Source organism: Eptesicus fuscus, chromosome 14 (assembly GCF_027574615.1).
Source record: "Eptesicus fuscus isolate TK198812 chromosome 14, DD_ASM_mEF_20220401, whole genome shotgun sequence".
Taxonomy (NCBI): Eukaryota; Metazoa; Chordata; class Mammalia; order Chiroptera; family Vespertilionidae; genus Eptesicus; species Eptesicus fuscus.
Window position 1 is genome coordinate 47,486,115 of NC_072486.1, and position 109,462 is coordinate 47,595,576.

The window sequence follows — 109,462 nt, forward strand, 5'->3', positions numbered from 1 at the left end:
ACCATTTTCCTTGGGATGCCCAATACATCTGCAGAATTGGCAGCAATCAGTACCCTGCATTGTTTGGGACTTTAGGGCAGGCCACCCCAGACTGAAGGGCACTAATGAGCGTACCCGCCCAGGGGCCACTCTGGGGTGGCCGTGGCCCCGCCCGGGAGTGGCCCCGTCAGTCCCTCAGGCGGGCAGGAACTCGGAAGCCATTGGCTGGCGCGCGGGCTGCGGAGGGGCGGGGAGCGCCGCCAAAGGGGACTGTTTGCTCCTACGGGCTGTAGATGGAGCTGTCCGGCCCCGGCGAGGGGGAAGGCGCCTGGAAAACGTTCTTCTTCTCCCTGGCCGGCCCGAGCGGGGAACAGCACTCCCAGGATGCAGTTTGTGTCAACACGGCCACAGCCTCAGCAGCTGGGCATTCAGGGCCTGGGGCTGGACAGCGGGAGCTGGAGCTGGGCCCAGGCTCTGCCCCCGGAGGAGGTCTGCCACCAGGACCCGGCGCTGCGCGGGGAAATGGCCGAGGGAATGCCGCCCATGCAGGTGGGTGCAGCCCCAGCCCAGCGCCATGGCCGCGCCGCCCGGCCGTGGGGGCGGGGCTGCGAGCACCGGGGGGCCCGGGCGCGGAAGCGGGGCCCCCCGGTGGGTCGGGCACGGGCGGGCTCGGGGGGGCAGGCGGGCCTCGAGGCAGGCCCGGCCCCGATCCCGGTACCCTGGCCGGCCGAGGCCGCGCCGCAGAGCCGCAGGCCCCCGAGGCCGCGTGCCGCCGGGCCCAGTGCCGGCGCCCGGAGGAGGCTCCGCGGGGCCGCAGGGCCAGGAACGCGTGGTCGCGGGGACCTGGCGGAGCCGTGGCCGCGTCTCCACCCGGCCCGGCTCACCTCTGCGGGGCCGGAGGGTTTGCTGGTAGCACCTGGGCCGCCTCCGCAGGGTTACGCTGTAGCCACTGGGACGAAAAGCTGTTTTAAACCTATTTCGGTCTTTCACCGAGTGTCACGAGGAATTCACTTTTCCCTGCCCGGGTGTGACGGGGCCATTGAGAGGTGACTTTGCCTTCTCTCCTGCGGTTGGCAAACTTGGCTGCATAGTCTCATCACCGGAGCAATAAGACCCCTGCCGCCCAGGCCTCCTCCCAAACCAGTGAAATCGCGTCTGTGGGGTTGCGAGTAGGCACCCGTCCTTTCCGAAAGCCCCGCGGGGACCTGAGCATGCAGGCGAGGCTGGGAGCCCGTGGCCCGGAACTGTGTGCACAGGCCGTGGTCCTCCGAGAGGCCTGCGGGGGAGCGTGGGAGCGTGGGAGCAGGCCTCGGGCAGACCCCAGAGCCCCTCTGCTGATGGCCTGGTTCTCCCAGCGGGTCCTGACCCGTCAGCCGCCGGGTGCTGTGTTTGAGCATTCTTCAGTTTTAGGTCTCCAAACCTCAGAAAAGTTAGCTGGGCCTGGTGACTTCCCAAACTTCCACGGTTAGCCCTTGTTGCCTTCTGTGGGCCAGGCAGGAGAGAAGCCTAAATGAGCCCATGTGCAGAGCTTTGATGGAAATACCACCGCCTCTTACTTAGCAGGGTCTGGGGCCCAGCGTCCTGGTCCTCCTTCTCCTGTGGCAGTGATTTCCTGGAAGCTGTGGGATGTTCCTCTCTGGCTGTCACAGCTGCTCCAAGTTAGAGAGGGCAGTTGGCATGCCTGTCCCAGGCCTGCCCAGGTCACCTCTAAGCAACAGGTCTCCACTTTGCCCAGCCTGGGGCCTCTGCAGCAGCAGCAGCAGCAGCAGTAGCAGCAGCGACGAGAACAGAAAATGACACCTCTTCCTGTCCCTGGTGGCGAGGAGAGGCCGTTATTAGACACACTGTGGTCCAGTAACTGCTGGGTGCTGGTATAGTGTGGGACCAGTTCCCAGGTCACCTGTGAATGGTCACCAACCTCACTTGGTCATAGGATTCAGCTCCCAACCTGCACCCATGGGGTACCCCTCCCCAGGAGCCATAGGATACCCCTCCCCAGGAGGCAGGGCGGGGGCTGAGAGGTCTTCTCTTCCTCTTAGGGATGTCTCCTCCTCCCCTCCTCGGGGAGTGAGATTTTTTTGGCAAACCTATCCTCATTTTGGAAGGAATCTGAATCAATAGTTATATATGGAAAAAAGGCTGCTCGTCTGCTCTCTCGCTTGGGCTGTGACTCTGGTGCGACTCTGCTGGGAAGGTGTCAGCACCACTGACCTGAACTGTGTTTCGTTACCTGCAGCCGCACCTAGAGTCGCTCGCTCCAGGTGGCAATGAAACCAGGTGCTGTAGAATGACCAGCTGCCCGTCTTTAAAGCAGAGATCATCATTAGTGGCCCTAACCTGCTTAGAGTTTGCTGGGAAGGTTAGAGTCAGATGACTTACACGAAAATTCTCACCATGAAACAGAAAACATGAGGCCACTCTAAAGAGTGCATCATGCCTGGCTCGTGTGGCTCAGTGATTGAGTGACAACCTATGAACCAGGAGGTCACGGTTCGATTCCTGGTCAGGGCACATGCCCGGGTTGCCGGTTTGATCCCCAGTGGGGAGCGTGCAGGAGGCAGCCCACAAATAATTCTCTCTCATCATTGAGGTTTCCGTCTCTCTCTCCCTCTCCCTTTCTCTCGGAAATAAATAAAAATATATTAAAAGAAGAAGAAAAAAGAGTTCTTCATTAAGTCCAGCGCTTGAGGAAAGTAGCTGTTCTATTCAAAGAAAGTCATATGTGACATTTTAGGCCAAAGGTCAAAATGGGTGAACTAGTGACCAGACTGACTGGTTGGAAATGGGACGGTTGGGTGGGTGGCTGCTTGAGCTATTGCTGGGGACATTCATGAACACCATAGCCTGAGAGGCAGGGGCTTGGCAGAACGAGAATCTGTGGCATTTGATTCATTGGGCTCTTAGGCCACTCTCCCCCCAAACACAGGGTCTCATCCCAGGTTGTCACTTTCTCCCTCTGCACCCAGGCTCAAGAATGGGACATGGATGCCCGGCGACCTATGCCTTTTCAGTTCCCGCCCTTCCCAGACAGAGCACCCGTCTTCCCTGACCGTGTGATGAGAGAGCCCCAGTTGCCCACGGCCGAGATCTCCCTCTGGACCGTGGTGGCCGCCATTCAAGCTGTGGAGAGGAAGGTGGATGCCCAGGCCAGCCAGCTGCTAAATCTGGAGGGACGGACGGGGACAGCCGAGAAGAAGCTGGCCGACTGCGAGAAGACGGCCGTGGAGTTCGGGAACCACATGGAGAGCAAGTGGGCCGTGCTGGGGACCCTGCTGCAGGAGTACGGGCTGCTGCAGAGGCGGCTGGAGAACATGGAGAACCTGCTGAGGAACAGGAACTTCTGGGTCCTGCGGCTGCCCCCGGGCAGCAAGGGGGAGGTCCCCAAGGTATGTGGTGGAACGTTCTCCCTCCAGGAGTTAGCCTCCTCCCGGACCCCACAGAGCCTGCATGTTTCTGTCCTTGACCTTTCCCCTCCCTGAGATGTCTGGGTGTCTGCAAATTCCTGAAGCTTTCATGCTTGGGTTTTTTACTTGGCACCAAGTGGCCATTCCTGGTCATCTCTGTGTATGCTTTTTGTCTGAACGTGGCTGGAGACAGGCCCAAACCATGCTGACTGGAATCCCTTGAAAGTCATAACCACTACCCTCCCGTGTCCCCTCTCACAGTTCCTATTCCATTCGCAGAGCATTCATGCTCTGGTTCCTACTCCATTCGTCTTCCCCTGGCTCATCAACACCTCACTCTCGGTCCATGACCCTGGTTTCTAGTCCACTGAAAAAACTGAGTCACTCACAGGTGACGTCCACGTGCAGCCACGGCATTCATCCATCCATCCGCCTTGTGCACTCTGCCTGTTCTGTTCCCATGGGCTCCCTGTCCTCTGTCACTTACTCCAGGAAGTCACTCCAGCATGTCCCCCTTTTCTTCTGCATCATCAGCTCTTCCCTATCTATGGGACTGGCCAGCTGCACAATTGAAAACCCCCCTAGCCCCTGCATTTCCCTCCAGTTAGTGCCTTGGCTCTCTGCTCTGCTGTAGAGCAGATTTCCTTCGACTGGGCTGTATGTCTCCAATTCTTGCTTCCCCACTTTCTTTCCCTCCCTTTTTAACCTTTTTATTGTAGAAAATTAACCTTTTGCACTTGGATGTCGAGTGTGACTCGACACGGTTAGCATTAGAATAAAGGAATCGAGAAAAAAGCAAGCGAGTGCAAAGGGTTAAGACATATACCCAAGTAGATAGAAGAGAATAATGAAATCTCACAAACCCATCATCCAGTTTCATAATGATCAGCTCTTGGCCAATCGTGTTTCATCTAAATCCCTACCCATAGCCTTCTCCCATTTTATTTTGAAGCAAATCTCAGACATTAATTATTGTGTTTATAAATATTTCGATATGTAGCTCTAAAAGGTAAAGACTTTTTAAAAATGAATAGTCTCAATATATTACCACCACAGCAAACGCTTCAATCTCCTCAAATATCCAGTTGTTTTTCAAATTCCCAGTTATTCAAAAAATGTTGCAATCTCCCCCACATCACCCATTTGTTTGTTGGTCTATCCATTGTGATTGCTTTGTCTCCTAAGTCTTTTTTGAATCTGTAGGTTCCTCTTCCATCTCCTTCACTTTTCCTTGCAATTTCTCTGTGGAAGAAACTGGGCCATCCATCCTGTCGAGTTTCTCGCTGTCTGGATTCTGCTGCTGCATCCTCCGTGGTCTCATTTAATGTGTTCCTCCATTCTCCGTATTCCAGAAAACTGGTTGTTGGATCATGCTCCCTGGCACCCACCCCATCAGGCTCTGTTACCACCTCTCCATCCTCCTGGTCTTGCCAGAGCCCTCATCCCCTTCATGGTATTAAAGCCAGTGGCGGGTTCTCAGCCTTCATCCTCCTGGCCCCGCCGCAGCCTCTCCTGGAGGTGACCTCTCCCTCCCCGAGACACCTTTCACGTGGCTTCCAGGCCACCTCTCTGGGTTCTTTTCCTACCGCACTAGCTGCTCCTCTCTTCCTCACCGGTTTCACCTCCTCTCCCGACTTCTTGTGTTTGGAGTGGGCAGGGCTCTGTCTGACCTTCAGCTCATTTTCTACACTCCCTCCCTCACGATTTCATCCAGTTTCAGGGTTTTAAACGCAATCTGTGTGCTCTCAGCTCCCAAACGTTGTCATTTCTTCCTGCTCTTTACCTTGCCCACACTTCCTTGAATGCCAGATTCACATTCAGCATCTCCCTGGGGGTGTCAGTAGATACCTTAGGTTTAACATGACCTACCTGAGCTGACGCTCTGCCTGACACCTGTTCTGCCCAAAGTTGTCCTCATCTCTGGTGAAGACAACTACATCCTTCCACTTGCTCAAGACAGAAGCGTTGGGGTCACACTCCTTCCTCTTTCTCACACCAACTTCCAATATTTAGTAAATACCATCTGATTTTTCTTCAAAATAATATCCATAGTCTGACCATTCCTGCAACCTCCACCACTCCCGCCACTCTCATCTCTCATCTGGTTTTTGCCATGGCCTCCTGCCTGCTCTCCTTGTCTCTGTCCTTGTCCCCCACCCCATGTGGTGTATCCTCAGCGAGCAGCCAGAGGGATCCTTTTCAAATATCAGGCAGTCATATCACCCCTCTGCTTAAGACCCTCACCTGGCTTCCCATCTGATTCAGCGTTAAGCCCCCGGTTTGCCAATGGCTGTCTCTCTCTGACCACCTTTCTGACCTTATCTCCACTCCACCCCTTTGCCCACTCCTTCCTGGCACAGCGGCCTTTTACCATTCTGCCATCCACTGTCCATCCCCCTCAGGGACTTCCCTCCATTGAAAAGTTCCTTCCCTCCCTGTCACTTCCACCAAGGTCTGCTCAGTCGTCACTTGATCAGTGTGTCCTACTGTGGCACGAGGGAACCACGTCTCCCCAACCCCAGCACACTCTTTTCTCTGTCCCTGCTCTCATGTTCTCCAAGCACTTATGCCATCAGGCATCTTCAGTATTGACTTCTGTTTTTGTCTTCTTGGTTGGTTCTCTCTGACCACAATGTCAAGTCTGCTTGCTTCACTGTTGTGACTCTGTGCCTATAATAGTGCCTGGATTCTAGTCGGTCGGTATGCAAAAAATTCTTACCGAGTGACTCCGGCCGGAGAGCTCACACTCCCATGTAAGGGGCCGGGTCTTCTATGTCTGTATCTGCAGAGGTAACGCCCAGTGATTTCGCCAGAGGAGTTGTTAGACACAGGTTAACTGAGCCCTCATAGAACCTAGTTGGAATACCAGTAGTGGCCTGGTTCCTCCCTAAAGCAGTCCCTGCCACCGCAGTCCACGAAATTGGTTTTCAGAATGGCTTTGACAGTGCCTGTCCAGCAATCAGCATCTCTCACGGTGCTTTACGGTTGGCCTCGGTGCTCTGCCCTTACGTGGCCTTGTTGTGTGTTCTGTGCATTGGATAAGTATTAGGACTCCAGAGTTGACATGTGCCATCACAGAATGATGGAATGGCTATGGGGTCTGCAGTCAGAGGACTAGGGTTTGGATCTCGGCTTCATACGTACTGGTTTCCTTACCATTGGTCAAGTAGGTATTTTGCTATTGCTGAGCATCCTCGATCCTTCCTTTGAAAGAAGTGAAGTTTAAATAAATAATCGTCCAGGACAGTGATGGCGAACCTATGACATGCGTGTCAGCACTGACACGCGTAGCCATTTCTGATGACACATGGCCGCTGAGGCGGCCGCATGCCGAGGATGAAACATTTGCTGCTCCTGAGGATGAAACATTTGCGAAATAATGTTTTTTCCTCAAAGTGACACACTACCCGAGTTATGCTCAGTTTTTTGGCGAAGTTTGACACACCAAGCTCAAAAGGTTGCCCATCACTGGTCTAGGAAATTTCCAGCTGGTCTCTCTGAGCTTGTGCTCTCTTTCTGGAAAATGAAGGTGATAATATGCTTAGTGCATGGAGTTGTGAGGATTTGTTGATTTTGCTGATGGGACAACACTATGTATTAGTTATCTATTGGTGTGTAAAAAGTTGCCCCCAAATTTAGCAGCCTAAAAAAATCTTGCGCTTTTTGTGGGTTAGGAATCCAGGAGCAGCTTAGCTGAGTGGTTCTGGCTCAGAGTCTCATGAAGCTATTGACTGGTGCTCCAGCCATCTGAAGGCCTGACTGAGGTGGGAGGGCCTGCCTCCAATATCACTCACTCATTTGGCTGTTGGCAGAAAGCCTGAGTTCCTCCCCATGTGGGCTTCCCCACAGAGCTGCTTGGGCATCCTCCTGACATGGCAGCTGACTTCACCCAGAGTGAGTGAGTCAAGAGCGAGACTAGGATGGAAGCTGCAGTGTCTCTTATGACCTAGTCTCAGAAATCATACACCATCACTTTTTCATCTGTTTTTTAGAAGACAGTCACTAAATCCTGCCCACACTCAAGGGACTGTCAAAGAATTTATGGACATATTTGAAACCCCCACAACCATAAAGCACTGTGAGAATATAAGTTCATATTGCTCGCAATTATTGTAATTCATTGTGGACTCTTAGCTGTGCTGGATGCATCCTCTTTGTGAGATTCAAGGAAGGCTGTTGGCTCACAGACCCTTTATGCCTCTTGGATTCTGTTGTGTCTGTTCATTGGTTTGCAAATAATTTGTGGGTAGTATTTTTTTTTTATCCAGCTAGACTGTAGGCTCAGGCCATGTCTCAGACTTCTGTTGTGTCCTGACATAGTGAAGTTTTCAAAAGTGACATCCATTTCCAGCTGTGAGAATATGATTCTAGGATGTTGACCGTCCACAGAAATGGTGAAGTGAGGCAGAGGAGTTGGGATGTCAAAAAAAATAATGAACTTGGTTTTGGATACGGTTAGTTTGAGGTATTTATAAGTGATTAAATGGAGCCACTGAGAAGACTGTCGAAATGTGAACTATGAAGGGAGCAACGGAAAATTGAAGGGTGTCATCTGCAAAGAGGTAACGGTTGAAGTTGTGAAAAGAATGAAATTGCCCAGGGAAGAGTGAGGAAACAGGGAAGGGCAAGGGCAGGACCTGGGGTCTTGGGGGAGGAAAAGGAAGCCGTAAAGAAGACATGAGCCACGAGGGCAGGAGGCGGCATCGTTGTGGAAACCAAGCAGGAGAAAAATTCCACCAAGGGGGTGTGACCTTTCAAAGGGTGCGGGTTAACAACAGGAGACCACGGATGACCTTCCAGGGTGTGGCTCCAGAGAGTGGGGGTTAGTAGAGACACATTAAGAGGTTCAAGGATGTGTGAATTATGAAGAAGAAAGCACAGAGTGTGTCTTGGATGTTTCAAGTGAAAGGAGAATGTAGAGTTGGTTGAGGTAGCAGCGCTGAGTGGGGTTCTTCTTGGGTTGGATGACCCTGGAGGGAAATCCAGTGGAGGGAGACTGAATGGCCATTTGGGGTGGGTGTCCCAGGCAGGAGGTAGAGGAGAAATGAAGGGAGGGTTTGGCTTGGCAAGAAAGGGAGCTTGCCAACAGCTCCCCGAGATCAAGGCTAGACTGGGGGACGTGGGGGAGAGTTTAAAGAAGCCTCTCGGGGGGCATGGTGACTGAGAGGCTTCCAGAGCAGCCTGAGGCGAGTGATATGAACGTGCAGTGGGCGTCACCTGCCGAATGTTGTGAGTTTTCTCCAGCAGCAGGGAAGCAAAATGAAGAAAGTGGGCTGCATTGGCTGTTCCCATGGTCGGCAAACTGCGGCTCGCGAGCCACATGTGGCTCTCTGGCCCCTTGAGTGTGGCTCTTCCACAAAATACTACGGCCTGGGGGAATCTATTTTGAAGAAGTGGCGTTAGAAGAAGTTTAAGTTTAAAAAATCTGGCTCTCAAAAAAAATTTCAATCGTTGTACTGTTGATATTTGGCTCTGTTGACTAATGAGTTTGCCGACCACTGGGCTATTCCAAGTTGAGGACTCACCCAAGTCTATTGAGGGTCCAGGGAGTCTGTTTCTCAAGACAGCTGGTGAGCTGTGATCAGCATATGGGTGTGTGCATTGTGCCTGTGCAGGAGGCCCTTAGGGCTGTGGGCACCGGTGCACGGGCTGGCATTCCTAATTTATGGGAGGACATTGCCCACCCACCGCACTGTGCACCCGTGAGCAGACACCCAGAGGGCTGGCTCTCATTTGCACGCAGGTGCTACGTGGGCCAGCTGTGGCACTGTATGTGCAGGTGGGAGACTGGTGGACTAGGCTTAGAGCCTGGGGGAGATCTGAGGGGTTGGATTTCAGAGTGAGGGTGAAAGGCTGGTCCATTAGGGATGTGAAAGTGGTGGGAGGTAAGGCTCTGTGGTCAGAGAGGGGAAGTTCTGTTATTAAAATCATGGAAGTGAAACCATTTTGAACGATTCCGTCCCAGGTGAGGCCATGCTGGTGAGTGACAGACAAGTATCCTTGTCAAACTGAAATAACAGCTTAAATAACAGATTAGACTGCCCGGGATAACGAGGGACTGACAGTAGACGGTGGGTGACTCGGGCTACAGTGGAATTTCCTGGTATTGGCAACCACAGTTCAGCACATTCAGCAAATGTCTTGACTTCAAACTTTGTGCTTCTAGATGCTTGGGACATCGCCGTGAACAAAGCAGGTGGCGATCCCGGGCTTCCTCGCATGCCTTTAGCTATTACATGGGTAGTGACCAAAAATGTCACTGTGTGCCCAGAGGTGACCTGACCAGAAATACAGGTTTTATAACAGCGTTTTACTGTGTTTGGCTCACCGATACCCACTCAGAACTGACCACACCCCTGTCTCCCTGAGCGCCAAAAGCAGCACAATGACTCCAGCTCTGCCTTCATGTACCCAGTTTCCTAAAAGTGGAATTACAGAGGATATGGTAAATGCTTAAAAAAAAGAAGGCAGTGTTGGCATCATTGTTCTGGAAGCACAAGGTCAGGAACAGAATGGACTGACCACATTGAAGTGGAGTGGGCTGGGTTAGGGGGACGGGGAGCCCTGGAGAGCAAAGGCCGGGCTCCAGGGTCAAAGGCGCCCCAAGGTCTGAGAAGGGGAGTAAGGGGAGGTGCCAGACTAACACTCTTGTTGGCCCAGGTTCCGGTGACTTTTGTCGACATTGCTGTGTACTTCTCCGAGGACGAGTGGAAGAACTTGGACGGATGGCAGAAGGAGCTTTACAACAACCTTGTGAAGGAGAACTACAAAACCCTCATGTCCCTGGGTGAGCACCCCCCGCCTGCGTGGCCGCGGTCCTAGAGCGGGGCGGGGCGTGCTTTCAGCCCACGTTCACACTACCTGGCCATACAATATAAGACACGATTTGCTTATAATGCACAGGAGATAGAATGGTTCCTAATAGGATGGGAATGAAAAATCCAGGAACAGGGCCTATCAGAGAATCGAATGCCACCACTATTTCGGAATACGGTCGGAAGCGCTACATCCCAGCAGCCTTGATAAGCCACAGTTGGCCTGCTGTTGGCTTTCCGAGACCAGCTCTTTCCACACCAGAAAGTGGGGTATCTATGGACTCGTTTTCAGGTTCCCCCTAGGACCGTGGTCGGCACACTGCGGCTCATGAGCCACACGCGGCTCTTTGGCCCCTTGAGTGTGGCTCTTCCATAAAATACCACGGCCTGGGCAAGTCTATTTTGAAGAAGTGGCGTTAGAAGAAGTTTAAGTTTAAAAAATTTGGCTCTCAAAAGAAATTTCAGTCATTGTACTGTTGATACTTGGCTCTGTTGACTAATGAGTTTGCCAGCCACTGTCCTAGGAGATTGATTGCCTGACGTGCTCACATAACATCTACCACCCAGAGGGGCACTCAGCAGGGGGGCGGGGGAGTTCTGCCAACGCCCTGGGTCCTAACCCCTTGCTCAGCTTCACTCAGTCCCTCCTTCCTTCCAACTCATTCCAGACGCAGAGGGCCCTGGGCCCAAGCCAGAGGCCCCAACCCAGGCTGAGCCCAGGGAAGAGCCTTGCGTGTGGGAGCAGCGTAACCCAGAAGAGAGAGAAATCCTGATGGACCCTGACACAGGTGATGGCAGCTAAAAAAAGCCCAGGTCCAGGGCAGGGCGGGAGAAAAGCCCTGCCTCCCCCCACCCCCCTTCCCCGCAGCCTCAGTTCAACAGGAGCTTTTTTTAAATTGATTTTTAGAGAGAGAGAGAGAGAGAGAGAGAGAGAAGAGAGAGAAACATCAATGAGAGAGAAGCACATCAATTGGCTGCCTCCTGCACACCCCCTACTGGGGATCGAGCCCACAACCCAGGCCGTGCCCTGACCGGGAATGAACTGGTGATCTCTGGACGTATGGGTCCACGCTCGGCCACTGAGCCAAACCGGCCGGGCAACAGGGGCTTCTTTTGAGTTGTTTGTGGGGCCACTTCTGCCACCGTTGAAATTTGGTGGCCACTCACAGGAAGAGATTTCAGGGCCTGAAAGCCCACCAGGGTGCTGGGTTAGAGCCATGCCGCTCTGGACGCCCAGGCAAGCTGGGGAGAGGGAAGGGGACCAGGCAGGCCTGCGGCATCCCAGGCCTGACGGTGACCTGCAGTGAGAGGCCTGAGACCCGGGAGCAGCCCCGTGGGAGGGCGGAAAGGGGGTGTGCATGGACGTGCAGTTTTGCTGGGGGCCCGCTGCTTCTTGCTCAGTGTCCTCTCCAGTATCGTCCCCCATTCTCACACAGACCCCCACATCACAGGCAGACTTACTACCCCTCAAGGCTTTTCCTCACTCAAGAAGGAAATCCAGCTCCTGCAGCGTCACCCCCGGTCAGCTTCCGCCTGGGGTGGGAGGTGCTAGGCTTCCCGCCCCACGGTGCCCGCCAGGTCTCTCCTCGGGGCTTCAGCTCTCCCAAGCGGTGTTGGACCAGGTGAACTCTGCTCTAACTGCGTTCTCTGCCTTATCACCTCACTGTCACCTGTCCGTGCCTGTGTTTGGCTTTTTTTGCTGTAAGCATCTTTGCTGCAAGCATTTTTGCCACGTATGTTTTGCCACACAGTTGGCCATAGGCAACTTCACCCCAAAAGATCAGATAACCAGCTGGCATTTTGGTTTATGTTCGGCAGACTTCACGTATTTGAGATGATTGTCAGTTTGGTCTCATTTCTGCATTGACAAGGTTCTCACAGTGTTTGTGCTATTAAATCTTTTTTTTTCTTTTAATTGATTTGGGAGAGAGGAAGAGAAAGAAACATTGATTTGCATTTCACTTATTTACGCCTTCATTGATTGATTCTTGCATGTGCCCTGACTGGGGATTGAACCCACAACCTTGGTGGGTCAGGGTGATACGCTAACCAATTGAACTACCCTAGGTCAGGGCCTCTTCATTTATTTTTTTCTACTTTTATTGCCTTCTTTTGGGTTAACTGATCAATTTTTATGATTCCATTATATCTCTTGTATTGAATTATTATTTATATATTTAAAAATTTTCAGTGTTTACCCGAGAGTTTTTCCTTTTTAAAACATTTTTTATTTTCAATTATAGTTAACATACAATATTATATTAGTTTCAGGTATACACCTCAGTAATTAGACATCATGTAACTTACTAAGTGATCATGCTGATAAACCTTGTACCCATCTGACATCATACATAATTATTAGAATTTTATTTTTATTTTTTTAATCCTCACCCGAGGACATTTTTTCCATTGCTTTTTAGAGAGAGTGGGACAGAGGGAAGGAGGTGGGGGGTGGAGTGTGTGTGTGTGGAGGGTGGAGAGAGAGAGAGAGAGAGAGATCTACATCGATCAGTTGCCTCCCACACGAGCCCCAACCAGGGCAGGGATCAAACCTGCAACCTAAGAATGTGCCTTTAACCTGGAATCGAACCTGGAATCCTTAGGTGTCCAGGCCGATGCTCTAACTGCTGAGCAACACTGGCCAGGACTAGAATATTATTGACTGTATTCCCTATGTTGTATTTTACATCCATGACTGTTTTGTAACTACTATCTAGTACTTCTTAATCCCTTCACTTTTTCAACCATCCTCCCAACCCATTCTCCCTTCTGGCAACTATCAAAATGTTCTCTGTATCTATGAGTCTGTTTCTGTTCTGTTTGTTTGTTTATTTGGGGGATTTTTGTTTGTATAGATTTTCATGTTTTATTACATCCTTTTTATGTCTCTTATTTTTTTCTTATTTTTATCTATTTTGGCTGAAATTGGCTTGTGGCCTATTAGTTGTGCAGTGAAAATGCTTGTGGCAAAGATGCTTAGGCTGAAATACCTAGACCTGCAACCGTCTGAGGTCGGCAGCTGCGGCAGCCTTTCACAGTGACAGCACTGAGTTACGGCCCATCAGTGTGCCCGTAGGGCAGGGACCACTGTGCCCATTTTATGGGTGGGATGAGCAGGCAGAGCCAGGGAAGTCAATGACCCATCTGCTGGGCTGGGGGCAGCGTTCAGACCAGGACCACATGTTCCGATTGCTCCTCTAATCCCTTTACTGCTGTCTGCGCTGTCTCCTGCCGGGGCTGGTACATCGCACCACAGAACAGCGTAGGAGGAAGATGCCTTCTTGTCACGTGTCAGGGTCTTGTCTCTGTCTGTTATGGGTAAGGATGCCATGCTGTGCATCCTTATGGGGGCTTGGGTTGCATCTCTTTGCCTAGTCTAACTTCTTGCTAATTATATGCCTGTGTGAGTGGGTGCGTGGGGGTATGAGTGTGTGTATCTGGCCGCCTCTTTCTGACTCGGGTTACAAACTGGACCAATGAACTCCTACACGAAGGTCAGACAGGTCCGGATTAGCACCCAACCTGGCGTGGGGCTGTTCCTAGAACTCTCTCCCGGCCTTTCACACCACATTTTGCTGCTTGGCCTACCCCCTGAATGTCTCTGCTCCCAGGACTTCTGCCTGCAGGATCCCGAGACCCCCTGTGCTCGTCCCTGGCAAGGGCTGTCAGCCCTGCTCCTGACCCCAAGAGCACATCCAGGTGACAGTCATTCAGGAAAAGACACTAAACGATATGGTTTTATGTCCCAGGAGCGGAGCCCCTGGTGCCTGCACAAGACGCGTCTCAGGTGAAGCGTGAGGAAGCCCTGTGTGTCCGGGGTCAGCGGGGCCTGGAGGAAAGAGCTATCCCCACGGAGTCCATTACCGGTGAGTGAGCCCAGTAGCCGCCCAAGCCAGGGAGGGAGAGGAAGGTTCGGCAGGGTCTGCAGGTCCCAGCGTTGTCTGCCATGTGTGCCAGACGCGGGGCCTGAGCTGGAAATGGAAGAGCTATGGGTCCAGGATGGAGGAAGAGACAGGGTTTCCCCATGGGGCACAGACGTGGCACACAGCGTGATGACTTGCCAGCACATCTGGGCTTAGTTTGGTTTTCTCTGTTCTTTGTAATATTATCAGTTTTTAACTATTCCTTTTGACAAGCAAGGTTAGGGCAGCACTTTATGAGGCTCTGTGGGTGGGGGAATGTGTCGGTCTATAAGACCTGCTCCTGACCAGGAAGAGTGTTCACTGTTTTATACAAATATTCATGAGCTGTGGCCTCCAGGCACCAGCTCGGTTGCATCCTGTGGGGTAGTCTGGGGAGTTCCTCTTAGATGGCATTGCAGCTGGACTCTATGTGAGAACTCTGTTAGAGCACATGTGTGTTGAAGTTCTCCAGAGAACCAGCAGGGGTGTGTGGGGATGTGTGTGTGTGTGGAGAGAAAGAGAGCAGATTGATTGACTGACTGATTGATTGATTGATTGATTGATTTGAAGGCATTGGCTTCTGTGACTGTAGAGTCTAGCACATCCAGAATCTGCAGGGTAGGCTATCAGGCTGGAGACCTGGTCTGCTGGCAGAAGTTCCTCTTCCCCGGGGGAGGCCAACATTTTCTTTAAGGCCTTCAACTGATTGGATGAGGCCCACCCACATTATGGAGGGTAATCTGCTTTACTCCAAGTCTACTGAGTTCAATGTTAATCTCATCTTTAAAAAACACCTTCACAGCAACCTCTAGAATAATGTTTGGCCAAATATCTGAATATTGTTTGTTACTTCTCTGCTCCCAGAAGGTCCTGGGAGCAGAGAAGTAAGAAACATTCAGGGGTTAGGCCAAGCAACAGAATGTGGTGTGAAAGGCCAGGAGACATAAAATTAGACGTCACCCGATACGTTAGCATACGGTAGCTCTCCTAATCCACAGATTGGAGCTCACAAACCTCATCCCCTTCGTCAGAGCCTGACATCCATAAGTAAGTGATGACAGAGGCTGAGTGGAGGAAAGCCCTTGTCATCCAGTCCTTCGTGGCACTGCAGCGTTGCTATCTTCAAAGAGATCTTTCCGAGATGAGAGGGCAGTAAAGGGTAAATGAGGTGTGATGGCCTCTGAAGAAGAAAGGAGATGTAGAATACATCTTACAAATATCCCACTAAAACGGTTAAGATAAAAGGCTTCTGAGAAGGTACCATTTTCCTGGAAAATGAGGAATAGCTGCTTCCAAGGTGGTGCTCAGTACTCAGTACATAGTACTCAGTACATAGTACTCAGTACATAGTACTCAGTACCTGAGCATGAATCTCCTCCAAGGAGTTAAGTTCCCAAGCACAGAAGGACTTTCTCTTGAAGTCACTGTTACATCATTCCCCAATAATATCCACTTATTTGCTGCAAAAGCTCCAGTATTTGAGGCCAAGCTGACTTAAACCTCTAATTAATTAGCATAGGTTAGTTATACCCAATTTGTAGGGAAAAGACACAACTGCATGTAGTAAGAGATTTACTCAAAGCAAAGACTTGTGGGCATTTTTGTATCCCCTGACACCTTTGCTGGTCTCTTCCCACGTGCAGACTCGCCAGCCTCTGCCCAGGACCTCCTCTCCCGAATCAAACAGGAGGAGAACCCGTGCGTGTGGGATCAGCAGGACTTGGCAGAGAGAGATATTCCAACAGACCCCAATTCAGGTGAGCATGGTGCTTTGAAATATTGGGAGGAGAAGGCTGCTGGGTTTTTTATTATTATTATTGATTTTAGAGAGAGGGAGGGAGAGGGAGATAAAAACATCAATGGTAAGACAGAATCATCGATCAGCTGCCTCCTGCATGCCCCCTACTGGGGATCAAGCCACAACTCAGGCATGTGCCCTGACCCAGGAATCGAGCTGTGACCTCCTGGTTCATAGGTCATTGCTCAGCCACTGAGCCACTCCAGCTGGGCTGCAACTTTGTACGGATTTTAGAAAGTGGAAAGGGTTTTTCTAAAGGAGTCATTAATTGACAATTTGCGGTGTCAATGTAACTAATATTAAAATTACTTCAGCACTGATTTTTAAATAATAAATATAACCAAAAAGGCTTTTAAAAGTTGTGTATATGTCTGTAAATGTATATTTACACTTTCTGGAATTTTTCTCGAGTGAATACTAGTTAGATGTCTCCCAGGTAAAACTTCTGGGGAGGGTCTAGGCATAAAGGAAAACATAAAATAATAATTGGGACGCCCTACTGCCGTGGACCTCTGTGTGTGTGTGTGTGTGTGTGTGTGTGTGTGTGTGTGTGTGTGTGTTGACATAAGCTTGCAGACCTGGAGAACTCCAGTGTCATCTCATTTGGTAAACATGACCCCAAACATGATCCTACCCCCGCATACCAGGAAGAGAAGATGAACTCTACAACTTTACAATGGGGAGGTGGAGAGGCTCCAGGGCAGAGGGAAAGCCAGGCCTTCCTGATAGAGTGCAGTTCTTATGACGACCTTTGCTCACTGCTTCCACCATTGCTGATCTTTAAGTCCCACCTCTCATCCCTCGGTCCTGTGGGCCTTCAGAGACCAGGCTGCCCTCTGGCGTGTCCTGGACCTACAGGCTGTTCTGGGGCTCAGTGGACATAGTCAGGAGACCTGGGTTCTAATCCCGGCTCTGCCGCCACACAGACTTTGGGACAAGCCTCCTCCTCCCTGACCACCGGGAAATGTAGTGAGCACAGTGATATCCTGTGCATGAAAGCATGAGGGGGAGGACCGCCCCAGTAAATGAAACTGATACCAGAACCTCCACTTGCCCCGAGAGCTGAGCTGCAGCCTTTGCATGTGATGGTTTTCGAACCTTTGATGGGATGCTCAGCAGAAATGAACAGATGCTAAAACTGCCTTCTTTCCACGAACAGAGTCTCTGATCTCGGCACATGACATTTTGTCATGGATCAAGCAGGAGGAGCAGCCGTACCCGTGGGGCCCCCGCGACTCAATGGAAGGAGAGCTGGGATTAGACTCTGGCCCCAGTAAGTGCTGCGTGCGGCGCGCCCGGGACCCCTGGGTGTTTGTCCAGAGGGATGGCTGCTCCCTCAGCCTACCCCTGATAAGGCGATGCTCGGTTGGGGCAGGCAGCCTTTCATCGGTCTGCACCAGAGGCAGTCCCCTTTCCTTTTGCAGGCTGGGAGGCATGCTCGTTTCCTAGGGCTGTCTTAAAGTCCCACACCCTGGGTGGCTTTAAAAAGCAGAAATGTGTTGTCTCACAGTTCAGGAGGCCAGGAGTCTGAAATCAAGTGGTGGGCAGGGCCGCCCCCTCTCTGAAAGCTCTAGGGAATCCTTCCTTGCCTTTCCCAGCTTCTGGTGTTTGGGGCAATCTTTGGTGTTGCTGGGCTTGTAAGTGTGTCGCCCCAATCCTCCGTCTTCACGTGGTCCGTGTGTTCACCAGGCTGTCTTCTCATAAGGACACGGTCGTATTGGACCAGGGGCACCCTGCTCCAGTGGGACCTCATCTTAACGAATTCCATTTGCAAGGACCCTGTGTCCAAATCAGGTTGCATTCTGAGGTCCTGGGCATTCAGATTTTTAGTTTTTGGTGTGGGAGAGGGGAGGGAGGTATAATTTAGCCCATAATAGTAGGGAAAAGGGGAGTGGGCTGGGACAGAGCTGACAGGAGTTGATGGCCGGAGCCAGCCCTGAGCTGGCCCCCCAGTGTCGCTGGTGAAGATCCTGAAGCTCGAGTAGAGAGAGGGGATTTCACCCCCAACAGGTCTCTGACCAAACGTCTCATCAGTTTGGGTCTCCTGGGCGTTTTTTGAAGCTCCACTTATTAACTAGTGACCTTAGGCATATGTTCATGGGGATTTAACACTCTTAGCATCAGGGTAGCGTTCCTTGCCAGACCCAGTACCATCACCCTCTTCTGGATGATCGGAGTGTTGAATCCATATTCCTGACACCCTCTAAGAGCTTAAAAATCCATGTAAGAGCTGAGGACACAAGTCATTCCTGACCTGAAAGGCCATTTCAAACCCAGGTCAGCACATCCCACTCTCTGTGAGACACACTTAATTCAGTGTGTTAATTAAGTGACTTTCTCCAGCCCTCTTCGGCTGCTTGAGGCCGGACGCAGCAGTGGGGTTCCAGTCGCAGGCAGAACAGAGGACAGAGGGTGAGGGGTTTCACCGTGAGTGTCCGCAGCGCTGACCACAGAGCTAAGCTGGGCCGGGAAGGGAGAACAAAGGAGACAAAAGCAGCCGGGTGCTCACACCGCGTTTGCGGAATCATCAGCGTAGCATTAGGGCTGTTCTGGGCTGGGTTTCTAGGGAAACAGTCCCTGAGATGGAGGCTTAAGTGTAAGTGGTTTCCTCGGGGTCCTCTGGAAAACTCCCGTGAAAGAATGAGGGGAGCAGGTTGGGGTAGAAGGAGCAGCGAGGCCACAGCCAGGATCGCAGGCATTGTCCTGGACGTTCCGACTGAGGCCTGAGCATTGCCTCTGCCCTGATCACTGTCCTATGGAGACAGCTCTTTGTTCTTTGCTGGTCAGTTGTGATTGGCATAGAAGGGGCAGGCTGGGCCCAGTCTGTTTAGGGGTGACTTAGAAGGAGAACAGGCTTCAGTCAGATACTGATGAGCATGGGGGTGGGAGTGTGGCAGATGCGGCCTGGAAAGTCACCTCCAGGGAGCAGATGGGTCCTGGGCAGAGGAGAGAAAGGGATGCCCACAGGAGGTGGGGGACAGAGTACAAGCTTCACCTTCTTTATTCTTCTTCCATGGACCGCCTACGGCGGAATCCTGGGCCAAAGGTCACTGCTCGGTTGCTCAGCCTGGACTTTGTGCCTCACTGGTACTGGAAAACTGGGAACTTGTCCTTGAGACATGGGGGTGCACTGAAAAAGGCATCGTGGCAGGAGCAGGAACAGGCTTCCTGGGGAGGCGGGCTGGGCAGCCACTTCCACACTGGGGTACGGGGCCCCAGTCACACGTGGTCAGGGTCCAGGTGGGTCAGGCCTCAGGATGGAACTCACACCAACCCAGCTGACCAGGCTGCTGTACAGGTCGGAAGGCAGCTTGCCTGGTAGAAAGATGACTCACCTGGGAGGGTGGGTATGGTCCCAGCTCCCCGCAGCCCATTCCTGTTGGCCTCTAGACAAGCTTTTCAACTTGAAAAGTTCTGGCAAATTCCCTCCAGTTGAGAGGTTCTCCTCAGATAAATTGGCCTTGAACATCAGAACACAATTAGGTGTATTTATTTCCAGGCAATTCTGCCTTAGAAGGTGACTTCCACATAGCACCCAGCAACCCCCCCCCCCAACCCCCAGCATTCTGGATGCATTTCCTGTCCTACCTGCAAGCTACCTGCTCTCCAGCAGGTGGCTTGGGGCAGGTCAGAGGGTCAGGGAGCCCAAGAGCCATATGGAAAGTGACCATTTGCCTTGTTCAATCCCCTCATTTTCCTAGAGAAACCGAGGCCCAGATTTCCTGTGACTCCCATGAAGCCACGGGCAGATTAGCTAAGCACCTGGGCCCCTTGCAGGGTCCTGGTCAGAGCACTGTCAGGGTGTCATTTCTGTGTCTCTTCCTCCCCAGGTGACAACCTGCTGCTGGTGAAGAACCCGAACCCGGCCCCGGCCCAGCCGCCCCAGCCCGCTCAACAACCGAGCCTGCCCCCACCTCCGGTGGCCGAGAATGCCGGTGGCCCCCTGAGCCGGGCCGCCCCCGGGCTGCTGGAAGACAGCTTCCCCGCACTGGCTGGGGAGCGGGGCACGGCTGGCGGGGCGCAGGCTGGCAGCGGCGGGGGCGCAGGCGGGGGACCCGGGGGCGGTGGGGGCTGCGGCAGCTGCTGCCCGGGGGGCGGGCTCCGGCGGGGCCTCCTGCAGGGCGCGCGCAACAAGCCCTACTCGTGCCCCGAGTGCGGCAAGAGCTTTGGGGTGCGCAAGAGCCTCATCATCCACCACCGCAGCCACACCAAGGAGCGGCCCTACGAGTGCGCCGAGTGCGAGAAGAGCTTCAACTGCCACTCGGGCCTCATCCGGCACCAGATGACGCACCGAGGCGAGCGGCCCTACAAGTGCTCCGAGTGCGAGAAGACCTACAGCCGCAAGGAGCACCTGCAGAACCACCAGCGGCTGCACACGGGCGAGCGGCCCTTCCAGTGCGCGCTGTGCGGCAAGAGCTTCATCCGCAAGCAGAACCTGCTCAAGCACCAGCGCATCCACACGGGCGAGCGGCCCTACACGTGCGGCGAGTGCGGCAAGAGCTTCCGCTACAAGGAGTCGCTCAAGGACCACCTGCGTGTGCACAGCGCGGGCCCTGGCCTCGGCGCCCCGCGGCCCCTGCAGGCGCCGCCTGACCGAGACTAGGGCTGGGCTGGGGGAGGGAAGGCCGGCGGCAGGCGCAGGGGTGCGGAGGGCCTGGGGGCGGCCTGACGACCCTCGATCCTGCTGTGGCTCCCAGTGCGCCTTCCCTCCCTCCACCTGCCACCCGCTGGAAATCGGGAACAGGAATTGCACTCTAAACAGGGTCCCCAAGAGGTGGACAGGGGTCCCCTAGACCTGTCCAGCCTGAATGAACGGCCCCGCTCATCTCACAGGTGGATCCAGGGGCCGGCTGAGCGGCTTCCCGCAGGGAAGGTGCGGGAGGGACAGTGAGGAGGCCAGAGGCTTCCCGCACGCCCTCAGACACCTGGAGTGCCCATTTGGCCACTGGGGTCTCAGATTGTGATCAAGGGAAGCAACCAGGGAGTCTCGGAAGCCCGAGATCGGGAAATCAGGTCCCAAGGCTGAGATGCTGCAAGAGGAAGCAAAGGTGTGACTGAGCTGAGGGATGTGCTAAGGGATACCACCTCCATGACGACAACACTGCCTCGCGTTTGAATAGCGCTTTATACTTTTTTAAACGTGTTTTCTATCCGTTATCTATTTTCGCCCTTAGCCTGTCCCTCTGTGGCAGGTGGGGGTAGGGTTTGCCTGACCCGGTAACCAAGGAAAGGAGGTGCAGGTCAGATGGTTTAGCCCAGATTACAGAAGAAGAGCGGCAGAGCTGGGACCGGGGCTCCTGACCCAGCGCAGTGTCCCCACCACACACACTGCCTACCTCCCACGTTTGAGAGACAGACCTCTCTGGCCTTGCCTCTCCTGGTCTCTCTCCCTTGCCCCTGACCCACCAAAAATAATCAGAAGCCACTGGGGACAATTCGTGGGGTTCCTGGGAGTGGGCAACCGATTGGCTACAGAATGCCTCAGGTTGTGCTTCTGAAAGGCTCTTCCTCTGTGGGCACTTTTGGGGCCCAGGCCCCATCCCCCAGCCCATCCCTCCCACCTCTAGTCCCTCAACCTGGTGCAACCCATCTTGTTACTACTCAGTAGTGACCCGGCCCTCCAGAGGCAGCTGGTGCCCTGGGTCAGAGCTCACCCTGATGATTTATTCCAGTTTCCCCAGAGCCACAGGGTGAGAGCAAGGCTCATGCTGCCGGGGCCGCCATGGAGGAAGTGCATCTCTTCCCAGGAGGGCCAGGCAGTGGGTGCTAGAGGCCGAGAGCCTCCGTCTCTCTCCTGCCCTGAGCCTCCCAACCGGTGCTATCTGTTAACTGACCATGCTCACGGACATGGACGTGGACACAGACCTCCTCTGCTCCAGACCCTGCAGGCGCCGCAGGAGGCGCCCAAAGGACTCCCTTGTGTTGGTGCAATGCTCCGTGGTCCCGAGGGGCCACCGTCTCCATTTCTGCGTCTTGCATGGCCAGGCACTGGGGTGGGGTGGCATGCCCCAGGACCCTTGTTTGTGTTGAGAATGACTTTTTCCTGCTCCGCCCATCCACCCCACTTCTCTCCCATCCGGGGCACGGTGGGCAGCCTGCACCTGGCACCACATCTGTGAGCGCTCTGCTTCCCCCCTCACCTGCACCGCTTGGCTGTCCTCAGACCCCCGTTTGCCACGCAAAGGGAATTCTTGAAATTAAATAAAAGGTGTCCAGATTGCAGACTGCATGTTCACAAGGCCGAGGGTTCTGCATTGTGGCTTCGGACAGGAAAGCCTCCATGCGACTGGAACCCAACTAACTGGGATTTTTCTCCTTCATTCATTCTGAAGGAGGCAAATCTTGAAACTAGTTGAGAAATTAAGCAGACAAGTTCAGTGGAGTTTTGTTAGCGCAGAAGGGACCCTCTAAAACATTGTTTTTGTGGGGAGGGAGCAGTATCTGCTTTTCAGAGGCATATGCAGAAAATCAAGCTTTTCATCATCTAAATAATTGGAAATAAGACTTTTTTTTTTTTTTTTTGGCTGTTAAGAGTATAAAGATAGGGAGAGATCACTACTGAGACATGGATTTGAAGTATTTGAGCACGTAGTTCAAGTGTACATTTTGCCCTCAAGGAGCTGATTCCCAAAGAGGTTTAGAGACTAAATTAGAGGGCAGAAAGTTAGTACCTGGTTCCTTCATCCTAGTCTGGTAGATCCCAGGGCACCAAGAGCCCCCCCAGCCTCCAACGCTGGCCCGGGAGAGTCCAATAGTGAGCCCTGCCCCCGAGCTGATCCAAGGTGATGACACTCAAGATGGACCTCTCCCAGGCAGCAAGGATCCCGAGAGGGGACCCTGCAGTCCACTTTCTGAAGGGCCTGCTTTGGGTGGATTTTTATTTCCCATCTGATAGTGTGTTAATTAAAATTAACTTTTAATTTAAAAATTAATGTGCACAGTAAAGTTTCAAATGGTTAAAAAAAAGGACAATCCTCACTCGAGCATATATTTTTATTGCTTTTTAGAGAGCGGAAGGAAGAGAGAAACATCAATCATTTTCCTACCTGATCCGCTGTTGAAAAGCATCCACTGCTAAGAGCTTTTTTTTTTTTTTTTAATATATTTTTATTGATTTCAGAGAAGGGAGAGAGAGATAGAAACATGAAAGATGAGAAAATCATTGATCGGCTGCCTCCTTCATGCCCCACACTAGGGATGGGGCCCGCAACCTGGGCATGTGCCCTGAGCAGGAATGGAACTGTGACCTCCTGGTTCATAGGTCAATGCTCAACCACAACTACACCAGCTGGGCAAGAGCTTTTTTAAAAAAATCCTCACTCAAGGATGTTTTCACTTTTTTTTTTTTTTAGAGGGAGAGGATGAGAAACATCAATTAGTTGCCTCCTGTACCCGTGCTGACCAGGGATCGAACCTACAACCCTCTGATGTACGGGATGACGCTCCAACCAACTGAGCCACCTGGCCAGGCTACTGAGAGCTTCTTATATGTCCTTCCAGAACTGGAGAAGTCCTCAAAGGGAATGAGGTGACAGGCCCAAAGGAATGGAGAAGTGCTAAGCTGACAAAATTATCAGATGTCTGCTGCACACGCACACAGCAGGGTGGTGCAGCTTGAGCCAAGCGTGTTCCGCTAGGATTCTCACTGACCTCGAGCCTAGTGCAGCATGCTCCCCAGCATCGTTTTTGTTCGTTTTTGAGAGAAGCTACACAAAGGATATGGTCCCTGCCACCTAGAGACTAGGATAGTAAGGGGAACAGAATAGAAAGGGTCTCTACTAAGTGGAATAAAGCTGTGGCCTGTAAGCTTTCTTGAATAAAAAATGTTTGGGCATATATATGCTAATACATATACTATAAATCACACTTGCAATAGAAAAAAAAGGTCAAGGTAAATATTTTAAAGCATTTTAAACTATATTATTTGTGATTCAAAGACTACTTCTGTCACTAAAAATGGGGGTGTGAGTGAGATATCTAAGGTCACATTCAGCTCGGTGTGTGTGTTGGTTTTTTTATTTATTGATTGATTTCTAGAGAGAAACATTGATTTGTTGTTCCACTTATTTATGCATTCATTGGTTGATTCTTGTATGTGCCCTCATCGGGGATCAAACCCACAACCTTGGGGTATCAGGAGGACATTCTAACCACTGAGCTACCCGGCCAGGGCCTCTGCATATTTTAATCATTCATTCTACAGATGACAGGATACGAGTATATTGATTTCTCTTATAACATTACCATCAATGGGAATAATTATGAACCTAACTTTAAAGTTTATTTGGCAGTTGCTCTTTGAGCCTACCTGCTCTCGCTCTCCTTCTGAGAGTATACTTTCACTTTAATAAATCTTGCCACTGCCTCTTGAATTCCTAAAAAAAAAAAGTTTATTCAAAGGCATATGTCAAGATCTGGGTGTCATTGGGAAAGGACAAATGGGTGGCTTCTCAGAGACAACAAGGAGACATTTATCTTGGTGAATTCTAGCACCTTGCCAAAGCAAAGACAAACCAAAATGAGAAGTTGCCTGTTATTGAGTGCTTACACTATACCAGGCCTTCAGCTACAGAAGCATTTTACTTATACAATGTCATTTATTTTAACCCCATTAACAACCCTTGGATGTGGTTTTCATAACCTCAGGGAGAAGACACTGAGGCAGAGTGAGCATGAACCACACCCCTTGGTGAGTGAAGGAGCCAGGACACAATAGCAATCGTGAGTGCATCTTGAGCTCTTACTATGACAGGTTGCACTGTAAGCATTTGACTTGAACTAACTCATTTAGTCTGCACAACAACTCTAAGATGCGTGCTATTATTTCCCACTAATAATGAGGAATTGGAGGTGCCACGAAGTTAATGACTTGCCCAAAGTCCACATGTAGTAAGTGGGGGTGCTGGTCTCACTCCTTGGCCCCACTTTCTAACTCCCTGTGCTACCATCTCCAAAAGCCCATGACACTGCAAAATAGTGCCTGGTGCTTCCTCCCTTGCACACTGGAAATTTGATCTAAATATTCTTCCAGAGTTCCAGGCTCAGAGTCAGGGATGCTGAATCATGCTGACTCTCAAGAGACTGACTGATGGATAAGCCAGAGAATCAGTTTAATAACTTCCAAGGGTGGGCTGGATAGTTGCATCAGCCTGACCTGCCTGTTGTCTCCCAATAGCTAGCTGCACAGGGACCTGCATCAGCATAAGGTTGCCTGCTGGACATAGAAATGGAATGGAGTGTGAGTTCTATACCTGGCTCGCTTAGTGACCTCAGTATTCTATGTCCTGATATGTCTATCTCCACAATCCCCATACATTATTTTCTGTATCTGCAGTAAGTTTTTGTTGGCCAGAGAGAGTAGATCAAACCCTGGATATATATCTCAATGGCTGACTAGTTTCCTCCACATGGCCCCTTCTTTAAATAGTGTTTGCCCTGGACATCATGCCTTCTCTTGGAGGTGACTTTTCCTAGCCTTGATCTCTGATTTGCTATTCAATCACCCAAAAATATTTATGAGCTCTTCTATGAGCAAATAGAAGTACCGAGGAGGGAGAGACATTTTCGTGAATTATCATATAAACAAATGAGAAAATGAGGTGATTTTGGATTGTGATAAATGCTATGAACAATTTTTGGAGGAGAATAACTAGACTGAGGTTGGGATGGAGGAAGATAAAGGGAATGTCGCTCTGAAGAGGTGAAGTCTGACCTGAGCCCTGCATACCAAGAAGGACTCAGTCATGTGAACATAGAGTTTAGTTCTCAGGGGAAGCATTTCATGTCTATCATTGGAAGTGGAAGTTCATTGCAAGTCTCTGCAGAGACAATGTGGCACAAATTAGGCAAGTATGGTTTGCAAAACTCCACACGCATCATTTCACATATAGCATGTGCACTGGATTACATATTTGATATCAGGGCTATCTTGGGGTTTCCAAGGCATGTGATTACTATAATGAATAGGCTACGGTGGGTTGGCCTTGGCATCTGACCCCACATTGTTGAGATGGGAAGTGTACTTCTAGCTGCTAAAAAGCAAAATTTTGGAATACAACCGCTTCCCATTTGGGACCATAGCTCTTTTTCCCCAACTAGATTACATGTTCTTCTCTCAGAACAAAGTCTGAGTTTTATACAGTTTGGAATATCGCAAAGCACCTAGCAGAGTTCTGGGCACGTAAAATAAGAAAAATAAAAAACAAAGTCCGTTGGGTTTGCCTTAAATTTGGAACCTGCACTTGACGTGGAGGCGGAGCTGCTCTTCACCCTCCGGCCGCACGGGGGCGCAATGGGAATCCCGCGCGCTGAGGACGAGCGGCTGGAGCCGGTCTTGGCCTTGTGTCAACACGGCGCTGGTGGCGGCTTCGAGGAGGGGCTGGGACGCCCCGCAGACCCGCGCGCAGTCCGAGGGAGAGCAGGCGCGGCCCCGCCGCGGACAGGCGACTGGCAGCCATGGCGGAGTCGGCGTCGGCTCGGGTAAGAGTCCCCCCTGGCCCGGGGGCGCGTTCGGGGAGACAGAGCTGCGGGGCGGGGCGCGGGGGGGGGGGTGGTCCCCCCGGGCTGCCGCTGCGCCGGTGAGCGCCCACCTGCCCCCGCGACCCCCGGCTCTGCCCTCCCCTGTCCGGTCCCTTCCGCGTCGGGCCGGAGCCCCAGAGCGACGCGCCTTCGCCGGGAAACTTCTCCGAGGCTAGTTCCATGTTCTCGGGTGTGTGACCGTCCCCACACGCGTTCTCCGCGGCGCCCAGAGAGAGCCCGTTTCCCGGAGAGGTGTCGCGATGGAAACTCCGGGTCCCCGCAGCTGCCCGGGAGCCCGCCGGCTGCTCCGGGGACCCGAGCGCTCCTCGCTCCTCGGCGGCCAGCTCGGCTCGCTCTCGGCCATTGTGCTCCGCTGGTCCCTTCTGCCACATTGTCCCGCCACGGACTTCTGTCCCGGGGGGTGCAGCCGCAGGTTGAAGTCGGGCTGGGCTTCCCCTCCCCGGGGACAGGTGTCAGCTCGCCGTGCAGTTGCCGGGGTTTGTGTGTGAGGCTGTGGGGGCTCCCCCAGCCTTCCGCAGGACACGGGGCTTGGGGAGAGGAAAATGCTGGGCTTGGAGGCAAGAAACTGATTCCAGCCGTAACTCGGCTCCCACCCATCCAGTGCTGGGCCTCCGTTTTCTTCGTAAATTGTGTTGGACTAGTTGCTGGAGAGTCTCTTAAGGTTCCTGCCAGCTCTGACATTCGCATGTTATTCGAAAGTAGTGGTTAATTTGATAATACAGGAGGATGTGCTATGGAAAGGGCAGATGGAATTTAATTGTTTTTTATTTTATTTTGATTTAGAGAGAAAGAGCAAGAGGAACATCGATTTGTTGTTCCACTTATTTATGCATTCATTGGTTGCTTCTTGTGTGTGCCCTGATGGGCGATCGAACCGGCAACCTTGGCATATCCGGACGACAGCCGGCCAGGGCTGGAATTTAATTTTTTTTTATTATTGATTTTTAGATAGAGAGAGGAGGGAGAGAGAGAGGGAAAGAGAGAAACATCGATTTGTTGTTCCACTTATTTAAGCGTTCATTGGTTGGTTCTTTTTTTTTTTATAACCCATTGATTTTTTTTTTTTTTACTCATTGATTTTTTTTTTTTTTAATCCTCACCCGAGGATATGTTTTTATTGATTTTAGAGAGGAAGGGAGAGAGGGGGCGGGAGAAAGAGAAGCATCGATCGCTGCCTCCCATCTGCGCCCCAAGCATTTCGTGGTCTAGAAACACTTTCAGAATCATATGAGATCTCGTGAGAATTGAGGGCTAGCAAGATGCACTGTATTTGATTCTTTTTTTATTTTTTCAGTCCTCACCCGAGGATATGTTTTTATTAATTTTACAGAGAGAGGGGAAGGGAGAGAGAGGCGAGAGAGAAACAGCGGTGGTCAGGGCTGTTTGATTCTTGCAGGAAGGGGGTGAGAACTAAGAGGGGAGGGATTGGCAGGCTTGGAGAACAGTGTTTGCTCTCAGGGAAGCTAAAGTTGAACTGTGAAGACAAGACACAATGTTTACAGCCTTTACCTCATCTGACTCCTTTAACTAAGGTGACAGAGTCAGAGACTGGGCTTTTCCTCAAGGCCAAATGAGTAGTAAAGCAGGGCAGGAGGACAAGTGTACTAACTTGTCAGGGCACAACGACTTGCATGTCATTAGCAGGTCTTGTTAAAAGGAAGCCTCAAAGATCCTCCAAAATTCAGAACTGCGCTCTGACTTATGGATCTGTCCTTGTAGAATGTATTTAAATTGTCCTTCAGCATATTCCTATTCTCAGGCATTTTCTCTTAAAAGAGGATTCTGTACCTCTCATTTGATAGTGTGGCCAAGTAGATACGATGATGAAAACAACTAAAAATGCTGGGGGCGGGGGGCGGGGAGGGAACGACACATATATTTGAAATGTATGTTAGTAAAGAATATTTGGAGCCCAAAATCCAGGTGAAAGAGGGAGCTCTTAAGAGGTAAGGAGAGTTCTGAAACCAACTTGGAGGGCTTTTGCTGCACATTCATCTGTGGTGTTTATGACCTCAAGGGGCCTGGGAAATAGAAGATGAAACTCAGTGCCTAAGAGTCCCCAGGAAGCCTCCTACCTGAATCCCATAAAGCTGAGACTCCAAAGGGCAAGATTCAGGGTGAACTAAAAGCTCTTACCGCCAGGTGATTGCAGAGAAAGTTACATATGTCAGACCTTGGTGCCGAGAGATGGGTGCAAGATGTCTCTGGAAAATGGATGACTCTCAAATGGTTTTATTGCCTGAATTTATATGACCTGGATGGTCCAAGAAACTGCAAGCAGAGAATTTAATTTAAAGTAGAACTCCAGCTGTCTGACAAAATTAAACATGAATCACCCTAGCTGGTTTGGCTCAGTGAATAGAGCATCGATCTGCAGACGGAAGGGTCCCAGGTTCAATTCTGGTCAAGGGCACATGCCCAGGTTGCGGGCTCAGTCTCCAATAGGGGATGTGCAGGAGGCAGCCCATCAATGATTCTCTCTCATCATGTTTTTATCTCTCCTCCCTTCCTCTCTAAAATCAATAAAAATATATTTAAAAAGAAAAAAAGGAGGGGGAATAACAGAATAAGGAAAAAATCATCTAAAAGAAGGCAAGAATGAAGATGAAAGATGGGATAAATCACACAAAAAAGGTACAAAATAAATATACATCAATAATTCGAATAAATGTAAATGGACTGAATGATCTAGTTAAAAAGATGGGCAGGATGAGGGAAATTCAACTATATGGTTTATAACATACAGTATAGGATAAAGCTGTGGAAATGACTGGATATGAAAGGATAGGAAATCATATATCAGGTTAATACTAATCAAAAGAAAATTGGCCCTTGTTGGTGTGGATCAGTGGTTAGAGCATTGATCCTCATTCCTAAGAGTTGCAGGCTTGATTCTGGTCAAGGGCACATACTGGATTGCAGGTTCCCCGCCCCAAATGGGGCGAGTGCAGGAGGCAACCAATTCATGTGGCTCTCTCACATTGATGTTTCTCTCCTCTCTTCCCCTTCCTCCTCCCTTCCACTTTCTAAAATCAAGTGGAAAGAATATCCTCCAGTGAGAATTAACCAAAAAAAAAAGGAAGAGAGGGAGGGAGGAAATTGGCTTAGCTATATTAATATTGCTAGAGATAGAGGATTAATACTATTTTTATAATGGTAAAAGACTTAATTTACTAGCTTGATATTACATTTCTAGTGTTATATGCACCTAATTATGTAGCCTCAAATATATATAAAACAAAAGTTGATAGAACAAGGAAAATTCACTACCATAGTAGAAGATTTTGATATTGCCTTAGTATTTTATCAAGCAGGAAACAATTAGTGAGGGTGTAGTATCACCCAAGAACATTCTGAGATGATGGAAATATTCTGTCTGCACTGCTCAGTGCAGTAGCTACAAGGTACATGTGGCTATTGAGCACTTGTAATGTAGCTAGTATGACTGAGGAATTTGCATTTTTAATTTAACTTTAAACAGCCACATGTTTCTAGTGGCTGTTATAGTAGACAGGACATATAGAGAGGATAGGATTAATTTTTCCTATATATCTACCCCATATACATAATTTTGATATATAGAGAGAGTGGTGAAGAAAAAAGAGAGAACGCATAAAACCTTATTAGTGCCCTGGCCGGTGTGGCTCAGTTGGTTGAGCGGTGTCCCATGCACCAGGAAGATACAGGTTCGATTGCCAGTCAAGGGCACATGCTTGGGTTGCGGGCTAGATCCCCAGTGGAGGCTGTGCAGGAGGCAGCCGATTGATGTTGCGCTCTCGCATTGATTTTCTCTCTCCCTCTCCCTTCCTCTCTTGCTAAAAATCAATAAAGTATTTTTTTTAAAGGGGTGGTGGTGGAGGGATTGAACAAAAAGAAAAAAAGAGCTTATGGACACAGACAACAGAGTGGTGATTGCAGGGTGGCGGGGTGGAGGTGGAAGAGGGCATAGAGGGATAAATGGTGAAGGAAAAAATAATAAAAGAAAAACAAACCCTGTTAGTAATGAAAGTGTTCTGGTGCTGACGTCGGTGAGGCCGGGACCTTAGGTAGGGCTGTTAAGCAGAATTTCACCATGCGCCCTCTACGTGGCTTGGGGTTCCTCAGATGGTCGCAGTGCCTGCTAGCCTGTTATTTGCTCAGGTGACACAAGCTCCCTGCCAAACCCTCATTTAATTGCAGATTCACGAGCAAGATAGATGTGGTTGTCTTAAGCCTCTAAATTTTGGGATTTGAGAATTGGAACAGGTATTTGGGAAATATGCTCAAATATTTTTTATTTTTTAAAAATATATTTTATTGATTTTTTTTACAGAGAGGAAGGGAGAGGGATAGACAGTTAGAAACATCGATGAAAAAGATCAATCAGCTGCCTCCTGCACCCCCCGCCCCCCACTGGAGATGTGCCCGCAACCAAGGTACATGCCCTTGACCGGAATCAAACCTGGGACCCTTGAGTCCGCAGGCCGACGCTCTATCCACTGAGCCAAACCAGTTAGGGCTATGCTCAAATATTGAAAGACATCAAAAATACCTTTAAAAAAGAGTGTATAATATGTGCATGGATTGAAACATTTCATCCTAAAGATGTCACTTTTCAAATTTACCTATGGATTTGAGGCAGCTCCAAACACAATCTCTAAAGATATTTTTTTGTGAAGTTTTTCAAATTTGTAGAATATCAACAGGCCTAAAATAGTCAATATACTCCTGTAAGACAAGGAGGTAGGACTTTCCTTACCAGATATCAATAATTATAAAAAAGCTATGGCCATTAAGATGGCAATATTGATAAAGTGATAGAAAAATTGACCCGTAGATCAGAATAGGGAAGCCAGAAATAAACTGATATGTAAGAAAACTTGACTTATGACAGAGATAGCATTTCAGATCAGTGGTAAATGATGGATTTTTCATTATGTAGTGTTAGGTCTGTTGATTTCCCATATGAAAATTGAGTCTTGCACCATACACAAATATCAGCACCATACACAAATATCAGTACTAGTTGAGGTAAATACTTAAACAGGAAAATCAAAACTATAAAGTATTTAGAAGACTGTATTGTGGGTTCTAGATTTTTTTTTTTTTACAACTGACACAAAAGTTCAAACCATAAAAGTATTAATATTGATAACATTCAGCTCCATTAAAGTTAAGGACTTTTGATCAATAATACTGAAGAGAGTAAAAAAAAAAATAGTACAAATAAAGAGAAGATATTTGCAACTGATATAACTGATAAAGATTAGTGTCCAGAATTTATAGCAAAATCCTAGGGGACAGGAAGGAACAGTCAGATAACCCAAAATTAAGTGGATAAGACTTTAGCAGGTTGTTCACTAAAGGGGACATGAATGGCTTGTAAACATATTTCTTCTCAATGTCTTCGTCGTGGTCAGAGAAGCAGCCTCGAACAAAGAGTGCCACATAAAAGGAGATGAGTCTTGCGGGGTTAGGACTGAAATGTGAACCTGCAGTAGGACAGCGGGGCTCAGAGGACAGCTTCAAGAGGACTCCCCAAGTATTGGTCTTAGTCATGTTGAGCTTCAGCCACAGGGATTTTCCTCTTGCCAAGGACAGACCATAAAAATGAGCAGTATAAGAAGAATGCCAGAGGACTTAGATCATTTCACTGAATGATTATGAAGAATTTATTCACTTATGCTAGCTGCTAGGGTGCACAGATGAATGAGTTAAGTCTTGTAGGTCCTGCTAAGGAACCTTAAGGAGTTGCTGAAAGGTTTTAGCAAAGGGAACATGATCAGTTATGAAGTCTGGGAGGAATGTGGAGTCAGGAGTAGATGTAAATAATATCATCACAGCAAAATATCACAAATAGCCCAAAATATCTGAGAGAAATTGGTTTAAAAAATGAATCCTGACACAGAAAATTCTTAGAAAATATGCTATGTATGAAACACAGGTAACAAAACATATGTACACTATGATTTCAATTTCATTGACCAAAAAAAGATGAAAAAAAAACTTAAAGGAAATACACCAATATTCTAACAACATATTTTACATAATCCTCCTTCCCTCCTTCCTTCCTTCTCGTATTTTCCCATACTTTTTATTATATGTGTATAATTTGCAGTTTCAGAATACAAAAGAACATACTTTTAAAATTAAAAAGTAGGAGCCAGGTACTAGTTGTAAGTGCTGCTGGACTCTCCTTGGTGTTGGGAAGTGGCGCTGACTGACCGACCCGGGTCTGGCTCTCCAGCACAGGAGGAAGCGCCGCGCCACACCTTTGGCTTCTCCCTCGCCGCCCCCACAAGAGACAGAGACCGAAGAGCTCTCACTCCAGTCAGTGATGGCCGCCCTCCAGGCCGTGGAGAAGAAGATGGAGTCCCAGGCCGCCCAGCTGCAGAGCCTGGAGAAACGCATGGAGACAGCCGAGAAGAAGCTGGCTGACTTTGAGAAGACGGCCGTGGAGTTCGGGAACCAGCTGGAGGGCAAGTGGGCCGTGCTGGGGACCCTGCTGCAGGAGTACGGGCTGCTGCAGAGGCGGATGGAGAACATGGAGAATTTGCTGAGGAACAGGAACTTCTGGGTCCTGCGGCTGCCCCCGGGCAGCACCGGGGAGGCCCCCAAGGTAGTCCTTTTATTTGAGATTCTAAATTGGTGGCTTTTCCCTAATGGCTGAGACAGGAAGCACTCATTGTATAACATTTGCAATTTCAGATGCCCAGGTCACTCGAGAATGATGGAGTCTGCTTCTCGGAGCAGGAGTGGGAGAATCTGGAGGACTGGCAGAAGGAGCTGTACAGAAACGTGATGATGAGCAACTATGAGACGCTGGTCTCTCTGAGTAAGCAGCACTTTCCGCCCCAGACATCCCACAATTCCTGGCCTGTGCTGAGTTGAGAAATGAGAGTCTCTGGGTCCTCAGTTTACCAAGGCATTAGGAAAGGTCATGGTGTCATGCCTTCCTTCTTTGTGGTCACATAGTCAGATCTTGATAATATTTACTAATAGATAAGAGGTCATGATATGTATTATTCATAATAAAACATAGGGTTCCTCATGCTATTATTTTTTCTTAATATATTTTTATTTCAGAGAGGAAAGGAGAGGGAGAGAGAGACAGGAACATCAACGATGAAAGATGATTACTGCACACCCCCCAGGAACCGAGCCTGTACCCTGGGAATCGAACTGTGATTTCCTGGTTCACAGGTCGACGCTTAACCACTGAGCCATGCTGGCCAGGCCTCATGCTATTTCCAATGCTTAAGGCCATTTGATAAAGAATCCTTTGTTACCTGGGATGAGACAGGCAGTACAGGCTAACCAAAGATTGTCCTTGGCACGTGGCTGGAATCAGAGCCAGTTGTGGTCTTGGTGTTTATTCTGTGTTGATTAGAGTAACTGCTTTAATAGATATAGATCTTGATATGCAGAGTGTTAGCTATTACATTATAAATGCATTTTGTTCGGTAGACAAAATGTTTTACAACCTAAAAGGTTCATGGAGGATTGTCAAGAAGGCCGCTGGGCTGGAGCAGAGTGGAGGGGGCAGGAGAGTAGCAAACGGGTCAGAAAGGTTACTGTGACCTCACTGGGTCATGTGTTGCTTGTGGCCGATGCCTTACCTGTCACAGGTGGGGGGTAAGTGCCTGCAATTTATTAGCACAGAGGAAAGTAAATACCTGGAAGGAAGCCACACTTGCAACCACGTATGTGTGAGGACGCGGTGATGTTGGCGGAATGAGTGATGGGCTCCTGCGCCTGCCTGCTGAGCCACAGGGGACTAATGAAGGGGCACCGAGGGGGCAGTTAGCTGAATACATCATTCCAATGGGCCATAATTTTCTAATTGTCCCAAACTACTAGGGGAAAGTGACAGGAACAGTACTTTGAAGTTTTAATATTGACTCCTTGACATTGGTCACCTTGTTCATCAGCAAATGACTAGTGTGCAATGAGAATTTACTCTCCTGGGCTCACATTGTGCCATTTCCAACCCAGAGGTCCTTGGCCAGCCTGAAGGAGAAGCGGAGTTGGGTACAGAGATGCTGGGAGACTTGGAGGAAGAAAGCCTTGGTGGTGTCCACCCAGGTGAGTGGCTCTAGAATATTCCATTCCCCTCCCCACTCCCTGCAGTGTATGGTGAGCTTTCCCACTGCCAAACACTGATCATCGATAGCCTCATGTGGCATTTACTTATTCTAGATTCTTTTATGATTGTCATTAGCTCACCTATTACGTGTGTCCACTCCTTACCACTATTTGGAATCCTTGAGATTCGTGACCATATCAGACTTCTTCGTATCCTACAGAGGAGAGTACATAATAGACTTTAGTCAAAACCCACAGGGCATTGAGGATAGGGTTATTCACAGCATCAGGAGTGAAGCTGACTGGGTGAGAGACAGGAAAAGCATTTGTAAGCCAGGTAATTTGGGGAGAATGTGCAGGAAGAACAGCTGGATACATGAACTTTTAAGCTATAGGTTTAGTTGTGTGTGTATGTTTTTTTAATCTTTCTTATTTTTATTACTTTAACACTCTTCTAAGTAAGTATAGTTTTTCAGTATGTTTAGCTATTTTTCAGAGATTGAATATAATTTGTGGACAAACTTAGAAAAACTATCATTTGTAACATTGTTCTATAAGAAGAATATACTCAGATTTTTAACCCACATGTCTCTACCCGAGTATAGGTTTCACTACCCAGGTTTTGGAACCCAGTCAGTCTCTAATTCCCTTGATCCTTTGATTTGAGCCCTTCTGGGATTCACAGATGTTTAGCTCCAAAGAAACCCAAGATGCTAGAATGTGATCTTTTTTGTTGGTTTTCTTTGTTTTGGCAGCAGAAGGGGTTGTGATTAAGCAGGAGGTAGAGTACCCACCGGAACGCTCTGAGGATCTTCCGGGAGAGCTCTCAGGCCCCGCGGAAGAGCCGGCTTTCCTGGGCCCGGAGCAGACTGAGCTCTGGAACACTCAGGGTGGTTCTGTCCTCTTGGAACCAGGGGCCGGGGATGCTAATCTAGAGGAGCCCACTGAGGGCAGCAGAGACCCTGGCAGTGACAGAAGTCTGGACTGCCCCCCGAAGCAGAAACCTAATAGGCCAGTGCAACTGGCTCCGGAATGTAACCCGGCCCTGAAGCTGAATAGGGAAGATTTTGGCCCCTACGATTGTCCTGAGTGCGAGCTCAGCTTCCGCTGTGAGCAGCAGCTGGCCTATCTGCGGGCCCACCCATCATGGGAGTCTTCCACCACCTCAGAGCCAGAGGAGAGTCTTAGGTCCAGGCCACTGCTGAAGCCCCCGTCCAAGAAGGGAAAGCAGCATCAGTGTGACGTGTGCATGAGGAGCTTCAGCAGCAAGGTGAACCTGGTGAACCACCAGCGCTGCCACTCGCAGGAGGGGCCCAGTGGTGGCCAGCGTGTCCAGGAGAGGTTCTCGCCCAACAGCCTGGTTGCCCTGCCCGGCCACATCCCCTGGAGGAAAAGCCGGAGTTGCCTCATCTGTGGTTACTGTGGCAAGAGCTTCAGCCACCCATCAGATCTGGTGCGGCACCAGCGCATCCACACGGGCGAGCGGCCCTACACCTGCCCCGAGTGTGAGCGGAGCTTCGTGCAGAAGCAGCACCTCCTGCAGCACCAGAAGATCCACCAGCGGGAGCGTGGCGCGCTCGCCTCGGAGCCAGGCCGGCCCAACGGCCTTCTCTAAGGGTGCCAGCCCCCCGCCTGTCCGGGGGGGCTGAGGGGGCTGGCATTGGTCCCCCGAAGAGACACTGTGCAGAGTCAGGGACTGACTTCTTCCTTGGGGGTGTCATTTTGATTTGCCTAACTTTGGCCGAGCAGCAGGCCGAGCCCAAGGCCTCAGAACTGTGTGGAGGAGGGGCGGGGCCAGGCCTGTCCCTGCTGTCTACCCTGCTGCTGTGTTTGCCGTGTCTTTGGCACCTTCGAGTCTCGGGTTTTCCCATCCATGCTGATACTTGTGCACTGGGGTTGGTTTGAGGGTCTGTCCCAGTGTTTCAGGTCTTCCCACGGGTGGAGTCGGGCCAAAGGAATGAGCAGGTGTGCAGAAGAGCTCTGGAGGCATAACCCTCTGTTTCCTCTTCGGTTGTAGTCTCCTTGTTAATAACAAGTAGAAGTAATTTAAATGAACTGCTCACCTTGCTCTGAAGAACCTTTTTGGAATTAGAAATTAGCTGATTTGAAGAAAATACAGCCTGACACTTGTTTTTTAAACTTCCCAAGTTGTAGAAGTTGTTCCTAACCTGGGGACTGCTGCCGTCTGGGAGGGAATAGTTTCTGGGCCTTCTTTAGCCCATCCATCCACATTTAGGCCAGTGGTCAGGGTGCATAGCGCGGGCTCCCTATTTGAGGGGACTTGGCCCTCTCGGATGGGGCTCACGGAATCAAAAGGACCAAGAGGGAGAGAGCAGTGAGAGTAGACCCCAGAGCCCCCATTGAGAATGAGGAGTCTGGGAAAGGAGCTGAGAGTACGGAGCTGCTTCCTCTCAGGAGTTCGGCGCTTGGGTTTCTCACCACAGCTCACTTCCTCTTCCATCTGCGTCCTTGCTGCGTTCTGCAGCCTCACAGGGTAGACGACTCCTTTGTTACTTAAGGTTGTTCAGCTTGTATCAGCTTGTATTTGAGTTTGTTCCTGTTAGACCAGTTGTTCCTTGAGGTTGTTCAGATGACACACTTTCCCAGTTAGTTCTGTTCCAGAGATGATGGAGAAAAAGCACGCGGGTGCTTGTCTCCCAGGAGTGTTGAATGCCTGCCGCACTGCTGTTTGGGAGTGGGCTCCTGGGTCCTGTGTGAGTGTCCCCTTTGATGACTTGGCAGTTGCTTAGAATAAAACTTGCTACTGGCAAAAAAATGTGCTCATGTTGGGTGTTTTTCTCCATTTGTCAAGAAGACCCTCTTAGGAGCAAGGTGGAGGAGATGCCTGACCTGGAGCAGCAACAGAGGGCTGACTTAAACCTAGATTTGCAGACAAGAAGAGGGCGTGTGTGGGACCCTGTTGGTGGACGCTGAGGGCTGCAGACAGTCTGCGTGTCAGTTGTTGGAAGGCAGTAGGTAGAGGAGGCAGGTGCACCAGGGAGTACTGGGTAGCAGTTGGAAATAGTGGCTTCAATACACAAGTAGTCATATGGGTTGCTCTTAAACTTACAATGCTGAGTGGAAAATTTGAGATATATAACAATACCATTTATGTAAATTAAAAATGCATGTACACAAAACAAAACGGAATACATAGAAATAAAAAATTACACATTAAAGGCATCTCAATGCTCTGGCCAGTGTGCTCAGTGGTTAGAGCGTCAGCCAGCACAACGGACAGGAGAGATGGACAAGATTGACAAGGTACAGTCAACAGCACATGATGCTTTTTGAAGGCAGGAACCATGTCTTAATCGTATCCAGACTCCCAGCTCTGAGAGCAGGGACTTTGCACAAAGGTGCTCAACACACGTTTGTTGCATGAACAGATGCATAAGGGGAATTCACAGAACGGAGCTCAGCATTGTCTGAACAGGGGCGGCTTTGAGGGGGAAGGGGCTTGGTAACATTTTTGGTCTCCCTCTACTAATAATTGCCCTCGGAAGTTTTACATACCTGGGTGGGGCCACTTTAAAAACTGATATTTTTTCCAAGTAAGGTGCAGCCCTGGAATTAGGGGCCAGGTTAGGAGTATTGCTTTGAAGCAACAAGGGATCAAATCAATATATGGCATTGTTGTTCATTGTGAAATTCCTTGTTGAAGTAAAGCAATGTAACAGACAATTTGCAAATGAGTGCTGAAGGCATTAAGAGGATCTCTAGTATGGGCCCTACGAAGAAAGATTCATTTGATGTGAACCCCGAGAAGGAATTTATCTGCTGAGATGGGCTCCCCATGGTCAACCAAGGGCCCAAATCTTAAATAAGAGCCTGGCGGCCATTTGCTGACGGGCTCCTCCCAAACGCTGTGTACCAGCGAGAACCTCAGACTGAGCTCTCAGTGTCCCGCACTATTCCCTGCTGGTTTGCACCACCTGAGTCAACCTCTGAAGGGAAACCCTGGTATCATCTTCTACCAACGGACTGAGACCTGCCCTGTCCTATGGAACTGCACAATTTTGATAGCTCACATAAGAAGGACCTAATTGAGAACCTGAGTGGGAACTTTTCACTATGAAAACAGTCTTTATGCTCTAGCTGGTTTGGCTCAGTGGATAGAGCATTGGCCTGCAGACTAACGGGTCCTGGGTTCAGTTCCGATCAAGGGCACATGCCCAGGGTTGCAGGCTCGATCCCCAGTAGGCATGCAGGAGGCAGCCAATGATTCATTCTCATCATTGATGTTTCTCTCCCTCTCCCTTCCTCTCTGAAATTAAAGAATAAAACAACACAAAAACAGCCTTAATTACCCTGTTCGGGTGCCTCGGTTGGAGCATCATCCCATACACCAAAAGGTTATGGGTTTCATTCCCGGTCAGGGCACGTATCTGGGTTGCAGGTTTGATCCCCGATCAGGGTGTGTATGAGAGGCAACTCATCAATGTTTCTCTCTCAAATAAAAAAAACAAACATATCCTCGGGTGAGGATTAAAAACAAAAATGGATTCTTTGTCTTGGTGGAAGAGTTTGGGTTATTACCTTAGTCTGTGTCTCTAGGCCGCAGCTCCTTTTTGCTTAAATAATTACCTTTTATTCTTTTTTTTTTTTTTTAAATATATTTTATTTATTTTTTACAGAGAGGAAGAGAGAGGGATAGAGAGTTAGAAACATCGATGAGAGAGAAACATCGATCAGCTGCCTCTTGCACACCCCCTGCTGGGGATGTGCCCGCAACCAAGGTACATGCCCCTGACCGGAATCGAACCTGGGACCCTTGAGTCCGCAGGCCGACGCTCTACCCACTGAGCCAAACCGGTTTCGGCCCTTTTATTCTTTACTAGAGGCCTGATGCACGAAATTCGTGCAAGGGGCTCGGCCCTCGCAGCCCCAGCTTCATCAGGAGGGACATCGGAAGGACGTCCAGAAGGTCATTCGGCTGTCCAGTCTAATTAGCATATTATGCTTTTATTATTATAGATTATAGGCTAAAATTATTTTTGATTTACACTAGGAGCTCATCAGGGATTCAGCAGACCAATATATTAAGAATTATAAAATATTGCCGAAATCGGTTTGGCTCAGTGGATAGAGCGTCGGCCTGCGGACTGAAGGGTCCCGGGTTCGATTCCGGTCGGGGGCATGTACCTTGGTTGTGGGCACATCCCTATTGGGGGGTGTGCAGGAGGCAGCTTATTGATGTTTCTGGCTCTCTATCCCTCTCCCTTCCTCTCTGTAAAAAATCAATAAAATATTTTTTAAAAATTTAAAAAAAAAGAATTATAAAATATTGGTAAGTCGTGATCTTAGAAAATAAAAATTGATTCCCAATGTAAACAGATTAGTTTGTGAGCTTGTTGGACAAAGATGATAAAATGAGTGGGAAATGCAGAAAAGGTAGAAAATAAAAATTTATACTGCATACAGCATATTTCACTTTATATTCAGTGATTAACTCTGGTTTTCCACAGTAAGGCTCTTTACAAATGAGGAAACGGGTACCATATTGAGTGGTTTATTTAAAATGCCTCAGGGTCTGAATTAGTGGTGGATTTTCTCTTGCTGCAAGCCCAGCCTGGAGCCAGAGCTGTGAAGATCCCAGATGATGGCTGACATGCAAGGGAAGACTGGGCATTGTCAACCTAAGAAATGTTTAAACCTGTAGAGAATTTTTTTATGAGTGTATTCGAGCCAAACTGACAATTGCCGGAAAACAAAATCTTAACATATTGAGAAAATGCTCCAGAGAATGACCGTTTTGCACCTTATTTTATACATTACAATCAAAGGAGGAGGCATAAGGGGTTACATGAAATCCATGTAACTGGACATGATAGATTAGGGAGGTGGGAGAAAGCAAAGTGGGGAAATCTCTGGGATTGGATAAAAAGTAAAATAAATAGACACTTCTTTTACATTTGTGGTTATAGGATAGTTAGCAGTTAACACTAAAACAAATCACAGGGGGTTTTGTGATCTTTGCTCTGGTGCAGAGAGGGGTCCAGAAAAAAAGGAAATTACCCTGACATTTCTCATTTCTTTTTTTTTTTTTAATCCTCGCCCGAAGATATGTTTCTTATTGATTTTTTAGAGAGGGAGGAAGGGAGGAAGAGAAATATCGATCGGTTGCTTCCCGTAAGAAGGGTTTTGTGGTCTCTGCTCTGGTGCAGTGAGGGGTCTAGAAAAAAAGAAATGACCCTGGCATTTCTTTTCCTTTTCTTTTTAATCCTCACTCAAGGATATGTTTTTGTTTGTTTGTTTGTTTATCTTTTAATTTTTAGAGAAAGAGGAAGGTGGAGAAAGGGAAAGAGATCGGTTGCCTCCCATACTCGCCCCAACCGAGGATCAATTCCACAACCTAAGTATGTGTCCTGACCGGAAATTGAACCCAAAACCTTTTTTGGTGCATGGGATGATGCTCCAACCAACTGAACCACCCAGCCAGGGCACCCTGGCATTTCATAGATGCAAAAAGACAATGGACAGGCTCAGTTAAGGTGTCTCCCCTGACAAAGGTCAATCTTGCCATGACTAGCTTTTGTTAGAAAGTTATAATTTCAGACCATCCTGTGTGGTTACTTTAGGTCTCTGTTTGTAAGGCACACGGAGCAGGCCTTTGCTGAGCTTTTCATTTTTAGTATGTGGCCCCTTTTTGGTCCACAGCGTGGCACAGAGGACTTCAGGGACACTGTGGCACAGAGGGCTTCAGGGACACAGCGTGGCACAGAGGGCTTCGGGGACACAGCGTGGCACAGAGAACTTTAGGGGTACAGCATGGCATAGGACTTTAGGAACACAGTGTGGCAGAGAGGAGGTTAGGGGTACAGGTTGGCACAGAGGACTTCAGGGACACAGCGTGCAGAGAGGACTTCAGGGACACAGCGTGGCACAGAGAACTTTAGGGGTACAGCGTGGCACAGAGGGCTTTAGGAACACAGTGTAGCAGAGAGGACGTTAGGGGTACAGGTTGGCACAGAGGGCTTCAGGGACACAGCGTGGCACAGAGGACTTCCACAGCTCTGCTCAGGAGCTAGGTCCCAGGGCAGGAAGAGGGGACTGAGGATTCCCAAAGCTGTTTGGGGAAAAGAGGGAAGGCTTTTTTTCTTTTCTTTTTTATGAATTAAATTTTTTCTTGAGGTCTTTCTATTTGGTCTGGAAAACTAAAAGAATTTTACCCGGGCTGGCCGTGGTTTAGTGGTTGAGCGCGGACCTATGAACCAGTAGGTCTGGGTTGCAGGCTCCATCCCCAGGAGGGGGCGTGTAGGAGGCAGCCGGACAGTGATTCTCTCTCATCATTGATGTTTCTATCTATCCCTCTCCCTTCCTCTCTGAAATCAATCAATAAATAGATAGATAGATAGATAGATAGATAGACTTTAAGAGTTAAAACCTTTATGCATCCCCTACGTTTTTTCCTGGGCATGAAGTACTATACTCAAACTAACAGTCACTTTGGGTCCATTAGAGGTGTTAAAACGGTGACTCTCCATACACTTGAGATTCCCCATCGGAGGTTGGGGCGAGGGGGAACTCCCAAAGTTTTGAAAAGTCACGCATTTCCCCTGTCGGCTGTCTGGCCCGATTCCTGGGTGGGACACTGGGGTTCCTAAACCCCGCCATCCTGCAGAGGGGTCGGGGCCGGCCTGGGCCCCGCAAGCTACGTCTGCGCGTGGCCCGCACCCGCCCGACGGCGTCCACTCCCGCGGCCCAGGCGAGGCTGGGTGGCCAGCCCCCCTGGGTGGCCGCCGCGGCCGCCGGGACGCCAGGCTGCGGGCCACGAGCGTGCGGTCCTTCGGGCTGCAGGGGGCGCTGTGTGCGCCCACGGGCCCGGCCGCGAGCGCAGCTCTTGTTTAAAGGGCCGGCGGGGCACGTGGCTCGGACGCAGCTCGCGGCCGCCGGGCTGGGGCTCCGAGGCTGGGCGGCTCCGCTCCGCCTCCGCCGCCGCCAGCGCGCCGCGCCGGGCCCGACAGGCCGCCGAGAGGAGCCGCGAGCGAGGGACGGGCAGCCATGGCCGAGGCGGCGCCCGACCGGGTAAGCGCGGGCCCGCGGACGCCCAGACGGGCCGAGCCGCCCTCGTCGGCGTCCGCGTCGCTTTCTGGCCGAGCGACCGGGCGGCCCAAAGGCCAGGCCGGGCGGTGGGCGGCCCGGAGGCGGGGGATCGGCCCGCTTTCCAGCGACACCCACGGCGACAGGCCTCGCGTCTGAACAGAGTGGCCGGTTCCCCCATCCTTTGTATCATTGGAGGCCAGCGGCCCGGAGGCAGGCGGGGAGGGCCGGGTCTCCAGCCCCGTTAGGATGTGACACCCGAGTCTGCGGTTCAGGGAAGGGACCGGCCCAGGGTCACACGCAGTTGAGGCCAGGCCAGGGCTTTGGAATTACATCCCCTTTAAGGTGCCCAGTATTCTACTTTTAACCTAAGGCAAAGGTACTGAACGCTGTTTACAAGAGAGATTGGAGGTGGATTTTATTTTATTTTTTAAGATTACTTTATCACGTTTCAGAATGTTGGCTGATAATGTTCTGTAGGTACAAATCAGAGAAAGCAATCCTTTGGTCGTCTGGACACAGTAGAAAAGCAGTGGTAAAGAGCTCTGTAAATGGTACCTACTATCATCAACACATGTCAGTGAAGTTTTTGGAACCTTGATTTTTCTGGATGCTTCTCAAGGAGGAACTTTCTCTCCCTCCCCTTCCTTTAGGTCTCCCTGAGTGCCAGGGAGAGACAGGAGGGGGCAGGTCTGCAGGTTTGCTGGGGAGCGCTCCAGATGGCCTTTCTGTACCTGTACAGGCGACATCTTCAGCTCCCACCCAGCCCAGGACCCCTCCCTCAGCACTCTGTCTGACCGTTCCTATCCACCTGCTTCTTCCCCTCTGCCCACTTGCATCACCTGAGATTCCTAGGAAAGCTCCCAAATAGGACTGACTTGCCCTCAACTTTTGTTAGCCTTTGGGTATCAGTCTTGTATTTCTTTTTTTTTTAACTATTTTTTATTTTTTATTGATTCTTTACAGAGAGGAAGGGAGAGGGATAGAGAGTTAGAAACATCGATGAGAGAGAAACATTGATCAGCTGCCTCCTGCATACCCCCCACTGGGGATGTGCCCGCAACCAAGGTACTTGCCCTTAACCGGAACTTGACGCTCTATCCACTAAGCCAAACCGGTTTCGGCGAGTCTTGTATTTCTATACAGAATTTTTCTCCTGGAGCAGGAAGAAAGAGCCAGGTGGTTTTTCTGCATCCCCATTAATGATGACAGGTTGCCGGAAACGGATCGTTGTCACTAATAGAGAGATGTGGACAGGGAATCGGGAAGGCTGGTCAACCTTAATTGTTCTGAAAGGGCGGAGCTAATCACTCATGTTTAGTTGAGACATTGGTAGCTAAAGCAGCCTCCACCTGTTAGTCTTATGTAAATTCTTGCTGATTGGCTATTATTGGAATTTCCTGCCTAAAGGATATGAGTGTATCTCATAACCTTAATAAAAGGGATAGCAAAGCCAGAGGTGGGGGGGTAGTCCTCCCCCTAGAGGTGGGCTCCCGCCTGGCCCCCAATATTCCCAAATTAATACTTTTCTAGTCTTTTCATTTGTGTGCGGCCTTCTCCAGAACCCGAACCCTGAACCCTGAACCCTGAACCACGCGGGACGTGAAAGGGGTTCCCACAACAGGTCTGTGATTGTTACTGAATGAATGTGTTGTTGAATTGTTTAATCATTCATTTATTCAATAGGTATTGATTGAGCACCTGCTGTGAGTGAGGCACTCTTAGAAGCTGGGGATACCACAGTGAATTAGCACCTACACTCGTGGAGCTTATGTCCTTGTGGGGAAACCATAACCCAGGCAGACACACAGGGTTGTCCTAGGTCAGTGGTCGGCAAACTGCGGCTCTCGAGCCACATGCGGCTCTTTGGCCCCTTGAGTGGGGCTCTTCCACAAAATACCACGGCCTGGGCAAGTCTATTTTGAAGAAGTGGCGTTAGAAGAAGTTTAAGTTTAAAAAATTTGGCTCTCAAAAGAAATTTCAACCGTTGTACTGTTGATATTTGGCTCTGTTGACTAATGAGTTTGCCGACCACTGTCCTAGGTTATTAGTGCTATGAAGGAAGGGACTAACAGGGCACTATTTTAGATGTGTGGGTCTGTGAAGGTCCCAGTGAGGCGATGTCTAAGCTGGAGGTTTGTATGAGAGGAAGCCAGGAGGAGAGCTCATGCAAAGGTGGAGGAGTCCAAGGAGGCCAGGGCGGCTGGAGAGCAGTCACTGCCCAGGAGGAGACAGGTCAGGGAGGTAGGCTGCAGTCTGCTAAGAAGTTTAGGTTTTGCACTAGCCGGATTGCCTCAGTGGATAGAGCATTGGCCTGCGGACTGAAGGGTCCTGGGTTCCATTCCGATCAAAGACACATGCCTGGGTTGAGGGCTCAATCGCCAGTAGGGGGCGTGTAGGAGGCAGTCAGTCAATGATTATCATCATTGATGTTTCTATCTCCCTCTCCCTTCTCTGAAATCAATAAAAAGATATATATTTTTTTAAGTTTAGAGTTTATTCTAGGTATACTTGGGAGCTGAGGAGAGTACTGTGGGGGAAGGGGAGGTGCAGAAGTGAATTGGTCGGAATTGCAGTGGCTCGGGCGACAGGTGAGGGGGTTTGGACTAGGTGATTGCAGTGGAGGAGGAGAAAAGAGGATGGATTTGAGATGATTTCAGAAGTCAAAGAGTAAGACTTGATAGTGATTTGACTGAGACGGGTGAGTGAAATGGAGGGGCGATGTGTTGTTTTGTCATTCCAATAAGGCTTTTAGCAAGATGAACTGGGACTGAGACCATTGTGCACGCTCAGAGAGGCTTGTCATCAGGCACCCACGTAAGCTGAGGCACTTTATTTTTTTATTTTTAAAAATATATTTTATTGATTTTTTACAGAGAGAAAGGGAGAGGGATAGAGAGTTAGAAACATCGATGAGAGAGAAACATCGATCAGCTGCCTCCTGCATACCCCCCTACTGGGGATGTGCCCGCAACCAAGGTACATGCCCTTGACCGGAATCGAACCTGGGACCTTTCAGTCCGCAGGCCGACGCTCCATCCACTGAGCCAAACCGGTTTCGGCAGCTGAGGCACTTTAGAAGCTCTTTTCCAAGGCACTCAAGGACCTGGAATGAACGGTGAACCAGACAGCTGTGTGCACTATTCATACTACCTTCCTGAGCCAGAACCGTCATATCCTCAACATTCTCCTCACGGTCATCGTAGCTGAATCAACATAGGGCTCACATTTATTGAGAAGCACAGGCTAGACATTGTGCTGAGTGCTTTTTACCAAATTGTGTCATTAATTCTCATAATCATGTCATGTAGGTACTATTATTAGCTCCATTTTCTAGATATGGAAGGGACATTGAAAGATGTTTAAGAAACCTTGCTCACCGTCAGCCAGGTGGAGTTGCCAGTTGCACCCAGGCTGGCTGAGTGCAGAGCTCATGTTCTCTGTACCTCCTTCAAAGCCTGTCCCTTCATTTTCAGAGGAAGAGACCAAGACCCAGGTGGGGGTCACCTGTCTGAGACCACAGATACTTCTTTCTCTGGCCATGTTATTCCTTCTGTTTCTCACTTGCTAATACCTTGGTCCAGACGGTGTCTCCTGTCCTGGACCTGGAACTGATGTCCTCACACCCCCGCCCCTGACACGGCTGCCTGACTGGCCTTCAGGGCCCCAGATGGGGCTTTGCCGGGGCAGGTGCCATTCTGAGGTTTCTTTTTTTTAAATTTTTTATTGATTTTTTTACAGAGAGGAAGAGAGAGGGACAGAGAGTTAGAAACATCGATGAGAGAGAAACATCGATCAGCTGCCTCTTGCACACCCCCTACTGGGGATGTGCCCGCAACCAAGGTACATGCCCTTGACCGGAATCGAACCTGGGACCCTTGAGTCCGAAGGCCGACGCTCTATCCACTGAGCCAAACCGGTTTCGGCCTGAGGTTTCTTTTCGAGGTGGACCTTTTGGTTGTATAGTTCTGATAAGGTTTCTCCTTTCTCTTGTTGTGTACAGGCTTCAGAGAGGGACAGACAAACAGGGGATGAAAGGCCTTCGACAACTTCTCCATCATCCCAGCCGGCTGCTGAGAAGAACTCATACCTCTACTCCACGGAGATCACGCTGTGGACAGTGGTGGCTGCTATCCAGGCCTTGGAGAAGAAAGTGGACTCCTGTCTGGCCCGCTTGCTGACTCTGGAGGGACGGACGGGGACAGCGGAGAAGAAGCTGGCTGACTTTGAGAAGACGACCTTGGAGTTCGGGAACCAGCTGGAGGGCAAGTGGGCCGCGCTGGGGACCCTGCTGCAGGAGTACGGGCTGCTGCAGAGGCGGCTGGAGAACATGGAGAACCTGCTGAGGAACAGGAACTTCTGGATCCTGCGGCTGCCCCCGGGCAGCAAGGGAGAGGCCCCCAAGGTAACCTGGGCACCTGGGGTGGGACGGCCCGAGGGGCTGTACCTGTAAGTGTGGGTGAGCGTTCACGACAACTGTGGTTCTAGGTGCCCGTGACCTTTGATGATGTGGCCGTGTATTTTTCCGAGCTGGAGTGGGGCAAGCTGGATCCTTGGCAGAAGAATCTGTACAAGCATGTGATGAGGGGCAACTACGAGATGCTGGTCTCCCTGGGTAAGGCCGAGTCATAGCATCTGGGCCTCTGTCTGTGTCTTTGCTTTGGCTTCTGTTCCTCTGGTGTCTCTGCACCTGTGTAGTGAACCGGGAGACAGGTGTCCTGACCCAGCTCTCTCTCTCTCTCCCTTCTGTACACAGATTACGCCATCTCCAAACCAGACATCCTCACTCGGATAGAGAGGGGAGAGGAGCCTTGCCCTGAAGGCCTGTGGGGCCAGGAGGAGGGGGAAGAGAGAGAGGCAGCTTGCCCAGGCAGGCCGGACGCTGGTGAGTGGGAGCAAGATGGTGAGGGCAAACTGAACCATGTCCCTGCTCTCCTGGGCTTCCCAGACATGCTGTGAGGCCAGGAAGGGAACACAGGCCCATAACCCAAAGTGGGGCATGCTCTGTCTCAGGCCGGCCAGTCGGGTGGGTGCAGGGATTTTGCCTGAAGAGCCATACGGTTTCTGCCTCTGTGCAAGAGGACAGCGGTACGCGCCTTACCTGACAGTTGTGGGGACTAAAAGTGATGGCAGGCTTTGCAAAGCCGAGCATTTTATGGTAAATAGGAACTTGCTACTAGCAGTACTACTAGTAGCAGCAGCATTATTGCCACCACATCCTAGTTCCCAACTGTATAACCGGCAGCTGTAAGGCCTGAACTGTACCGCTTCCCTTTGTGGAAATGGGCCCTCTCGCAGGAGCCTGGGGCTGATTTCATCCCCACAGCTGGTGTATACAGGACAGTGGTTCCAAAGTTGACTGCATATCAGAGTCTTCTGGGAGCTTTTTAAAAATAAAATTTAAATAAAAAAGTGAAAGTAGAGAGAAAGTACAGTGACCCTCCAGATGATCATCCCCCAGATTCACCAGTGATCAAGAGTTTGCCACATTTGCTGTATCCATCTCTTTCTCCCCAAAACAACCAAAATACCTGTCTCTGGCTTCTGTCACTTAGCATGTTTTCAAGGTTCATCCATGTTGTACTGAGTATCGATACTTTCTTTTTTTCTTATTGTGGTCAAATACACATAACATAAAATTTACCATCTTAACTGCTTTTATGTATGCAGTTCAGAGACATTAAATACATTCATAATGTTTGCAACTATCACCACCATCCATCTCCAGAACTCTTTTCATCTTGTAAAACTGAAACTCTATACCAGCGATTTTCATCCTTTTTCATCTCATGGCACACATAAACTAATTACTAAAATTCTGTGGCATACCAAAAAATATATTTTTTGCTGGCCTGACCAAAAAATCGGTATAATTTTAATTCATTCACACCAACAGCTATTGTGTTGGTAGTTGTCTTTTTTTTTTTTAAATCCTCACCCGAGGATATTTTTTCCATTGATTTTTGGGGAGAGGGAGAAACAGAGAGAAATACCGATGTGAGAGAGACACATCGATTGGTTGCCTCCCATATGTCCCTTACCAAGGCCAGGAGCTTGCAACCGAGGTACGTGCCCTTGACCGGAACCAAACCCAGGACCCTTCAGTCCACAGGCCAACGCTCTATCCACTGAGCCAAACCGGCTAGGGCAAGTTGTTGTCATTTTTTATTTGACAATCTAAGGAAAAAGAGTTCAGTGTCCCTGATTAAATTGTCAGGTGTTGCATGTTTTAAAAGTTCTTGTGGCACACCAGCTGAAAAACGTTCTATATCATTAAATAATAACCGCTCGTTCTGCCCCTTTCCCAGCCCCTGGCACTCACAGTTCTATGATTTTGATTACTCTTGAGTACCTACCTCATATAAATAGATTCATACAACATTTGTCTACTTATGACTGGCTTACTTTATTTAGTATAATGTCCTCTGGGTTCATCCATGTTGTAGCCTGTGCTAGAATTTCTTCCTTTTTACTTTTTTTTTTAGATTTTATTAATCCTCACCTGAGGATATTTTTCCATTGATTTTTAGAGAGATTGGAAGGGAGGGGGAGAGATGGAGTGAGAGAAAAACATTGAGGTGAGAGAGACACATCGATTGGTTGCCTCTTTTTTTTTTTTTTTTTTTTATAGCTTTTTTTTTTATATATATATATATTTTATTGATTTTTTATAGAGAGGAAGAGAGAGGTATAGAGAGTTAGAAACATCGATGAGAGAGAAACACTGATCAGCTGCCTCCTGCACACCCCCTACTGGGGATGTGCCCGCAACCAAGGTACATGCCCTTGACCGGAATCGAACCTGGGACCCTTGAGTCCGCAGGCCGACGCTCTATCCACTGAGCCAAACCGGTTTCGGCGATTGGTTGCCTCTTAACACTCACCCCAACCAGGGCTGCGAGTCAGGTCTGGGGATTGAGCTTGCAACCTAGGTACATGCCCTTGACTGAAATCAAACTCAGAACCCTTCAGTCCTTAGGCCGACATTGAGCCAACTGGCAATTTCTTCCTTTTTAAGGTAGAATAATATTCTATTGCATGGATAGACCACATTTTGTTTATCTCTTAATCTATTGATGTACACTTGGGTTACTTCCATGTTTTAGCTCTTGTGCATAATGCTATGTTCATGGATGTACAAATATGTCTTCAGTACTCTGCCTTCAGTTCTTTTAGGTATAAACTCAGAAGTGGAATTGCTGGATGATGTGGTAGTTCTACTTTTAATTTTTTGAGGAGCCACCATACAGTTTTCCACAATGGCTGTACTGTTATTTTCTGTGTTTTTTGTTTTGTTTTTTACAGTTAAAGAGGACAGAGCTGTGTTTTATTTGTAATAAGATTTCCAATACATGCACTTATTATTTTAGGCTAATTTTCCCAACCCCCAACTTTTGTGATACTGTTTTATTACTACACAGTGCCAAAAATCAAATAAACACATTAGTACAATGTTTAGAATCATTATTAGCAGTAATTGGTAGTTACACTGTACTAGGATAGAATGAACCACCTCAGTAGCTTCTGAGGCTAATACATTTCTATCACCACAATTACTTTAGCAAACCTGTCTGTTGTTTTTTTAATAGTAGACATCATAATGAGTGTGAAGTAGTATCTCATTATAGTTTTGATTTGCATTTCCCTGATAGTGATATTGAGAAACTTTTCATGTCCTTATTGACCATTCTCATTGACTTATTGAAATATTTCCTTTGGAGAAATGTCTATTCAAGTCCTTTGCCATTTTTGAGTCAGGTTGTTTCTTTGTTGTTGAGTTTTAGGAATTCTCTATATACTCTGTATCAAATATTTCCTTCCGTTCTGTGAATTGCTTAATTATGTTGATATTGTCTTTTAATGCACAAATTTAAAATTTTTCACAAACTCTAGTTTGTCTATTGTTTCTTTCTTTTTTGTTTTTTTAATGGATTCTATGTCCTTTTTAATGGTCACTATTTCTTTAAGTTCTCACTGAGATTATCCATTCTTCTAAGGTCCTTGAGCATCCTTATAACCATTGTTTTAAACTCTGTATCTGATATTTTGGTTGCTTCCATTTAATTTAATTATTTTTCTGGGCATTTCTCTTGTTCTTTCATTTGGGGCATTTTTCTTTGTCTCCCCATTTTGTCTGTGTATTAGATAGATCTGCTATGACTCCCAAACTTGCTATAATGGCTTTATGATGAAAGTGTCTTGTTGCTGTCTAGTGTTTCTTTTGTGGCCTGTGCCTTTAGTGTCATATCCAAGAAATCATTGCTAAGACCAGTGTCATGACGCTTTTGTCCTGTTTTCTTCTAAGAGTTTTATGTTTTAGGTTTTGCATTTAGGCTTTGATACATTTCAGTTAATTTTTATACATGGTGTTATGATAAGGGTCCAACTTCATTCTTTTGCATGTGGATATTTAGTTTTCCCAGCCACATTTGTTGAAAGATTGCTCTTTCCCCATTAAGTGTTCTTGGCACCCTTCTCAAATATCATTTGACCAGATACGGGAGGGTTTATTTCTTGGTTCTCTATTCTATTTATTCTGTTTATGCCAGTACCACAATATTTTGATTACTGCAGCTTTGCAGTAAGTCTTGAAATCAGGAAGTTATTCAATTTTGTTCTTCTTTTTCAAGATTGTTTTGGATATTTGGGGTCCCTTGAGATTCCATATGAATTTTAGGATGGATTTTTCTATTTCTGAAAAAATAAATGCCATTGGGATTTTAATAAGAATTACATTAAATCTGTAGATTACTGAGGGTGGTATTGACATCTTAATAATAAGTCTTCCAATCCATGAACATGGGATGTGTTTCCACTTATTTATGTATTTACAGTAATCCCCCCTTAATCCACTGTTTTGTTTTCCATGGTTTTAGTTACCTGCAGTCAACCGCGATCCGAAAATATTAAATGGAAAATTTCAGAAGTAAACAATTCATAAGTTTTAAATTACGTGCCATTCTGAGTAGCGTGATGAAATCTCGCGCTGTCCTGCTGCATCCTGCCCAGGATGGAAATCATCCCTTTGTCCAGCGTATCCACACTGTATATGTTTCCCACCCGTAAGTCACTTAGTAGCCGTCTTGGTTATCAGATCGACCGTCAAGGTATCACAGCACTGTGTTTAAATAACCCTTATTTTATTTAATAATGGCCCCAAAGCCATTGACATAACTTTTATTATAGTATATTGTTATAATTATTCTATTTTATTATAGTTATTGTTGTTAATCTCTTACTATGCCTAATTTATATATTAAACTTTATCATAGGTATGCATATATAGAAAAAAACATAGACTATAGAGAGTTCAGTACTACCTGTGGTTTCAGGAATCCACTGGGGGTCTTGTATATATCCCACATGGATAGGGATATATATATAATGTAATTTCTTTCAGCAATGTTTTGTAGTTTTTATAGTAAAAGTCTCTCACTTCCTTTGTTAAATTATTCCTAAGATATTTTTAATATGATTATAAATGGACTTGTTTTTGTAATTTCCTTTTCAAATTGTTCATTATTAGTGTCTAGAAATGCAACTGATCTTTTTATGTTTTTTTTTTTTTTTTTTAATATTTTTATTGAGGTATTATATGTGTACATATCTTACTATTACCCCCCCCACCCCACACCCACACATGCCCTCCCCCCCCAGATATGTTTTGTTTTATTATCCTGCTAACTTGCAGCATTTATTGATTAGTTTTAACAATTTTTGTGTGGAATTTTTACGGTTTTATATATGTATATATATATATACATATATATATATATATACATATATATATATATATATATTCATATCATCTGTGAACAAATAATTTTTTTCCTTTCCAATTTAGATGCCTTTTATTTCTTTTTCTTGCCTAATTGCTCTGGCTAGAACTTCCATCACTTTGTTGAATAGAAGTGGTGAAAGTGGACATCCTTGCCTTATTCCTAATCTTAGAGGAAAAGCTTTCATTTTTCACCATTAAATAGGATATTCACTAGGGGTTTTTAATATATGGCTTTTGTTATGTTGAGGTAGTTTCCATCTGTTTTTGTCAGGTAAAGGTATTTAATTTTGTCAGATGCTTTTTCTGCATCAGTTGAAATCATCTTGGGGCTTTTCCCCCTTCATTCTGTTAATATGGTGTAATCCATTGATCTAGTTTCATATGTTGAACCATCCTTGCATCTGGGAACAAACTCCATTTGGTCATGATGTTTAATCCTTTTAGTATGCTGCTGATTTTGTTTTGCTATTTTTTTTTTGTTGAGGATTTTTGTATCAATGTTCATAAGAGATATGGGTATGTTTTCTTGAAGTGTCTGTCTGGCTTTGGTAACAGTGTGGCTTTAATGGTACCTCTCATTACAAGTGTGGTTACATATCCTTTTATTTGTTTATAGGTCATTTAACTTGTTATTCTGTGAAATATTTGTTCATCTTTTTTGCCTTAGAAAGCTTTAAAAAAATATAAATTTCCTAGGCCCACCCAGATCTACTGATGAGAATCTTGGGGGTGCTCCCTAGGGGATCCTTATATACCAGCCTGGTAGAGGACTTGGGATTGGGAACCATGGTTGTAGTGTTCTGAGCCAGGAGTCCTGAAAAAGCCAGATCTGTGGTCCTGTTGTGTGACCTGCCTGGTACTATCAATAAGTTACTGTGCTACCCTGTTTCCTTCTCTCACATATGGAAGCTTCTGGACCTCGCGGACCACCGGTTGGCGACTGCTGGCCTAGAATGTAGTCACTAGATGATCAGTGAAGTCCACTTAATTATCATACCCTGTGTTTGACCTGATGTCCCAGGTCCCAGTGGCTGCATCTAGCCAGTTCCCAGAGGCTCTGGCTACCTGGGGGAACTCTGTGTTGTTCTCGGTGTCACTAATTAGTGTATCCCACTCTCCCTCCAGTTCCAGAGCACATTCCCAGCCCAGTCAGGTCTGACCAGGAGGGTCCAAGTGAAAGGCAGACCCCCGAGCACCAGAGAGACTCAGGAGCAAGAGTAACTCCACCTGGAACAAGCGCGGGTGAGTGAGGTCTGTCAGGTGGCAGTGTGACCGGCGTCCCAGCGACAGTACCAGCCAGTGGTACTGAGCAGAGGGTGGGGGGATGGCCGGGACCACCTGGGCTGAGTGGGACAGGCTTCCTAGAACAGGTGCCCCTGAGGTGAGCCATAGGGGAAGTCAGTTTTGCTGGGATGGCATTTCAGCAGGAGAAAACAGTCTGAGCAAAGGTGTGCGTTCCTCAGGTGGTTGGGGGCCAGACACACTGGTCTGTCTGGAGTGAGGGGAAAGGCACAGGAGGGCAGGTGATAGGCTGCTTACAGTGGGTTCATTAAGGGGAGGTGTGTGTCATACACCTAGCATGGGGCCAGCCTGTGTGCTCGTCAGTACCTTTCTGAAGGCCTGTGAGGAGCTCTGTGGCCTTAGTCACCCTTTCCAATGTTCTCTGCCTGCTTCTTTTAAAGGAAACTCCTGCCATCCTTTCCCAAAAATGAAGTATAATTCAGAGGGCATTAGCCTAGCGCCTGACAGATAATTCAGAGCCATTTTCAGACTGTGCTTTGCTGCCTTGGCTTTCTCTGTGCCTCCTCCTTCCTGCTGCCTGGCTTGTCGGACTCGGGGTTCTTTCTCTCCAGTTACTTCTGTGCATCTCCCGCACTGAATATGGCCTCCCTGAGGTTGCATGTGGCCTCCCCTCCCTTCCCTGTTTCCCTCCTTCCTGACCACTGACTGTGTAAGGAGAGAGAGGACCCTCTCATGGTCCCTGTCTGTTGCAGACCTGGCACTGTGCCCCAGGGGTCTCCCCAACCCCTCTGTCCTTTAGAGGCCCATCAGAGTGACACTCAGAGGCCAAGGGACCAGTAGTTGGCACTGGGGAGCATGGGGCCCCTCTTCCTGGCAGGTGCTGGAGCATAACCAGGGCCTGCTGGGAAACGGCTGTGTCACCCTGCAGGAGCCTCACAGGATTCTCTCCCGCAGGGCCCCCAGCCAGTACCAGCATTTTGTCCGCAATTAAACAGGAGGAAGATTCTTCAGATGGGGAGTCCCCTGTCTCCCCTCCTAGGGACATCCTGCCCAGCATGGGGCTAGGTGAGTGAAGGGAGAAAGCCCTGTGGCCACTCAGAGCCTCAGAGGCGCTCGGAGTCCCTTTGGGAGTGGGCTGGGGGTTAGCATGATGGGACCTGCTAGGTTTTCTCCTGAGGGTCCCTTCTTCATCCCCCAGGTTTTACATCCCTGGGGCTCTGGGGACCCAGAACCTCTGTGGTCTGGTCTTCCCTCACTGTGGTCCAGCCTGACTGGAAAGTGCTGCTTGGAAACGAGCTGCATGTCGGCAGGTTTGTGGTCTGGTGACAGAAAAGCCTCATGGCCACCTGGAGTGGCCCAGGCTGACAGCCTCCAGTATCTTACAGCTTGTGTGCCATTTAAGTTTAGTTCCCATTTAGAGGCTATGTATTTTTTGTAAACTGGCTGACACTGTGGTGAACAAGAAAAGGAAAGTGATTATTGCCTATTCTGGCCTTGGGGCAGGTTTTCTGTCCCCATAGAAAGAGATCCAACTCTCCCCTGGTTCCATCCTGGTATCTGCTTCAGTGGAAGGCAAAGGTGAGATTTGGATCCACCACGGGGTTGTGGCCTGGTGGGACCAAGCTACAGATGGGCTCACATGAAGGGATCTGGGGCTTTGGCCTTCAGTAATCCCTAAGTTCAGGAATACTGTGGTAGCCCATTAAATGCAACACCATTTTACCCCAAAGTTTAAATGATTCTTATGGATTCAATGATTCTGTAGCTGTTGGACTAAATTAATACCAGTGGGTTATTTCTAACAGAAGTGAAGTTCTGTCCTGAGATATTTGTGAGGGTTATGGGGGGGCTTCAGGGAGCAGAGGACCTCAGGGCTTGCCATCGGGTGCTGTCCCTGGAGGTCCACCATGGAAGGGCTCCTGAGTGCACTGGCCTCCCAGCTTGTGGCTTAAGTTCAAGCTTCAGCAAGAATAGAAATTTCTCTGGTCCTAGACCTTGGAAGTTGCTTGTAAAGGGCTGAAGATTTTCATTTTAATGTGCAGAGGTCAGGGTTCACGGTCACCCTTTGAGCAGACCTTGTGGTCTAGCAGCTGAGGCCACCAGGTGCTGGGGAGATTAGAGAAGAGAGTGGTGGGGTTGACTGCAGAGCAGACCAGAGGTGAACAGCAATGGGAGGGTATGAAGGACACAGTGTTCCAGGCAGGGCTCAGCCAGGACCCTCCTTACTAACATTAGGGACCCCGGGACCTGCTGCCCCAGGCCCACCCTTCACTGCTGTGTCCTGGACGCTCTTTGGCCTCAGTCCCGTCTTAGAGTCAAGTGTGTGACCCACACTGAGGCCCCACCGGGCGGCCCGGATCCTCGTGCCTCCTGCCTGTCACCTGTGTGTCACCGAGATCAAAGGCGCTCAGTGTGGGTTTGTTACACGGATGAGTAGCTCTCAGTGTGGCTAAGGCCACACCACCTCCCGCCCTGAGGCCTCTGACCTAGTAAGGAGGTAGTCAGGGCCCATAAGGCTAATTGTCTTTCAAAGATTGACACTAAAGTCATTAGAACTCCTGGGGGTCCTGCATGGCCAGCAAATCTCAGGGTTCAGGGTCTCTGCCTGTCTTTGTCTCTTCATTTTCCCACCTATATGTCTCCCACTGGTGTGACCTCCTGACTCCCTGGTTTTGCAGCTTTGTCTCCTCTTTCCTGACATTCTAGCTTGGCCTGCAGGCATAGGCCCAGTGACCAACAGACTGGGTGGCATTAGGAGGCAGTCCCCTTGGGTGGGGCTGAGCGAGAAGGTCCCCTGCTCCCTGTGGTGAGTCCTGCAGGAGAAAGAGTTCAGTGAAGGCAGGAGGGGGTGCCTGTGAGCTGTGCCAGGAGGACCAGACTGGGGCAGGGGTGGGGGGTGGCCCACAGGATATCCACGGAGATTCCTTTCGGCAGGTGGTGCTGCTGGTCTGGTCATCAAGACGGAAGCACAGTCTGAGGACGAGATGATGCCGGAGCAGCTCTTCCTGGGGAAGCCCCCCGGCCAGACCCAGAGTACAGTCCCCAAGGGGCCCAAGAGCAGGACTGGGGGTCCCCGCCAGCTTCATGCCCAGGGAGTGCCCAGGGTGCGGGCAGGGGACCCTCGGCCTCGGCCCGCAGGGGCGGTGGGGGAGGGGCCCCGCATCCTCCCTCGCCGGCGAGAGCGGACCTTCCCCTGCCCCGACTGCGGGCAGAGCTTCCGCTTGAAGATTAACCTGACCATTCACCAGCGGACCCACGTGGAGGAGCAGCAGCGCCAGGCCCGGGCCAGCTCGCCCACGGGGTGGGGGGAGGCCCACTCCGCGCTGGAGCCTGGGGAGGTGGTGGTGTCCGGGCCCGTCATCCGCTGGCTCCCCGAGGAGCCCGAGGGCCGCCGCGCCCTGGCCGGCCGGGCCTTCGTGGGGCGGAGGCCGGCGGCCAAGGTGTACCACTGCAGCGAGTGCCTGCGCTTCTTCCAGCGGCGCAAGAGCCTGCTGCTGCACCAGCGGCTGCACACCGGCAACAGCCAGGGCTGGCCGGCCTGCCCCTACTGCGGCAAGGCCTTCCGCAGGCCCTCGGACCTCTTCCGGCACCAGCGCATCCACACCGGGGAGCGGCCCTACCAGTGCCCGCAGTGCGGCCGGGCCTTCAACCGGAACCACCACCTGACCATCCACATGCAGACCCATGCGCGGGGCCAGGCCGGCCCGCACTTCGCCTCGCCCTCCGCCTGCCCGGGGAGCCCGCCCCGGCCCCGGCCCGGCCACTCGGAGGAGGGCTGACCAGGCAGGAGCCCGGCTCCGGCAGGACCTTCTCTCCGCCTGTTGGGCCTGACGCTGGTTCCTAGTCTGGGATGGCTTTGGAGAGAGCTTTTTTCCTTATCATTCAAATGGGAAGCAGCAGCCTTCTTGGTGACAGTGTATGAGTGCGACAGTTGCCTCCATTTCCTGTTTCCTCAGTTTGTCACTCTTCGCTGACTATTCTACATTCCTGACTTATAAAGGACCCCATAAGGCTTAGGGGTGCCACGTTTTGGGTGGGGGCCTTGGACAGGCAAGTGGACCAGGGATCACGGTTCTTTCAGTAGAGGTGATGGAGACATTGAGGTGCTGGGGTGTTGATTGTACACAGAGGACTGGGGCCTGCTGCACACGAGAAACAGCAGAGTGGACAGGCAGCCTGAAGAATAGGCACTGGAAATTAGGCTTTTCTACTTTGTTACTTTGAAACTTTTTTTTTCTCCTTATGAAGCTTTTCTGGTGCTTTTGTAAGAGTTGTGTGTGGTTGCCAAGGGGACCACGAGCCTCTGGGGGGCAGGACTGTTCTGCCACCTGCCTCTGTGTGGGGACCATAGAGCGCAGTCCCGACCAGCCTGGGTGTTGATGGGATGCCCTGGTTACTGCCCTGGAAACCAGGTGTCTTCCCAAGTGTGTGTGTGCCTTGGCCCAGCGTGATTCCCGTTGTTCCTGGGCCTTCCTGTAGGGGGGTTGATTGACTGGTTATCAGTAGAGAAGTGGAAACTGAAGCCCAGTGTAGATGACTTCCCCGTGGTCTGTGTTCAAGGGTGTGCATGCTCCGTGCCCATAGGCCGCCACAAGGGGGGCGCCTCAGGGAGCAAGCCCAGGAAGCTCCTCCTGAGCAAAAGGTCCAGGTTTGGGTGAGGCTGGTCCGCCACCTGGGTGGTTAGTCATGTTCAAGGAGGGGGCTGTCTCCAAACACGAGGGCCTTCTGCAGAGTTAGACCAGGAGATCGGGATAAATTTGTTCACCACCTCCAGCCTGGTGTTCCTCATTCACCCTAGTGCATCCTACCTCACCTTAGGGTTGTCAGAGTCATAATAGATTAAGAGGCAACCACATAGGAAGCCTGATTTCGTCCTTCCTTTCAAGTTCGGGGCCGCTTCTCTCTTTGTTGATCTCCAGCCCATTCTCTCAGAATCCATCGGGAAGAGCCTTTATTTTGGTGAAGTGAGTGGAAGGTCAGGTGGGTGCAGCGTGGGGTGACTTTTTCATTGGGTTATATCCCCCAGGAGCGCTTTGTATTTCAGTGAAACGAATTCTTACCAAAGCAGAGAGTCAAACTGAACGTTCAGGCAATAGCATCAGGCCTCATGGAGAAGCCTTGACAGCAGCGAGCTCCTTGTGCCTCTTAAATCATACCACTCTGGGTGCTGCCTATAGACCAGCCCTCAGGTTGGGTGGTTTTGAAGCTTGGGTGATGGGTCCTCAGCTATTCTGATTGTCTTATTTGTCTGGCACTATGTGAAGAGGACTGCATCCAGGTGCCTGGGTCCCTGGCTGTGCCCCCTCTGACTGTACATAAACAGAGTTTGGGGCAGATGGTAACACTGCCATCATCTCTGGGGCACGAGTGAGTATACAAGTCGTGACAGCTCAGCCAAGCTCCCCTGGGCTTGGGGAAAAGAGGTGCCACTGTTTGTCTATTCTGGTACCCCTCAGCCCTCTCCAGGGACCCCACACGTCTGGGCAAGGCTGTCAGCAAGTGCTCAAACAGGATATGGTGCAAGTGTAGCTGCTCTGACCTTAACCCTCAGCTGCAAGAGCTGGTCTCAGGTGTTTCCTGGGGATGCCTCAGGGCTAAGAGATCCTAGGCCCGGTTTGCTAGCTAAAAGCCCTGTGTCAATACAGGTACTCTTAGAAGCCAAACATGGGAAATACCAAGGCACTGACGTCCCCTTTTCTTTTTCCAAAGCAGTAAATGTGCTGGCCCCCGGCAGCCTTGTGAGTTCCGACACCCAATAGGTGTTCAAAGAAAGTTCGTGCCTCCAAAATGAGTCAAGGGAGCCTGTGTGTTGCAGGAGCAGATTGGACCTCAGGGACTCCAGAGGCTGGAGCCTGGTATGGCCTTACGCTCACTCCCAGCTCTGGGTCTTGGCTTCCTCATTTGTAAAACAAAGAAAGGTGGGGTGCTGGTGTTAAAGGACCTGAAGAACTGATGGTGGCAGTTGCTTGCCTCAGTCTAGTCAATAAATATATTGGACTAATTGAGTGTGTGCACATGACCTGGTTCCTGCTCTCTAGTAGACAGCTGCCATACAGGGCAGTTTCTGGGTGGGCCGCTCCGCATTAGCCCAGGGTCTCTGCCGCTGCTCACACCTGCCAAGTTTCCCACAGCACGCTGGGGGTGTGGGGGTGTGGGGGTGTGTTCTAGAACACTCTCCAACTGAAATAGCAGTTGGTGTGTATCGGTGCCCTGGGAGGTTTTCAGGACTCAGGTTTCTCACCTCCTGTCTCTTGCTGGGCTGTGTCCCTGGGTGAAGTGGTTTGTTAAGTAATTGACTAAGCTCCTGTCGCTGTGTGTGGTATAGCTGGTATTCAATCCTTTACACTCATTTATTATGGTAATGCTTTGTTCATCTTATATTGCTCCTGGGTCCTTGGTTCAAGATTCTTCCCATGGAGGCCCTGTGGGGTCCAGCATCTGCTGTCTTTGACAGTCTTCCAGGTGGGCTCTGTTTAGGGGGCTGACCAATGAGGCCTTTGGGTTCCTGGAAGAAGTTTCCCCCTATTCCAGAGCATCCTGACCTTCCTGTAGCTGGACCCCTCTCCTGGTGGCTGACTCACCTCCTTATGTCTAATACAGGAATGGCATATGGGGAGGCTCAAATCCAATCTGCAGAGACCTCCCTTCTGGCCATCTTGGCTGCCATTCAGCCCATGGAGAGAAGAATAATTCCCAGGCAGTCTGACTAAAGAGCTTAGAAGGATGGATGGACAAGGACAGCTAAAGAAAAGAGAAGCTGGCCGACTTTAAGAAAACAACCTTGTATAGAATTGTACACCTGAAGCCTATATGATTTTATTAACCAATGTCACCCCAATAAATTCAATTTAAAAAAATGACCTTTAAGTTCAGGAACCAACTGTATGGCAAATGGGCTGTGCTAGGGACGCTACTGCAGAGGCGGCTGAAGAACATGGAGAACCTGATGAGGAACAGGAACTTCCGGGTCCTGCGGCTGCCCCTGCCCCTGGCAGCAAGAGGGAGGCCCTCCCAGGAACAGGAACCAGGTGGAGGTGGAGGGTCCTGCTTGGATTCAACAGGCGTCTTAGACTCAGCGGAGGAGGGCCCGTAGCTGCAAAGCATGGCCTCTTGGCTCCTAATGTCAGTAACCAGTTGACTTCAAAGCGCTTAAAAAAGTGTCAGAAGAGCCCAGCTTGTGTGGTTCAGTGGTTGAGCATGGACCCATGCACCAAGAGGTTCAATTCCCGGTCTGGACACATCCCCAGATTGTGGGCTTGATCCCTAGCAGGGAGTGTGCAGGAGGCATTTGGTCGATGTTTCTCATTAATGTTTCTATCTCCTCTAAAAAAATAATACATTTTTTTTTTATTTCAGAAGATGCCCAGCCAGTGTGGCTCAATGGTTGAGCATTGACCTATGAACCAGGTCACGGTTCAATTCCTGGTCCGGGCACATGCCCAGGTTGCAGGCTCAAACCCCAGTGTGAGGCATGCAGGAGGCAGCCGATCAGTGATTCGCTCATCATTATTGTTTCTATTTCTCCCTCAATAAAATCAATAAAAGTATTTTTTTAATGTCAGAAGAAAAGTGAGGCACAGCAGGAAGATCCTCTGTGGAAGGTGGAATGGGTACGATTGTACCCATTACTCCAGAATGACCTCTGAGGATGAGCACTGGCTCAGGTAAGAAAATCACAGAAGATGTGTCTACCTAGGACAGAGGACGAGAACCTAGGAGCCCTGACCTTGCATCCTTTTAGCCACTGGTCCCTGCCTCTTATCTGAAGCAAACATAATGGAATGCTTTGCTTTTGACCAGCAATGCACTCTTATTTGGGGATGGGGAGTAGGGACTGAAGCTGATTTGAGCTATTTCCTGAAATGGCTGTAACTCATGTTGGCGTGGGCACAGTCGGGTGCTTGTGATGGCTGAAGATATGGCCATGAGTCTCAGGACCTGGAAGACTGGCAGGAAGAACTCTGCCAGCTTGTCATGAAGGGGAACCATGAGACACCCGTGTCCCTGGGTAACAGACTGGCCCTAAATCCCTGGTTTTCTTCCTTTATTGAATCAGATGAGCCTTGTGGATCTGAGTGCTGGCAGCACTTTCAGATCATTTCTCAGCCCTCTGTCTTCAGGAAGGTAGAAGTGCCCTCAATTCCCATTTTCAGATGTTACGGAATGAAAGGCAGGGAGGTTAAATGACTTGCCCAAGGTTTCATGGGGATGGACTATGAATTGGCCTCTGCTCCTTGCTGTCCTGCCCTGGTGTCACGTGGCACCAGAGCCTGCAGGAAGTTTCTGTCTCTGTGAGTGCTGTTACTGCTTCCTTCCCTGGGATGCAAGGAGCCTTTGGCCACTGAGCAGGGCTAGGCCCTAAGCAGGGGTGGCAGCACAGGGAGCTAGGGAGCAGGCAAGGCCCAGCTGAGGTATCCCTCCGTGAGATGCCCCTCCACCTCCAGCTTAGCCTGGCCATGGAGCCGGGGTTTGATCATGCGTGGGGTTCAAATGAGCACCAGGGGTTTGAGGCATGAGGTCCTCATGGGACTTGGGTCGGACTTGTGGTCTTAGCAGACTTTAAATAACTGAGCAGTGATTTTCTTGCATCGCACCCTCTCTAGGCTTTCCAGACGCATCAAGGGAGAGCTCTGCTCCTCCCTCAGCCAGGTCAGGCTTTGCTCTGGGGGCTGCTTATGCTCTCTCCCCTGCAAACAGTGGACCAGACAGTTTGGGGCAAGGCTGCTTCATTTACTGGATGCTTCCCGGTGGCTCCTCCTGCAGGAATTCTAGGAAAGGTGTAGACTGGGTCTCCTTCAATAGGTCTGGGTGGGATCTGGGGTTTCAGTTTTACACGTTCCTCTGGGGATTCTGATGCCAATTCATGTTGGAAACCAAGGCTTAGGAGAGACAGGAAGTTTGAAATCATCTCCAGGCTAAGTAAACCAGCCCATGGGGGCTTGGACCCTCCTCCATATTTCTGGACAAAAGAGCTACTTCCCCAAAGCCCTGTGAGCAGCATAGACATCCCGGGAGACTGCTTCCGTGTGGAGCGGAGGTGGGTGGGTGGCACTGGGAAGGCTTGAGAGCACTCAGTACCTTTCTTGGCTTTTCCATCTATGTGGAGGGTGAGGGGTCGCGCTCTCTCTGGCTGTGTCCCACACTAGTAGGAACCTTTCAGATGAGAGGACAGCCTCCTTGCTGGCTGCCTCCCCATTCTCCCTGCTCTCACACAGCTGCCTGCCTCTGCTGTGCAGCCTTATCCATGCCCTAGGGCTCATAAGTAAGTTACCAGGGTTCTACTCCTCCTCAAGTCAGTTTTCCCCTTGAGAGGGAGTTGGGCTGGTTCACCTTTCTCCTCCACCACGTTGGTCAACTTGAGTGGATGAAAGGGGTTGAGTGAGTGAAGCGGGTAGTGGAAAGGGAGAGAGGGGCCTTCTGTCTCAGGGTGTGGTGTCCTGGCCAGACCTGCTCCTCTATCCACACAGACTTCACTGCCCCCCAGTGCCCTAGTAGGAGAGGGCAGAGGGGACCAGGGCTCTCTTAGGCTGGGAAAGCAATGACTGCCCACTGTAGGGCAAACAGAACCGGGTGGCACAGGAAAGTGGAGCCAGAGGGGGAGAAGAAAAAATAGAAGCAGGAAGGATGAGTCTGGTACATAGAAGGTGGTCAGCAGGTGTTTAGAGGCGGACGAGTGAGCGAGTGATGACAGTGAGAGCCAGGATGTCATAGGGCAGGCTGCCTGCTCCCAGAAGCTGGACTGTAGGAGGCCAGAAATAGGAGTCAGGTGCACAGTTGAAGAGGTGTAATTAAGGTTCATAAGCAGGCTTGGGGGTATAGCTCAGGGGTAGAGCATTTGACTGCAGATCAAGAGGTCCCCGGTTCAAATCCGGGTGCCCCCTTCCTCAACTCACTTTTAGTGTGAAGTGCTAAATAAAGAGGCAAATGATTGCTCTTGTCACCCATATTGGCCCCTGGCCCCCGATGGCCCCTCACTCCCCATATTGACTGTGCTGTGTTCTAGGGCCCGTATTGTGCTCTGGTGCTCCCTGGGCCTGGGTTCTGTTCTGGCCAAACCTGTGCTAGAATTAGACAACACAAGGGTGGTTGTGAGAATTAAATGAGGTTATGGCTTGTCATGCTGTGTGTCATAGGCCTTCTTCCAGTGACAATGGCCAAGTCCCACTCCTGCCTTAGCAGGAAGCCAAAATGGTTCCCGGGTCAATGAGCACACATGTGTGACATCACCTGAAGCCTTCCTGAGCTCCGGACATGCCTGACCCACTTTTCCCTTTGTTCTTATTCCTCCCTTGGCCTGAAATCCTCGCCAGCTTCTTCTGGCAAACTCCTCCTTGTCCATCTCCCCCAGGAAGCCCTTTCTGACTCTCCAGGCAGGGTAGCGCCTTACTCCCTGCTCCCACGGCTCTCTTCTTGGGCTTCTGCCACTCTTGTGCAAAGTCTTTGGTTCATGATTTTGTCTCCTATTGGAACAAGGACCATGTCTTCAGTCTCTGTGCCCTCAATATGGTTGACAGGACCTGGTACCTCACCTGCTCTGCGTTTGTTGAGTGACTGACTGAATGAATGAGTGGAACAATGAGCACCCTTCTTGAGACCTTAGAATAGGGGCGAGGCTCTCCCTGCACTGAGTGTGAGGTTCACTGAGGACCTGGAACTGGCCATGATTGTTCTGATAAGTATGTGCTGGTTTAGGTAGAAACACTAGTGTAGACTCAAACGGCCTTTCCAGGTGTAAAGGCTGGTGCCGTTACCACAACCTGAGGAAGAGGAGCGCTGAGGACAAGACAGTGGACTACAGTGAGAAGACTTGCCATGTTCTGGGACGTGCAGAAAAAACAGTGACATGCAGACAGGCAGCTATCCTGCATGCAGTGCCATAGAAAAGGTGCTAATGAAAGATTATATGTAAGTGGGGGTGTAGCTCAGTGGTAGAGCATTTGACTGCAGATCAAGAGGTCCCTGGTTCAAATCCAGGTGCCCCCTATTTCTTTGACCCCTTTAGTTACTGAAGCTGGTGCTGAAATTTCTGCCTTTTCTTTTCACATTTGACTATTAACTGTGGTAAAAATTTAGGATTTGGATCGGCACCAGCTCCATGTGTCCTCCCCTGACCACCTACTGTGGTCACATTAAACTGAAGAGACTGATGAAGTGAGCCCAAACCACCAGGACCGGGATGCTTGTCCTTCATGGCTTGTGTGGGGATTTCCCTTTCTTTCTATTAATACCTTCATTTTCTCAACCTCACTAATTTCCAGAAAGAAGGCTGACCCCTTGTTCTTGTTGCTACCACTTGTGAAGTATGGAAATACATCTTCCTACTTCCCAGTGGTGACTATAAGGATTTAATAACCATGTCAAAAGTCAAGGCGGTAGCCCTGCCAGAGTTGCTCAGTGACTGAGTGTCAGCCCATGAACCAGGAAGTCACGGTTTGATTCCAAGTCAGGGCATATGCCCAGGTTGTGGGCTCGATCCCTAGTAGGGGGCATGCAGGAGGTAGCCATTCAATGGTTCCCTAATCATTGATGTTTCTATCTCTCCTTCTCCCTCTGAAATCAATAAAAACATAATTTAAAAAAAAACATAATTTTTTTAAAAAGTAAAGGCTCTGTCCTCTTTCTGGAAATTTCTCAGGGGAGCTGTCACTACCACAGACTTGACCACCTGACTCTCTCTTCCACTTCCTTTCTCTCCTACCACTTTTTCTTTTTTACTCTAGGTTAGTATTTCCTTGGTGAAATTGCTTAGAAGTAGACCCTACTTTATATAATGATTTTTTTCATTCAAAAAATATATATTGAAGACATATAAATGGTATAAAGAATCCTGCAAAGGAGGCTCCATGTTCCTTATTGAACAAGGTAATTTGAAACAATATTTCCTACAAGGACAAATCATAAGCTGAGAAAATATTTTAAACATCTCGTTAAAAGCATCAAAGAGCTAACTAGTTAGACAGGAAATACTAGATGGAAAGGATGGGAGACAGAAAGTTAAAGTTCCACACTTGAGAGTGCTTTGTGCCCGAGTGTGGTGTTCAGTCCAGAAGAGGCAGCTGAGAGGCTCGGTGGAACTTTTGGAAGCCTCTCAGGAATTTGGAGGATAGAAGTCAGAATTCAGGGTCACCTCGAGTAGGGACACTGGTAAAACTATCTCTGGCTTTGGGCTAGCACCCTGTGGAGTAAGGCTGAACTGAGAGAAATCAGCCACTACAAGAATTTGTAGCTGGTCTTTGTGTCATCTGAATGGTCCAGAAAACTTAGTTGAAGTTATATTGAAGTATCTTGACCGCTAGCGTCCACAGGTAGCTGAAAAAACAACAACAAGAACAAATGAAGGATTATATTATCTTTTCCCAGCCTAAAATTCTACAAATAAAGTTTTAAATCAAATGTTCAACACATAGCCAAAGATCACTATGTACACAGGGAAGAAAAAACCATCCATGAAAATCAATAGAAACAATAGACCACAGATCTAAACAGGAAACTTTTTATTTTTACTATATTTCTATTGATTTCAGAGAGGAAGGGAGAGAGGGAGAGAGATAGAAACATCAATGGTGAGAGAGAACCACCATAGGTCAATACTCAACCACTGAGCCACACTGGCCAGGTGGAACTTTTTGTATTAGAACTACTGAAAACACACTGTAAAATAACAATTTTGCTGTCTTCAATGAGTTAAAAGCCAGGCTGGAAAATTTCAGTAGTAAACTTGAAAGCATCAAAGGGAACCAATCCAGCCCAGTGTTGCTCAGTGGTTGAGCATCAACCTATGACCAGGAGGTCTCAGTTCGATTCCGGGTCTGGGCATATGCTCGAGTTGTGGGCTCAATCCCCACTGTGGGGTGCGCAGGAGGCAGCCAATAAATGATTCTCTCTCATCACTGATGTTTCTCTCCCCCATCCTCTCTCTGAAATCAATAAAAATATATGTTTTTAAAAAATAAAAAAATAAAATAAAGGTAACTAAGAAGGTTTGAAAATAGAGCAACATATAAAATTTTTATCTAAAAATCAACAACAAAAATTAAAAACTTAATAAATATTATCTGCGTTCTATTCAATTAATAGATTCAGCCAAAGAGAAAATTGTTAAACTAGAACACTGGAAATAATTGTCCATTTTTCCATTATAAAAAATGGAGAGATAATTTGTGGCAAACAGAATAGAGAATGATAAATATAAAGGATACAGTGAGAAGATCTAATGTACATTTAAATGGAGTCCAGGGAGAAGAAATGAGAGAATGAAGTCAGTGTAAAATCTGAGGAGAAACGGCTGAGGCTATTTTACAACTAATGAAAGACATCAATCCTTACATTCAAGGACCCAAATCAATCTGAAGCATAGTAAACACAATTAAATCCATACCTAGAGGGAGAGTGCCAAAACCACAACCTTTAAAATTATACCATAAAAATTTTTGCATGCAAATTTTAATATCTAAGCTAATCAATATCTTTATCTTCCTCCCAAATTACATAAACACTTTAAATCTTATGACCCCGTTCCTTATGTTATTATTAACCAGTATTTTAGTTCTATCTTTTAAAAAACCTATAAATTAGACAATATTGTGTTATATGGTCAATAAGTTTTAAATTGATTTGAGAGAGACAGAGAGAGAGACAGAGACAGAGAGAGACATCGATGTATTGCCTCCCATACGAGGGATTAAACCCACAACCTGGATATGTGACCAGACCATGAATCAAACTCACCATCTTTTGGTGCACGGGATGACACTCACACTGACTCACACTGGCCAGCACTATGGTCAATGATTTTTAGATTTACTGATATATATTACAGTTTCCTTGGTCGAGCTTCCTTCTTGTATCTTAGACCTCCTATCTGGGATCATTTTTCTTTTCTCTGAAGTATATGTTTAAATTTTACTTTAGTGAGAATTTGTTGGTGGTAAACTCTCAGCTTTGGTCTGTTCTTGAAGGACAGTTTAGCTGGGAATAGAATTCAGAGCTGACTGTTATTTCCTCTCAACATATGGAATGTGTCGTTGCACTATCATCTGGCTTCTTTTGCAACTATTGAGAAGTCGATCAGCAGTCCACTATTAGTTCTTTTGTAAGTGATCTCAGGCTTCTCTCTGGCTACTTGCAAAGGTCAGAGTCCTCAACCTCAGCCAGGAGATCAAGTTCACATTGAAGAGCAGGGGGCCAGGTGAGGGGAGAGTGGGAAGATCAGAGCAGTGGGATAAACACATCATCTGAGCAGAGCTGCCCTGCTCTGGGCAAGAAGGGCCTCCTCAGTTTCTTCGCCCTTTGCAGGAAGACTAGAGATCAGATTTAGAAAGAGGAGAGGAAACTGGAACTCTTTTATGACCTTTATGACCATTGAGACTAAAATGCTAGGGGGCACCCAGATTTGAACTGGGGACCTCTTGATCTGCAGTCAAATGCTCTACCCCTGAGCTATACCCCCTGCCATACCAGTGAGGCCCAATAAACACCCTTTCCCTGTGTGGCCACACCCAGAGCTTCTGCCCTAGATACTCCGTCCACATAGCTTGGCTGAGTTGCCAGACCTGCTTTATGCTAACTCATCTCCCCACATTAGAAGAAGCAACAGGTTCCCTCCTCCCACAGCTCCACAACCTCCCCACCTTCAGTCCCTAGAGGAGGGCAGTAATCTGGGGAGCCCTCCCTGACAGCTGGAAGGATCCACATTCACATCTATATAGTAGTTTTTGTACAGAGCATCTGAAAACAGACTCAAAATGCCTCATGGCCTGACCAAGCATGGAGCACCTCAAAGAGAGAACACACTTGACTGGCTACAGATCAGAGCTCTCTGCACAATGCTGACCCCTCCCGGGCCCAAATCTCCAGTCAACCCTTTAACTGCTGGGGGAGATGAACAAATGACAGTCTCTAGGCTCCAAGTCCACCGTTCTGTGCTCTGCTCTGTGATGCTGGGTTGGAGCCTCTGTAAACCAGGCTCTCCTTCGCCAGGTGGCTTCCTGGCTGGTCCTGCCAGTAGAGCTGCAAAAGGAGATGGAAGGTTGGAGCAGGAAGAAGCACTTGCTTTGGGTTCCTGTCAGTGTCACCTGGCAGCCACTGTCCATCCAGTAGCAACAGTGATGGCCACGTGCAGTGTGGTGCTCACAGGCCCAGCTTCGTCATGACTCTTCAGGGACAGCAGCATCACCTTAGAGACCTGAGTCCCTGATCCCCAGAGATACTCCCCGAGCTGGTAAGACTGAAGTTCGTCCTTTTTGTTTGTCCCCCGCCCTCCTGTGGTGGCTGCTTCTACAGAAAGTACCTCTGTGATACTTAGTCTTCCCTCCTGCCCCTTTACTTCGAATTCCTGGTTATTGTGTATTAAATTGTGTCCCCCAAAAGATATGTTGAATTCATAGCCCCTTTTAATCCCTCTCCCATGGTGAAGGAATGTGTCCTTACTTGGAGAGATGGAATTAGTTAAGATGGGATCACCATGAAGTAGGGTGGGCCCTTAATCCAATGTGACTGGTGTCCTAAGAAGTGGAAAGATACACAGAAAGAAGATGGCCACGCGAACACAGAGGCAGAGACTGGATTGAAGCATCTGCAAGCCAAGGAAGGCCGAGGATTGCCAACAAACACCAGAGGCTGGAAAGAGGCAAGGAAGGACCTAAAGAGCCTTTAGAGAGAGAGCACAGCCAGTCTGACACCTTGATTTCAGATTCTGGTGTCCAGAACTGTGAGACAATGAATTTGTTGTTTAAGTCACCCATGTTGTGGTACTTCGTTACAGAAGCTACAGGAAATCGGTATACTGGTTAACAATTACATTAAAGTCTGTTAAAATAACTGGCTTGGTTTTTGTCTCTTGACTGAGCCCTGGGTGATACTGAAATTGGTCCCAGGAAACATACCCTCAGAGAGGGTATTGGCAATGAATTTGGTCTTATCCTTGGTCTTGAAGGCCCTGCCCAGTGCCTACCTGCATCCTAAATCAAAAGGGACAGCCATATAAAGGTGCCATTTCATAGGCTCTAGCCAGCCTCCTCATGTAAGGGGACTAGAGTATGGCCTGCATAGAACTGGTTTTGTCAATTTAGCTCAAGGAGGAAAAGAGATTCTCAAAGGGGGCACCCGGATTTGAACCAGGGACCTCTTGATCTGCAGTCAAATGCTCTACCCCTGAGCTATACCCCCTCTTATTAATTATGGTATATAGTTAATAAGTTCTTTACACTTCCACTCATATATGGGCTGTCAATTGTGACTCAACAGAGAGCTGCTAGTCCTGCTCAACTGTACTGGCAATTCTTACGCCATAACCATTCTCTTTTCCCAAAAAGGCATCATTCCTGGTTGGCACCAGCTTGGAAGGTCACTGAAGGTTACATTTGAGGCAACAAAGTCTGTACCTGGCTTGATATATTGGGCAGAAGAGGAAGCCCAGAGACAAGCTGACGCTTCACGAGCAAGGAGTAGATTGTTCTTCACCTGTTTTTCAGTTGAGATTACTTTGAAGTTATCCATAGTGTGGGACCAAGACAACCTCCCCCACCTCTCCTCCAAATTCTGCATCTCTTTAAGGAATTTGAACTTCATTTTTTTATTTCAGTGTTTTGTCTTGTGTATCTTGCTCTCACAGCTGACGGTTCCTTCCTGTCTTTCCTTTAGCCATTCCCTCTCATCCATGATAACATAAAACTTTTTGTTTCTTTGAATTTCTCTTTCATTACCAAATCGCTATCTTTCTTGTGCTTTCCCAAGAGGTCCAGGGGCTTGTGTGATTCGAGGGGAGATGTATCAGGATCGATGGCAGAAGGACTCTGCGTTAATTAGATACTGCAATATAACAAAATACCTCAGTTCCAGCAGCTTTGAATGATAAATCTTTATTATATCTTGCAGTTTCAGAGGGTCAGGAATCTGGGGGCAGCCCTACCTTTCCACATCTGGTATTACACTTTTCCATCTGATTTCAGATAATGTTCCATCCACCTCTTCAACATAATTCACCCCTTCTTATACCCACTTTCACTAGCAAATTTCAGGTAGTTTAAAGGTAATTATTTTTAATAATTTAAAATGCATAAAACTGTGCTGTTTTTATTAGGTTCCTATCTTTTTTAAATTTTAAAAAAGATTTTAATTGATTTTTAGAGAGAGAGGAAGGGAAAGGGAGAGAGAGAGAGAGAGAGAGAAACATTGATGTGAGAGTAAAACATCGATTGGCTGCTTCCAGCATGCCCCCTATCTGGGATCCAGCCTGAAACCCAGGCATGTGCCCTGACCAGGAATCAAACTGGCAGCCTTTTGGTGCATGGGATGACACCCAACCAACTGAGCCACATTGGCCAAGGCGGTTTTATGTAATTTTTAAATTTACCTTATAATATCTTATTGCCAAAATTTTCTCTATACTGAGAATACCAATTATACTCCCATTTTGAGCAAATGAAAAGACCATTTTCCTCACCAACTCTTGATCCAGTTAAATTTCAATTTATCCTAAATTTTGTGAAGGGAGTGAAAATGGTGCCTCTCTATTTTTATTATTTTTTATTGTCTAAAGTTTTACATGTCTTCTTTTTCCCCAATTGACCACCCCCCCCCCCAAGTCATTCCCACCCCGGGCAAGACCCCACTGCCCCGCCTCTCTATTTTTTTAATTAATGTTCATTCCCCTGATTTTTAGAAATGTTGAGCATCTTTTCATATATTTACTGGTCATAAAATAATCTCTCCTGTTATTTTAATTGTGGTAAGAAACACAACATAAAATTCATCTTAAGTGGATAGTTCAGCAGAGTTAAGTATATTCACATTGTTGTGCAACAGATCTCCATAATTTTTTCATCTTTCTAATATGCTGGTACAAATCCATTCTCCATCGTATGTTTTTCATAATCCATAGTCTCTTGCTTAAGAAATTTTTTGTCAGATGAAAAATTAAATGTTGATATCAAATGTATCTTATAAGTTTTTAAAAATACATATTTTTATTGATCTCAGAGAGGAAGGGAGAGATAGAAACATCAATGAGAGAGAATCATAGATTGGCTGCCTCCTGCACGCCCCCACTGAGGATTGGCCCCAACTGGGAATTGAATGCATTGAATGGTGCCCTCCTGGTTCATAGGTTGGTGCTCAACCACTGAGCCACCGTGACCAGACTCTTATAAAAAGTTTTGATTTGGGAGTTGTGTTTAAGAAATCCTTCCCTGGGTCATATGAAACTGAATGTTTGTGTCCCCTTAAAATTCATTTGTTGAAACCACATTGTAATATATATTGATATAGAAAAAGCATAGCCCTAACCGGTTTGGCTCGGTGGATGGAGCGTCGGCCTGTGGACTGAAGGGTCCCAGGTTCGATTCTGGTCAAGGGCATGTGCCTTGGTTGCGGGCACATCCCCAGTGGGGCGTGTGCGGGAGGCAGCTGATAGATGTTTCTCTCATCGATGTTTCTGGCTCTCTATCCCTCTCCCTTCCTCTCTGTAAAAATCAATAAAATATATTTAAAAAACAAAACAAAACAAAAAAACATCGTTGCTACAATGCTTAAAAAAAAAAGAAAGAAAGAAAGGAAGAAAAGGAAAAGCATATGAGCCCAGTTGGCATGGCTCAGTGGTTGAGCATAGACCTATGAACCAGGAGGTCACTGTTGTATTCCCGCTCAAGGAACATGCCAGGTTGTGGTCTCAATCCCCAGTGTGGGGTGTGTAGGAGGCAGCAGATCAATGATTCTCTCTCATCATTGATGTGTCTCTCTCTCTCTCTCTCCCTCTCCCTTCCTCTCTAAAATCAATAAAAATATATTTTTTTAAAAGAAAAAGAATATGAGAAAACGAAATATCCACTCACAATAGAAACTCTCATTAAACTAGGAATGGAAAGGAACTCCCTCAACCTGATCAGAGGTATCTACAAAAGCTTGGCCTGTGTCCCGATTGACCAGAAGTGCCCTCACCTATGAGGGACAGGACTCGGAGGAATACCCAACCTCCTCTCAGGGACAATTCGAAGGGGTGGTCTGCACACGCTGAGTCCCCAGCAAGGTGGGCCTCCAATTGACTACATGAGACCTGCTTGTTAATGCCCCCTGATTGTCTGACCACCCTAGCAATCGGATTCCTGGGGTCACCTCACAGATGACGGGGGTCGACTTTCTCGGGAGGAACCAGACCTCCATCCTCCCTCTGTCTCTGTCTCAGTGAAGTGTCCCGTCCCTGTCCCCTTTCCATCCATTTCCAGCTGACTGTGCATTCCCACCTCTGTCTTCGTCCCTCTCCAGCTCTTTCAATTCGCCTTGGTCTCTGTCGCCCTTGAGCCCCCAAGAGAGTGCCAGGATCCGTCCCCGACAGGCCAGGCTGGGCTCCTGCGCTGGTACACGCAACTCGGGCGGCTCCTGCAGGCAGCGTTCGCTCCTCCCGGCCGCAGGGGGCGCTGTTGGACCCGAGCATCCGGGGCCCGGCGGGCCTCAAGTCCCAGCGTGCACCACGCCGGGGCTGGACCTGCGCGTTAGGGCGAAGCGGGAGGAGGCCCGGTGGGGGCCGTTCGGTGCTCTCGGGTCTGGGCTCGGTGCCGGGCGGAGCCGCAAAGGGCTATGGCACTCCCAGGTCCGGTAAGAGCGACTGTGGAGGTGGCGGGTCCTGACTAGTCTCCGGTCCCTCCCGCGGCCTGCAGTTCGTTCCACGTCCAGGGAGGGAGGCGGCGGGAGCCCCCGCCCCAGAAGGCGCGGTCTCGGTGCCGGAGTTGTGCACTTGCTGGGAGGAGGGGCCACGTGGGGAAATGCAGGTTCTCGGCCAGTCGTCCGCTTAGGACCACCGCTTCTCCCGCCCTTTCATTCCTCTGTGAACGTCGTGGTTTCTCTGCGTGGGAAGGTGATCTCAAAGAAGTATGTCTTGCCCTGACCAGTTTGGCTCAGTGGATAGAGCGTCGGCCTGAGGACTGAAGGGTCCTGGGTTCGATTCCGGTCAAGGACATGTACCGTGGTTTCGGAGGCAGCTGATCGATGTTTCTCTCTCATCGATGTTTCTAACTCTATCCCTCGCCCTTCCTCCCTATAAAAAAAAATCAATAAAATATATTAAAAAATATATCACCTAAACCCTAACATGTTAAAAAAAAGAAAAGAAAGAAGTATGTCTTCATCAGCGAATGAGAAAAGGTGAAAAGGAAGACCTGAGGCCGCCTCTTAGGAAAGGACAGAAGATAGGAAACCAGTTTGGTTATCCTAAGTCTCATTTACCTCGAATACTCTAGTGTTTTAATGGGAAAATTGGATTCTGGTTTTAGAGTTTGAAAGGCATATCCCGAACTTAACACAGGAAACTCTGTACGTTCAATTAAGTATAAACTGCCTAAGTATGCAAGTTTTCCTTGTACCCCCATGAGGTTTCATATCCAGAAGTCTCACGAATACATTGCATTTTCTTCCACTTCCTCCTCCCCCAACATCCCTGGGCAGGTACAAATTGTGTTCCAATTTCTTCAAGCTGTGTCTCTTCAGTTAGACGTCCTTTTATAAATGGCTCAGAACCTCCTGGACTATCCTCTGTTCCCTGAAATTTGGTGATTTGTGGTAGTTCTTTAGCAAAAGCTCAAATTACGCTATTTTCTTGGCTATTGAATTAGTTGTGCTAGGCAAGGAGAAAGCAGCATTTTGTGGTTGATTTTACTTTTCTCTGGAGCAGCTCCATGCTAATTGTGAATTTGTTCACAGAAGATACTTGCAGGTGGAAAGCAGGTGGCTTCGGTTCAAGAAAGCGGTAGAGGAATTTTTTTGAAATTCCCACCTTATAAAAACAACACCAGGTTTAAACCTGTTAGTTATACAAGCTGATTCTTAAGCTTCGGGAGCTTGTAATAGTTTTGATGATGGAATTTTATCTCTGCAACTTTGCTCTCCAAAACCCTGTGTCAAACGGCCCTCGTTGTCAGGTCTGCTAGATTCCTGTATGGGAGAGTTCATTTTGTAGCATTGGTGACCAGCCTTTTTTAATGCACTTGGGAATAGCCCTAGCTGTCTTGGGAGATGTCCAGCACGTTCCTTGGGAAGCAGTCATCTACATTTGTAGTACAGAATCTGAAAGGACTAAAAATGGAATTTTTCAAAGGTTAAATGATATGTTTCCTTTCTTCCCTAAGGTCACAGTGGTCTGTCCTTGGAACATTCAGGAAGAGTATTCCTGTAGTTGCTCTATACCAAAGATTGTAGATTAATGGTCCATGAGTCAGTCATGGTTTGTAGATGTGTTCTTTTGTTTGTCCATTTGCTTCTTGAACCACCCCTTGTTAAAATTGTGAATTTATTTGCCAAGATAGGAAAATCAGGAGAGTACACATAAAATGTGAACATCCAGTTTTTCTTCAAAAAATGTCACATCCATGCCCTAGCCGGTTGCTCAGTGGTTAGCGCGTCAGCCCAAGAACTGAAGGGCTGCGGGTTCGATTCTGGTCAAGGACACATGCCTTGGTTGCAGGCTTGATCCCTGCCTTGGTTGGGCGTGTGCAGGAGGCAACCAATCGATGAGTCTCTCTCATTGATGTTTCTCTCATTCTGTCTCTACCTCTCCCTTTCACTCTCAAAATCAATGGGGAAAATATCCTTAGATGAGGATTAACAACAAAAGGAATTTTAAAATGTCATATACAAATGTAAAATGTTAAGGCATAAAATCTATAGAATGTGACACAGGAAAAAATCTTGGAGACCTAAGTGTTGGTGAAAAGTTGTTAGAAGTGGCACCAAAATCACAATCTATGCCTGGCCTCAGTGGTTTAGTGTTGACCTTTGAACCAGGAGGTCATGGTTCAATTCCTGGTCAGGCGGGCACATGCTTAATCCCCAGTGGGGGAGTGTATAAGAGCCAGCCAATCGATGATTCTCTCTCATCATTGATTTTTCTATATCTCTCCCCCTCTGAAATCAATACAAATATATATATATATATTTTTTTTTAAAGCACCATCTATAAAAGAAAATGGTGATGGTGATACAGGGGATGTCATCAAAATTTAAAGCTTTTGCTCTGGGAAAGTCCTGTTAACGGTGAAAAGACCAGGTACAGAAGGGGGGAAATCACATGTGATGAAATCGCCTAGAATTATACACACACTGCACCAATATCAATTTCATGATTTCTATATACTATAATAATGTCATGTAACCATTGGTGAATGGTATAGGGAACCCTTCTGGACTATCTTTGTAACTACCTGTATATCTATAATTATTTCAAAATAAATATATTTCTTTACTTATTTTTATGAAATTTATTTTTTAAACATGTTTTTATTAGAGAGAGAGGAAGGGAGAGGAAGAGGGAGAGAGAGATAGAAACATCAATGATGTGAGAGAATCATTGATCAGCTGCCTTTCTCCTACACGCCCCACACTGGGGATTGAGTCTGCAACCCGAGCATGTATCCTGACCAGGAATTGAACCGTGACCTCCTGGTTCATAGGTCAACGCTCCATCATTGAGCCACACTGGCCAAGCTAAGTTTTTTTTTTCTTTTTTAATCAATACATCTTAGCAACATCAGCAGATCTTACATAATAACAGTTGTTTCCTGCTAAATGAAGGGTCCTCCTATTAGATGACACAGGGGCTCAAAGACCTGCTGCTATTCATTTGGTTCCAAGAGACATCTGTGACCCCTTTATTATGGTGTTCATGGCACATCCAGAGACAACTACTTTATAATATAACTAGGGGCCCAGTACACAAATTCATGCACCTTGAAAGGAACTGTGGGCCGCGAGGCTGCGTTGGGCACAGGGGCAGGTCACAGCCCATCCTCCATGCCCCTGCCCGGCCTCTCCCATCGCAGCCCCCCATCCCCTGTCTGCCGACACCCCTGTTCCCACTGCCACCGCTCCCACTGCTAACAGTGCGGAGTAATTGGGGCCAGTGCGAATGGCAGCTGCTGCCCTAATCGCCCCTCAGGAGCATGGGGAGGTGGAGAAGCCCTCAGGGGCAATTGGGGCCAGCAGCCGCCACTCGAACCCACTGACAGTGCTGAGTGATTGGGACCAGCGCTGGGTACCTGCAGTGGGTGCAAGTGGCGGCTCCAGTGCCAGCTGTGGGTGCGAGCAGGGCTGGCGCCAGTAGCACGTGCAAGAGCCAGGCAGGACTACAGCGCATGGGAGCTAAGAATTTTCAGTAACCACCAGAGTCTTGCCCCAATGACAGCGACCAGCACCCCACCTTGGTCTGGCGCCCCCGCTCACCTGCTCCACCATCCCGCTGTGGCCAACACCCACCATGTTCTGCACTCTGCCACCTGCTGCCGACACCCGCCATGTTCTGCATGCGCCCCCTGGTGGTCAGCACACGTCATAGCGACCAGTTGTTCGGTTGTTCTGCCTTTCGGTCTATTTGCATATTAGCCTTTTATATAGGATGGTACATAGTATTGAATTCACAAAAATGTGTGAACAGATATTTATAGCGAGACACACCCACAATGGAAACACTTCTCTTCAAAACAAGTTCCAGTCGAAACCGGTTTGGCTCAGTGGATAGAGCGTCGGCCTGCGGACTCAAGGGTCCCAGGTTCGATTCCGGTCAAGGGCATGTACCTTGGTTGTGGGCACATCCCCAGTAGGGGGTGGGCAGGAGGCAGCTGATCGATGTTTCTAACTCTCTATCCCTCTCTCTTCCTCTCTGTAAAAAATCAATAAAATATATTTAAAAAAAAAAAACCAAGTTCCAGCCCTAGCCAGTTTGGCTCAGTGGATAGAGCATCGGCCTGCGGACTGAAGGGTCCTGGGTTCGATCCGGTGAAGGGCACATGCCCGGGTTGTGGGCTCAATTCTTAGTCGGGGTGTGCAGGAGGCAGCCAGTCAGTGATACTCTCTCATCATTGATGTTTTTATCTCTCCCTCTTACTTCCTCTCTGATATCAACAAAAATATTTTTTAAACAAAAAACAAATTCCATACAGATGATTGAGCCTATATGCACAAACTTCCCTAAAATCTATGGGTTCTCTTCTTTGTGGGATGAGGGGAGTAGGGAGGGAGGGGCAATGGGAAAAATAATCTAATTTTTCCAAAGCAAGGATTTGTTCAATGAGAATGAAGGCTTTGAAAGAAAAATGAGCCAACACATTTCTTTTTGTTGTTGTTGTGGGTGTTGTTTTTTTTCTTTTCTGCATTTCTTGATATGGCAAACCATTTCAGGGGTGGGCCAGGGGTTCCTGGGGAAGAGACAACTACTTTAGTAGAGTTCCTTTCTGTCTCTTAAAGACATGGATATTGAAAAACAAAGTAGCCTTAAAGTGAAACTGTATTTATGTACTGTTTGTGCTTTCAGGTAACCATGACATTTGATGACGTGGCCTTATATTTTTCCAAGCAAGAGTGGGGGCTCCTGAAGAAGTGGCAGAAGGAAGTGTATCAACAAGTGATGAAGACCAATTATGAAACCCTTGATTCCCTGGGTAAGATGGGCTTCTAAGGAATCACTTTTTGAGAACTGAGCTAATACTAATAGGCTGTCCTCCTTTTATTAGCTATTGGCTGGATGAATATGTTACCATGCTATATTCAGAATGTCTCCTTCCTATAATGGCCTGGGAATTTTTAACTTGTCCCTCTTTATCCAGTGATAATCTTTGTCCCTCAGCCTCATTAATTCTCTGAAAACTCTGTCTCCCACTCCAACCCTTGGAACTACTTGGGATCATCTAGGGTAAGGGTAGGAAACTTCCAGCCCACAGACTGTATAAGACCCTCGAAATCATTTGGTCTGGGCTTGCCATGGCATTAGGGTGAGTTAATTAAACTTTTGACCAAATATAGCAGGCTAATTTTTTAAAAATATATTTTTATTGATTTCAGGGAGGAAGAGAGAGCGAGAGAGATAAAAACATCAATGATGAGAGAGAATCATTGATCGGCTGCCTCCTGCATGCCCCACACTGGGGATTAAGCCTTATAGCGGGCTAATTTTTAAGTTGATAATTTTGTGTGGCCCGTGAGTGATGTTATAAATATGCAGATTACCCTTGGCAGATCTAGGGGGAATATGTAGATGGGATAGAGCCCCAGGACACCCCAACATTTAGAGATCAAGCTTAGGAGACTGATGCCGCGGTTTGCCGCTCTGTTGACTAATGAGTTTGCTGACCACTGACCTAGACTCTTGATTCCAATAATTACAGGCTGTTGTTCCTTGTGATTAAGCCCCTATCCCAGTGGTCGGCCAACTGAGCAGTTGAACTTGAAGAATACTAGAAAGTCACTATGTTTGGGTGAGTATGGTGGATTTAGGGCATGACTCATTTCATTTTCCGAATATTTCTGGATAGTGAGCAAGATACAGTGTTTATGGAGAATGTTATTATTATTTTTTTTACTAAAGTGAGGGTGGGGCAAAAGTTGTTCATATGGAAAATAGTACAGTCTATATCTATATATATAAAAGGTTAAGTGATCGTCCTACCAGTAGCTTTGATGTGCACTGACCACCAGGGGGCAGACATTCAACACAGGAGTTGCTGAGCTGTGGTGACTTGGCAGCAGCGGTTCTCGGGTGACGCACCCCGGAACCAGAGAAGAGTGAGCCTGATTCCGGGGTGCATCAGCTGAGAACTGTCCTCTCGCAATCCAGGACCCCTCGGGGGATGTCGGAGAGCAAGGTTCAGCCCGATCCCTATAGGCCAGGCTGAGGAATCCCACCTGCCGGAGGGACCCCGCTCACTCCACAGATGTTCTTCCAGCCGCAGCACTGCCCCAGGTGAGGCCGGCCTGGGAGGGACTTGGGGAGGTTGGCTCCGGGGAGTATCTGGCCCATCTTGCCCAGTCCCACCCCACTGGCCACCTTCTTTTTTAAAAAAATTTAATAAATCTTTATTGTTTAGATTATTACAATTGTTTCTCCTTTTTCCCCCCATAGCTCCCCTCCACCCGGTTCCCACACCACCCTCTGTCCTTACTTCCCCCCCACTGTCCTCATCCATAGGTGTACGACTTTTGTCCAGTCTCTTCCTGCACCCCCATACTCCTTTCCCTCTGAGAATTATCAGTCTGCTCCCTTTCTATGCCCCTGATTCTATTATATTCACCAGTTTATTCTGTTCATCAGATTTTTAATTGACATGATTTTTAGGTTCACTTGTTGATAGATATGTATTTGTTGTTCATAATTTTTATCTTTACCTTTTTCTTCTTCCTCTTCTTAAAGAATACCTTTCAGCATTTCATATAATACTGGTTTGGTGGTGATGAACTCCTTTAGCTTTTTCTTATCTGTGAAGCTCTTTATCTGACCTTCAATTCTGAATGATAACTTTGCTGGGTAGAGTAATCTTGGTTGTAGGTTCTTGCTATTCATCACTTTGAATATTTCTTGCCACTCCCGTCTGGCCTGCATAGTTTCTGTTGAGAAATCAGCTGATAATTGTATGGGTGCTCTCTTGTAGGTAATTAACTGTTTTTCTCTTGCTGCTTTTAATATTCTCTCTTTGTCTTTTGCTGTTGGCATTTTAATTATGATGTGTCTTGGTGTGGTCCTCTTTGGATTCCTTTTGTTTGGGGTTCTGTGAGATTCCTGGACTTGTAAGTTTATTTCTTTCACCAGGTGGGGGAAGTTTTCTGTCATTATTTCTTCAAATAGGTTTTCAGTATCTTGCTCTCTCTCTTCTTCTGGGACCCCCATAATTCTGATGTTGGTACACTTGAAGTTGTCCCTGAGGCTTCTTACATTATCTTCAACTTTTTGGATTCTTTTTTCTTTTTCCTTTTCCAGTTGAGTGTTTTTTGCTGTTTTGTATTTCAAATCTTTGACTTGATTCTTGCATTCCTCTCGTCTGCTGTTGGGTCTCTGCATAATATTTTTTATTTCAGTCAGTGTATGTTTAATTTCTAGTTGGTCCTTTTTCATATCCTTGAGGGTCTCGCTAAATTTATTGGCCTTTTCTAGGAAATTCTTGAAAAACCTTATAACCGTGGTTTTGAATTCTATATCCAGTTGTTTGTTTTTCTCCATTTCTTTCGTTTGTGATCTCTTTCTTTGTCTCCGCATTTTCGCCTGCTTCCCTGAGTTGGTAGGGTAGCTTTGTGTGCTAGGTGTCCTATATGGCCCAGTGGGTTGGCTTCCCTAGTTACCTGAGGTAGACACTCTTGGTGCACCCCTTTGTGGACTGTGTGTACAGCCTTGTTGTAGTTAATCCAGTCGTTGTTGGTATCACTGGGAGGAATTGACCTCCAGGCCAATTGGTTGTGGGTATCAGCTGTGTCTACGCTGGGAGACTTTCAGTGCTGGAGATAGCCTTATAGGACCAGACTTGCAAAACTGCAAAAGCCTCTGTGCTCAGCTTGGATGGGGCGGAGTCTCAGGGCTGAGCAGACAGATTGGCTTCCCGTCAGCCCTGCCCTTGTGCGCACGCCTCCAGACCTCTGCCTTCCGCGGCTCCCCTGAGTTTCCGGCTGACAGTCCAGATTCCTCCTGTAAAAGCGTGCGTCCCCAGGGGCTCGCCCGGAACTGGGTTCAGTGCAGTCGGAACTGGGGTTCAGTGCAGTCAGGAGCTTCCGACTCCCTTCCACTAGGGAAAACCAGAGGCAGCCTCCACAGTCAGTCTTCTCTGCGTGCACTCGTGCACGCATGCTCGCCTCCAGACCCTGCCTGCTACCGCTCCCCCAAGTCTCCGAGACTCTGTGGGCCTTTCTCTCTACCTGACAGCCCAGACTCCCCCCATATGAGCCTGGGTCCACGGGGTTTCGCCTGGAACTGGGGTTCAGTGCAGTTGGAACTGGGGTTCAGTGCAGTCGGGGGCTTCCTTCCCCATCCCGCCAGAGAAAGCCAGCCAGGCACTCAGCCACCCTTCCTCTCTGCGCACTTGTCTCCGTACCTCAGTCCTTTGCAGCTCCTCTGATTCTCCATTAGCTTTTCTCTTTTCTTCTAGTTGTAGAATTTCCACTCAGCCAGCATTCTGGTTCTGGATGATGTCCATTCTGTCTTTTAGTTGTAGTTTTGAAATTGTTGTGCGAGGCAGCATTTTAGGTGCTTACCTATGCTGCCATCTTGGTTTCTCCTCACCTTCTAATTAATTTCCTTTTAATGTGCACAAATCCGTGCACCAGGGCACTAGTAATAAATAATACAAAAATAAACCGTTTTGCATAGTCATGACTGTAAACCTACTTTTTCCACACCCTGTATGAGAATGTATTACTTTTCTAAAGAGGGAACTTGTGCTTATTTCATTTTTCAAAAATGATGAGAAGATGAGAATCGCCTGTGACAGAGCAAGTAAAGGCTCCACTGTCTAGTCCTGAGGAAAATCCACCTTCTCCATCATACCATCGTGTCCATTTGCAGAAGAGAAATGAAATGAAACCCACCTTCCAATTGTGAACAGTATTTTTGTTTCATTGTATAGATTTGTATTATATATTTTTATTATTACTTTTTATTAATCCTCACCCAAAGATATTTTTTTTCCATTGATTGATAGAGTGGAAGAAAGGAAGGGGGTAGGGGGAATTTTTAGAATTCAGGGATTTTTAAAAATCTCTATTGAAGGATTATTTTTTTAAATTCTTTGTATCATAAGGAAAACATTCGAAACATCTTAACACTTGAAATAGTTAAGAGAGTATGTCATTTTTAGAGTATGTCAGGGGTGGGGAACCTTTTTTCTGCCAAGGGCCATTTATATATTTATAATGTCATTCTCAGGCCATACAAAATTATCTACTTAAAAATTAGCTTGCTATATTTGGTCCAACATTTAATTAACTTACCCCAGACCAAATGATTTCACAGGCCTTACACGGCCCGTGGGCTGGACGTTCCCCACCCCTGAAGTATATCAATGCTTTACTAAATGGAGGTCTCCTAAGTCCCTGGGAGTGAAAGGACTCCCAAGAAGAAGAGGGGATTTGAACCCAGGTAAGGTATTGCGAGCTCCATCAAGGGGATACAGAATTCCCAAGGGCTTCATTACATTGCCATCTATTCATTAATCTTTCTAACCTGTATTGAGTCCCTACTAAATTGGTAGAACTGTGTGAGGTATAACTTAGACCAGGCAGGGGGTTATATATCCTATAAACAGTCCTTTCTCTCTAAAAGTTTATTGTCTTAGTGACCTGTTGACATGGCAGTTAAGTTATAATCATCTCTAAAATAAGACTGCATACAATTTAATAAAATAATAAGTGGCCATGGTAGTAAGTGCTCTCAGGTTTAGAGGAGAGAGCAGTGTCCTAGGAGCACTTCTAAAGGAACTCGGGTTCAGATAGCATAGAACAGCCAGTTTGGTTAGGCAGAGAAGATTCAAGGGTGTGATCCATGAGCTGTAGCTCAGGGGGGAGCAAGCCTGCTTTATTTAGAAAAATGGAAGACATTGTGTATAGCTGAATGTTTTTCTTGGGACATAGTAGGAGATGGGGGTGGGGGTAACATAAATTGGTGTCAGATTATCTGAGGCCAGGAATGCCAAGGGGGAGTTTGACTTCATCCTATAGAAAGGGAGGAGCCTGGAAAGGTTTTTGTACCAAAGAATGAACAACTTTGGTGGCTATTCCTAAAAAAAAAGTTTCCTTTATACCAGGTGGTACTCACTCAAAGTCACAACTGCTCCTCTGCCTGGGCTAGTTAGTAAGTGATGAGAAATAGGGTCAAGGGAAGGAAACGTTTGTTGTGATCCAGGCCAGAGTGGTCAGTGCTGACTTACAGAATGACATCATCTAGTTCAAACATAACCTGTTGTTGTGAAGCTGACCACAGAGCATAATCAGAGTTCTTCTCTGGGAGAAGGCCCACCCTTCCTGAGAGGTGAGGTTTCCTCCAGATTAAGGGATTTGAAAAGGAGAGCCCCGTGACCCAGTTCAGTAGGACGTGGAAGAAAAAGCCGTCTGAAATAGCAGCTGAGGTGAGTGTCCAGAATTGTCCTCTCCAGATGTAGTGGGTGACAGTAAGATGCTAGCTCAGCTCCCTCTGTTTCCTATCATCATGGCTTTTATTTTGGGAACATTAGTGACTATGCTTATATTAATATCTTATAATTCAGAGTTTCGTGGAAAAGGGAACTATTTCTTCAGTGTTCTTTGTGAATTAAGTCAATTGCCATTTTGACATCATTAAGAAACATAGTTCCTAGTAGCATTTCTTCCAAAAAACTTTTCCCGAAATCTGTGGTAGATGGAAGCATATGGTGGTTCTGTTTTTTAATTTTTTTTTTTAGGAACCTCCATACTGTGTTCAAGAGGATGTGGAGAAAAGGGAACACCTGTATACTGCTGGTGGGAATGTAAATTGGTGCAGCCTCTATGGAAACAGTATGGAGGTTCCTCATGCAAATACTTAAAACCTAGGTTCCTGCCCTTAAATTCTTTTGCTGCTTATGTGTCCATCAGTAGTAAATGGGATTTTATTCATAATAAATGTATAGTGTTTCTAAATGAAAAAAAATAAAAATATGACCTGAAGCCTTCCTATTTTGATTTTTATTTTGTAGATTTAAGGAAATATTATAATGGAACAGTTAGATTCTCAGAGAAACTCATTTTACTTTCTTCCAAATTCTGCTCCCCCTCTGAGGGTCATCCACAGATTCACAGGATAAATTTGCCTGCCATTTTTCATGCTAAGCCATTTCTTAACCTATCATGAAAGGATTTGCATATCGAAGTTAAACTGAAGTATAATTTACCTGTGGCAGGGAGATTCAAATGGGATCGGGGGGTTTTGTTTCTTATGTTGTTGGTGACGTGAAGATGGTCCTTGAACCGCACCATAGTGCAGGCACATCACTGATGAGGCTGGGTCTTCCTTTTTCTCTCCAGGTGACCGAGGAACTCTCAGGGCGAAAGAGGAGGAGTGCCATTTAAATAGTTTCCAAAAGCAGGGCTCCTGTGCTACCTTACCAGGGGAGGAAAATAAGATTTTATCAGATCAAAGAGCAGCCTTACAAGATCTCCAAGAAATAGAGATTCTGCATAAAAACGTCAACATCACAGCATCTAATCAGAATGAGAATGATCCATGGCATAAGACGATGGGTCCCCCAGGTCACCTGGAAGTTTCACCAGGGCTGAGCTTTTATTCCTGCTTTGTCTGCAGGAAGGTCTCCCACAAAAAGAGAGACTTGGTGAAGCACAGAAGGAACCACTCCAAGAGCCAGCCCTCTAAATAGCCAAAGTACAAGAGCAGAAGGAGCTCTGACCTCAGGGGGAGCGGATGGTCCCGTGTGAGAAGAAGCGTTTCCAGTGTGGTGAGTGTGAGAAGAGCTACCACATGAAGTGCAGCCTGATTGTGCACAGGTCATTCACACGGAGCAGCAGCCCTTCCAGTGCCCCAAATGTGAGAGGCCCTTCCGGCGTAAAGCCACTTTGAAGAAGCATCAGTGTTTGCACAAGGGTCAGAGACCATTTTCCTGCCAGGAGTGTGGCAAGGGTTTCCCCCAGCAGTCCAAGCTCACTGAGCACATCAGGGTGCACACTGGGGAGAAGCCTTTCCAGTGTCCACAGTGTGACCGAAGCTTCCGCCTGCAGAGAAGCTTGAAGGCCCATCTTCACCTGCACAGTGGGGAGAAGCCCTTCCATTGTCCAGAATGCAATCGGAGCTTTTCCCAGAAAGCGGCTGTGAATGCTCACCGGATGGTACACAGTGGGGAGAAGCCATTTTCCTGTGATCAATGTGATAGGAAATTCGCCCACCAGGCTAGACTCACTGAGCATGTCAGAGTTCATACCGGAGAGAAGCCCTTCAAGTGTTCTGAGTGTAAGAAAGCTTTCCACCTAAAGAGAAGCCTAAAAGCCCACCTGTCAGCATAGCAGGGAGAAGCCCTTCCCGTGTCCGGAGTGTGGGAGGACTTTCTCCTGGAAGAACGCCATGAAGGCCCACCAGCGTCTCCATAGCAAGGAGAAGCCATTTTCCTGTGCACAGTGTGGCAAGAGGTTTACCCAGCCCTCCAAACTCACTCGCCACAACGGAGTCCACATCAAGCAAAAGGAATTCTCCTGTGCCGAGTGCAAAAAGACCTTTCCTCGGCAGTCAAGGCTTACAGAGCACCTCAAGGTCCACACCAAGGAAAAGCCATTCTCCTGTGCTGAGTGCAGCCAGAGCTTCCGCCGACACTCACACCTCACTGAGCACAAGCGGCTTCCCAGTGAGGAGGATCCTTTCCAGTGTCCCGAGTGTGGCAAGAGCTTCTTCTGGAAAGCCTCTATGAAGTTCCACCAGCGGATGCACAGGGGCAAGAAGCCCTTCGCGTGTAGCGAGTGCAGTAAGGCCTTTACTCAGCAGTCTCAGCTCACTGAGCACGCAAGAATCCACAGTGGGGAGAAGCCCTTCCAGTGTCCTGAGTGCAATAAGTGTTTCCGTCTCAAAGGACATTTGAAAAGCCACCTGCGCCGAAACCGGTTTGGCTCAGTGGATAGAGCGTCGGCCTTCGGACTCAAGGGTCCCAGGTTCGATTCCGGTCAAGGGCATGTACCTTGGTTGCGGGCACATCCCCAGTAGGGGGTGTGCAGGAGGCAGCTGATCGATGTTTCTCTCTCATTGATGTTTCTAACTCTCTATCCCTCTCTCTTCCTCTCTGTGAAAAATCAATAAAATATTAAAAAAAAAAAAAAAGAAAAGAAAAGCCACCTGCTCCAACACAGTGGCCAAAAACCATTCTCTTGTGTTAAGTGTAGCGAAAGTTTCACTCAGCAGTACAGGCTCACACCCATATTGCTGCAATGCATGCCAGGGAAAAGCCCATCAGTCTCTAGGTCAAGCCAGTGAGCTCTGTTGGCTCTGGCTGAGTCAGGATAAAGAATTTGCAGAACACTGGCTTCAGACACATGGGCCAGATGCATAGAAGACCTGGTGTGGCGCCTCCTTGACAAAGGTTCCAAATAATTTAGGCATAAGATAGGCATCTCTCCTCTGTAATCGTCACAGGCAAGGCCTGCCAGTCATGGAAGGAACATTTTATTCTGTTCTGCTATTTCATCCACTGTTGTGTTATCCAAAAGCATGGTAATTCCTTCATTCAATTCTGAAACCACAGCCTGAGTGAAGAAATGTTACAGATGGAATTGTTTCCCCCAAAATGCGTCAGTGTGCTTTCCATTACTGGGCTGTCTTATTTAATTGAGGTTTTCTGTTTTCTCACACAGTGAATTTCATTTTCTCTCAAATGGTGAGAGGACATCTGTGTCTTGTGGGAATTTCTCTATATTGCTCAAAATAAATGTAATTTACTGTCTCATTTGTTAAAATGTTGGCCACATAAGTGTTATATTCTTCTGTGTTAATTTAAATCACCTAAAAACCCACCACTGTGAGTAGCAAGCAGTGTTATATATCTAACCTCTCTGCATTCCCAACAGTGTGTTTCAATTCTTTAAGAAATATATTGCCCTGACTGGTTTGGCTCAGTGGATGGAGTGTCGGCCTGCAGACTGAAGGGTCCCAGGTTTGATTCCAGTCAAGGGCATGTACCTTGGTTGTGGGCACATCCCTAGTGGGAAGTGTGCAGGAGGCAGCTGATCGATGTCTCTCTCATCAATGTTTCTAACTCTCTATCCCTCTCCCTTCCTCTCTGTAAAAAATTAATAAAATATATTTTTTTAAAAAGAAAAGAAATATACTTAACATTAAGATCTGTGAGTTAAGTAACAAAGGAAAAATATTGTCAGTCCATAACCACTCCATTTTTTGTTCTGTGGTCTATCACAAGGCAGTTTTCCAGCTTGTTCTAGCAAACCTTCATCTGTCCTTTGGACTGTCAATCTTTAACATTATTCTGACAGAAATACGTAGATTTCCTTCCTTAGAGATCTTCAGGGCCTAAATAAGTGTTCTTTGTAGCACAACATGTGGTCCCGGATTATCTGAACTAATCAGCTGGGATTAAGGGCGCTCCACCAATCATAGTGTCTAAACAGAAAGGAGAGGTGCCACCTCTGGTTGGTACGTTCCTGTCGGTATAGCCTCCTGATGAGGCCCTGGTGCCTTTGTGCAAAGGAAAAGACCCTTGCCTCTAGTGCCCGGGTGTGTGAGCTGGCTGTCGGTGCTGACTGGCTTCTTGTCCATGTACTTCAGGACAACTCTGCCTGGCCTGGGATACGCATTAAAAATGCAGACCATTGGGACCCTCCTCAGAGGTAGTGAATGGCAATCTTCCCAGATGATCTTGTACAACTGAAGTTGCAGAACATATGATCTACTGAGTGGAGAGACTATAGGAAGGAAAACTGTTCTTGTAACAGTGACTGGAAGTTTCATGAAAAAATAGAGCATTTACATTTATTATGATCGGCTTTTATTTTTAAAAATTTTTATTGTTAAATTATATATATGTAATTTTTAAAAAGAAAACCTTTAGGGTTGGAATAGCAATTCCATAAACCCAAGCGGTTCAACCACACTGACTGTTTAGAGTAAAAGGCAGAGTAAATTTGAGTTCCATTGTATATTTACATTATAAGACTATTACTTGGACTGTATAGACAATGACTCGTTTCTAATTTAAGTCCATGGGGTCCGCGATGCCACGTCTGCATGACTTCTGAGAAGAACCACTGAGCATCCTTGCCCTCACCCGTACAACTCTGCGGAGTGGTCTGCATACTCAAGAGTCCCCCTCGGGTGGAGCAAGGCAAAAAGGGAGAAAATGAGAGACATCTGTAATACTATCGACAATAATACATATTTTTAAAGAGTCTCCCTTAGGATGGACACCCAGTTATCCACACGGGGACCTGCTTGTTAATACCCCTTAATTGTCTGACCTCCCTAGCAATCTGATTCCTGGGGTCACCCCGCAGATGGCTGGGGTCGGTTTTGGGGAGGAACCAGACGTGACCCCATCCCTGTCTCCTCTCCATCCATTTCCACTTGACTGCATTTCCACCTCCGTCTTCGTCCCTCTCCAGCTCTTTCAGTTCGCATTGGTCTTTGTCTGTCACCCTTGAGCCCCCAAGAGAGTGCCAGGATCCGTCCCCGACAGGTGGCGGCTACCCCGGCAGCCAGGCTGTGCCCCTCCGCAAGTACCGGCAACTCCGGCGGCTGCGGCAGGCGGCGTTCGCTCCTCCCGGCAGCAGGGGGAGGTGTGGGGCCGGGCGTCGGCCGGCCGCAAGTCCCAGCGTGCACCGCGCCGGGGCTGGCCTGCTGGGCGGGGCGGAGTGCGAGGCGTCCGGCCGCCGGGCCCGGGCGGAGCAGCGAAAGGCCATGGCCGAGCCGGCCCCGGTAAGAGGGGTCCCTCGTGCGGACGCCCAGATTCGGGTCGGGTCTTTTGTTTCCAGTCGGGCCGGCCGGCGGGCGGACAGGTGGGGCGCAGTGTGGGCCCCGCTAGGCTTGGGGTGTAGGGTCCGGTGACCGCCGCTCTGGGGGCTCCTCCGTGGACACACACCTGAACGAAGCGGAGCGTGGACAAGGCAGAGCCGGGGCGCCCGGGCGCGCGGGGCGGACAAGGCGAAGGACGGAGGGAGGTCTGGGGCCGTGTGACCGTTCAGCCAGCCTGAGCTGCTGAATTCAGCACCAGTGTTGTCCAAGATTTATTTACGGTTCTGCCTGGCTGCAGTGGTGTTGGGCAGGGGCTTAAATGTCAGAATTCAGCCGCTAACGTTCAAGTTGGTGTTGAGTGAAACAAGGTAGGATGGTGAACATTGGAAGGAATAGAAGAGGATATAAAAACCTAGAGTACATATTATTTCGTTAGTTTTGTGTTGAAACTGAGGTTTAGAGAGAGTGGCTATTTTGTGTTTTTTTCTATATAAACTTTAATATTGAACGTTTTTGCTGAATCCTAAACGAATTCATGAGATCATTAATTTTAAAATACTGTCAACAATCTCCACAAAAGACATAATTCTTTGGATTAAATATAGAAAGGATATGCAGTACATTTATAGAGGAAATGATAAAGGGGAGGTATTCTTCCAAGTTAATGTATACATTTACTGCAGTTTTATCAAATGGCAGTAAGGTTTTTACGAATTTAGATAAACAAATTATAAATTTCATTTGGAAAAATAAAGATCAATAATGTGATTCTTAAAGAGAAAAAAAGAGCAAAGAAGGAGGAATTGCCCCCAGAAAATAATAACTTACTATGAATCTGTAGAATTGATACAGATCTGTTTCGTGTGGAGAGAGACACAGCAGTGGGAACCAGAAGAGCAGCCTGTAACAGACTGAGTATCTCTCCAAAATGCAAGTCCTTCCTGGAACCTCAGATTTCGACCTTACTTAGAAGTAGGGTTGTTGCAGATTAATTGGTTAAGATGAGATCATTCTGCAGTAGGGTGGGTTCTTAATCCATTATGACTTTAGAAGAAGAGACACGGAAACCTAGATACACAAAAGGAAAAGGCTGTGTGACAGCAGAGATTGGCAGCTTTAAGCCAAGCGACACCAAGGATGGACAGCCACCACCAGGCACTAAGGGAAAGGCATGGAATAGAGTCTCCCTTAGAGCCCTCAGAGAGAGCTCAGCCCTGCTAACACTCTGTTTTCAGACTAGCCACCAGAATTGTGAGAGGACACATTTCCAGCGTTTTAAGCCATCCAGTTTGTGGTACTTGATTACAGCAGCCCTAGGACACTAATACACAGATCTTCAAATGCAGTATTTGTGACAATTGGCTTTCCATTTTGGGGGAAAAAAACAAAAGGTTGAGGTAATCACTACTGTGTACCATTAAAAAATTATATTCATTCCATGTAAGTTAAAAATCTAAACACAAGCCCTGGCTGGGAAGTTCAGTGGTTAGAGCGTGAGCCTGCTTACTGGAGAATTGCAGGTTCAGTTTAGTTGAGGGCACATACCTGGGTTGCAGGTTTGATCCTTGATCTCGGGGTGCATGCGGGAGGCAACCAATTGATGTCTCTCTCACTCAGACTGATGTTTCTCTGTCTCTCCCCCTTCCTCTTCCCTTCCACTCTCTAAAAATCAATGGAAAAAATACCCTCATTTCTTGGGTGAGGTTAAAAAAAAAATCTAAACGTAAAATGAAACATCAGCCTTTTGGAAGAAAATGTAGAATATCTTTGTAACCTTAGGGGAAAAAAAGTTTCTTAAAACATAGAAAACAAAATAACCTAAGAAAAGATAGATATATTTACATCACAATAAAAATTTTATGTATAGCCGAAACCGGTTTGGCTCAGTGGATAGAGCGTCGGCCTGCGGACTGAAAGGCCCCAGGTTCGATTCGGGTCAAGGGCATGTACCTTGGTTGCGGGCACATCCCCAGTGGGGGTTGTGCAAGAGGCAGCTGATCGATGTCTCTCTCTCATCGATGTTTCTAACTCTCTATCCCTCTCTCTTCCTCTGTAAAAAATCAAAATATATTTTTTAAAAAAATTTATGAATAGTATAAGACAGCATAAGTAAAATTTAAAGATTTAGACACACTAGGAGAAAGCATTTGTGACCTCATGTAGTCAACAATCAATGTACAAAGCATATATAGAAGTCTTCGAAATGAAAGGACAGGTGGCCAGTAAAAATATAGGCAAAGGATATGAATAGGTAATTCACAGAACTGAAAATGGATTAAAAATTGTGAAATTCAGCCAATGAAACTCTGTACAAAATTATAATAAATCAGTTCTCTAGCAAAATGGACAGATCTCAAAATGTTGAATGAAAAATGCAAGTTGCAGTATAATAAAGCATTTTTGCATAAAAGACAAAGCAATAGTATATATTATTCATATATATGTATGAGTATTAAAAATTAGAAACATGAAATGAAAAGTTACCACATTCATCATACTGTTTACGTCTCCAAGAGGAGGAGAATAAGACTGAATGTAATAACAAGATTGAAGAGTAGACCAAGAAGACTTGAGCTTCATCTATCATATTCTGTCTTATTAAAAGGAAATTTGAAGAAAAAATGTTAAATTTGTTAGGTCAATGGTAAATACAAGGTTGCTTGTTATAGTCTGTGATTTTTTTGGATCTTGTAAACTGAAAATTAAAGTAATAAACAATAAAGGCTTTTTGAGCATTTTTGAAAAACATCTATTTAAAAGTAAGGAATTTGCCCAGCTGATGTTGCTCAGTGGTTGAGCATCTACATATGAACCAGATCACAGTTCAATCCCCAATCAGAGCACATACCCAGTTGTGGGCTCAATCCCCAGTGTGGGGAGTGTGGGAGGCAGCCATTTAATGATTCTCTCTCATCATTGATGTTTCCCTTCCTCTTCCATCCTCTCTGAAACCAATAAAAATATATTCAAAAGTAAGGAAATTACTGTAGAGAAGAGGATAAGTATATTTAACAGAAATTAAAACATTCAGTGCTGCTGTAATATACACATTTCAAAAAATCACAGTGCCAGGCAAAATCATGCCATAAAAACCACAGCTTAATGGAGAAACGGTGTTAGGCACACAACGCTCAGAAGGTTTGTCAGGGGTGGCCCTGGCCAGGTGGCTTAGTTGACTGGACTGTTGACCAATATGCCAGGGTTTCGGGTACTGTCCCTGGTCAGGACACATGCGACAATCAACCAGTGGATGCCTGAATGGGTGGGGCAATGAATCGATGTTTCTCTCTCTCTCTCTCAAATCAGTAACTTTTAAAAAATGGATTTCAAGAAATGAGAGGGAGAGAGAAATAAAAACATCAAGAGAGAATCAGCCCTAACCGGTTTGGCTCAGTGGATAGAGCGTCGGCCTGCGGACTGAAAGGTCCCAAGTTCAATTCCAGTCGAGGGCATGTACCTTGGTTGCGGGCACGTCCCCAGTAGGAGGTGTGCAAGAGGCAGCTGGTCGATGTTTCTCTCATCGATGTCTCTAACTCTATCCCTCTTCCTTCCTCTCTGTAAAAAATCAATAAGATATATTTAAAAAAAAAGAGAGAGAGAGAGAATCATTGATTGGGTGCCTCCTGCACATCCCACACTGGGAATCCAGCCTGCAACCCAGGCATGTGCCCTGACCAGAAATCAATCCGGGATCTGGTTCATAGGTTGATGCTCAACCACTGCACCACACCAGCTGGCTCAAATCAGTAACATAAAAAAAAAGTTTGTCAGTGAGATGTTAAAAAAGATAGGAACGCTGGCTGGTAGCTCAATTGGTTAGAACATCCTCCCTATATGCCAAGGTTGGCTGGTTGGATCTCTGGTCAGGGCACATTCACGAAGCAACCAATGAATGCATAAATAAGTGGAACAACAAATCAATTTAGGGTTTTTTCCCCTCCTATTTTCTCTCTCTAAAACTTAAAGTTTTTTGCCCAGCCGGGTGTAGCTCAGCGGTTGAGTGTCGACCCAGGAACCAAGAGGTCACTGGTTCGATTCCCGGTCAGGGCATATGCCCAGGTTGCGGGCTCGATCCCCATTGGGGGATGTGCAGGAGGCAGCCAATCAATGATTCTCTCTCATCATTGATGTTTCTATCTCTCTCTCCCTCTCCCTTCCTCTCTGAAATCAATAAAAATATATAAAAAAAATAAAATAAAACTTAAAGTTTTTTGTTTTTTTTTAAGGTGGACCTATGTAATACTTTAAACAATAAAGATTAAAAAAATTTTTTTAACCCTGGCTGGTGTGGCTCAGTTGATTGGGCTTCAGCTTGTGTGCCAACTCAACCCAAGCAGTGGAAAAGATACATAAATTGTACATAAAAGATACAACCCTTACCCCGGGATGATTCAAGGGTCACCTATATATGCAAGGGCTGAAGGTTGGTATTTCAGTCTAAGGAGAAAAATTATTGTATTTAATAGTGTTGTATGATTGGTTCTCCATATGTATGTAAATAAATATACCAATCGCCTCTATAGGATTAAACTGTAAATCTAAATGTTTAAAAAACTAGTAGAATCTCTGTATAAACTTATGATGTAGGAAACACTTAAAATGAAACAATATGGAAAAGACCCAGATTTTTAACTAAATGAAAGGCTTGAAATGTTTGGTGCATATAAAGTCAAGATACAATTGATATATTGGGAGAAAACATTTGCTAGTCAATGAAAGAATTAACCCTAATATAAGAAAGTTCATTCAAATTATAAGAGCCCACTAGAACGCCGTACAAAGGATATGAACAGTCATGCACAAAAATATGTAGACCGTCCCCAAAAAGTATGAAAAGGATGTTAAGTCTCACAGATTAATGCATATTAGAACAACGAAATACAATTTTTTTATCCATCACATTGGCAAAAACGTATGTCTTAAGGACATCCTGTACTGGCACAGGTGTAAAGAAATGTTTTATCTTATTAGCAAGGGTCAAAGTGCTGGATTCTTTTTGGAATGTGGAATAGTTGTGGTTAACAACAGAACCACATAACTGGAAGAGGGAAGGAGCTGTTCCCAAGAAAGAAGCTGCCAAACATTAAAAAACTGTCCGCTCCAAAAGTCTTTTTAAATGGACGAGGAGCCAGAGTCATTTTGAAGCAATCATGATTGTACGTGTATTATGTATGTACTTTCAGGTACCTCTGACTTTTGAGGATATTGCCGTTTACTTCTCAGAGCAAGAATGGCAGGATCTAGAGGCCTGGCAGAAGGAGCTTTACAAGCATGTGATGAGAACCAATTATGAGATTCTGGTGTCTCTAGGTAAGAAGTGTTCAACTTTTTTTGTGGGTAAATCATGGAACTGGGTACTGTATGATGTTCCTGTTGGTCAGGTAGCCAGATTTCTCAGAAAAGCACTTTTACCCCATATTCTTCCACTAATACTCCTGTCAGCATTGCTGATCCTTACTCAAGGGTAGACAACGTTACATGAGAATATTTGACACAGCATGGAATGTAAGGTGGTCAGGAGTGACTAAGTATATTTCAGGGCATTTAGTCACTGGTTCCAGGATTTTCCACATAGGCACATGCCTAGCTCATATTCATAAAGTATCCAGATATTTTAACCTAGGGTCTTCTGGTCTGTCACTTTTTCCAGGGGTGTCCATGCCTTGGATACGCTAATGTTACTTTCCCCTGCAATGAGATTTGGCAAGGCTGTCCACTGACATGTTGAACAGCAGCTCTCTATAGATTAAATGGGTGTTCTTTTTAGTCTTGCTGCTTACTTGATCTTTATATTTCTTTTTATTATCAAATACGTTTATTAAAAATTCAGGTCTTTCAGAAAAGCATCAAATGATAAAATCTCTTCATTCTCACTCCCTCAGTTAATTCCCTAAAGGCAACCACTTTTAACCATTTCTTTCTTTTTTAAATTGATGAGAAAGAGAGAGATTGATTTGTTGTTCCATTTATTTATGCATATATTGGTTGATTCTCATATGTGTCCTGACCAGGGATTGAACCCACAACCTTGGTGTGTCAAGGACAACGCTCTAACCAGCTGAGCTACCCGGCCAGGGCTAACCATTTCTATTTTAGTTTTTAGTGTGGTTTCCTTCTATCTGTATAACTGTCATGCTTACACCTCTCTTTCTTGATTTATCATGTTTAGGCAGCATTAATGAACTCATTACTATGAAAAAGGAGGCATTAGCCCACTTATGCTGTCAATTTTCTGTCTCCTTTCATCACAGATTTTGATAATTTTTTCATGCCTCTGTTGGCTACTTTAATGATTTAAATAATAAACTTCTAGATTGTGTGCCATGAAATTTACATCTCTTGACTCCTTTAGTATATGAAGATAAGATAGATAGTTCTCCTGTACTTCCTTCCACCTCTCCTGCCAGTTTCTGACAGCTAGTCCATTTCCTTTAGATTGCAAAGTTTCTAATACTTATATTTTGTTTCAGTACCATAATTTTTCCAGGTACTTTCTATAGAGTGTTTCTGAAACATAACTAAGATGTTACATCATTTTCATTATTACTAAAGAACCAATTAAAGTAATTGAGTCTATAGGTAATTAAGTCATTACTTCTGTGCCACCCAAAAAGAATATTCCAAGCATCAAAATCAAATGGATTTATTATTGTGGTGTGATCTGCATTTCCTTAATGGCTCACCATGTTGAGCATTTTTTAAAAAATCTTTTTTGAATAAATGTCTATTCAAATACTTTGCCCATTTTTACATTGGGTTATTTCTCTTTTTATTGTTGAATTATAAGTGTTCTCTATTCTATATCCTGGACCTTTATCAGATACATGATTTGCAACAATTTTTTCTGTTCTGTGGGTTTTCTATTTACTTTCTTCATGGTGTCCTTTGAAGCACAAAAGCTTTCAATTTTGAAGAAGTCCAGTTTATTTTTTCTTTTGTTGCTTGAGCTTTTGATGCCATATCTAAGAAACCATTGCATAATCCAGAGTCACAGAGATTCACTCCTATGTTTTCTTCTAAGAGTCTTATCCTTTTAGCACTTACATTTAGGTCTTTGATGTGTTTTGAGTTAGTTTTTGTTTATGGTGTGAGGTAGGAATCCACTTTTACATATGGATATCCAATTGTCCCAACACCATTTGTTGAAAATACTATTTTCCCCCTATCAAATTCTCTATAGTCAATTGATTCTTTTGGAAAATCAGTTGACTATAAATGTCAGTTTATTTCTGGATTCTCAATTCTATTTCATCCATCTATATGTCTATCCTTATGTCCCTACAACACTGTTTTGATTATTATTGCTTTTAGGATCAGTTTGTCAATTTCTATCCCCCCACTCCCCCAAATAAGCAGATGGGATTTGGGGAATATTGTCATCTTAACATTAAGACTTCCAATTTATGAACATGGGATATCTTTCCATTTATTTAGTACTTTAAAATTTTTTAAACAATATTTCACAGTTTTTATTTTACAAGTCTTGCATTTTTTTTATTAATTTTATTCCTAAATATTTTACTCTTTTGGATGTTAGGTAGTTGAATATTGTTTTGTCTATTTTTTGAAAAATACTTTTATTTCAAAAGCTGCTGGGAGTTCAACCCAGATGAAGATTGATAATAGATGTATGGATTTTATTTTTTATTTTATATTTTTAATTTCTTTATTGATTAAGGTGTCACATATTTGTCCTCATCCCCCCATTCCCATCCCACACCCCTCCCCACGAATGCCCCAACCCCCTGTTGAACATAATAGATGTATGGATTTTAAAAAAAGATAGTGATTTCTTTTTTTCGTAAGAGCAGTCTTAGAATTCTTTAAGTGTTGAAATCAGATTTCAGGGGGCTGAGGAGGAATCAGGAGCAGTGTGTGACCAGTCTCCACCTGTATGGTGCCATTTGACATTTTGTCCCGGAGGCATTGCCAGATTGTCCCCTGTCTCTGATCTGGGCCATCCACCAATCTCCGCTAGCAACCTTTGAAGCATACTTTTGGTTGTTATTGAAAAAAAGTTTTACTTGAAAATACAGAGAGTAAACCTTTCTTACAGGGGAATGGGGACATATATTTGAGAATCTTGTAACTTTTAATTCATTCATTTTATTCATTGCAGCCCACTCTATTCTAGCAGAACTCAGCCATGGTTTAGGTTGTCGTCAGCACTGTCACTAGAAGTACTTCTGAGAGAATTTTTGCTGGAACCACCTACTTTGAAATTTCCAGGGACAACCATTTCAGTTCTTATTTTTGTATACCCCCCAGGTACCCAGGGATCTCCAGTTGTCCCACCATTTTCAGAGCACACTACTAGTGTATTTTATGAAATCCATGACAAAATACAGCATTGCTGGATATATGGGGACAAAGACAAGATTAAAATAGCCCGAGATAGCTTATCTCATGTTATGTGTGGGAAGTTTTGTTCTTCTTTGTGTAAATTATTATTATTATTTTGTTGTTAATCCTCATCCAAGGATATTTTTTTCCATTGATTTTAAGAGAGAATGGAAGGGAGGAGAGAGAGAGAAACATTGATGATGTGAGAGAGACACATGGATTGGTTGCCTCCTGCATGTGCCCTAACTGGGCTGGAGATCAACCAGAGACCCTTTGGTACGTGGGCCGACGCTCTAACCACTTAGAATCACCAGCTGGCTATAATCTATTTTTTTTAATATCTCTTCTCCTACATTGTTCTGAGTAAATTTTAAGAAATTTAAAAACAAATTCAGTGTGCTTTAAATTTCACACTCAAGGAAACCAAACTCCCATTTGACTTCTCTGTACAGATGGTGGACTTCCCAAACCGGAGCTGATATCCTGGATTGAACAGGGGAGCGTGCTCTTCAGGAATTTAGGAGAACCACAAAAGTCAGGAAACATAATTTTCAACCCTGCTGATTTGCATTTCGATCCAGTTATTGAGGGACAGCAGTTTTGGAGTAAGTATAAAGAAATCAGGGCCCTGTCCTTACGATGTCACATTCAGGTTTCTTACTTCTAATTATCTGATCTTGTCTTGTTTGGCTGGGCTGAGGCTTGGCATCTGGGTTCTGGAGCCTGAGTCTGAATCTTGCCTTTTCTGAGTGACCTTGGGCAGGTTATTCAACCTCTCAGTATTTCATTTCCTAACTATAACCTGAAGGTAATAAAAGTACGTACATTATAGGGTTAAAGTGTTAACCTGATACTTGGCACACAGTGAGAGCTCAGTAAGTGTGATCTGTTCTGAGTAGGGGGGTTGGGGGCAGACTGTAGTCTCTGTTTGAATGGCTAACCCTTAGCTCTCCTCTTCTTTCCTGTCCTGATGGAGAGTCTGAGACTTGTGGGCTCCTCAGAGTCAGTGTTAGGTATGGAATGAGAACGTCAAATGTGGGCATCGTTCCAAGAAATCTTGTCAGTAATTTTAGCTTTTAGCTCCTGCTTTCTGGAGAATAAAAGTTTTTCTGCACAAATTATTTTTGCCACCTGCTTTTCTTTCAAGAAACATTTTTAGCCCTAACCAGTTTGGCTCAGTGGATGGAGCGTCAGCCTGCAGACTGAAGGGTCCCAGGTTCGATTCTGGTCAAGGGCATGTACCTTGGTTGCGGGCACATCCCCAGTAAGGGGTGTGCAGGAGGCAGCTAATTGATGATTCTCTCTCACCGATGTTTCTAACTCTCTATCCCTCTTCCTTCCTCTCTGTAAAAAATCAATAAAAAATATTTTTAAAAAAGAGACATTTTTAAAAAGTTAGAAGGGAAAAGAGAAGAAGAAAGAAAAGAAAAGAAGGGGGGGGAAAGTTAGAAGAAATAGTTAGAAGGAAGTTGGAAGAGGGAGGAACAGACACAGTGCCTTGCTGGCCTGGCTTAGGGGCAGCTTGTGGATCACACAGCCACATGTCAGTCAGGGCTGTCAGGGACCCTGCCGTTTTCCCTTCCTGACTCCAGGAATGTGCACATCAGAAGGGGGCAAGTCTGATGTTCCTGCAGGCTTGACCGTGGTGAACGTTGACAGGACGTGCAGTCCGCCAGGCTCATGCTGAGCACTCGGCACACATTAGCTCCTTTCATCCTCACAGCAGGCTCATTGTTCCCCTGTTTCTACAGGAGAAGGATCTGCAGCCAAAGTAGCTTGACAAAAGTTGCAATGGACACAAGGGATTCGAACCCAGACATTCTGGATTCAGAGCTTAGGCCCTACATTGTGACCTGTATTTTCCTCTTTTCAGTATTATTCTAAGAAAGTCTGTTCTGTTTACTTTCAGCAGACTCACCAAACTCCTGGTCATGAAATAGAACCAAACTGGAATGTGCCCTGTGTACAGTTCAGTGGAAACTGGGTTCCCAGGCCACCAGAGGTCACTGTTGCGGTTCACTTTCCTAGTGACCTAGCCTTTGATCATGCCATAGACACGAATTCTGACTGAATTTTTGGTTTCAGTTTCAGGAAGCCAGCAAGCTGTGAATTCAAGAGAATCTGAATGCCATTTCCAAGTTGATCCTCTTGAGGGCCAGGATTCCTCTGAACCCTTACTAAGAAAAAGTGGAGATGTTTCCTTCAGGCCGGACCGAGGCATCACCTCCATGAAGCCAGACAGACACGATCCACGGGCTCTACTCCCAGCAGCCCACCATTCCTGGGAACCCACCCACAGAGAAAGAATCCCGAACCCCAGGACTCTGGGACCCCCAGGCCTCCAGGAGGTGCCCTCCTGGGAGGGCACCCCACATCCTTGCCCTGTCTGTGGGGAAAGCTTTTGGAAGAAGAATCATGTAGAGAAGCACCAGGGGAGCCACTTGAAGGACCAGCCGCACGGGGCCTGGAAGAAATTCAGTAAACAAGCTGACCTGCAGCATCAGTGGAGCATCCCTCGGGGACAGAGGCACTTCCGATGTCAGGAATGTGGGAGGAGCTTCTGCCTAAAGCGGGATTTACTTAAACATCTGGCCGCTCACACAGGGAAGAGCCCGCTGCAGTGCCCTGAATGTAATACATGCTTCCATCACAAGTGGACCCTTTTCAGCCACCACCTTCTGCACCAGGGGGAGAACCCTTCCCAGTGCCCCAGGTGTGGCACGAGCTTCCTCCCGAAGACCAGCGTACAGGCTCACCAGGGCCAGCACAGCGGGGTGAGGCCCGTCTTCCGGAGAGAAGGCGACAGGGCCCTCGGTGAGAAGGCCAGGCTCAGCAGTGTGCACTCAGGACCAAGGCCAGGCCCAGCCCCGGGCCTGCCTCTCGAGGAGCACTGCCACTTGATGGGGGGCATGGAGCTTGTCCTCCAGCGCTGCCCTGCCAGAGAGAGGCCGTTCTTTTGCACGGCCTGTGACAAGTGCTTCTCTACCAGGGCCAAGCTCACCAGCCATGGCAGGGTGCACAAGGGGGAAAAGCCCTTCCCGTGCCTGGAGTGTGGCAAGAGCTTCCGCCTGAGTGGCCTGCTGAAGGTCCACCAGCGTGTGCACAGTGGAGAGAGACCCTTCTCCTGCAGGAAGTGCGGCAGGGGGTTCAGCAAACGGTGCAAACTCGCCGAACACACCCGAGTGCACAGCGGGGAGAAGCCTTTCTGGTGTGCCGAGTGTGGCAGGAATTTCCGCCAGAGGGGACAGCTGCTGAGGCACCAGCGACTGCACACGGATGAGAAGCCCTTCCAGTGCCCCGAGTGTGAGCTGAGCTTCCGTCTGAAGAGCATGTTGAGAGCCCACCGGCTCCGACACAGTGGGGAGAGGCCCTTCTCCTGCAGTGAGTGTGGCCGCGGCTTCACTCACCAGTGTAAGCTCCGTGAGCACCTGCGTGTGCACAGTGGGGAGAGGCCCTTCCAGTGCCCCGAGTGTGACAAGAGCTTCCGCCTGAAGGGCATCCTGAAGGCCCACCAGCGCACCCACAGCACCGAGAGGCCGTTCTCCTGTGCGGAGTGCGGCAAGGGCTTCACCAGACAGTCCAAGCTCACCGAGCACCTGCGCGTGCACAGTGGGGAGAGGCCCTTCCAGTGCGCCGACTGCGACAGGAGTTTCCGCCTCAAGGGGCAGCTGCTGAGTCACCAGCGCCTGCACACAGGAGAGAGGCCCTTCCAGTGCCCGGAGTGCGACAAGAGCTATCGTGTGAAGGCGGACATGAAGGCCCACCAGCTGCTGCACAGCGGGCAGATGCCGTTCTCCTGTGAGTGCGGCAAAGGCTTTGCCAAGCAGTCAAAGCTTGTCGAACACATCAGGACACACACGGGGGAGAAGCCTTTTCGGTGTCTGAAATGTGACAAGAGTTTCCGCTTGAAGGCACAGCTGCTCAGCCACCAAGGCCTGCACACAGGGGAGAGACCTTTCCACTGCCCTGAGTGTGACAAGACTTTCCGGGAAAAGGGACACATGCTTAGGCACCAGCGCATACATAGGCCAGAAAGGCCATTTGCCTGTGGCGACTGTGGGAAGGGCTTCATTTATAAGTCCAAACTTGCCGAACACATCCGAGTGCACACAAAATCCTGTCGTGCTCCGAGTGGGCCTGACATTCAGAAACGGCTCAGCCAGCTGTTTGCAATGATCGAGGCTGACTGGAGCTGAGACAGTGGCAGCCATCCAGATAAGCCGTCATCGGGGTCATGGTGCCTGGGGATCCACAGCAACCATAGCTGAACCCACTGCTGCACACGCTGGTGGACCTTCAGCAGGCCGCTCAGGGGGAAGCTCTTGTCACTCTCCAGGCACAGGTTTTAGGAACAAGGGCCCTTTTTTGAGCAAGAATGTAATACAAGTTAGGAATATAAGAAACCACTAAGAATTTTCTTAAGTCATCACCAGTTATATTTTCTATCCATTGATAAAAGGAAACATTTGTTTTTCCTACCATCTTAAGTGGCAATTTTCCCCCAAATGCTTAGCTAGCTTTGAAATCCCAGCTTGAATTTAGACATGAAATCCCTCTAGTACTGGCTGTTACATGTCAATTCCCCTTTTCTTTTTTTCATAGTATGATCCTAAGTTGGGGGTTTCAATCCAGTGAATTTTAGATTTGGTTAGATTGACTTGTTTGGAAACTGATAGTAATAAAACAAGTTTTCTAAGTAGTTTATGAGCATGTTTAAGTTTCACAGCAGTTCCACAGTGACAATGCATAGTTCCCTTAAGGCAGTGGTCGGCACATTAGTCAACAGAACCAAATATCAACAGTACAACGGTTGAAATTTCTTTTGAGAGCCAAATTTTTTAAACTTAAACTTCTAACGCCACTTCTTCAAAACAGACTCGCCCAGGCCGTGGTATTTTGTGGAAGAGCCACATTCAAGGGGCCAAAGAGCCGCATGTGGCTCGCGAGCCGCGATTTGCCAACCACTGCCCTAAGGAAAAGCTGCTAATTTCAGCAAGAGTTGGCAAATCTGAGTTGAAGAAATATAAAACTGAAGGTGCTAAAATGTATGGTACTAGAATTTAGCTAAGAGATTGGGAAAGGTGTTGATTTGGGAGTTCCAGAACAGAGATGCTATTTGAAGCTGAGAGAATAAATGAGATTCCCATTCACACCATTTAGCAGATGACTAAATTCCAAGTTGAGATAAAATAACAGGCAGCAACAGCTTAGTGTGGAGAGTTTTCAAGCAAGTAAAAGTAAACACAATACAAGTAGAAGTCCAGAAAAATACCGCCTTTGGTACATTAAGTGAGGGTTCTGTGTGCATGAAGAATGTTTATGCTTCAGGGAAAGAGTTTTATTTCACACAAAGAATTCCTGGCTTTTAGAGGGTTACATTTCATGTAACAGAATGGCTGACTTGTAATTCTGAAGGCTGATAGAAAATGAGATTGTCCGTAAACTGTAATAGATATTACTATGAAACAATGTCACAGATTATTTTCTGTGGAACACTAGCTCCAAAGAGACTCTAATAAAAAAAAAAAAGTGACATGGCCAATTTGTTTAAATAAAGTTGAACAATTCCCTCACCCTGCTTCCCACACACACAGGCCATGACTCTCCAAGAGGAAGACATATTGTGAATCATATTCTGAATATACTTGGCCTTGGGATCCTTTCTTTTCTTTTTTTTCTAAAACACTGTGATCAGTGAATCCTCTGCAGGACTCATTTTTAAAAACATGACTAAAGAATAGTCCAGGCTCCAACAAAATAACCCTTAGTCTGTTCAGAAGAGTGAGCATCCCAGGAAATAAGGTCTTGGGTTTTAGAGAACGAAGAAAAAAGACCTTTAAGTCAGATTAAACTTGTATAGTTTTAGAGCAACTGATGTTTCCTTAAGTGATGAGACACTAACAAGGGTGAGTAATAATATTAAGAGACTAGAGGCCCAGTGCATGAAATTCGTGCACAGGGGCAGGGGGTGTCCCTCAGCCCAGCCTGCACCTCTCCAATCTGGGATATCTCTCTCACAATCCAGGACTGATGGCTCCCAACTGCTCACCTGGCTACCTACCTGCCTGATTGCCCCTAACTGCTTCTGCCTGCCAGCCTGATCACCCCCCAACCACTCCCCTGCTGGCCTGATCGTCCACAATTGCCCTCCCCTGCTGGTCATCTTGTGGCGGCCATCTTGTGTCCACATGGGGGTGGCCATCTTTGACCACGTGGGGGTGCCCATCTTGTGTGTTGGAGTGATGGTCAATTTGCATATTACCTCTATTATATAGGATTGTGTCATTTAGGCAGGTTTCTAATCACTCAGAGATACACTGATGTCTGTTGTGTTCACAGCATTGCGAACCTCACAAAGCATAGAGATAGGCTCAGCATAGCTAAGGCGGGGCAATGACCTGCTCCAGAGGAGCACTGGAGTGCCGGGACCTGGAGGAAGAGACTGTGACTGGACCAGGTAGTGGTTTTGAAGGAAACTGCATGCCAGGGACTCTAGGCTGGTGTTCTTGCAGACTGTCATAGTGAAGGATCTCAGAGATAGTAAAAGATCCAGAGTGTTTGAATTTTGTTAGAAATGGCATGTTTTGGGGGAAGTTGAGAAAAAGGCTAAATCCCAACTAAACCCAAGTGCCCCAGATTGCCCACACTAAAAATGAAAACGATACCAGAGCGATGTTTGAAGAATAGAGGGACTTCTGGGAAACAAGGTGGCACAAGCACAGGTTCATAAAACTCCCCTTCTTGTTCTGCCCCAATTCCGCAAAGGAAAAATCAATGCTGAGATATGCTGGTGCAATCCCAGACCTTCAAGAATAAGTAAGGATGCCTACAAGACCCCATCACCTCCTGCCCAAAAAAGCCTATCTCCTACAAGCATGTCAAACTCAAAAGGCAAGCACAGACCAAATAAATGAGGCATGTGGCCCGTGGGCTGTGAGTTTGACATGCTTGTCCTACAAAGTAATAAATCTGAAGAGCCCAGTAGTGAAGATCACATTAAAGGGACATAATGAAAGAAAAAAGATCCCAATAAAATTATGGAGCCCGACCAGCATGGCTCAGTGGTTGAGTGTCAACCTATGAATCAGGAGGTCATAGTTCAATTCTCAATCAGGGCACATGTCCAGGTTGTGGGCTTGATCCAGTATGGGATGTGCATGAGGCAGCTGATCAATGATTCTCTCATCATAGATGTTTCTATTTCTCTCCCTCTCCTTTCCTCTCTGAAATCAATAAAAAATATTTAAAAATTATGGAATGTATTATATTATTGATTACCTATTGATATTATAGAACACCCAACAGAATCAGCAAAGTAACTATTACAAATAAGAAAAAAGATCCTGTTTACAAAGCCCGGTCACTGTCTCCATTCAAGATGGGAACTGCTCTGGCTGGTATGGCTTAGTTGGTTTAATAGAACTGAAAGGTCACAGTTCTAGTCTAGGTCAGGGCACATACCTAGGTTGTAGGTTTGATCCCCAGTTGGGGCACATAGAAGAGGCTATTGTTTCTCACATTGATGTTTCTCTCTCTCAAAAAAAAATCATATCCCTGTGTGAGGATTTTTTTTAAAAAAAGAAGAAGAAAATAGATCAGCCCTAGTCAGGTAGCTCATTGGTTGGAGCTCAGTTAGTTGGAGCGTCTTCCCATATACCAAAAAGGTTTTGGATTCTATCCCATCAGGGCACATGCAAGAATCAACCAAAGAATGCATAAATAAGTGGAACAACAAATCGATGTTTCTTTCTCTAAAGAATAAATGAGTAAAAAAAAAAAAAATGTTTAAAGAAACAAAAAGAGTGTTACCAGTGTTACCAGTCACAGGAGTTACCAGTTACAGCACAGTGTTACCAGTCACAGGAGGCTGTTGGCTGTAGAAACACAAAGAACTGAACGTTCCCAGGATGCCCTGCGTGTCCCCAGGGCAACGGCCGCGGCAGGACGGGGCTGACAGGCGCAGGCTCCGCCCCGAGCACCGCCGGGCACCGGGGCCTCCCCTCGCAGAGCCCAGAGCCGGGCAGGTGCTGGAAAGCTCCGGCTGCAGGACTCTGCAGAACCATCAGGTGGGAGTGGTGACATCTAGGCCCGGCAGAGCGGGTGGCCCGCGCAGGAGCCCTGGCCCAGACTTCAAACTGGAGCTTCCGCGTTGGGGTTCCTGAGGGCAGTGCAGGGAAATCCATGCTCCCACCCCAGACGGTTCCTATAAGCTTCTGGGAACTGTCTGGGGTGGGAGCATGGATTTTTTACCTTTATCCATCCAGCGTGTGGCCCCCAGAGGGCGCTCTGCGAACACTTGTTGGATTAATGAGAGTCCTACACTTCACAACCGATTTTACCGTCAGCCCAGGGCTTTCTGAGTGTTCCTGTTTCCCTGGAACTCAGCTTGTTGGCGAGGTATAGAATGGAAGAAAGAAGAACAGAGGACATTATGGCTGAGAAAAAGGAAGGAGTCCCAGAGAGGGACATATGTAGTACAATACTAAATTGCAGTGATCGGGACTGTCACTTTAATAACAGTTCTTTAGAAAATGGTAACAATGGGTGCAACTCTTAATGGGTTTTAAGTCTCTTAAAGAACCCCTGGGGTGACAGGAACTCAGTTTCCTGATACTTAGCCTGAATTGAAACAATGTTTCCCAAGAAACATGATAATTTCTTACTGTCTTTTTCACCAACACAAAAATAAATAAATAAATAGATAGATAGTATTCAGGGTAGAATCCTTAGAGATCATAAGCTAACGTCTTCATTTTATGCAATTTCCTTTAGCAGAGGAAAGTGAGTTACAAACAGGTTAAAGTGACTTGCTCCAGGTCACTTCAACTAGTGATAGGAAATCCAGCTTAGGTTTCTGGAGTTCCAGTTCTGTGCTCTTCCTCCTTGCCTTCAACAGGTATTTATTGGGACTTCTTTCCTTTAATAAATATTAAATATTATTCTTCACAGTATTGCTTCCTGGGGTTGTGGCTGCCTAGCCAAGCTTCTTTCTCACATTTTTCAGTTTATCAGGAAGCTATGGGGCATTTTCCTTACTCCTCTTTGTCACCTTCTAGGGAAATGATATTTTGATTTTGGGTGCAAAAAGTTTTGAAGAAGTTAAATGATGATCCATCAGTTCTTTCTGACATTTCTAATGTGTTCTTGGGGGCAAATAGTCACTTTTCAATTTAAATTTCATTTTAATGGAGTGAAACAGTACCAATTGTAGAAGATTCTGAGGATGTAACTTTCTGTATTTCTTTCTTAGAAACACAGTGTTTTTAAGGTATCACACGGAAAGCATTGAAGACAGTTCTATGCCTACTCTATCACATAGTACTATAACATGTTTACATGACTATGTCCTACAAGACTTACACACTGCTTATATGACTGTCTTATGGTTTGTGTTCATTTAATGAATCAAACTATTAGTTTTGGGTCCTGTTTCTTTAGTTAGAAACTAGAGGCCAGATGCAGGAAATTTGTGCAAGAGTAGGCCTTCCTTCCCCCCGCTGCCAGCACCAGCTTCCCTCTGGCACCCAGGACCTGGGCTTCCCTCGCAGCCCCGGCTTCATCAGGAAGGTCATCGGGAAGGACATCCGGTCTAATTAGCATATTACACTTTAATTATTGTAGATGAGTGTTTTCTGAGGTTCTGGTGATTGACTTCTTTATGTTTTCTCCCCACTATGCCTGTACAAAGACCTATTTATTCAGTGATTCACTTCTTCCTGGGTATGAATCTGATTTGTTTGCAGCCAATATTAACTTTTGCAAAGAGGACCAACAAAATGATTACAACTTCTTCCTGGTATTATGTTACCAAAACCTTTCCTGTTTTACATATTGAAAAGTCTGACTTCTCAAGATCCTTTTGGGAACTCCTTATGTGATATGAACAAAGGTAGAAGACTTATAACCATTACTGGTGAGGGCAGTATGAAGCCATCCTGAGACAAAAGAAAATGCGTTCATGGGTCCAGGAGGAGTGTCCTTTGAGGATGTGTCTGGCCATCTGTTTCTGAGCCCAAGAGTACAAGAATCTGATGAGCATGAGAAAGTACCTTACAATACCCCTGGCTGGTTAGCTCATTGGTTAAAGCATCATCCTGATACACCAAGGTTTTAGGTTCAATCCCCAGCATGGCACATACAAATATGAACCAGTGAGTGCCTAAATAAGAGAGATTTCTCTCTCTAGGCATGATGTTTTTATTGAAAAATTGAGAGTAATTCCTGAAGTCACAAATCTCTGCAGGACATTTGTTCTTTCTGTTTGCTGCTTGGCTGGCCTTTCATGGACAGCAATTTCCTTTATCAGCAGGATCTCCTGCCCTACCCATCTGATGACCTTTATTTTTTGTTAATCCTCACCTGAGGATATTTTTTTCCATTGATTTTTAGAGAGTGGAAGGGAGGGGAAGAGAGAGAAACATCGATGTGAGAGAGACACACATTGATTGGTTGCCTCCCACACGCACTCCAATCTGGACCAGGGATCAAGTCTGCAACCAAGGTCGGTGCCCTTGAAGGGAATCGAAACCAAGACCCTTCAGTCCGAGGTCTGATCCTCTACCCATTGCACAAAACCAGCTAGGGCATAGCCAATGAGTTTTAAAATCGTGGATGTGTATTTTCACGTCTCTTTTGCAGTTGAAGATGCAGCAGTGGCACAGTGAGTGATTCACATAGTGGTGAAAGAGTATAAAATTATCCTCTTCCACCATTCTCCTTCAGTTTTCATGCAGGGAGAAGAAAAACTACCTGTAATTTTACTATTTAAAATCATGTCATAACTTCCTTATTCTATTCAACTTACATGGGGAAAAACACCTTCTTTCCTGCTGGATATGAATGAGGAAGGATGTAGCCCTAAGAACTGCCAAACACATGGCAACGGAACTGAGTGCCAGGGAAACCTTGTTCTGTTAACATTATTTGAGCTATACGTGAACTTACACTATCCCTGGACTGTCCAGTTATGTGAGTCAGTAACATTTCCTTAATGTTGGAGTTGAGTTTTCTCTGGTCTGAAAAGTGGACAGCCTTTATTAGATAGTAACTGTCACCTGTTGTATCTTGGGACTCAGACCTGGATGAAGCACCGGGGACTTGGCAGGTAGTTTTAAAAGTGTAGGTTTTGCAGCATGCTAGCTTCAGCCCTCAGTAAGCTTCTAGAAAAACAGAGACTGGCCTTGGGCTGTCAGGACCTTGATACTTTTCAGGAACATGGGGCAGTTATTTTGTAGCATGTCCCCCACTATGTGCCTTCATTATTTGGCTCAGGTTACTTATCTTTGGGGGAGGGGGGGAATAGCTGAAAAAGTGATGCTCTGTTCTCATTGTATCTTATTTAGGTAGCACATGATTTGTTTGTTCCACAATTGATGATGTTCACGTTGATCACGTAATGAAGGTCATGTCTACCAGACCTCCCCACTATGACAGCTACTAGTCATGTTTTCTCCCCTCTTTGTCGTTACTGTTTTGTGCCCTGGCCAGTGTAGCTCAGTTGGTTGGAGCATTGTCCAGTGCACCCTGGCGTCCTAGGTTTGATTCCTGGTCAAGTCACATACTCAGGTTTCAGGTTTGATCCCTGGATAGTATGGGAAGCAACTGATCAATGTTTCTCTCTCTCTTCCTCCTCCCCTTCTCTCTAAAATCAATAAGCATGTCCTTGGATGAAGGTTAAAAAAAAAGATGTTTAACTGTTTTACATTCTATATTCATAGCATTCTAATAAATCACTTAGTGTAAACTCGGTGTTGAGGTCTTTCTGCCCTACAAAAATTAGGGGAAACCATCAGGTCCACAGGAGCTCAATAAGAATATATTAAATTTAAAAACTCTAATTGTTGCCCTGGCCAGCGTTGCTCAGTGGTTAGAACATCGGCCCTGGCACAAGAGGGTCTTGGGTTCGATTTCCATAGGTCAATGTCTCTCTCTCTCTCTCACTCTCTCTCTCTCCCTCCCTTCCACTTTCTCTAAAAAAAAAAAAAAAATGGAAAAAATATTCTTGGGTGAGGATTAACAAAACAAACCAAAAAAACTCTAATTATTTAAGCCTGTGAACGGCCGGCTTTCTTTCTTCCTCACTTAATAATCTGTATACACAGAAAAATACTCTTGCACTCTTGTGTTTTACTTTTTCTCCTGTCTTCTATAACTCTGCAGGCATACTAAAACTCGGGCATCAAAGAAACCTGCTCATCCCCTCTCCAAGCCCAGGAAAGAAATGCAAGCTTTTATTTGCTCAAGGAGAAGAAAAAACACAGGAAGACCATGAGCATGAGACCGACTCGGGAGTCTCGTTTTCTTCTTCCCATGAACAGACTGGTTCGGACCCCTCCGCCGAACAGATCCC

At 47.2% G+C, this 109,462-nt stretch overlaps 5 protein-coding genes, 4 non-coding genes and 1 pseudogene across 12 annotated transcripts; 7 read left to right on the forward strand and 3 right to left on the reverse strand.

Moving 5' to 3' along the window:
- The first annotated feature begins 258 nt into the window (after nucleotides 1-258).
- ZNF282 (zinc finger protein 282) lies at nucleotides 259-23,964 on the forward strand. The gene is made up of 8 exons (XM_028128953.2): nucleotides 259-528; nucleotides 2,946-3,365; nucleotides 10,044-10,170; nucleotides 10,867-10,986; nucleotides 13,948-14,064; nucleotides 15,744-15,857; nucleotides 17,058-17,171; nucleotides 19,729-23,964. The coding sequence occupies exons 1-8, from the start codon at nucleotides 364-366 to the stop codon at nucleotides 20,499-20,501; spliced, it is 1,950 nt and encodes a 649-aa protein (XP_027984754.2). The 5' UTR covers nucleotides 259-363; the 3' UTR covers nucleotides 20,502-23,964.
- A 2,330-nt stretch (nucleotides 23,965-26,294) lies between these two features.
- On the forward strand, nucleotides 26,295-37,726 carry ZNF212 (zinc finger protein 212). Of its 3 annotated transcripts, none has more exons than XM_028128956.2 (5): nucleotides 26,295-26,377; nucleotides 32,664-33,035; nucleotides 33,125-33,251; nucleotides 34,412-34,501; nucleotides 35,257-37,726. In XM_028128956.2, the coding sequence occupies exons 1-5, from the start codon at nucleotides 26,354-26,356 to the stop codon at nucleotides 36,114-36,116; spliced, it is 1,473 nt and encodes a 490-aa protein (XP_027984757.2). In that variant the 5' UTR covers nucleotides 26,295-26,353; the 3' UTR covers nucleotides 36,117-37,726. The 3 variants fall into 3 exon arrangements, with proteins under 3 accessions (XP_027984757.2, XP_054581990.1, XP_054581991.1); XM_054726015.1 differs by lacking the exon at nucleotides 26,295-26,377 and adding an exon at nucleotides 28,983-29,071; XM_054726016.1 differs by lacking the exon at nucleotides 26,295-26,377 and adding an exon at nucleotides 28,983-29,071 and having other exon boundaries at nucleotides 35,260-37,726.
- Nucleotides 37,727-42,389: 4,663 nt separating this feature from the next.
- ZNF783 (zinc finger protein 783) lies at nucleotides 42,390-57,810 on the forward strand. 2 transcript variants are annotated; one of them, XM_054726350.1, is made up of 7 exons: nucleotides 42,390-42,529; nucleotides 46,548-46,949; nucleotides 47,033-47,159; nucleotides 47,301-47,429; nucleotides 53,451-53,567; nucleotides 54,522-54,632; nucleotides 56,502-57,810. In XM_054726350.1, the coding sequence occupies exons 1-7, from the start codon at nucleotides 42,506-42,508 to the stop codon at nucleotides 57,344-57,346; spliced, it is 1,755 nt and encodes a 584-aa protein (XP_054582325.1). In that variant the 5' UTR covers nucleotides 42,390-42,505; the 3' UTR covers nucleotides 57,347-57,810. The 2 variants fall into 2 exon arrangements, with proteins under 2 accessions (XP_054582325.1, XP_054582326.1); XM_054726351.1 differs by lacking the exon at nucleotides 54,522-54,632.
- On the reverse strand, nucleotides 50,032-50,185 carry LOC114227231 (small nucleolar RNA SNORA66; annotated as a pseudogene).
- A 5,566-nt stretch (nucleotides 57,811-63,376) lies between the features above and the next one.
- On the forward strand, nucleotides 63,377-63,448 carry TRNAC-GCA (transfer RNA cysteine (anticodon GCA)). Its single transcript has one exon. It is a non-coding gene; the product is annotated as a tRNA-Cys (tRNA).
- A 1,030-nt stretch (nucleotides 63,449-64,478) lies between these two features.
- On the forward strand, nucleotides 64,479-64,550 carry TRNAC-GCA (transfer RNA cysteine (anticodon GCA)). Its single transcript has one exon. It is a non-coding gene; the product is annotated as a tRNA-Cys (tRNA).
- A 3,394-nt stretch (nucleotides 64,551-67,944) lies between these two features.
- On the reverse strand, nucleotides 67,945-68,016 carry TRNAC-GCA (transfer RNA cysteine (anticodon GCA)). The gene has a single exon. It is a non-coding gene; the product is annotated as a tRNA-Cys (tRNA).
- A 1,646-nt stretch (nucleotides 68,017-69,662) lies between these two features.
- On the reverse strand, nucleotides 69,663-69,734 carry TRNAC-GCA (transfer RNA cysteine (anticodon GCA)). Its single transcript has one exon. It is a non-coding gene; the product is annotated as a tRNA-Cys (tRNA).
- Nucleotides 69,735-78,305: 8,571 nt separating this feature from the next.
- ZNF425 (zinc finger protein 425) lies at nucleotides 78,306-86,756 on the forward strand. The gene is given in 8 exon segments (XM_054726625.1): nucleotides 78,306-78,316; nucleotides 78,744-78,799; nucleotides 79,159-79,284; nucleotides 84,339-84,722; nucleotides 84,725-84,811; nucleotides 84,814-85,315; nucleotides 85,317-85,902; nucleotides 86,146-86,756. Coding segments are annotated over 8 exon segments (1,890 nt in total). The 3' UTR covers nucleotides 86,284-86,756.
- A 1,934-nt stretch (nucleotides 86,757-88,690) lies between these two features.
- On the forward strand, nucleotides 88,691-102,754 carry ZNF786 (zinc finger protein 786). The gene is made up of 4 exons (XM_028128957.2): nucleotides 88,691-88,734; nucleotides 93,954-94,080; nucleotides 97,566-97,718; nucleotides 99,199-102,754. The coding sequence occupies exons 1-4, from the start codon at nucleotides 88,717-88,719 to the stop codon at nucleotides 101,307-101,309; spliced, it is 2,409 nt and encodes an 802-aa protein (XP_027984758.2). The 5' UTR covers nucleotides 88,691-88,716; the 3' UTR covers nucleotides 101,310-102,754.
- The last annotated feature ends 6,708 nt before the right edge of the window (nucleotides 102,755-109,462 follow it).

Bases quoted from the DNA above. Each gene is read 5' to 3' on its own strand.
- ZNF282 (XM_028128953.2), top strand. From the start codon at position 364: ATGCAGTTTGTGTCAACACGGCCACAGCCTCAGCAGCTGGGCATTCAG. The intron at 529-2,945 runs GTGGGTGCAGCC...CTCTGCACCCAG, and splicing joins AGGGAATGCCGCCCATGCAG to GCTCAAGAATGGGACATGGA. The intron at 3,366-10,043 runs GTATGTGGTGGA...TTGTTGGCCCAG, and splicing joins GCAAGGGGGAGGTCCCCAAG to GTTCCGGTGACTTTTGTCGA.
- ZNF212 (XM_054726015.1), top strand. From the start codon at position 29,036: ATGAAGATGAAAGATGGGATAAATCACACAAAAAAG. The intron at 29,072-32,663 runs GTACAAAATAAA...CTGGCTCTCCAG, and splicing joins GGATAAATCACACAAAAAAG to CACAGGAGGAAGCGCCGCGC. The intron at 34,502-35,256 runs GTGAGTGGCTCT...TTGTTTTGGCAG, and splicing joins CCTTGGTGGTGTCCACCCAG to CAGAAGGGGTTGTGATTAAG.
- ZNF783 (XM_054726350.1), top strand. From the start codon at position 42,506: ATGGCCGAGGCGGCGCCCGACCGG. The intron at 46,950-47,032 runs GTAACCTGGGCA...CTGTGGTTCTAG, and splicing joins GCAAGGGAGAGGCCCCCAAG to GTGCCCGTGACCTTTGATGA. The intron at 53,568-54,521 runs GTGAGTGAGGTC...TCTCTCCCGCAG, and splicing joins TCCACCTGGAACAAGCGCGG to GGCCCCCAGCCAGTACCAGC.
- ZNF786 (XM_028128957.2), top strand. The intron at 94,081-97,565 runs GTAAGAAGTGTT...TTCTCTGTACAG, and splicing joins TGAGATTCTGGTGTCTCTAG to ATGGTGGACTTCCCAAACCG. The intron at 97,719-99,198 runs GTAAGTATAAAG...TTTTGGTTTCAG, and splicing joins TGAGGGACAGCAGTTTTGGA to TTTCAGGAAGCCAGCAAGCT.